The 132,515-nt window shown below is 41.2% G+C and overlaps 2 protein-coding genes across 3 annotated transcripts; one reads left to right on the top strand and one right to left on the bottom strand.

The window, feature by feature from the left end:
* Positions 1-5,997: 5,997 nt before the first annotated feature.
* On the bottom strand, positions 5,998-33,799 carry sar1b (secretion associated, Ras related GTPase 1B). Of its 2 annotated transcripts, XM_067996202.1 has the most exons (8): positions 33,615-33,799; positions 30,166-30,253; positions 20,480-20,567; positions 15,703-15,822; positions 11,209-11,274; positions 11,001-11,104; positions 7,593-7,724; positions 5,998-6,584 (listed from the first exon to the last, which is right to left on the bottom strand). In XM_067996202.1, exons 3-8 carry the CDS (start codon positions 20,547-20,549, stop codon positions 6,468-6,470), a joined length of 609 nt encoding a protein of 202 aa, XP_067852303.1. In that variant the 5' UTR covers positions 20,550-20,567; positions 30,166-30,253; positions 33,615-33,799; the 3' UTR covers positions 5,998-6,467. The 2 variants fall into 2 exon arrangements, with proteins under 2 accessions (XP_067852303.1, XP_067852305.1); XM_067996204.1 differs by lacking the exon at positions 30,166-30,253.
* Positions 33,800-36,838: 3,039 nt separating this feature from the next.
* sec24a (SEC24 homolog A, COPII coat complex component) lies at positions 36,839-102,725 on the top strand. Its single transcript, XM_067996205.1, has 23 exons — positions 36,839-37,135; positions 44,163-44,756; positions 59,786-59,959; positions 61,749-61,826; positions 63,840-63,982; positions 65,408-65,589; positions 66,584-66,686; positions 67,030-67,156; positions 70,140-70,249; positions 71,794-71,906; positions 76,002-76,120; positions 78,430-78,485; positions 79,909-80,115; positions 81,137-81,260; positions 82,890-83,048; positions 83,298-83,471; positions 84,209-84,319; positions 85,143-85,327; positions 94,158-94,295; positions 94,387-94,491; positions 97,116-97,208; positions 98,830-98,933; positions 101,375-102,725. The coding sequence occupies exons 1-23, from the start codon at positions 37,069-37,071 to the stop codon at positions 101,487-101,489; spliced, it is 3,381 nt and encodes a 1,126-aa protein (XP_067852306.1). The 5' UTR covers positions 36,839-37,068; the 3' UTR covers positions 101,490-102,725.
* Positions 102,726-132,515: the final 29,790 nt, after the last annotated feature.

A 132,515-nucleotide genomic window follows, 5' to 3' on the forward strand; every position in this document is an offset into this window, starting at 1 on the left:
GCAGATTCAATCATGGCCTTCAAAAGGGAACTAGATAAGTACTTGAAAGGAAAAAAATTGCAAGGCCACGGGGAAAGGGCGGGGGAGTGGGACTAGCTGGATTGCTCTTGCATAGAGCTGGCTTGGACTCGATGGGCCAAATGGCCTCCTTCTGTGCTGCAATCTTTCTATGATTCTATGACTCTGTGACCTGACCTCACTACCATCAGACTCTGTGATCCCACCACTGCTCAGTTCTGCCGGACCCCAGGATGCTCCCCAGTGCAGCCGCAGCCAGGGATTCCCATAACAGTACTTCTAGACCAGAGAACACTCCACCTCAATGCTGCCATAATGTGGAATCTTCTCCAATGCTGTCGCAGCCTGGCTCCTCTTCCTTGACAGATCCTGAAACCCCAGCACCACTCCCTCAGTGCTGCCAAACGCCAGCAGTCTCCCATCTGCTAATCCCAGGTTCATTCCCTGTGCTGCAAAACTCAGAACCCGCACTGAAGTAACTGCTAGACACCCCCCCAGTCTATTTTTGCTAAACTCCAGAACCAATGCTACCAAAGTCCAGGTTCTTCCAGTGCTGATAGATCCCACAACCATGTCCCCTCCTCCCGTACTGCAAAATTCCAGGTGCCTATATCGAACCTGGTATATCTTGCCTAACTGTGCTTTAAGAAAGGTAAAAGGTAAGAATTGACTATGTAAATAAAGGAACGTATGCCTTGTATTAATAAATAAGGCACGGATTTACAGTGTTGACAGGAAGCTGTATAGAATTCAATTTCTACAACACCAGTAAAATCCTAGAATGCCATGTAATATAAATAGTTCGACTATTCAGTCAACCTAAATGCTGTCCCTGATAATACATTGTGAATTACATGGCCTAACATCCCTCAGTGTGCAACGACTCAGGAGATATGCGTATATTATATATATGTATATTCATAATAGTGTGATATTTATATTAAGTGTAGTTATATAACATCTGGTTTGGTACATTATACTAGATTGTGGTATATTCATTATATAACATACTGGGCCAGAATTTGCTGTAGCAGGGTACCTCATAGCTTCTGCCGTTAGTTAGATTTGCCGCTGCACCATTCAGCTCAAAAAATCTTTGCCCACAAAGTTGCTGTTAGCGCGAGCTGATAATGTCGCAGCGAGGGAAACAGGGCATCTAGGACCTGAGTGAACAGGGTAACAAACAATGAGATTTAAGAATTGGGAATAAACACAAGAAGGAATGAGAAGGAGGGTGAATTAAAGAGGATGAATTCAATGTCATGTCAGGTACAGAAAGAGAAATAAAGAGAGGGGAAAAAAGATTGGATTAAGAGAGAGAAAGAAAAGAGACAGAAAGGAAAAGTGAGAAAAAAAATTTAAATGTAAAATTTGACATTTTTAAAATCGCCCCAAAAAATTATAAACCTTAAGGAATGAGACTCCAAACTTGTAATAGTTATTGTTCGGTGCCAGAAAGACTGTCATCACATCATTAAAAAGCTTGCAATGCCTTAACTTTCTGTGGCGAGTTTAATGGGCAATTAATGGGCAAATACAGCAAGTTCCTGAAAAAAATGGGGAGGCTAAGGGAGAGATGTCATTTTCACGAAGCTAACGGCAGAGTGGTGCATCTCGGACAGCAACTTTTGGATATTCACATTTAACCTCACATCTGCTCCTCGCTTGAAGTTGCTGTACCATTTACCCATAAGTAACAGAGAGCACATTAGCCGTGCCGTTATTTTGATATCAAATTCTAGCCCATTTTGTTTAGTATACATGACATATATTTCAATATCTTCCTCTTTACTGTTCATTATGGTACTAAAGTATTATTATGGTCTGCATTGAAATTAACATGTCAGGCTCAGCCCAGCTTTTTGCTGCTAACATTTAGGGGGGAATTTTAATCCCCCCACCACCAGGCAGAAACGGGGTGGATGGGCTGTTAAAATACCCTGTGCTACTTATCCCCTCCGACCCCACTGCCTTCCCGCAGGTCCATTAGCATGTTCAGATATTAACATGTTCTTTTTAGCAGGTGAGCAGGACACCCGCCGGAAGTAGGGTTCCCAACCTTCCTGGCATGAGTGGGAGTTTCCCGGAATTGGAGCTCCCTATCCCGACGCTGCCTCCAGCAGCCCGGGAGATCAGCGATTTAAATTTCCCGTTGTAGTGCACCCACGTGAACAAGGCACTCATGTGAGGTTCAATAATTACTAACTGTTGGCCTGGTGTCAGGAGTCAGATTGAGGTTAAACCTCATTAATTTTAAACAGAATCATTTCCCAGCCTTTTCCATGGAGCTCATCACCGGCTGCTGCTCAGAACCGGCACCTGGAGAACTGTGAGCAACCGGGCGGGGCGGGGGTGGGGGGCTCTAAAATCAGGGGGGGTGCTTTGAACTAGGGGGAGGCTCGAGAGTTGGGGGAAAAGAAACTGGGGGATGGGGGCTCGGAGAGAGATCGAGATTGGGAATGGGGGCTCGGGAGAGATGGTGACTGGGAAATGGGGGCTCGGGGAGGGAAAGAGATGGGAATGGGGGCTCGGGAGAGATGGAGACTGGGGACTCGGGGAGAGAGGGAGACTGAGGAATGGAGGTTTGGGGATGGAGGCTGACTGGGGAATGGGGGCTCGGGAGAGATGGAGACTGGGAATGGGAATGGGAGTTCAGGGAGAGAGGGAGACTGGGAAATGGGGGTGCAGGGGAATGGAGACTGAGGGCTCGGGGAGAGATGGAGCCTGGGGAATGGGGGCTTGGGGAGAGAGGGAGACTAGTGAATGGGGGTTCAGAGAGATAGATACTGGGGAATAGGGGCTAGGGGAGAAAGGAGAATGGGGGCTGCGGGGGGGAGGGATAGAGACTGGGGAATGGGGCACGGTGGGAGAAATGGAGACTGGGGAAAGCGGGCTCATGATCAGGTGTCATAATTGCATAACTGTAAACTTAACCCTGGCCCTCATGGCTTTCCTGCCAGGCCATACCTGTCGGGAATATAAGCTAGGGCCAGAAGGCAAGTTTCTTTTCATTTTTTATTTCCTTATGGGCCAAGAGCAGGAGTGTTCCTCCGGGCCTCACAACGAAACCTTGTGCCTCCCGTCTCGAGCTGCCCCCACCCACCCCCACCACCCCTTCGACCACTTACCTTTGTGACAGGGACCTAGTGATTCCCGTCAGGTTTGGGCAGGAGACTGAAAGCAAACATACAGATGAGGCTTGGGAGTTAAAATCTGCAGGGGGCCTGAGGGTTTCCCATCCGACTCGCTTCCCCCATGCACCGATCCCACTCAGATAAAATCGACCCCTTAGTAGGAGTTCTTTAGCCACACTCTGTAGAAGCTGGCCAGAGCACAGCTGCAATAATCTTCATTTTTGCAGCAGTGAAGCATCCAACAAGCTGTTCAATTGCTTTAAAGCCTGAAAAACTCAGTACTCGAGTTGAGCATTAGAGAAACTGCAAATCTTGGGTAAGTACAGCTCGACACACTGCTTTGTAAATGTGCATTATAATTGCAGCATTTAGCAGGTGCAATGTACCTATGTCAATGAACCAGTAACAGATTCGAACTTCATCAAAAAAATAAAAGACCTTGGCGATTTATACCGCAGAAATGTATTTATATCATAGAATTAAAGACATTCTCCTAAATAATGATGTTAGTGGCTCTTATGTTTATGCCTCTATGCTCTGGATGCACCCAGACGTGGTATGTTTCTCCACATCCACCCCATTGAATCCCTTCGTAATTTTAAAGACCTCTATTGGGTCTCCACTTAGTCTTCCCTTTTCCAATCTTTCCTTATAATTGCATCCTCACAATTCTTGTAAATCTTTTATACACTTTCTCCAGTTCTTCAATATCCTTTTTGTAGCATGGAGACCAGAACTGCACAGTACACCAAGTGTGATCTAAGATTCTCTAAAAATTTAACATTACCTCCCTGCTTTTGTATTCTATTCCTCTAGAAATGAACCCCAGTACCTTGTTTGCACTATTTATGGCCTTATGAACTTGCATTGCTACTTTTAGTGATTTATATATCTGTATTCCCATATCTTCTCCTCTACCCCATTTAGTTTCTTAACTTCCAAGGAGTAAGTGGCATCTTTATTCCTCCCAACCACCTCAAACTTTTGCTATATTGAATTTAATTTTCCTTTGATCTGCCCACTCTAAGTCATCTAATTTGCATTTAGTTATAGGATTATTTGGTTGTAATTTAATCCTGTCTGAAATCCACATCAAGCTCTGGCAATTTTCCTAGAAACTGACTATTAATGGAACATATTTCCATAAGTCAAAACATCCTTCAGTTCACCTACAAAATGTAAATATTATGTACATAAAACTAAGAGATTGCCAGATAAAACTCCTCCTGGTGGAGATGGTTGGAAGCTTCTTCTTACATTAACCTGTTTGGAACTGAAAAATCCTAAAAGAGTTTGCATGATTACTCAATGTGGAACTGGGTTATAAAGACCAAGGTCGCAGGTTCAATATCTATATTACACTGATTTAGCTGATGTCAGCTGGAGTGGCAATAGGAGAACTGCAAATAGCCTCAGCATCCCTGGGTTAGAGAGGTGAATAAAATCAGACCAGCTCCCCATTCCTGGTTATCATCCAATAACCACTGCTGGAAAGAGCGTGTATGCAGATGTTAGGCGAGAACAGAATCAAGTTTGGGTGTTAAGGCTTCCACAACAGAATAGTTTTGTAACAGTTACTGTCTAAGCTCACACATTATAAATTGAGGCTCTGCAGTCCCATTATTAGGTTGTGTCTGTAGCTACTGCCTGTAGGGAATATAAAAAAGTATTAATAGATTTACATATAATTAAGCAAAAAAAGTTGTTTCTTTTGCTTTTCTACAAACTAGACTATAAATTGTGAATGCTAAGTGTTTCTCTCAATTTCTTCAGCCTTGTAATGCCATGCATCACTGCCACTCAGCAGGAGATTTGCTTCTTTAATATTGTTGAGGTTGCCACTAATGCAACTTGGAATGATTCCTCAGTGAACTCTGCCTTACCTCTACTTTTCACCTTCCCACTAAAACTGAACTCCTTATGGAGAAATTGTAAGCTCCAACATTTGGGAATGCAGCACATGAATCCATCTGCATACGTTGCCACTCTAGAATGCATTTTACTTTTAACAGTTCACGAGCCCTCCCATTCCTCTCCTCCAGGTGGCGAGTCAGTAATCGCACCTCGTGGCCATCCTTCAAGTGTGTTTCGGTCAGTGTTGGCAGGCTATTCAACCGTGAAGAGGCATTAGAAAGTGCATTTCAAACAAGGTTTAATTACACTAGGCAGAGACAAGAATTATTCATTTTTTTGGTTCCTGTTACTATCAAGCACTGTATTAGCTGTCTGAGGGCTGGTTGGTGTTGTCATGCTGACTAACTTCTACTGTAAAACAATAGGACAATGATGCCTTTATAAGATAATCTCCAAACTGCTATTTAGGCAAGTAGCGTTGATCATATCTTACATTTCTAGTTTGGTCTGTCTTGGCAAATTGAAAAAAAGAGAATTTAAGAACAGCAGTAGAGAACACTACAGACTTTTTAAGTGACAATCTTATACCACAGAAAGAACTCAGAACATAGGAAATAACCAAAAGTAAAAATCAATTCCATATTTAAACAAATCCTGACATGTATCTTAAGGAAAATGCTAGTGGGATTATTTCATGCATGTATAATTTATTGGTGTATTCCATATTATTCTATGAAGAGGATATAATTTAAAGCTTTAAATAAAAATTAGCTGTGTTTACATTCTGCAAAGTACTCATTAGAAGAACAACACAGAAATAGATAAGGAATGAGCATTTGTTCCTTCTATTTCTCAAGCAAGGAACAAATTGGTTACAGTCTAATTTAATACAGGGTGCTCAGGGATACTCCTGAAAATGTTAAGGCATCATGCAGTATCAATAAATTGAGATTTTTCTAAAAATATTTGTCTTCTTCAGATACTAAAAGGATAGGTGGTTACATGTCTAAATTTATTGAACCGAACAATTTCAAAAATAGTACATAAAAATTTTTACATGATCATTAAATACCGTTCACATGTACGTTGCTTTCCTGTTAAAAAGTGCATTCAGATGCTATTTTTGTCTAAGTACACTCTCTGTCCAAAACTGTACAGATTGATGGTTTGGTTAATGTTATAAATCAAAATAAGGAAACAAGTATCTTATCCACTGAAATTAGAGTGTTACCAGGTTGTAACTTCAAACATACAAATTGTTTAACTTTTTTTTTTGAGGCCTCATACATACAGATGATTTTTTTTCCTTTTTAGCACAGCCAATGCTATGGTTATTCTTCTAGAAAAACATCAAACTTTTATAACCAAACATATACCCAGAAAATGTCTATTAGGTTCAAGTTGTTGTATGTTGGTCGATGAGTCTTCAGCCTTTGATAGATCTCCTTCCCAAAGTCAGCTTCAGTCTATGTACTGAGCTAGCCAGCGGAAACCTTCTCCATAACCTTGTCTCTTTAGGACACTACACATGAAGACTTCTAGTGGTCGTGCATTAAGCTCCTTCATGGAAATATTGCCCTGTTTTGGGCAGGTGGGTAGTGAAAAAGAAAATAAGTTTAATTGATTCAGATATCATTCAAAGACTTTCATTAATGTAGATTTAAGTGCAACGAGGATAAATCATGGATGCTATGGTACAAATACACCCATACACAAAAATGACCTCAAAATAAAACGTTGCTTTGCTTCCCCCCACCCTCCAATTGATACAGACCCAAGCATAAAATGTCTTGCATAACAACTTGCGTTTATATAGCACCTTTAATGTAGTAAAACATCCCACTGTGCTTCATAGGAGCGTTATCAGACAAAATTTGATACGGAGCCACACAGGCAGATATTTGGACAGGTGATCAAAAGCATGGTCACAGAGGTAGGTTTTAAGGACCGTCTTAAGCGAAGAGAGAGAGGTGGAGAGGTCTAGGGAGCTTAGGGCCTAGACAGTTGAAGGTATGGTCGCCAATCGTGGGGCAAATCAAATAGGGGATGCGCAAGAGGTCAGAACTGGAGGAATGTAGGGCTCTGAGGGTTGTAGGGCTGGAGGAGGTTACAGAGATAGGGAGGGGCAAGGCCACGGAGGGATTTGAAAACAAGGATGGGAATTTTAAAATTGAGGCGTTGCTGTACCAGGAGCCAATGCAGGTCAGCGGTCACAGGGGTGATGGGTGAACAGGATTTGGTGCAAGTTGGGATATGGGCAGCAGAATTTTGGATGACCTCAAGTTTACGGAGGGTGCAAGATGGGAGGCCGGCCAGGAGAGCATTGGACTAGTCGAGTCCAGAGGTAACAACGGCATGAATGAGGGTTTCAGCAGCAGATGAGCTGAGGCAGGGGTGCAGACAGGCCATGTTACAGAAGTGAAAGTAGGCAGTTATTTCTGTTGTTACCAAATCTGCCCTGTAGCATAAACAGGAAGGGAACTGCTTCCATAATATTTATCACTGCTCGAGTGGATTTTGTTAAGAAAATCAAAACAGTGTCACTCTAAATGTTCAGGCTGAACCAGTTGTAAGAATGAGTCTTACCTTTCCTGTCGTTTGCCCGTACAGCCCGAACAGCTCTCTGAACTTCTCTTCACTGATTGCCTCGGGTCGGTCAATTTTGTTACCAAGGATGAGAATAGGCACATTTCCAACAGTTTCATCTGTCATTAGTGCCTGCAGGAAGGAGAACAACAAAATATTGACAAGATCCATCGCATGTCACGTATGCACACGCAAAAAACTCCACATTTTCCTTGACACAATTTAATCCCCTCATTTTTCTTCTTAAAATTGACCTAACTGAAGCGATTAAAAAGGTGGGGAGGTGAAAACTTCTTTAAAGGATGTCTAAATGAATGCCTTTAGTGTAGCTCCTTAATGTATCTATCGCTAGGAATTTCAGTTGAGGCTTGAATTTTACCTTAGATCTTCAAGTCAGAATCTAATAATTAATGTCTGGTTTGTAGATTCAATTACACATGCGCCTTCTTCCACTATATGTTATACATTGGTGTTTACACTATTAATGTGGGAGAAAGATTTTGCAGCTGCTTATTTATTCATATATGGGACTAATTATATTATACTAATGGAGAGGGTTCTCATTTTCTGAACTTCCAGATATTTAAGGATCTGTGATGGGTTGAACTCTATATATCAAAAATTTTGTGTGTGCAAGTAGTCTGTGTTGCCACAATTTTTGGCAATGCTTTTATGTCAACATTTAACACTGAAACTGTCCATGTAAACAGCTATAATTGAATTTTCTCATTAAATCACTCTCAATAGAACCCTGAAATATATTTTTTTCCCAGCCTATTATTTCTTCCCCCATTTCCCTGAAGATCCTTGTATGTACCCAGTCAGATCCTGACACTTTGTCCTCCTTTAGCTTAACTAATTTATCTAATACTTTCCTTTTATTTATATCTCTCATCTTGCTTTTAGCCAATTCAGGATTTACCTCCTCTCCAATATCCTTCTGTTTTATAAACACTTTTTATTTGGACCTTATTATAGTCATTGCTGCCAAGGTGCTCATCCACATTTAACTTATCTACATGATCAATTTTGTTACTCATAACTAGATCTAGTAACACCTCTCCCCTTGTAGGCATACGAACATACTGCCTGAGAAAGGAGTCCTGCACAGGTTTTAGAAATTCCATTCCCTTTTCTCTATTTACTCTCTCCCTGCTCCAATCAACAAGTGGATAATTAAAATCTCCTAGAACAATAATTTTGTTTTTCCTCATCACCCTGATCTGTCTACAGATTTCCTTCTCCATTTCCTTCCACAATTAGGAGGTATATGTAGTACTACCTCACTAATGTAACAATCACTTTTTAAAAAATCTTTGATCTCTAACCATAAGAACTTTGTCTGAACCTCTGTGTACATCAGTCTGCTCTACAGCATGTATTCCCTCCTTCGTTAATATTGCCATTCTTCCCCTCCTTTGTTGTCTATTCTATCCCTCCTAAAAATATTCTGACTTGATACGTTAGTTTTCCACTCCTATCCGGTTTGAAGCCAAGTCTGCTAGTGCCTTTACATCTACATGTTCTTGAGACATAATTGCTTCTAATTCCTGCAGTTTATTTCCCACACACTGAGTATTGCAATAACATGTAATAACACTACTCCTTCCTCTTCTTTTTGTCCAAGCTAACACCTAGTTCCTTTATCTCAGTCTTTCCCTGGCTTATAATTGATCGATTTGATTTTCCTCCTCTACTCTATTCTTTCTCCATTCTGTTCCTTTTGCTAAACTCCTTATTTGTATACCAACCTCAGTTATTTCTACCGTCTCTACTTGCTTTCTGATTAATTTTATTTTCCCTGCCCCCCCATTCCTTCCAAGTTTAACTGACTCGTCACTTCCCTATTTATCCATTTTACCAGTACGTTTGCCTCCCTCTGGTTCAGATGTAACCCGTCCGTGTGTATAGGTCCCCTATTTTCCTCAACTGCTGCCAAAGTCCCAAACGGAAATTTCTTCCTGACACCATCCCTTTAGTCATGTGTTCTGCTCCCTGTTATTCCTATCCTTCTCTATTATAGCACGGGGCTGGGCAAATAGTCCAGAGATTACCAGCTTTGAAGTCCTACTCCTAAATGCACTTCAACTCCTTTTGCATGACTTCAGGCCTTTCCTATATTGTTAGCTCCACATGGACCACAATGACTGGGCTGCTCTCCTTCCCCTATCATCTTTTCCTGTCTTTCTTTAACCCAGTACCTGGGAAGCAACAAAGCATCCGGGACTGATGGTCTGGACAGCAAAAGATAATGACCCCTCCCCCTCTAATTATCAGGTCTTTTATTAATTTTGCATTTTTAATTGAATTGCTAACCTCCCACCCCTTGAGCCATCTCATGCTTGTTGGTGCCATTTCATGGCCCTGCCCAGAGTGTTCATCCTACCAATAGGAAAGTCAGTACTTCAAATTTGTTGGAGGATAATTTGCTCTTGGTATTCCTGCTCTGGGCTATCCCTGAGCTGTGGCTAGTCACCACTACTTCCTCTGTTGCTGTCAGCAGCCTCTCACTCAACAGGGTGACTGCTCTCAAACTCACGCCAAAAACCCCACTCCCTCCCTGATATGCCAGAGTGTCTCCAACTCCGCCTGAAGTTTTGAGATCATGAGCTCAAGTGATTTCAGTTGGAGACACTTCCCAAGTGAAAATGTTGGAGTCACCATCTGCTACTCAAAACTCCCAAATCCTAAAGAAAGTCTTCCTGTACTGCCCATAAATGTTAAGTTATAGTTAAGTTTGAAGTTTATATTCTTAACCTACTTAAATTTAAATTAAACTACTGTTCCTTCTTCCCACCCTGCTCCACGTTGCACTCTCACCAAATTCCCATTTTAGAAGTACTGTTCTCACTCTGTTCCCACCTCGCTGTGTTAACAGCTCACTCTGTAGTGTGTTCTCTGCTTGATCCTTGGTTTGGGCTGAGTTAGTTGATTGCAGGAGGATAGGTAAGGGAGAACCACATTGGGGTTCACTGTTCCCACACTAGGTGGAAAGTTTCCCAGTCCTTATGACTTCTACTGAAAGGTGCGTATACTTAGATGTTGGGTGAGGATCGGATCAGGCCTGGCTATGCCTCAACAGTCAAATTCCCCACCTAAACTCACTGTTCAGTATCACAGAAGATGAAAGGTCACTTGGGTGAGGTAGCGGAGTGTGTTACTGCCCATGGAAAAATAGTCCCAACCTGATTTCCACCTTCAGGATGGGAGAGGTAAGGGAGTAAAGGAAAGAGTGTTGATGCAATTATGTGAAAGAAATTACATTCACACTGTGTAGTTATCAAATATACCTTGTGCTGAAAGGTTTAAATCCATTTTTATCATGTTCTAATTCTTTAAAGAATCTTGTACACAGATAGTTAAAAACGTGTGCACTGGATGACCTGAAGATATTCTAAGTTTGCTTACATCAAGCTCTGCTTTAGATTCTGCCAGACGCTCGCAGTCTGCACAGTCAACCAGGAAGACAATAGCATTGATAGCAGGGAGGTAGTTTTTCCAGACTCTGCGGGCTTTGATAAAATAAAAAAAGAGAAATAAATTGAAGACACCATAAAAGTTGCAATGATTGTTTTTAAAAAAATATTTTAAGAAGCCATTAAAAACAGATCTATACCTTGTGCATGGCCACCAAGATCAAAAGTAGTAAAAGTCATCCCAGCAATCGTCAGCTCTTCTGAGGCTATGGTGGAAACAAAAAGCTGGTTATTTATCTGGAGATTTTTCAGTACTCATTAACATTATGAATAGAATACATTTAGCAATAGTTGTACAATATGTTTAAAACTTCAATAACTATCTGCACACTGAGATACACACAAAAAAAGGAATAAATTACAATTTGAAGTAGCCATGAGTAATTTTTTGAGAATGATTTTAGATAAGTCGTTGACGTCCCATATCATTGGTTGCGGAATTAAAAAATATATATACTAGCAGATCTCCTGTGGTATTGCTCATGGCATGTCAAATGTTGTGCTGTTTTATAAGAACAGGAGTGTTATACCATGTAACACACGATGTATTATTCTGCTGCTAAGATGGAGCTGTGTTTAATCTAGCCTGTCTTCTGTTAAGATCACTGTGGCATATTGGATTTTTCCTGGATTGTCAGAGTTGATTTTTAAAAATCAGAAATGGTAGATTCAGCATTTGTTTCCAACAATAAGCTAGCAGCTCAAGAGCAGGCTGCTAACTGTGTCGATCTGAATTGTTATATAGCTATACAGAAGTAGGGTTGTTATGTACAATCTCAAATACTTCAAGCTATGTGAGAAGATCACTCATTGCCATATCCGAGGGTCCAGGTGTTGCTTCATTCCATTCCATTTGTATCTAGGGGCGGCGGGGGGGAGACGACGGCAGCTTAGTTAAGGCAGAGACACTGGGGAACCTTGCTTATACATCAAAGGGTAGTGACTGTGATTGACAGCTTGGTGGACTGAGCCTGCATCGCATTGACAGTTGCCAAAGAACTTTCTCTCCCTTAGACACAGAGGATGCTCTGTGTTCTCATAGCTGCATCAAGAAGCTATGTTTTTCAAAGTCTGGACCAGCTTAGCTAGAGAAGAAGGTGAACCAATGTTCAAAGACTTAGTAAGTTGCATCTTTGTTTTCCATAACCAAGGAGTGTAGGGAAATTGATTGTACTGACTGAGAACAGTACACTATTCATTCAGTCATGTATTTTTTGTATATAAACCAGTTGATGGTCTAAAGCTGTGTTTGCCTTGAAATAGTAGTTTTCAGTGTGCCTTCCACAATGACAGAAGAATACATGCGGTGGCATGTCAAATTTTAGCAGGGGTATGGGTTCTCAGTTATGATAACTGGGCCATACTATCATTTAACCAGATACCAGTCACTGAATCAGAGAATACACTACAACAGTGCCTACACTTCAAAACTACTTCAATGGCGGTAAAGCGCTTTAGGATGTCCCGAGGTCATGAAAGGTGCTATATAAATGCAAGTCTTTCTATAACTGTTGTAAGTAAGCACAAGACTGGAGTCACTTAGGAGCTAGTTGCTGCGGAAGATGGAAGCTTGCAGATGGGAGGTACTTGTAAATATCTGGCTTCAGGTCAATCTACATACTTCCTTCACTAACAGCAAATAACCTATTAACTGATCTCAGTTGTTTCAATATATACTTGTGACACTTTGAAGTGTAACAACATTCTCAAAACTTTTACATACTATTGAATCTCCTGTGATCCTGCTCAGGTTAAGTTAGAAGATACACTATTTTAATGGGACAGCAACATTATACCATGTAAAACACAATATATTATACTGCTGATAAAGTTTAGGTAGAATTTCTAGTAGCCAGGACATTGAAAGATTACTGCCATGCAGCTGGAGATCAGACCCTGGATTAGTTTGTGGGACTATCAGTTAAGATATAACAGTTCAAGGACACTGAAACCTAAAGAGAGGGGAAAAGAGAAACAAAGGTTCCAGTTCCAATTGCTCAGCTGGAAATGCATACATGGACTTTGGGCAAGAACAGGATTGATTTCAGTTTTAATGTTCTCCTAATTATTGTCCAGGTTCACACACAAAGAACAGCCACTCAAGCGAGGTGCTGGAGGCCCACCAGCATCCATGGAACCATATCCCAACAGCAGTCACTACCTTCAGGAAATGATTGGAAGGGCCGGAAAATCTAAACAAAAATTAAAATGAAGACATATTTTACATGGATGTGTTATGGCATTAAAAATGTGAGAAGTTTCTGAATAAATGTTTTTAGCATTGGTGATAAAGAGGAGAAAAACACTCAGGATTTGTGATGCACCCTCCAGGGTTATTACTCTTAACATTTACTTAGCGAAATAAATTATTAACCAGAATTCACAAAATTAGCACACTGAGGCATTGCACGAAGCAATGTATCAACACCCATGGAAATATACAAAAGTGGAGTTCAGTTGGCCCTTTATGTAAAAATCCCTCTGCAAACACACCAAGAACTGCTATTCTACTGAGGTACTGAATAAGTGCCATTGGCAGCTTAAGTCAGAGAATTCCACTCCCCAGTCATGACATCACTGAAGAGCTGCAGGGGTATCCTGTAGAAAAAATGTTTCACTTTAGGTGTTTCTGACTAGTAGTATGAAAAGCAGATAACAAAATACAGGAACAAGAGGGGGCTGAGACTAAGGACAGATAGATGTATGCAAATACCCCCCTAAACAAGAAAACCCAGGCAATTCAGAGTGTAGAATTAGCCTCCTAAGGGAGGCATGCCAAGAGACCTCAGTAACAGACGTTTATAACATTTAGGTTTATATGGCAATACAGATAAATCCAGTTCCCCTTTGAATATGATCTTGCTGGAAGGTCATACTGTTTGTCAAAGTTATGCACAGTTTAAAATAAAAAAATACTTCAATAGCAAGGTAGCTTATTCTCTTGACTTGTTCCTATTATTCATCATTCTAAAGGGGAGTTCTGGACATTTACTGATGTCTTTGAGTCATCGCTTGCAACCTTGTTGAACTGCTGAAGACTGGGAGTGGATATTATATACAGAACTCCCTCTTATGTAAGATCAGAAACTTGCACTCTAGTGACATATATTGGAAGTGCTGTCCAGTTCCAATGCGACATGGAGGGGGGATAAGGGAATTCTGTACAAAATGTCTGCTGTCACTAATCAGTTGAATACAACACTGTAACAAGACATTACAGCAGTACAGATATCCCCTGTAATATTTAGGATTGAAGGAACAATCAGTAGAATATACTTTGTGAACAAACTACATCCCAAAGTTAAGATTGCTCAGGCCATCCAGCAATCCCCAGTTTCGAAAATGGCCCATTCCTAGGCTTCAGCTGCTTTTCAATCATCCAAAAAAGGGCACGTGCAAGAGCCACCTGCGATAACATGCTTGTTGATCTTGCCCTCTCTGTTTGGAAGTACACAACCACCACTCAAGTGTGTCTCTTCCTCCCTTGCCCCAGATAGAATAACCAAGATCAGGAACTTAATGTGTGGAATATCACAGGCACAAACTATATCCTTTTCAGTGTTGTAATGCATTAGAGCATCAACATGCTAGGCTATCATGTTTGATTTAATAATTTCAGTCAAGCAGCAAATTGAAGGTTGGCTCAGTTAGAATCATTCTTAGCTCTGGGTCAGAAGGGTTTTGGTTCAAGCCCACTTGCAGGCCCCATCTACTTTTTCCAGTGCAAATTAAAGATCCATGGCACCACTGAAAGAAGAGCAAGGAGTTCACCTAGTATCCTGGCCCCAACATCAACAAACAAAATAGTCAGTCAATCATCTCATTGCTGTTTGAGATCTTGCTGTGTGTAATTGTCTGCTATATTTGCCTACATGACAACAGTGGCTGTACTTTCAAGTAATTCATTAGATTTGAAGTGCTTCAGATGTTTCCGAGACACATAATAAGACACTATATAAATGCAAGTTCTCTTTCATATAAAAACAGATGCTGTAGTGGAAATTCGATGTAATCATAAATTGTTATGCTAGCGCGGGTTATTACATCTTTGAAAACCAGCGCTTTAATTATTACTTTTTAAACTTCCCCTCATATAGTATATTTTCATGAAAATATACTATAATCAAGATACGATTGTCTATAGACTGTCCAGTGTAGCGGGTTAGCACATAATTCTTTCACTCCACGAATCAGCATTAGATTCTAGCCTAGACTGATGGTCAGCCGGCCTCCTCTTTCAATGTCTGTATGAGCCCTAAAGGAAACAAAACTAGGAAGACTCAATTCAGCTACTAATAGGCATGGATCCACAGCTGAAAACTGCCCACAACATAACAGAAATTACTTTTATAGTTGATTGGTATGGGAATTGGAATACTGACATTGTTTCATTTGGGATAACCTTCAGAGGCTAGGGCTAAAGCATATTGCTAGAGCAATGGGAACTTTAATCCGCATCTAACCATGATACATTTTACCTGGGAGTGCTCACTACACTGGGTACCCATTCCATTCCCTGCATGGATATCAATCAACTTGAGCATAAAAAATGCAAAGAAACAAACTTATAAATTGATGGTTTCTTGCAATCGTAATCCTGAGAAGAATGAATCTTTGATGAATGCACAACTTACTTGGATGTAGCGTTGGCACATGTTGTGCCAGTCTATCATCTTTGAGCATGTGCAACAGCGTAGTTTTTCCAGCATTGTCCAGTCCTAGAAATACTAATTTTCCTGATTTCTTGTACAGTCCTAGAATAAAATAAACAAGTATTTCAGCATTAAAAAAACACACGCTGCAATTAAGTAAAAATTATGTAGAAACATATTTATCTCCCTCTCATTGATTCCAAAAATGTGTGAAAAGTAAATACTTGGCTGAATATTTACCAGAATAGAATGGTTCATGATGACACAGGAAATATGGTTCAGATTAACAGGCAACTTGATTGTTTTTCTCACACTACAATATTCTACTTCGGGATGTGATGCAGCCACAAAAGGTATTTTGCACCTTTCACCCAACAACCTGCCCCCAAGAAATTGTACAACTGGGGGCTGCATTGATTTTGCCTGTCAAGACTCCATTTTTGAGAAGTTCCTACCTTCCACTCCGCACTTCTCACAGATGACTTCTTTGGAGATCAGAGTTACCCGTTTGGAAGAAATCACTGGCGTACTCGCGATAGTGCACTAATATATAGAGATGCCAGGGCATTTCAAATTTCAATTTTAGGTAACAGTATTGGCATCAGATAAACAGATTCACCAGTGATATGGTGTTACAAGTGTTCTTTTTTTAAAAATATGCAGGGGCTCTGAATCAAGAGGGTTACAAATTGTAAATTCCCTGATATCACAGGTCTCCTTCATGCTTCACTGCCACACATTTTCTGCTTGAATGACACCAACATTCTTCCTTACAGCAGTCTGATTAAGTCCTACTGGACTGCACAAGGTACGTGGTGAGGTAAATTTGACCTCGTCTCTAGTCCTGTACAGCCAGGGTAGGTTTCCAAGTCACCCTCATTACAAGTACATTTATAATGCTGGAGTTAGATACTAGAGGAATGAGCTGCAATGGGCCAAAGGCCTTTCCTCATACTTGGCTTCAGTTTCCCATACTAGTGGTGCACATCTCCTGTACAAACGGCACTGCCTTAGCTCCTGTACATTAAGCCAAGAGTTTGTGACTCGGAGTACACGTTGCATGTACAAATTTAAAGCCAGAGGTTTTGCTGCATGCTTGGTCAGATCAGCTTTCTCAATAGGCAGACTTCAAAGAAATGTTGAATTGCTCAGCAGTACATTTCAAACACAATCAATACAAGTGATTGCTTTTCCATAGAGCTTTAAAGCCAGGGAAATCTGCCAACAATGCATAATCATAGGCAAAAGCCAGTGCATATACATGGAAAAATAATTATAGACACTATATTGATGTATTTTTAATACTCATAAGTTAGTAACATGCACCAAACAGAAAACCACCGAATCAGAATTTCTATAGAGCTTGTTGCTCATTAGCATTTGGCAGAAATCATTATTACACTCTGTTAATACCTGACACACCCAATCCATGGTATATAAAGTTGTTCAACAAGTTTGAATACGACATTGTGACGAAATGAAACCCTCTGTCTGCCCTCACCACTCTAATGACTTACAAAATGAATCAGGTTTCAGTGAATGAAATAACCTGGAAAATGTGAGTATCAAACTTTAAAGGAACACCCAGAATAAAAAACTAACAGGGCTGTAGCGCCAAATAAACCTACTGGGAACTGCAATTCGATAAAATCACTAATTAATCCATCGCTTTGTTGAAAAAAAATACAATCAATGGAAAAAGGACGGGAAAAATGGAAGCCATTTCTCTGCTGATGAAAATTCTGACAGGGCTAGACAGACTGGATGCAGGGAGGATGTTTTCCCTGGCTGCGGGGGTCCAGAACGAGGGGTCACAGTCTCAGGATACGGGGTAGAACATTTAGGACTGAGATGAGGAGAAATTTCTTCACTCAGAGGTGGTGAACCTATGGAATTCTCTACCACAGAAGGCTGTGGAGGCCAAGTCACTGAATATATTTAAGAAGGAGCTAGACTGATTTCTAGACACAAAAGGCATCAAGGGGTATGGGGAGAGAGCAGGAATATGTTATTGAGATAGAGGATTGGCCATAATCATATTGAATGGCGGAGCAGGCGCGAAGGGCCTACTCCTGCTCCTATTTTCTATGTTTCTATAATAATCCTGTATAAATGTTTTATAAATTGCTGATCTACCAGGATGTTGCTCCGGCAATAATCAGTGCCAATGTAACTGTTTTATTGAGGTTAACCGTTGTTTATACTCTATAAAAATATAATATTTGGAATTGCTTGTATCGGCAAGCAAGAATAGAATCTTTTTAGTAAAATCTTTTGACTACATATCTAAGCATATGTAGAATATTTAGAGAGGGTGCAGAAATATAACTGGGGAATGTCAGATAGTCAGAGTACAAACATTACCCACCAGATTATCTGCAGAACTGCCAAATTACTGTTTCAGTATTCAAATTATCTAAATGTCATGTTTCCAGAAAGTATAGTTAAGGAGTCTGATGGGCTGTATTTAAAACCTAAGAGACCATTCTGTCCTCTCCTACAAGAAACAGCTGTTCAACTTATATGTTACTTTAAGATTTGTTTTATTTAAAAAAATTCCCAAAAGAAGCCTTTTCCTTTGCTTCAGTGCAATAGTCTAAACCGTGCAGCATACACCATCACTGTAGAAGGCTTCCAAAGCTGCCACTTACATGCTCGCAGTCCTCTACATTGGGGCGGCCAAATGCAGATTGGGTGATCGCTTTGCTGAAAACCCGTTCAGTCCACAAGCGTGATCCTAAGCTTCCAGTCACCTCCCACTCCCACTCCCTTCCAATGAAGCTCAATGCAAGCTTCAGGAACAGCACCTGATCTTCCGATTAAGCACTTTACGGCCTTCTGGCCTCAACATTCGAGTTCAACTACTTTAGATCATAACCAGGTGCTGGTAATGTTTCTGCTGTAACCATTTAAATTTCCTCTGAACCCATCTTTTGTTTCTTTATTTGTCCCAATACCACCCACTTTTGCCTTGCACCATCATCTCTTTTGTCATTTAATATTCCTGTCCCCCACCCTATCACAGACATTTCCCTATGTTCTTTTCTTCTCCCCCCCCCCCCCCCCCCCCACCAAACCACTTCTTCTCTGGCTCTGTACTTGCTTAAAAACTGTTAAAATCTTTAACTTGTTCCAGTTCTGATGAACGGTCATCGACCTGAAACATTGGAGGTAATTTTAATCTAACTCACCGGGCGGGAAACCCATGGGATTGGGTGGAATGCAGATTTTACACCACGCGCAACATTGAATAGAGACTAATATCGGGCGTGTATAAAACCAGCATTGCACCCGATCCTGTCAGTTTCCTGACGGGCAGGTTAAGTTAAAATTGCTTTGGTCTTTCCAATATTTATTTGGAGGAAATTTTTGCTCATCCAGTACTGGATGTCGGACAAGCAATGTGACAAATGAGACACAGTGCAGTGGTCAAGGGAGGTGGGTGTGAGGTGGAGCTGGGTGTCGTCAGCGTACATGTGGAATCTGATGTGTATTCGGATGATGTCACCGAGGGGCAGCACTTAGATGAGAAATAGGAGGGGGCCAAGGATAGAACCTTGGAGGACTCCAGAGGTAACAGTGCGGGAGTGGGAAGAGAAGCCATTGCAGGTGATTCTCTGGCTACGACTGGTTAGATAAGAATGGAACCAGGCGAGCGCAGTCCCACCCAGCTGGATGACGGAGGAGAGGCATTGGAGGAGGACGGTGTGGTCAACCATGTCAAAGGCTGCAGACAGGTCAAGAAGGATGAGGAGGGATAGTTTACCATGGTCACAGTCACATAGGATGTCATTTGTGACTTTGATAAGAGCCGTTTCAGTACTGTGGCAGGTGCGGAAACCTGATTGGAGGGATTCAAACATGGAATTGCGGAAAAGATGGGCACGGATTTGGGAGGCGACAACACATTCAAGGTCTTTGGAGAGGAAAGGGAGGCTGGAGATGGGGCAGTAGTTTGCAAGGACAGAGGGGTCAAGGGTGGGTTTTTTGAGCACAGGTATGATGACGGCAAATTTGAAGGGGAGGTGGACAGTACCTGAGGAGAGGGAACTGTTAACAATATCAGCTAACGTGGGGGCCAGGAAGGGAAGTTGGGTGGTCAGCAGTTTAGTGGGAATAGGGTCGAGGGAGCAGGAGGTGGGTCTCATGGTCAAAATGAGCTCAAAGAGGGCATGAGGGTAAATAGGAGAGAAACTAGAGAAAGATGCGAGTTCAGGGCTAGGGCAAGGGGGGAACCGTAGGGGAAATTTAGCTTGTTGGGCTAGGGGAAGAGAGGGAAGCAGCAGAGGCAGCTGAATGGATGGTCTCAATCTTAGTAGCAAAGAAGTCCATGAGCTCCTTGAACTTTTCGTTGGAGGTCATGGAGGAGGGGGCAGGGGAGAGGGGTTTAAGAAGGCAGTTTGCAGTGAAGGAAAAGCCGTGGGTTATCTTCCTCCCTTCCCCTAGCCCACCAAGCACATTAAAAACAATGTTAAAAATAATAACAGGTACAAAAAGCAATCAAAAGGCTAATGGGATGTTGGCCTTTACCTCAAGCTGCTTACTTTTACTACATGCATTTGAATCATGCTTTTGGACAATACAGAGAACATTTTGGGGGATGGTGGAGGAAGAAGGAAAATAAAAAATAATCAGTGAGGATGCATGACCGCATGAAAAATATTACATCATTAATTGTAAATCATATATAATAACCCCATTATATTTTGTCTGTGAACTTACTCGAAGTTTAGGAGTTTATATAAACCGGAAACCTTACCTAGAAACTGAAGTGCACTACAGAAACTATTAGTGAAACCATTATAAATCCATTCAAAAAAGGAGGTCATATCCGGGTCTTACGGAATCTGAAAAACAAAATGAAGATACATTTTACAGACAGGATATGCACAGTATACTGGAGTTTCAGAAACAATCTGTCTCAGTTACAGCTGGGCAATACACAATTCTGGGAGATGTTTTGAAAAAAGAAAGTAGAGAATTTAAAATGTTTGAGTTCTGAGGCTTGTTCAAAACAAACAAAAAAAAACTAATACTTTTCTTATTTTCCCACCAGTTTTTTCTTTGAAGAAGCAAATCGTCATTTTCACTCATCTCAGCATACACCCGGGAATCATCTCTATTCCTATTTAATTGCAACCTCTGGCTGCATCTGTGCTTTTTAAAGAAAAAGCTTACACTAGTTCTCTATTTACAAAAATATTGTTTCAACTTTTTCTTAATGTCGTCAGGACAGACATTTTGGAATTAGATTCCAAACAGCCAGGATCACGTAGCATGCCTTTAGTGCAGCACCACAAACTCTAATCTGTATTTTTTTTAAGAATGTAATCACAAACATAGATCCTGCTGCTGGAAAAAATGCCTAATATCAACATTGTAATGGTTGCTTTAGCTTAAAAGGAGCATTGTTTGGTTCCTTTAAAAACAAAGTAGAGTAAAAAAACATTTGGCCTATCAAACCCACTTCTTCCAACAGACCATGTATAATTTGCACTGCAGTCCAGCTTTTACAGAAAAAAACTTGTGGTTCACACTACAAAGCTGAAGGTGACAGAAGCCACTAATCCACAGCTAAAAACTGCTGCTTACTACAAATATTTTTTCACTATTTTGAGGTACAATTAGCAAAGATACAGGGCTTCTTAATACAGAAGAAATGATCACCATTAATACACAGATGATAGATAAAAAGGAAAAAGAACTGTGAATGCTGGAAATCTAGAACAAAAACAGAAAATGTTGGAACTATATAACAGGTGCAACGACATTTTCTGTGTTTGTTTAAAATGCAGTCTGTGCAGTCCCCACTGGTAGGATTGTCCAAACCAGGAACCAAGAATCCGAGAGGGATGGTTAAGATCTTTATCAAACCATGAGACAAACTTTTGATGATGGGAGAGTCAGGATTCTGCTATAAAGGGGAACTGCAAGATAAGCCTAGTAGGATATGGAAAAGATGGCAATTCACTTCAGTCACCAAATGCAAGTTAGTGAACGCAGACAACATAACATTAATAAAAGTGTGGGGAGTGTCACCCCATACCAAGTTTTGAGGTGGTGTAAATATTATGCATTCTGGGGCATTTATGACAACCTGCAATATATATGTTTGGTGCCTTTCATGTTAAAAAAAAATCCGAAAGACATTTCATACGTGAAAATAAGAGTGGGAAGCAGATGCTTAGCCATGGAATGACAGATCAGGAGGGGGTTAATGAAAAGCCTAGTTGAAATGAAGCCTGAGAAATTAAGACAAGAATTATGGGCTCTATCTCAGTATAATTGGTTTCATATCCTGATATAGCACCGTTTTGATTATGCTTTTAACATAACAAGAAAAAAAGTGTGAATCCCAACTTGCCGCCCCGCCCCCCCACCTTGTGAAATGACGATATGAATTGCACTTTGTTGCTGCATGTTTAAATTATTCTGCCAAAATATGATATTATTTATGATGCAGCTGTGTATCTACAATTTGCCATTAGTAATTAAATACTATAGTGCCAATGGGTTACCTTATCTCATGCAATTTGAATAATTGAGGGCAAGTAAGCAGTTGGCATGGCAGCTAGGCCAGGGAAATGAAGTTGAAGCTCATCATTTTTTATTGTAAGAGGTTTAAAATATTGGCATTACAGCAAGCAGATTTTCTGTGTGCAGGCTGTTCTCCCACACCAACCGTCTCCAATAACAGGGCCCAGAATGAATTGAGTCACCAACTTAACATTCACATTCGGAGCAACACTAGTTAAACCTCTCGCCCATAACACTAGAGCAAAAATTGATCTGGCATTTTAAAATTCAATACTATAATTTTTTTTTATTATTCGTTCATGGGATGTGGGCGTCGCTGGCGAGGCCGGCATTTATTGCCCATCCCTAATTGCTCGAGAAAGTGGTGGTGAGCCGCCTTCTTGAACCGCTGCAGTCTGTGTGGTGAAGGTTCTCCCACAGTGCTGTTAGGAAGGGAGTTCCAGGATTTTGACCCAGCGACGACGAAGGAACGGCGATATATTTCCGAGTCGGGATGGTGTGTGACTTGGAGGGGAACGTGCAGGTGGTGTTGTTCCCATGTGCCTGCTGCTCTTGTCCTTCTAGGTGGTAGAGGTCACGGGTTTGGGAAGTGCTGTCGAAGAGGCCTTGGCGAGTTGCTGCAATGCATCCTGTGGATGGTACACACTGCAGCCACTGTGCGCCGGTGGTGAAGGGAGTGAATGTTTAGGCTGGTGGATGGGGTGCCAATCAAGCGGGCTGCTTTGTCCTGGATGGTGTCGAGCTTCTTGAGTGTTGTTGGAGCTGCACTCATCCAGGCACGTGGAGAGTATTCCATCACACTCCTGACTCGTGCCTTGTAGATGGTGGAAAGGCATTGGGGAGTCAGGAGGTGAGTCACTTGCCGCAGAATACCCAGCCTCTGACCTGCTCTCGTAGCCACAGTATTTATATGGCTGGTCCAGTTCAGTTTCTGGTCAATGGTGACCCCAGGATGTTGTTGGTGGGGGATTCGGCGATGGTAATGCCGTTGAATGTCAAGGGGAGGTGGTTAGACTCTCTCTTGTTGGAGATGGTCATTGCCTGGCACTTGTCTGGCGCGAATGTTACTTGCCACTTATCAGCCCGAGCCTGGATATTGTCCAGGTCTTGCTGCATGCGGGCTCGGACTGCTTCATTATTTGAGGGGTTGCGACCTTATGATGGAGGGAAGGTCATTGATGAAGCAGCTGTAGATGGTTGGGCCTAGGACACTGCCCTGAGGAATACTATAATACACTGGAAATGAATGTACAGCACTGTATAGACCAAAAATAATCATTTTATAGCCGTGAGCCAGCTTCGAGCAACTACAACTTGCATTTATTGCACCTTTAACACAGAAAAATGACCCAAAGCACTTCAGAGGCGGAATTTAATAAAAAAGGATACCAAGCCACAGAAGGACTTACGAGCTGAGGTGACCAAATGCTTGATCAAAGAGGTGCGTTTTAAGGAGAGTCTTGAAGGGCAAAGAGGTGGAATTCCAGAGCACGGGACCCGGCGGCTGAAGGCATGGTGGTCAATGGTGGGACAAAGTGGGGAAAGAGGGCAAGTGCACAAGAGGCTAATGGCAAAGTGGTAGAATTTTGGTATTGGGGGAGGGAAGCTTTGTAGGGCTAGAGGAGGTTTCAGGTATACGGAGGTGGGTGTAAGGCCGTGCAGAGATTTAAACAGGAGGATGAGAATTTTCAACTTGGGGCATTAGGGGATGGAGAGCCAATGTAGTTTAGTGAGGATGAGGTGATGGGGGAGCAGAACTGGGAGTGGATGCAGGTAACAGAGTTGTAGATGAACTGAAGTTTACGAAGGGTGGAGTATGGAAGTCCAGCTAGGAAAGCATTGAAATAGTAAGTCTTGAGGTGACAAAGGCAGGGGTTTCAGCACCTGATGGGCTGAGGTAGGAGCAGAGGTGGGCAATGTTGCAGAGGTGGAAGTAAGCAGTCTGTGATGGAGAGGATATAAATTTGGATGTTCAGCTCGGGGTCAAATTGGTCACCAAGGTTGTGAACAGAATGGTTCAGCCCGAGACAGAGGCTGTGGAAGGGGATGGAGTCTGTAGCAAGACTACAGAGTTTGTTGCGCGACGGGCGGTGAAAACTATGGCTTCAGTCTTCCCAACGTTTAGCTGGAGGAGATTTTGGCTCATCCATAACTAGATGTCGGACAAGCACTAGAACAACAAAGGAGATGTCAAGAAAGGTAGAGCTGGGTGTCATCAGCATACACATGGAAGATGACCCCATTTCTATGGATAATGTCACCAAGGGGCAGCACGTCGATGAGGAAGATAAGAGGGCCAAGAATGGAGAACTTCAGAGGTGATGGTGCGGGGCAAGAGAAGCCGTTGCTAGATATGGTGTAGCTGTACTCAGTTGAACCAAGCAAAGTCTGTCCCAATGAGCTGGAGGAGAGGTGTTGAAAGAAAATGGTATGGTTGAACATGTCAAAGGCTGCAGCAGAGCAGCTGAGGGGGGAGAATGCTCCAGTTACAGTTTGAGAATGTTATTTGTGAATTTGGTTGGGGCCATTTTGGTGCTGCAAGAGGGGCAGAAACCGGAGAGATTCAAACAGGGAGTTGCAGGAATGTTGGGCACGGATTTGGAAGGTGACAACACGTTCAAGGATTTTGGAGAGGAAAATGGGATTGAACATGGGGCAGCAGTTTTGAGGAGAGAAGGGATAAGAGTGGGTTTTTTGAAGGGGTTGTGATGATGGCAATCTTGAAAGGGACAGTACCTGAGGGGAGAGAGAACCATTTACAATGTCAGCTAGCATGGGTGCCAGGGTGGTCAGGGGTTTGGTTGGGGTGGGGGGGGGGGTTGGGGAGAAAAGAGAGATGTGCTTCCACAGCTGTATTTGATGTGTGCTAAGTTTTTTGTTGGGCTGGGTTCTTACAGCCTGCTTGCTCTTTCATCTGTCCTACACTTGTAGTCAAAGGCATTCATCCCATAGTGTGGACATATGCAGTGCATTTTGTTTCTTGCTGCTCCCAATAGGTGATGCCTCTCTGGACTGCACCACCCACTGTTGTGCTTTTGTAGGGACCAGTGGTGACCATGGATCACTGATTCTGTCCTTCACTGATTTATGCACATGTGCACTTTTTAAAGAGTCACTACATAGCAGTCAGGAGTAAGAAGCATGGGTGTTTTTTAACTCAGGATACAGAGTGGAGTGCTCTACTGTCATTCTAACTTAGAGCAGCAGAGATGGGCAGTAGAACCTGGAACTCTTGGTGTGTATAGCTTTGAATATTTTAGTTTTTGTGTCCAAATATAAATATAGGATCAAGTCTATGACAGTGACACTGGAGACAAATGATGGCTTAAAGAACACATTTAAAGCATGAATGTCAAGTGCTCCCTCCATCCAGCAACTGCCCTAGTTGAGATTTTACACTACCAGACTGGTAATCTCATGGCTCTAGTTGAGTAAGGCAATAAATTGATGAAATGCTTTGGCCTGTGACCACAGCAATCAACATACACTGAAAGCCTTTTACAGGTGGTTTCCCGAATACCTCGGTGGGTAAATGCACATCATGTGGCCCTGGGGTACACAGACCAGAAGGACCCCATGTTAAGCTAACTGATCTGAATGAGAGTAATGGTTTCAGTGCCTCTCGGGTTGGGTGAAATTGGTCAGGGTTTCCACCCCGATCACTATTCAATGATCCTACTGGAGGATGCAGGTGTGGAGATGTTAGGCAAGTACAGAATTGGGCTCAGTTGTAATGGCTGCCAAGATCTCAGCCACAGTGGCAGGGGAATACAGAGTCTATACCTGGCATCAACTTCCTCAAGCTATTGGAGGGGAAAGTGAAAATATATTTATCAGCCAGATAAATATTTATCACTTTCCAGGGTCCCTTGGTGTAAGTACTACTTTGTGGAAGGCAGATGGTGACAGGGTCAGCACCAGCTGTGAGGTATTTAGTGGTAAAATAGCCATTCAGTCCCCTAAGTGAAGAACGGCATTTTGGGAGGTGTACCGGAGAGCCAACACCATTACAGGATTGTACCCTAGCATGAATCAGCATTTCGGAAGAGTACTGTGTATTAAAAACAAGCTTTTGACAGCATTTAATTCACTTTGAATGGTAATAAATAACAGTAAATTTATTGGTGTTTTTCAGTCCTGCACATTCCACATATAAAGCTCAACAGCATTGCCATTCGCTTTTTTGCATTGCCATTAACAAACATTGTCACTTCATCGTCACTCAACAGGTCAGATCTGACAAGTGTCAAAACTGTTCGATGATTTTTCCCATTATGATAAACTCTCTAAGCCTGCACACAGTTAAAATTTAGTAGGTCAACTGGTTTTGTATTTAAATCTGGTATTATTAATTTAATTAACCAAATGTGTGCAGAGCCTTCCAGCTGAGCAATAACTCTGGAGGGCAAGCTGCTTTGAAACATTGGCAGTCACCAATACATCCTCCTCCCACATTGGCAAATTTGTCACATGATGCAATCCCGAGTCAGACAAACTAGGAAAATCTCAATCCCTGGGCTGAGTTACATAACATTGGATAAATACTTGAAGGGAAAAAATTTACACGGCTATGGGGAAAGAGCAGGGGAATGGGACTAATTGGGTAGCTGTGTCAGAGCCGGTACAGGCACGGAGGGCTGAATGGCCTCCTCCTGTGCTGTACCAACAATGATACTATGTCAGCCAGATTGGTGATGGGGCCATTATAACTGGTCTTAATGTCAACTTGCCAAGGAAGGGAGGTGGGAAACATCAGCCAGGGATTCTGCTCCCAATCATTATCCAATATCTTCTGGTGAGAAAGTGTAAGTTTGTGGATGTCACATGGGGTTAAGATTAGACTTGGTTATGACAGCCCCATAGTCTAACTAAACATTGATGCTCCCTGTCTAGCCATATGGGAAAGGTACCAGATGGCTTCCAACACATGGGGAACATATGTCCCAGCACAAGTCACTGTATTAAAGAGAAAAAAAAAAGGAAAGCTGGAAAAAATAGAAAAATTGAAGGATGAAGGTCAAACAGTATGTCTGCAAGCAACAGTGGTTTACAATTCCAGACAGGAGATGGGTCACCTGAGGTAAATTTTAACATTCATGTTACAGTTTTGTTGAACCTGGGTATCTGATTTGATTTTCAGAAGCTCACTCAACTCTTGTAGCAAAAGTGCATAGGTTTGTTCAACAATCAGCTGCTGTAGTACTCCATACCACTAGAGGATGCTAGAAAGCTGGTGAAATAGTGAAACTACTTTGACAGCTGAGGCAGAAATCGAGCTCTGCAAGATTACAAGTTATGGCTTATATTTCAGTGGACTTTATTTAGGGATTTTAAGCGAAGGGCACCCAACTTTTTCTACACACACCAAAATTAAATGCCCAAGTGGGAGTGTGTTTACAAATATGTATCCCAGTAAGAGACAGTTTGTGCCTACAAAAAGTACATAGACATAGTTCTTTATCAGAGCCAGGCAATCAGGGAGAATATTTTCTTGAGAAATAGCAAAAAGTTTCCCTTTTGAATTTGGTCTCTCTCCATATACAGGAATTGTTCATCACAAAAATAAAATTACAGTAAATCTCTGTCCTCATTTTTTGTTAGCTGGGTCACGGTCAATGCCAGGCAGAGAGAAGTTTTCACAACATTTCTGCAACTTCTACTGAGTAATTACTGTCCCAGGGACAGAGTCTAAAGATAGAGGCCAGAACCCGTAACTGTTATCCGTTTGCCAAAATCATAATGTAAAATACATGTTGCATTTACACTAATTCAACTAATTTTCAATGGTGTTACTATACTATTCCACCCTAAAGTTTCTCAGATGTTTACATTTGCCTCTTTTTGCAAGAAAGCCCCCATACTTTCTCCCAGAAATGTTCCAACTACAACCAGGAAAGTGAACGACTTTGTCCCAAGCTTCTACCAGTGTGACTCTAAGACAGTGATTAGGAGTGTGAGGATGCTCCCTTCCCCAGTCATCCTTTATTTCCTGGTCAGGATGTGCTTCAGCCTGGAGTCTTCACTTAACACAACCCCACATAACTGTAGCCGAGACTGGAAACTCAGCAGGGTTGGTAGAAGAACACCACACATTAAAACTGCGTCCTACTACTTCTATCACATCGTATTCCCACACTGTAGATAGTATTTGATTATGTAAAACTAGATGTCAGAGCTAATACTCTTGATTGGTCTTGGTTGTGAGTGCTCCTCACAAACAAATAGCCTGCCACCACTCAATGTTCTTGTGAAGAATAACTGCTTGGGCAACATAATATAGGGCTGCTGGTGCCTATGGAAATGCAGCTTAGCATTAGTCACAGACTTCAGAAAAGGGTACAAGAAAATTGGAGGAAAAATAAAAAACAAATGAATTTGCATTCTTAAAGAACATTTTGCTACAGATTAAAATTTCACAATGGGACTGTGTTTGGAGATTTATTCAAGGAAGAGAAACTGCATACAGTGCAGGAACTGCCTAGACACCTCACAGCACACACAAATTTTAAGAAACTAATGGTTTTTTTCTATGTGCCAAGAATGGAAACATTACATTATCTTTACATAGCTGTCAGTAGGGGGTTCGCAAGTGGTTATTCCATTTTGGGCGATCATAGATGAGTCCCATCCCGACCTAACCTGATATCATAACATACACGTACCTTCCAATGTGAAGGGTCACTAGATAGTGATCAGAAGTCCGGGATGAGAGGGTTATCCTATGAGGAGAGGTTGAGTAGAATGGGCCTATACTCTCTGGAATTTAGAAGAACGAGAGGTGATCTCATTGAACATAAGATCCTGAGGGGGCTTGACAGGGTAGAGGCTGAGGGGTTGTTTTCCCTGGCTGGAGAGTCCAGAACTAGGGGGCATAGTCTCAGGATAAGGGGTCAGCCATTTAAGACCGAGATGAGAAGAAATTTCTTCTCGCAGAGGGTTGTGAATCTTTGGAATTCTCTACCCCAGAGGGCTGTAGTGCTGAGTTGTTGAGTATATTCAAGGCTGAGATAGACAGATTTTTGGATTCTAGGGGAATCAAGGGATATGCGGATTGGGCAGGAAAGTGGAGTTGAGGTTTAAGATCAGCCATGATCTGATTGAATGGCGGACAGGCTCGAGGGGCCATATGGCCTACTCCTGCTCCTACTTCTGGCTGATTCTTCACTTCCCTAACCCAAGGGTGCTGAGGCCAATTGCATCACAACTACTGTCCTGGCTGAGAACAGATGATACAGCCCAGACTTGAGACAGTCCTGATCTGAATCGCTCAGAGCAACAGAGATGCTGCATTTTTCTTCTCATCAAATTTCTCATTTGCCCCCCCTTAAAGCAGTGAGTGGCTCCTTGTTGGAGTATGGTTACACAGGCACGACTCCAGTGCCTCACCAAGCTGCCATTATTCATGTGTGAGCCTTGACTGCGAGTGCTGGCGTTATAAGGATATCACAGTCCAACCCGATCCTTTCCTTGTCCCATGACCAAACATCTGCACTTCCAGCTGGGGTTGCTGGGTAGCAATCAGGAGTGGGAACCTCGGTTACACTTTCCCCTCCCTAACCCAGGATTGTCGAGATCAATTGTAATTTAACACAGACCAGTGATTGAACCTGGCACCATCTTGAACTTCAAGGCTTAGCTACTCGCTGGATAAACTCACCAAGCCATCGAAAGGACTAATGCTTCATTTGTTTATCCAACAAAATTGTTCACAACAACAGGCTGTAAAAACATATCCCAACACATGCTCCCACTGTGACGCTAGAGACTGAGAGTAGGATGGCACTTCCATATGTAGGAATGTTCATAGTATTTTAAATTAGGAGGAATACATACACAGCAAGCTACATTTCCCTCACTTGAAAAATAAAAATAAAAGCTCCTGTCCAGAAACACACACACATGACTTACTTGCACAAGGTGGGTTAGCAAAGAGTACTGACTGAAATCTTGATTTAGTACTTGTGAGGATGTAACTTGTGATTCTTCAGTCAACGGCCTGTGTATTGGGGAGAGGTGCAAGAAAATGTTAAAACTCAATCGTTGTCCCATGCTTTTTATGTCAAAAACCTGATAACTAGCTCCCCCTTCTCACTAATTGGCTGCCGAATTCCAAAATTAGGGTTGCCCCCTGCTAAAATCTGGAATTGTCAGCATCACCTTACTACAGTTCTGCTGTGATACACACAGCTTTCCCTGTTTGTGGAGAAAAAGGACTTAATCTACTCAATGTACTGCTGGGCAGCATTGATACAGAGCACTTGTTCATTCATCTATCTGCATGTGACTGACAAAGTTCCACAGGAAAGAGACACATCAAACTCCTTTTAGAAATATGAAGTATTTCCATCCCATTGCCGGTCTAAACCCTGCACTCTGAAATTCCCTCCCTAAACTTCTTCAACTCCCTTTCCTCCTTAAAACCCACCTCTCTGATCAATCCTTTAGCCACCCCTCCTAATATCTCCTTCATTAGCTTGACATCCAGTTTTGTCTGATTATGCTTCTGTGAAGCGCTTTGGGACGTTTCTCTATGTTAAAGGCGCTAAATAATTGCAAGTTGTTGCTATTTACTTGTATTTAATTTGTGCAAAATTGTTTTGCTGACGAAACCATATGATTTCTAATTAAAAATGCTTCTGTTTCATTTTTGACCCACCAAAAATACATCTATGCTTGCAATTGACTTTTAGACCCAAATTCAGGAATAAATAAAAGTTGTAAACCAGAAGGCCTACCTACCCTCCACTGAAATAGCCTTAAAAATGATCAGCCCTGAAAGAGTTAATTAAAAATGACTGGGTAATGGACTGGTTTTTATTACACAACAGAGAACTCTAACAGCTGCCTATTGCATATGGGGAAGCAAAGGTCAACAACATGCATACATGGCAGATCACACATGCCGGGTGGGTCACGGACACCAATGATATACAGAAAAAAAAATCCTTGGACTGTCTACGTCAAACTGAGTGAATCTGATACACTTCAACAGCCAAAAAAAAAAATCACTGCTATGCAGTGATGTGTGCTGTTTACTGGGTTACACCTTTTCAAGGAACAGCTAGTCCTTGGAGAAGAATATGATAAGAATGATCGGTGATAAATTCCAAAGGGAGCTTCAAGCTCTTTGTGATATGTGGACTAATCCAGGTATAAACAACGAGAGAATAATTTAACAAGATGCTACATATGAGCACAGATTAGCAACTCAAGGGTCTGTCCAGTCTTCCATTCCGTCATAGAGCACGGTTTAAAAATTTACAGCATTCCCTCTTATACTTTTACGAACACAAATGGCAGGTTATGGTGGTCACTTACTGTTCTTTTCCCCCAGTTGCACAAATGATTATGAAGGTTATTAAATAGGGGGGGGGGGGGTAAGAGAAGGAGGCAAATTTGTGACTTTATTTTTGATCAACGTGGAAAACGAGGAAGAAAAGATGACCCTAGGGCAGGAGCATAAAATCACCAAGGTTTCCTGTTCTTGATCACTATCTAGTGGCCCTTGAACGGTCATTTAGACAAGTACTGGTGGGCTGCTCCAGTGGAACTTTAGACAATTATAACATGCAAAACAACTGATGTAACTTGAGCTTACATCAGAACTCACTGAACTAAACATAAATAGTACCTCTGGGTTACATAGTTCTGTTTTGGGCAGAAGACCACTGGTCCAGCGTACAAATCTCCCATTAGGTTCCTTACTGTGATTCTAGAATTGATAACCCTGAATTCTATTTGCTAATGGGAATTTATTCAGAGTTGAAAGCACAAACAGCAATGAATTGACAGCAATGGTTTGTACTTCTGCTGTTATAGCATATAGGCTATATAATTTGACACCGAGCCACATAAGGAGATATTAAGACAGGTGACCAAAAGCTTGGTCAAAGAGGTAGATTTTAAGGAGGGTCTTAAAAAGAGAGAGGTAGAGAGGCGGAGAGGTTTAGGGAGGGAATTCCAGAGCTTAGGGCCTCGGCAGCTGAAGGCACGGCCACCAATGGTGGAGTGATTAAAATTGGGGATGTGCAAGAGGCAAGAATTGGAGGAGCGCAGAGAACTCGGAGTGCTGTAGGGCTGGAGGAGGTTACAGAGATAGGGAGGGGCGAGGACATGGAGGGAGAAATTTCACCCTCTAGTTTGTATGACTCAATGCTGCACCAGGTGATGCGTTTCCCTGCTAGGCCATCAAGAAAGAAAACACTGCACAGTTCATTTGTTAAATTGGGTTTCTAAGATGGAGTCAAAACTAAATACCTTGTTTCTATTTCTGCTCCATTCCATTCTCATCCAAGTCTTAATCCACAACAGCACCCCACCAGTAGCACCCTACAGTCCTGAAGATGCTGTAACAGATTCTCCTTCTTGTACCCCATGTTCAAGACCAGCTACTGTATCCTCCCTTACTGCTAGCAAGGCCCCTAACGCCCTGTTCCAGAGTTGGCAGCACCGACAACCCCACTGCACTCATCACTGGCAGCCCCCAAGTAAACAATTATCATTTTTTTTGGGTTATCACTACCATCCCCAAATTGTCAATGCTACTGCCCTGGTTGCACCTTATTCCAGGTGTCAGAAGCAAAACCCAAGAGCTAAAAAACCTGCCTTACAATCAACCTAATTTGAATACTCAAAAGTCTGCTGCTCGCCGCTCAGTCCTCATTGCAACCAAATGTTTGAATACAATTTAAATACAATTTTACTGCATCTTCACCACAATCCACAGGACTGATGGTATTTAACAAATGCACTATCAGAAATGAGTATGTTTTTTGTTGTTTTAAATTTTACATTTCTGTTAATACACAAAGCAATTTGTAGGAAAGCCAGAGACGCAACAGCACGAACCCCGACATCAAAAGATTAGCAGCAAAGTGATGAAACCAGTTCACCCGAGCGGCGACTTACTCAACCCCCCAAAACAAATGATCGATATTTACAATTCTGATATCTTTAAATCCAGGGGAAGCCGATGATGGGGCACGGCCCGCCTGGTGTACAGTTTTTTAAAAAAAAAATTAGGAGGGCGATGAGACTTTGCATTTGGCAAAATGTGTCAGGAATAACCCGGGACTCGGTTAAAATAGCTATGATTTCAGACCTGCTACAACACTCCGCTGAAAGACAAACGGGAGCGGGCCGCGGGGAGGGGGATAAAGCCGCGGCTCCTTCCACTGATCTCACTCTTTTGTTTGACGTGGGCCCCGGGGTTCGCTTCCCAGCTGCACAAGCGCCGCGCGCTCTCAGGTCCCGGGGTCGCCACGGAGACGGGAGGGGCCCGGGGGGTCGCCACGGCGACGGGAGCCAGAGAGACCCACACACCCCACCCAGGAACGCGAGGCGTGGATTAAACTCACCCGGAAAGTGTCAGCGGGAGGAGGAGGAGGAGGAGGAGGCCGGGTCTCGGGGTTCGGGGACTGGGACTTTATCTGAGGATCGGAGGTCCGCTTGCTTCTGCTGCTCACAATCACCCGAGCGCCGTCAGAGCCACGACACAACAATGGCGACACCTTCACTTCCGCTCTGTGCAACCCGATAACAATTCCCACTCAGGCGCTGTATGCCACGCTGGGATTAAAGACCCACCCCCTTTCGATGCTAGGAGTTCAGCTTCTGGGAAATGCAAAAACTGCCAACTGGAAGAGTGAGATTCACAATCCGAAAGAGCGAAAACTCATTTAAACATAAATAATTTAATACAAAATATTTTAAAGCGCCATATACCTCAAAATATGTCATATTTTAAACCGGAATCAGTGATTGTAACTCATGCGATGGCTGACAGGCAGGCTTGATGCTGTGATTTTCAGTGAAACCCATGATTTATTTTGTTGAAAATGTAAATCTCTCTTAACTACAATAAGTTTTAGTGGGTTTACAATCTACATCACTGTTTTCCAATAAAACAAGCGCATCACAATGTTTCTAGTAGCATGAATTTGACAATAGTGTACATTGCAAAATTGTCTTGTTTTTGGCAGTTCAAAACATGCTTTATAAATTACACATCGAATTGTGGAAACCATGGGCTGAAAATTATTAAAAAGTATTGAGTCATAGCGCACATGCAGAAATTACACAATTAACATGTATTTTGCATGATCATTTCATAAAGCGAAAAAGCAAATTGTCCATCTTATTGTTAAGAAGATTGTCATATCAACTTTGGGTAGTTTTAGTCCACCCCTTGATAGACATGAGCCCACAGCATAAACTACCCTTAAATTTGGCACTAAATTGGTAGCATTTCATCCATAAGGACAGCTGGTTTGGGAAACAAACCTGTCACACTGGTGCACTAGAGGGTACTGTTGAGAGGTTATGGACTAAGGCATTGCTCAGGCTGAATGGGGGGGGATTTTATTTTGAAGCTGGTTGTGCTGTAGTTGATGTGGGAATGCTTGATTTTGACTGAGTGTCTGAAAAGGGATAGTATTCCAATCCCCGGTGTTAACGTCCCTTGTCTTGATTAGCACACAAAAAAAAGTCACCAAAAGGTATGAGCCTTGGCTCTAGTGGTCATACTCAGCCTCTGAGTCAGACAGTTCTGGGTTCAAGCCCCACTTCAGAGACTTGAGCACATATTCTAGGTTGACACTTCAGTGCAGTACTGACAGAGTGCTGCATGGTCAGTGGTGCTGTCTATTGTCTGCCATTGCAGGTGGATGTAAAAGATCCTATGGCACTATTCAAAGAAGAGCAGAGGAGATGTTCTGGTTTCCTAGCCAACATTTATCCCTCAACCAAAAACAGATTAGCAGATTTTAAAAGAATAATGTCCAGATTTTAAATCACAGCCTTCTTTCATTTTTTAAAATTTGTAACTTATTTTGTTTTTTCCCTTTCCTTGAGTCTTCCCATGGTTGAGATGACATATTGGAGGCCTGCTCATAACCTCCCCTCAAACTGCTCTTCAGCCAGCCACTCTGGAGACTCTGAGATGCATGAACTCTAAAATCTCAAAATTAACTTTTGTTGTGACAACTTGATTCCCCCTCTCCTCCAATTGCTCTCCCTTCCTCCCCTGAATATGGTGACTCAGCATAGGTGATTTTCCGTTTAAAAAAATTCATCTGTTTTGAAATTTGTTCCTCATGTTTTTCTAATGTCATTTTTATAGTTCCTGTACAGTTAGTTGTTTAACAACCAACTTGCAACTATCCTTCAGGAGGGGGCGTTAGGTGGGAGTCTTTAATGGTTGCAGTGACTGCCCTGCTTTGGTAAGCTATGTGGTTTAGCTGGCTAAACTCCAGTAGTACCCTTGCATAAACTTGGGAGTCCCTGAACTGTGCACTGCCAAACTACACCTAAGCTGTCTAGACTTAGATAAATGTCTCTCTTGATCAAAAAGAAACTCTATAGGTATCTTGAATCAGAGACTCGCGGTTGTGGTTTTCCGTGTATATTAGACATTCAGCTGACCAAAACAAAAATTCTGCATGTTGACAGTTCTGAGAAGGAAACCACAGCGCAGAGTTGTGAACACTAGGATAATATTAGGATGAGATTTGCCATCAGTGAATGTGACACAGATTGCAAACCCATTTGAACAGATTTATTTTATGTTTTATTTTTCAGTGTAATAAATTAAAATGAATCCAATTTTCTCCATTCCTCTTCTGAATGAATTACATACAATTTACAAACTGGAAACAGGCTGTTCAGCCCAATGAGTCCATGTTGGTGTTTATCCTCCACACGGGTAGTGGTCTTAAATCCACGTGCTTGCTCTGTTCCCAGACCCCCTTTTCCTTCAACCATCTATCTACCCTTCACTTAAATGTGGACATGGTCTCTGTTTCAATCACATTGTGCATTCCACACCCTCACAACCCTCTGTGTAAATGTTTCTCCTACTCTCTGTCCTAATCTCTTACATTCAATCATATCTACGTCCCTTCATTCTCGACGTCAATCACTGGAAACAGTCAGTTTCCATATGGTCTGTCCCATCCCTTCATCATTTTAAACAACTCTATCAAATCACCTGGTAACCTGCTAACTGAAAAAACCTCACAATTTCAAGTCTTCAGATTTTAATATGCTCACTTGCTGGGTTGTGGGTCAGCAGGCATCTGTGGTTCTCCAATACCTTGTCCGTTTGGCCATCCTTAATGTGTAATTCTAGATAGTCAAGTGTTGGCAAACTATTTGACACAGGAATTATCAAAACTGCCTGATTCTGACATCCTCCAGTAAGGATCACTGGATAGCGATGGTGAGCAAGAACCCTGGCTGATTTTCTTCCCAGCAACTCAGGGATGCTATGGCCAATTGGAGCATCCATACCATCCAACTGAGATCACCTAAATCAGCACAGACCTGGGACCTTCTGGCCTGTAAAGCTGAGTGCTACATTGTGTAGTGCACTTACCAACTGAGGCATCAGGGAAGAACTAATTTTTTTTTAGCTCGAAGTTCATTCCTGTGAGTGACAATGGACAGTAATAGTAAGTGTTTCTTTTTTAACGCAGTGACGCATTTTGTTTCCCTAACTGCACTTTAGGGTGTCACGCCGGAAATGCCACGTGTACTGACTGCGCATGTGCGGGAGGTGGGCGCTTATTTCCCGTCCGACCGATTTTTTTGATCTGATCGGAAGCTGGAAGTCGAGGGTGGTGCGTGCGGCCTTCGGTGTGGAGCGTCACAATCAGACGGCGTCACAGCGAGTGTCTGAGTCACAATCACAGGCTCGGGGCGTCAGAGTGAAGTGAAGCGCGAGCGCCGCTCCAGGCCTCAGGCTCAGTCCCAGTCCCAAAGCCCAACACCCGCTCCGAGTGCCGAGTGAGTGAGTGCCGTGTCCGAGCCGGGATGTCGGGGGGCAGCGCCGGGTACAACAGACCCAACATCGGAGGGGCCGCCCGGCCCTGTCTGAACGGTGAGTTAAATCAGAAAATGAACCGGAGTAAACGAGCACCTGGAACAGGGGAACTGCCAGTGGAGGGCCGGGGGCCGCGGCCCGGGGGGTGGGTGAGGAGGGAGGGAGGGAGGTGAGCGAGTGACGCCCGGCCCGGGGAGAGGGAGGGAGGGGGGGGGGGGTGACAGATCCTCCCCTTCCCCTGAGAGTAAGTAACCCAGGGTCAGATCCCCCTCTCTGAGTAAGCGAGGCGCTGCTGAGCTCTGCCCTCAGTTCCTGCTAAAATCGGCGCTTTTAAAATCATTTATCGGTCGGTTGATTATTTCCTGTTTGTTTCTCTCTCTCTCTCTCTCTCTCCCCCGCGAACCCCTCGCTCCCTGGGCCGATTTCAGCCGCTTTCTTATCGCGGCCCTGTAAACGTGTCAGTGAAACTCGGTGACGCCCCGGCTTCCTCCCCTCTCAACCAGTTAGCTACAGAATTGCAGTCTTTCGAAACTGTTGAACTTGGGACACCAGCCTCACTGTTGCAACTCAAGCGAGGAGTTGTTAATTGTTTATATATTATGTATGTGCATTATTTAATTATGTGCTCATGATCTTTTCGGTGTTGGGTTTTTCCAAGTGCTTTAAGTTGCTTTTCAAATAATGGTGTAGCTGTGGCTCATTCAATATTATTGGGCTTTCTGTGGGCAGTTGTATTGATTACTGTCCCAGCTTCCTCAGATGATGTGTTGGTGGACTTGCCTGGGGTGTTCTACTCCCCATCTTGAACAGTGGGCTAACCAGTCCACTATGGTGGTGGATACTAAGTGCAGTATTCAGGCTCTGCGTAACCCCAGAAGGGGGATTTTGAAGGTATTGTTGGAAGATGCAAGTAGCTTCTGTCCAGATTACTGATCGTATCAGGAGAGGGGCCTGTTGGATTCCAATCTTACCTTGGACAACACATTTCTTTGGGAATAAACTGAGAAAAAAGGGGTAGAGGCTGGCCCGGTGGGGGTCTCGTCACCAACGACTGCAAAGTCCCAATTCCAATTATTTAGAGATTTGTGTGTGAAAATCTATTAAATTGCTGGCCAGGCACCTGACCAAGCAAAGGAAAGGCCCAAATTTTGCTGGACTGTGAATGTATATAATTATCCTGTTGTACTATTTCCCCTTTTATAACATCACAAGACATGGTAGGAAAGATCAACTCTTGCATTATTCACCTTGTTCTACTTTTAGGTCAGAGCTAGTGGGGGATCATAAATTCTTGTCATAATATTTTTTTCTCCTTTATTTAAAGTACTTAATGTTATTTAAGTTAAAAGCATTATGTAAATGCTGTGTTTTGGGAGGGGAGATGGCAAGAAAAAAACTTGCTACAAAACTAAAATTAGACTGTACCTATTGGTGGTTCAAAGTTAAGATGTAAAAACTGTTGTACTGCAAATACAATGATGGCATTGTAGAAGATTTTTATTGATTTGCAGGATTCATATGCTGATCTTTTGTGTGTGAAACTGTAGGGCCTCTGAGTTAGAAGGTTGTGGATTCATGTCCCGCCCCAGAGACTTCACATAATTTAGGCTGACACTTCAGAGCAGTAATGATGGAGTGCTGCACTGTCAGAGATGCTGTGTTTTGGATGTGACATTAAACCAAGGCTCCACCTGCCCCCTCGGGTGGATGTAAAAGATCCCATTGCATCTCTGCTCTTCTTTGGAGGAGCTTTCCCGATGTCCTGGTCAACATTTATCCCCCAACAACACATCAAAAATGGATTATTTGGTTGCATATCTCATTGCTGGCTCTGGGACCTTGTGTGCAAATTGGCTGTTGCATTTGCCTACATTACAACAGTGACTACACTTCTAAAATACTTGGCTGCAAAGCATTTTGGCATGTTCTGAGGACATGAAAAGCTGTGTATCTCTCTCTTTTTAATTTGTCTTTCTCTCTCTCTTTAATCTGTTCTTGCAATGTGGGGTACATTGGCAAGACAGCTTCCCATCCCTAGACTCCATGAGGGCATTAAGAGTCAACCACATGGTGTGGGACTGGAGCTGCATCTATTACTTAGAATTTACTGCACAGAAACAGGCCATTAGGTCCAACTGGTCTAAGCTTATGCTCCACAAGAGCCTCCTCCCACCCTACTTCATCTAATGTTTCTGTGCTGTAAATTCTATGGAACACATGTAGCTCCAGTCCCACACTGTGGTTGATTCTTAATGCCCTCATGGAGGCTAGGGATGGGAAGCTGTCTTGCCAGTGTACCCCGGGTAGTAAGAGGAGGGGTGGGGCTGATTAGGGACCATAAAGGAGATCTATTCATGGAGGCAGAGGGGATGGCCGAGGTACTAAATGAGTACTTTGCATCTGTCTTTACCAAGGAAAAAGATGCTGTCAGAGCCTCAGTAAAGGAAGATATAGTTGAGATGCTGGATGGGCTAAAAATTGATAAAGAAGAGGTACTTGAACGGCTAGCTGTACGAAAAGTAGATAAGTCACCCGGTCCGGATGGGATGCATCCTAGGGGTTGCTGATGGAAGTAACGTTGGAAATTGCTGCGGTACTGGCCATAATCTTCCAAACGTCTGTAGATATGGGGGTGGTGTCAGAGGACTGGAGAATTGCAAATGTTACACCCTTGTTCAAAAAAGGGTGTAAGGATAAACCCAGCCACTATAGGCCAGTCAATTTGAACCTCAGTGGTGGGGAAACTTTTTTAGAAACGATAATCTGGGACAGAATTAAGTCACTTGGACAAGTGTGGATTGATTAGGGAAAGCCAGCATGGATTTGTTAAAGGCAAATCATGATTAACTAACCTGATAGAGTTTTTTGAAGAGGTAACAGAGGGTAGATGAGGGCAATGCAGTTGATGTGGTGTATATGGACTTTAAAAAGGCGTTTGATGAAGTGCTGCAAGGTAGGCTTATCAAGATTGCAGCCCATGGAATAAAGGGGACAGTAGCAACATGGATAAAGAATTGGCTAAGTGAAAGGAGCAGAGAGTAGTGGTGAACGGTTGTTTTTCGGACTCGAGCGAGGTCTACAGTCGTGTTTTCCAGAGGTTGGTGCTAGGACCATTGCTTTTCTTGATATAAATGACTTGGACTTGGGTGTACAGGGCACAATTTCAAAATTTGCAGATGACACAAAACTTGGAAGGGTAGTAAACAGTGAGGAGGATAGTGACAGACTGCAAGAGGATATAGACAGGCTGGTGGCATGGGCGGTCACGTGGCAGATGAATTTTAACACAGAAAAATGTGAAGTGATACATTTCAGTAGGAAGAACGAGTAGAGGCAATATAAACTAGAGGGCACCACTCTAAAAGGGGTATGGGAACAGAGATCTGGGGGTATATGTGCACAAATCGTTGATGGTGGCAGGGCAAGTTGAGAAAGCGGTTAAAAAAGCATACGGGATCCTGGGCTTTATAAATAGAGGCATAGAGACCAAAAGTATGGAAGTCATGATGAACTTTTATAAAACACTGGTTCGGCCACAACTTGAGTATTGTGTCCCGTTCTGGGCACTGCACTTTAGGAAAGATGTGAAGGCCTTAGAGAGGGTGCAGAAGAGATTTACTAGAATGATTCCAGGGATGAGGGACTTTAGTTACATGGATAGACAGGAGAAGCTGGGGTTGTTCTCCTTGGAACAGAAAAGGTTGAGAGGAAATTTGATGGAGGTATTCAACATCATGAAGGGTCTGGACAGAGTAGATAGAGAGAAACTGTTCTCATTGGCACAAGAGTCAAGAACCAGAGGACATAGATTTAAGCTGATTGGCAGAAGAACCAAAGGTGACATGAGGAAAAACTTTTTTACACAGCGAGTGGTTATCATCTGGAATGCACTGCCTGAGGGGGTGGTGGAGGCAGGCTCAATCATGGCTTTCAAAAGGTAACTGGATAAGTACTTGAAAGGAAAATATTTTCAGGGCTACGGGAATAGGGCAGGGGTGTGGGACTAGCTGGATTGCTCTTGCACAGAGCCGGCGCGGACTCGATAGGTCGAATAGCCTCGTTCCGTGATGTATCCTTTCTATGATTCTCAAGCCTGGTAGGGATGACAGGTTCCCTGCCTTGGAGGACATTAGTGAACCGTTTGGGGTTTTATGACAATCTAGCAGCTTTCAATCTTTTTTACCGTTTGCCCATGAACTACCAGAATTAAGGAATTCGATTTCACAACTAGCCATAATGGGATTTGAATTCTCATCCTCTGGTTTTCTAGGCCAGCACATTATCACTAAGCTACTATACCCAGTTGTAAAATGGGTGTTTGATGATATGATGAATAAACAGACAGGTACTTAATTTGCCCAGGGTTGTTTCGCACAAGTTAATAGTGAGTGCTCCAATATGCTGTTGCCAATGGATAATATTCATAATAACACTTTTTCCAATGTTCTCATCTCACCTTGAAGGTGATGACAGCATGAAAATAATTTTTTTCAAGGAATATAAAAATGAGAGCCATGTTCTCAGTGGGAATGAGAAGCGTTAAAAAAAAATCAAAACTTGAAATATAAGGTTCAGCGGGATTATGCAGGGGAAACGTGTTCATGATATGGTCATCAATCACAACATTGTTGTTTTGATGGTGATCTACCAGTAATATGGAGTCTTGCCTCCATTACTAAATGAGCACCTCAGGATTACAGGGACAGAATCAGCTGCTGTTTTAGTTCTTTCAATTGATGGAATAATAATGATTCTCGTATCCCCACTACCTTTGAATACCTCTAGATCCTTACCTAGGAAAGTAGGTTCATGCGCTGTTCTTGCTTACTTTTGACCGAAGTGCGAACTTAAAAAATCTCATGCCACCGGTACGAAGAAATCGATGGAAATCCTGTTTTCACTGGTATGAAGTCACAGTCACATAGTGACGTCACAAAGCATTTCGCTTAAAATAAGGTTTTTCTAGGCAAAAATCAGCTGCAAACCCTGAATATAGGGTTTACTGTAGTTAAGTGCTTGACAAAAAATTTCATACATAGAGCCATTTGTATAATAGAAACATTAAGACGTCTGGCCAGATTTCAGTGCAGCATCTCTTGTGTGCTGGCAGGAATTGAACGGTTATGGCAGCAATACTATGAGGATAAATAACTGGCAATTATCCTGTAAGCTTCATTTGTGGAAACTTCTTCCTATTGGAGGACAGGTTGCTAATGAACCTGTGTTTTTCGTCTCACGTTTGACCTCATAAATTTAATTGTTTGGGTGGGGGAAGGGGAGATTAAGAAAGTTTCAAGCTTAATTTTCTGATTCCTGTTACGGCTCAGTTGGTTTACACCATGAGTAGCTGAGCCCCACAGACCAGCAAGGTCCTGGGCTTGATCCTTAGCGTTGGCTGTTAGCTGATTTCAGTCGGAGCACTTCATGGGAGGGGAAATTGGCCAGAACTGCTGCTCCTTATTGCTATCCTGTCACCTGTGCTGGAGGTGTACATGTGCAGGCATCAGATGAAGACTATATTGAGCTTAACTGTGATGTCCCCATGTCCAGAGCTTGCTAATGCTTACTGTCTGGGCTTACATATGAAGAATGGCTACTTGGGCGAGGACCAGAAGTGATTGGAGCCTGTGGAATCGTACCGCAGCAAAGAGCCAAACACCTTTTGGCGAGGGGAGAAAATTGATGAAGGGAACATAAAAAAAACTTTCCACAATGTGTCCGGAAGCTTTTTTGACTTGCGTTGATTCACTTCAGGCCAGATAAACAGGGCATTTTCTGTACACTTCTCTGAATGTATTTGCACCCCAACCTGGTGGTTAGATGATTGACTGGGGCTGGTTTGATGAAGCCTAGCTTTCTGTATGTATTTGGGGGTGGGTGAGGGGGGTTGGCGGTGGTGGGGTGGTGTTTACCATGCCAGTGAACGTTCTGTCATTTTGTTTCATCTTATGCCATAAATATCAGACTTGTTCAAGCTTTCAATACCACACCTTCGTGTACATTACGTGCTTAATCACTTTGCAAACAAATAATCAACTTATTCTTGTGCAATTTGCTGTGATATGCAGTTCAATTTGCTCCCAGATTTAAGTAACCACTGCAGCTGTGTGGTTTTGTTTTGAAGACAACTGAAAGCCTGTGTCGGTATCTCATTTACTTTTGGGAATTTTCTCAATTTATGTCCCTATTGCCCCTCCCTTTAATTTCTTATTGCACATCGCTCTTGCTGAAAGATCTGATTTCAAACTGTAGCTGAAATTGCAATTGTTGGTTGATTAAAAATTCAAGGTTTACAAATGATTTTGGAAGCTATTTAAGATGCTATTGCAGTGTGTTTGTAAAAGTCTGAATCTCGCAAGAATTAAGCTCCGTTGCTATTCTGACTTCAAGGGAAAGTGGTATGGGGGTGGCCTGGTCTTTACCATAAAGATTGACAGCTTCTTCTCCAACCGGGGGACTAAAGTTTAAATTTATTTCTGTTCCCAACTGCATCTTGGTGTTTTCTTAAAAGGTGGATTTCTTTCTTAATGGGTGACCTCTCCATCTGCAGGATTGAGAGAATAAACTTGTTTGGAATATTCTCAGCTTTGCCCTTGTGTGTCTGTGGGTCATCCCAAATAGCCCCGGCTGTATGCGGAAACACCTGCAGTTGGATCCTAACAATAAGTATTGTGTCGAGTTTTAGGAGAGTGCAATGGGAGAAAATTAAACACACCTATACTGCTAAATATTTTTCCCTTAGTATGGAATTTGTGCTTCTGTGAATTGAATCCATATAAAGCTGTTGTGATAGTCATCTTGTGGTAGAATCTATGTACACAATGGCTTTTCAGTTGTGATCAATGTTCTGAACTGTTAATGGACTTTAAAATTCTCCTGAAACGTTATCTTTTTAAATTAACTTTGTACAGACTCTGCAACTGATCTTTTTTCAGCACCGTAGCGGTTTCAGGTTGTTGTTTCAATGGGACAAATCAAATTCCGGAAACAGATTTGTCTATTTCCTATAGATCTGATTTTACCTAGATCTGATTTTAAATGATTGGAGTAGTATTCTGACCCTCTGCATATTCTCTCTTCCCAGGTCCTGTGCAGAATCAGTTGATGAATCAGCATTCTTCAATCCCCACTGAGCAAGGATATAATGTGATTCCTCCAGCACCATATTTGCAGCAACTACCTGCAAAGAACTTTTCACAGCTTGCTATTGGACAACATAACTATGAATACCATCAAAATCTTCAGCCCGTTGGTAATTTTCAGAGCTTTGGACAGACTGCCAGCAGACCTCCACTAAATGCTACCCTGTTACAGAAGGGGAGCTCTGCTGATGGACAGAGTGCACCTCTGGCTGCATATCCAGGATCTTACTCAAGAATGCCACTACCTTCTCAGAGCTCATTTGCGCCTCCATCGTCCAGCGGTGTTCACCCCGGAGCTTCCATCCTTCCACAGTCAGGCTGGCCGTATAGTCCTCCACAACAGTCCCATCCTGTCAATCAACCTCCAGCAGGGATGCAAACAAATCATGTAGTTCCAGCTGCAGGAACTGGGCAGGGGCAAGTACCTTCAGAGCCCTTGTTTACCACCTATGGAAGCGCTGGTCCAAAGCCAGCGATGGGCAATCAATATGCAAATACAGCTGGAGCACCTGTTGCACAGAACTATACGAACCAAGGTAAGCTGGAATTTCTGCTTCAGTTGATGAAATATTGAGGATCTGGGTACTGGTAAGAAGATGACTTGTACTAAAACAGAATAAGTGTCAGTTCTTCCAGTAGGGATGAGGCCACTTTCAGTAATGACCTTGTGTCTGCATTCTTCAAATGGCTATGGTTACTTAATTTTGTTTTAGAAACAAAGTACGCCGTACGTCCTGATCTTGTCAGGACCAAATTATGGGTGCCTATGTGTTAACTTCAGATAAACGAATATGATTTCTCTATAAAGTAAAAGACAAGAATCAATTATGTAATCACAGTAGTACAGTTTATTTTGGTAGAGTTTCTGGATAGTGCAGCATCTAAAGTACAAAGGTGTATATTTACACATTGAAGTTCTCCTCATTGTACATGGTGTTTGTAACAGGGCTGAGATGGAAAATGCAGGTGCAACACCCCAAATCTGCCTGCATGTAAAACGAGTCAATCCATTGGTCTAGTAGGAAAGCAAAAGTGAACTGAATTGAGGTTGTTCCCACTGGCATGGGATTCATTATTGAAGATGACTGGACACTTAGACCAGTTTCTTTCCCCCCCCCCCCCCCAAAAAAAAAACTAAGCAGAAAGCTTGAGGTTCTGGTAGGAGTGGGGTGACTGTGACTATACTTGTGCCCATGTTGGCCTGTTTCTTCTCTTTTTAGGACTGGTGGACCTGTTGTGCATTTCAAGCATTTTCCATTTCAGACATCCTGCATTTTTTTTTAATGTTTTCCTCAATTTCTCAAGTTTCTTGTCTTTTTATGTAGGCCTTTCCTGTGACCTTTCACCATTTAAGGTGGTTGGACCTTCTTTTGTGTAATGTCTTTTCATTGCCTCACTTAACTGTTTTCTGCTTTTCTATTAAATAGTTTGTAGGTCATTCAACCAATTGGCTTCTTTTAATTGGAATATCTGGTTCTTTTTCCCCCTTTTTTTCTCCCCCCCCCCCCCCCCCCCAATCCTACTAAAATGTTTGCTTATCTTTCAGTTTTTTGCTCTGAAGAAGGGTTATACCTGAAAAGTGGATCTGTCTTTTCTCTCCACAGATGCTGATGGACATGCTGTATATTTATTTCCAGCATTTGCAGTTTTTTGTTTCTTTTTAGTCCCCATATTTGTGGCTATCTGGGACTGGACATACAGTGTACCACAAGTATAATATCTTGAATTCTGTGTTCTGTATTTTTTGACTTGCTAACATTTATCTCTGTTCCTTTTATACTAGTGAACATTTTCTGAAATGATAGCACCATTTTCCTTTGTATAGCTGACATATTTTGGAAGATCAGACATGGGTGCCTGCAAGCGTCCATATTTGTAGGGTCTCCCCCACAGTTTAAAAATGAGATAACCTTGTTGCTTTGGGGTTTTGATTTAAAATATTACGCTCCCTCGGCTTTTGGCGAGAGCAGATCAGTTTAGTTTTTTTGAAACAAAGCGTTGCTATGTATTGGCAAATGATTTAAACAAGATCTGGCCATTGGCTCAATTTTTTAAAAAAAGTGCCATATAGCTCACAAGCAGCCACGGATTGTTGCCATGACTTTAGAAAATGGGTCTGTCTGAGAAACTAAAGGTTACATAATGATTGTTAGCACAAGGTACAGGCATAAATCATAGTTGACCAGGATTAAACTGGTTTCACTTTCTAGTAACTACTTAAGGAGCAGAAGTTGAAAGGAATTGAAACATGTTTTAAAAACTGACTATATCTGGTTCATCCCTTGCATTGTGTGGCCTATAACTTTGTCACAGTGCTGTAGTGCGCACAGACTTGCTTACTCATGAAAGGTGAAAGGTTGAATCTGCTACTATGACGAGCGGGAGTGAAAGGTTGCTGATGTTGGAGGTGAACATTGACCTTAGTTCTGTTGATTATTAGGCAACCAACTTTACCACAATCTTCCAATACAGGGTTTCATATAAATGTGCTCTTCCAGTAAAGTTCTATGATGTGGAGATGCCGGTGATGGACTGGGGTTGACAAATGTAAGGAATCTTACAACACCAGGTTATAGTCCAACTGTTTTATTTGAAAATCACAAGCTTTCGGAGGCTTTCTCCTTCGTCAGGTGAAGTCACTTCACTTGACGAAGGAGAAAGCCTCCAAAAGCTTGTGATTTTCAAATAAAACAGTTGGACTATAACCTGGTGTTGTAAGATTCCTTACATTAGTAAAGTTCTAGATTAGTCTTGGTACTAAGTCTTTTCGCAATACACCATTAATGAGTGAATATTGAATTAAATTGAGAATTCCCTTTGGCTTAATTATTTAGGCAATTTTAATTGATAGATGGAAAAATAGAGGGCAGGTATGTACTTCGGTATGCTGTGACCATGCATTAAAAATGTCCTTCCCATTTTTTTTACTCTTGTCCTTGGAGTATAATGCCATAGTGCCATTTCTGATCTGAGATACCATTACACATTTGCACATGTTATGATCTTTGAATGGTAAAGGTTCATATTTACTGAAAATATTTGTATTGCTGCAATGTATGGTAATGCTAGGCAAGTTTTGCTTGAGTTTGAAGTGATACGGTGGGTGGGGTGTGGGGGGGGGGGGTAGGGTAATCACTGGGCTGTTTGGAATCCCCCCCCCCCCCCCGGGACTGATTTGAGTGTCACTGACAGAAACCCAAGAGTAATGAAAATAAAATAATTTTAACGTCCTTCGACATCCACAGCTGACCATTCAGACTTTAATGAAGTTATTGAGTGCAGCTGTGCATCTGAGGTCCTAATGTCTGGACAGGTTACTACCACTCTCATGATTTAGCTTCGAGCGATGTGTCCAAACTCTGATTTAGCAGAAGCCGTTGAATTGGTATTTTAGGATGAGGGCTGAAGTGCTATAAAAGCACTTTTATATTGGGGCTCATTTAGTTTAGATCGTGGGAGAGCAGAGCCCATGTGCCAAATCCCTGTGTTTACATGTCAGCTGTGGCTCAGTGGGTAGCACTCTCGCTTCAGAAGTTTGTGGGTTCAAGTCCCACTCGAGAGACTTGTGCACAAAAATCTACGCTGAAGCTCCAGTGCAGTACTGAGGGAGTGCTGCACTGTTGGAGGTGCCATTTTTTGGATGAGAAGTTAAACCGAGGCTCCGTCTGTCCTCCCAGATGGATGCAAAAGATCCCCATGGCACTATTTCGAAAAAGAGCAGGAGAGTTATCCCTAGCATTCTGGACGATATGTATCCTCAATCAACATCACTAAAAACAGATTATCTGGTCATTATCACATTGCTGCTTCTGGGAGCTTGCTGTGCACAAATTGGCTACCGTGTTTCCTACATTACAACAGTGATTACACTTCAGAAATACTTCATTGGCTGTAAAGCGCTTTGGGAAGTCCTGAGGTCGTGAAAGTGTAAGTTCTTTTTTTAAAAAAAGACTTGCATTTATGTCACGCCTTTCACAACCTCAGGACATACTTGAAGTAATGAAGTGCTTTTTGAAGTGTAGTCACTGTTGTAATGTAGGAAACGTGGCAGCCAATTTGCACACAGCAAGGTCCCACAAACAGCAATGAGATAAATGACTAGATAATTTGTTTTAGGTGTTGGTTGAGGGATAAATATTGGCTGGGACACCAGGGAGAACTCCTCAGCTCTTCTTTGAATACTGCCGTGGGATCTTTTATGTCCACCTTGGGGTTAGGGCCAGTGAAGTACATTTGAAGTGTGATCATTGTTATAATGTAGAGGAATGTAGCAGCCAATTTGCACACAATGTCTCACAAACAGCAATGAGATAATTATCAAATCTGTTTTAGTGATGTTGGTTGAGGGATAAATGTCAGCCAGGATACTGGGCAGACCCCCCTGCTCTTCTTCAAAGAGTGCCTCGGTTATAAACAAAGACTTTCATTTATATAGCGCCTTTTACGACCGCAGGGTGTCCCAAAGCGCTTTACAGCCAATTAACTACCTTTGAAGTGTAGTCACTGCTGTAATGTAGGAAAAGCAACAGCTAATTTGCAATCAGCAAGGTCCCACAAACAGCAATGAGATAATGACCCGATAATCTGTTTTTAGTGATGTTAGTGAGGGATAAATATTGGCCAGGACGTCAGGGAGAACTCCTCTGCTGCTCTTCGAATAGTGCCGTGGGAACTTTTACGTCCACCTGGGGGGCAGACGGGGCCTCGGTTTAACGTCTCATCTGAAGGTCAGCACCCCTGACAGTGCAGCACTCCCTCAGAACTGCACTGGAATGTCAGCCTAGATTTTGTGCTCAAATTTCTTAAGTGGGACTTGATTCGACAACCTTCTGGCTCAGAGGTAAGTGTGCTACCAACTGAGCTCAGCTGATGTTGCGACAACCAGGTCCCTTATTCTGGCAACAGTTATAGACCCACAAAAATGCTAACTGCTAATTGATGTAGTGAGCGAGTTTTGGATTCTTTTAAATTTCATGTCCAGACATTTATGGATACGAATAACAAGAGAACCCAACAGATCCTTAGGCATTCCATTAGCTACATAGAAACATCCATTCATGAATATCAGTACTCCTTGTATCAAAACTGAATACAATAGAGTGTACATGTTCTGTAGCTTCTTTCATGAGATTGAAACTTGTTTGCGTAACTTGTCAGCAAAAGAGATACAAATAGCTTGTTAAGATGTGTATGTCTCTTAGACTCTCATATCTTCCACGTTGAATAACTCCCTCTGTGGTTTAATCTTGTTTTGGTATGACTTTTGACATAATTCCTGTTTAATTTATTACAAGGTTCAAAATGGATTAGGTGATCATGTTACTGTGAGCCTGTCTGTTAATCGTCTAATGTTTAGATGTTTAATGTTTGCATTCATACCTAGGAGGCAATGTGCTCTCTCTAGTATTAGACTTCGTTAAATTTTAAGTACAGGAATTACTTTTCCTCAGCATTTTATGTAGTGGAAACAATGTGCGTAATATGTGAACAAATATCTTGTGTCAAATAACTTGGATTTCATCTTAATTATGCAGGGTATGCTTGACAGGGGGTGGGGTCCCTGTGAGTTGCAGATTTTATTCCATTTCTCAATATAGTTCTCAACAAAGTTGTGCTCACTTACGGAAGGTAATGCTGATCAGATGTGGGAGCCTGATGATCTCACTCCTCTTCCCATCACCTTTTCTCCTGGGTCGGGAACATTTGAAGTGTCTCTCCTTCCATCACATCTGAGGCTGGCTAGTTCACCATAAACTAGAGATTGAAGTTAAGATTTTCTTGGTCCTAATGGCTCAGTATGTGCTACATTTACCCACCAAACATTTGTATGCAGCCCTACTACAGTACATTTTAACGTGGATTTATCTGGTCACTGTGTCTGACCTAGAACTGACACTGAATTGCCCAATTGGAGAAGTATTTTATTCCCTATCATTGCCATTTCTCATCTTGAACACAAAAGCACTTTAAATAGTTGCTTATACTCTTGATTTATATCACAGAACTGTGTGGAACCCATCCTAGGTCAAGTCAGTGCCTGGGGAGGAACAACATAAATATACCTTTGTACCACCTTTTAACTTGCTTCTTAAAGATGAGCAGTTTCAGATTCAAATACCAGTTCTCTTTTTAGTTAAAGAAGTTATGAATCTGACCTAGAACAAAATGAAGCAGTAATTCCACTATATGATGCACCTAATCCATAAATAAAATTATCAAAAACTTGTGCCATTTGGACAAAGTGTGTGTATGAACAGAGCATTAAAGTTTGCTTCCTTGAAACAAATCTACAGTAAGCTGAATGGCATTGAACTGAGTGGTTTTCATATAGGTGTGTAAATGGTATTTGAATCTGAAACTGCTTATCCTCCTAAGCAGCGCAATCTCAAATTATAGCAGGTGCAGATTTTCTTTTGTTTTGCTTCTCTTCCTCTGCTCCTGCCAATGATGGTGACTTGTGTTAGAATATGGTTCCACAGGCACCAGATGCTCTGGCACCTCACCCAATTGACTATTCCTCACATGAGATCAAAGTATGAAGATTGGCAGATAAAGCAAAGCATTACTCCTGAGTCTGATCTGGTCATCCTTGATGCCTGTACTGCACTTTTTCCAAAAGAATTTGCTGGGTAGTGATCAGGAGTGGGAAAGAAGTCATCAAATTTAGGACCATCCTGATTATGTATAGGCTGTACATTTGCTAAATGAGCCGTTGGGATAGCGAACCATTTAAGTCATCCTCTGGTAACTTAACGTAGAGCTTGGGCTTTGAAACCGTGGCATGTCTGAAAAGAAGTATCTTAACTGTGCCGAGATCAATATGATGTTTTTAAACTAAAAAATTATAACTGGTGATAATTACTGTTTTGCTAAGGGTATTGATTAAATGTTATGTATAAATATTTATAAAAATAAATATTATGTATAAGCATTCTGGTGGTGAGATGAAACGAACAATTATTGAAGATGTGTAGATTGTGCAGCGAGGTCACTCTGTTGGTATCTTTTTAAACCACTTACTAAAAGTTGGTTGATGTAATTGTTGTTTAAGAGGAGTGATTGCTGTAGACGAGCAGTAATTTTAGTGTTGGGAGCATCCACACCTTGCAAACCAAAAAGGTGATACGTGCCATCAGCAAACAAGGACTGTTGGAGATTTTGGGGAGAGGGGACTTGAGATTGAAGTGGAGTTTCTGGGCACAGTTGGTAAACATTTGAGAGGAAGATCCAAGGTGTTAGTGTGACTTAGGAGAAATTGACAATATTGGCAAGTATCCTGTGCTGAAGTGAACAGACCTGTGGCTAACAGCTGCAAGCAGTGGCTCTTCCCACAGCCAGAACGATATGATGCCTAATATTTGTCTCCCTGTGTTAACCTTCCTTCTGCAGTTTCAGCCAACTCTGCGTACTTAAATACTATATTTTCAAAACCTGAACGTCCAGGAGATGTGGATTGTTTTGATTTGCCGTTTGTTTTATTGTTTGATAAAGATGGCCACAAAGAGAAAAAAAATTGAAACTGGACGTACTGCAAGATATCTGATTGATTTGGATCTAGTTGAATAAAAACATTGACAATCATAGAAAATTTATGGCACAGAAGGAGGCCATTTGGCCCATCGTGTCCGTGCCGGCTGAAAATGAGCCACCCAGCCAAATCCCACTTTCCTGCTCTTGGTCCATAGCCTTATAGGTCACTGCACTTCAGGTGCACATCCAGGTACTTTTTAAATGAGTGGAGGGTTTCTGCCTCTACCACCCTTCAAGGCAGTGAGTTCTAGACCCTTATCACCCTCTGGGTGAAAATTTCTTTCCTCGGCTTCCCTCTAATCCTTCTACCAATTACTTTAAATCTATGTCCCCTGGTTATTGACCCCTCTGCTAAGGGAAATAGGCCCTTCCTGTCCACTCTATCTAGGCCCCTCATAATCTTATACACCTCAATTAAATCTCCCCTCAGCCTCCTTTATTTCAAAGAAAACAACCCCAGCCTATCCAATCTTTCCTCAAAGCTAAAATTCTCCAGTCCTGGCAACATCCTTGTAAATCTCCTCTATACCCTTTCAAGTGCAATTACATCTTTCCTGTAATGTGGTGACCAGAACTGTACGCAGTACTCGAGCTGTGTCCTAACCAGTGTTTGATACAGTTCCAGCATAACCTCCCTGCTCTTATATTCTACGCCTCGGCTAATAAGAAAAGTATTCCATATACCTTCTTAACCACCTTATCTACCTGTCCTGCCACCTTCAGGGATCTGTGGACATGCACTCCAAGGTCCCGCACTTCTTCTACACCTCAGTATCTTCCCATTTATTGTGTATTCCCTTGCCTTGTTTGCCCTCCCCAAATGCATTACCTCACACTTCTCCAGATTAAATTCCATTTGCCACTTTTCTGCCCATCTGACCAGTCCATTGATCTCTTCCTGCAGTCTACAGCTTTCCTCCTCACTATCAACCACACGGCCAATTTTTGTATCATCTGCAAACTTCTTAATCATTCTTAATCATATTGTCAAATATGACCCTTTTTTCAATTTTCTTCCCCTTTTCTGAAAGCAGTGGCTCATGCTGCGGTACACACGGGCAGGGAGCCATTCTTCAGGTATAAGCCTAGACAGTGAGTATTGGCAAGCTAATTAACTGAGGGGAGCGCTGAGCTGGAGCCTCTCCTTCCTCCAAGTCATCCAGTAGGAGTCATTGGATGGTGACCCTGAGTGAGAATTCTGTCTTTCTTGCCTCCCTTTATCCCCTCACCCCCTGAAGCCCAGAGACACTGAAGCCATTATAGTGCACCCACTATTTATAGTCACACTTGAGCTCCATTAGCTCAACAGAACAGGAAATGAACCTGGGAATTTTCTTGGTCTATTGTGACTTGGCTTTTGTAAGAGAGTTGAACATTACTGAATTAGATGCTAAAGAAGGGAAAACAGATTAAATGGTTTATAAAAATGAAATTACCTTCGAAGCAAACTTATTAGGCAAAATTAATTCCTTGTTCATCTTCAAGCTATTTTTCCACTTCTGGTTTTAGTTGAAACAATAAAGCTGTAATTCTCTATGGAAAATAGATTCTTTTGTGATTAGTGCTGGGTCAGTGCAGCTTTTTTCTAATAATTTGCTTCAACTAACTATCCTTCAGACAGCAGTATCCAAAATTAGTAATTCATATCTGTGTCCTGTTAGAAATTGGTGCTTAGTGGTTAAATATACAAATTGCAGCCACTTGTCTTTCCATAATATCTAAAATATGTACATCTCCGGGGAGACTTTGGTGTTATCACAGAGAACATTATCAGTTTTCATCAAGCTGGGAACAGAGTTTTTAATACAGGTTTTTGTAATCAATAAACAGCTCACACCCATTGTGTTCAGAGATCTATGGTCCTGGGCACTCAGCGAGGGGTTGTTTGTCACGCACTCCCCTTGGGCTGTAATCACAGGGAAATAATAAACAGACAGAAACATTCACTGATGGTCAGCTTTATTTTAAACAGAAAGTTGTGAGGGGCAAGCTTTCATTAGACCCAAAAGGTTAGAATGCAGAAGGACAATTAGGAGTTAAAAGTCCAACAAGAAAACAATGATGTGGAGAAGTGTAGTGTATTTCTTATTACGTGAAGGAAAGTTGTACTGATTGAATTATGAGCCTGATAACTTGCTCTACAAGTTCACTTGCTGTGAAATAAAGCAGCTTAATAACTCATATTTGACCATGTCATATCAAGTGTTTTTCTCGTGCCCACCTTCAGAGAGATTGGTGAAGTACATGATCGGGGATGTACTAAAGACATAATATCTAATTTAGTCCATAAGGGGGTGCTATTGTTACACCTGTCGGTTGCACAATCATATAGTTCGATATTGGGCAGTACGGACACAATTTTAATATAAGATGCTCAGCATGCTTGCAGGAGTTGGTAGCACTACTGTACTTGAGAGAATATCTAAGGCAAGTCCCAAATGTGCAATATTATTTGTATCAACATTGATTTAAGTACATATGTTTTTACCAAAAACTGACATTTGGGTACATTGAATCATAGTATGTTACAGAACAGAAGAAGGCCATTTGGCCCATCGTGCCCATGCCAGCTCTTTGAAAGAGCTATCCAATTAGTCCCACTCCCCTGCTCTTTCCCCATAGCTCTGTAAATGTTTTCCCTTCAAATATTTATCTAATTCCCTTTTGCAAGTTGTTGTTGAATCTGCTTCCACCACCCTTTCAGGCAGTGCATTCCAGATCATTACAACTCGCTGCGTCAAAAAATGTTTCCTCATGTCGCCTCTGGCTCTTTTGCCAATCACCTTAAATCTCTGTCCTCTGATTACTGACTCTTTGCCACTGGAAGCAGTTTCTCCTTATTTAATCTGTCAAAACCGTTCATGACTTTGAACACCTCTATCAAATCTCCACTAATCTCTGCTCTAAGGAGAACAGCTCCAGCCTCTCCACATAACTGAAGCCCCTCATCCCTGGCACCATTCTAGTAAATCTCTTCTGGCCTTGACATCCTTCCTAAAGTGTGGTGCCCAGAATTGAGCACAATACTCCAGCTGAGGCCAAACCAGTGTTTTATAAAGCTTTAGCATAAGTTCCTTGCTTTTGTACTCTATGCCTCTGTTAAAAAAGCATATCTGATCCTGAGCTTTATTAACATCCTTCTCAACTTGTCCTGCCATGTTTAAAGATTTGTGTGTGTGCACCCCCTAGGTCTCTCTGTTCCTGCACTCCCTTTAAAATTGTACCATTTAATTTATATTGCCTCTTCTCATTCTTCCTACCAAAATGTGTAATTTCACACTTCTCTGCATTAAATTTCATCTGCTATGTGTCTGCCCATTTTACCAGTCTGTCTTCTCCTGAAGTCTTACTATCCTCCCCATTGTTTACCACATTTCTGAGTTTTGTATCATCTGCAAACTTTGAAATTATACCCTGTGTAAACAAGTCCAGAAAGTTAATATATATCAAAGAGTAATGGTCATAATACTGACCCCTGGGGAACACTACTGTATACTTCCCTCCAGTCTGAAAAACAACTGTTCACTACGACTCTGCTTTCTGTCCCTTAGCCAATTTTGTAATCACGCTGTCACTGTCTCTTTAATCCCATGGGCTTTAATTTTGCTTACAAGTCTATTATGTAGTACTTTATCAAATGCCTTTTGAAAGTCCATATACACATCAACTGCACTACCCACATCAGCTCTCTCCTTCATCAAAGAACTCAATCAAGTTAGTCAAACATGATTTTCCTTTTAACAAATCTATGCCGATTTTCATTTATTAGCCTGTACTTTTCCAAGTGCCAATTAATTTTGTCCCAGATAATTGTCTCAAAGTTTCCCCACAACCAACGTCAGGCTGCGTGGCCTGTAATTACCTGGTTTATTCCTCTCCCCTTTTTTGAACAGGGGTGTAACATTTTCAATTTCCTGGCACCGGCCCCATATCTAAGGAGGATTGAAAGATTGTGGCAAGAGCCTCCGCAATTTCTACCCATACTTCCCTTGATAGCCTAGGATGCATCCCATCTGGACCGGGTGACTTTTCTACTTTAACATGTCAATGCTGTCCATATTTGTTTCAAAAATCTCTTGATATTGGATTAAGGATCTTTGTTACACAGTGTTCATCTTCTGCTGTTATGTAAATTGAGACTTTCTATGAAAACTAGTGCAACTCTCCCAGTATTGTTCATGTGTTGAGGAGGAAGTTAGGCTGTGTTTCTGGAACTGGATTTGAAGGGATCAGGTCTGGGTGGAGGCCACCGAGGGTGTTCGTTTGAAACGTGCAGTTAGCAGAGCTGTTGGGGTGGCAGGTTGATTTACAAAAAGAAAATTCAAGAAAAATCCTGCCAGTATATTTGATAGAAAGTATTTCCTTCAGTAAATAGCTATGAAAACATTCGACACAAAAGAATAAATTGACAGAACAAGCAAATTGGCATAGGGTAAATAAGATCAGAGAGATGAATGCATGGCTCAAAGATTGGGGTGGGAGAAGTGGGTTTCGATTCATGGGGTACTGGGGAAAGAGAGCTGTTCCATCAGGACGGGCTTCATCAGAACCATGCTGGGACCAGTGTTCTGGCAAATCGAATAACTAGAGCTGTAGATAGGACTTTAAACTAAATGGGGGTAGGGTGGGGAAGAGAGGGTTCAGGTGGGGGGAAATTTTAGAATGTTGAAGAAAAAGGACAAGGAAGAGATAAGGGTAGTGATAACCAGAGTGTGACAGGAAGAGACAGAGCGAATAAACTTAAGAGTGCACCAGCAAATGGGGTCAGTCGGAAAAAATGGTAAAAAGACAAAATTAAAGGTTCTTTAACTGTACACAGCATTCGTAATAAGATAGATGAATTGACGGCACAAACAGAAGCAAATGGGTATGATCTCATTGCCAATTACAGAGACGTGATTGCAAGGTGATCAAGGTTGGGAACTGAATATTCAGGGGTATCTGACATTTTGGAAAGATAGGAAGAAAGGAAAAGGTGGTGGGGTAGCTCAGTTAATAAAGGATGAAATAGTGAGAAATGATCTTGACCCAGAAGATAAAGATGTCGAATCAATTTGGGTGGAGGTAAGAAATAGCAAGGGTAAGAAATCACTGGTGGGAGTAGTATATAGGCTGCTTAACAGTAGCTACACTGTAGGGCAAAATATAAATCAAGAAATAATGGGGGCTGTGAAAAAAAAAGGTAATGCCATAATCATGGGCGATTTTAACTTCCACATAGATAGGACAAATCAAATTGGCAAAAGTAGCCCTGAGGATAAGTTCATAGAGTGCATTTGGGACTGTTTCTTAGAACAATACATTGTGGAACCAACGAGGGAACAGGCCATTTTAGATCTGGTAATGGCAATGAGACAGGATTAATTAATGACCTCAAAGTAAAGGGTCCCTTAGGAAACAGTGATCATACTATAGAATTTCACATCCAGTTTGAGAGTGAGGATCTTGGATCTGAAACTACTGTATTAAACCTAAATAAGGGCAATTACAATGGCATGAGGACAGAGTTGGCTAAAGTGGACTGGGAAAACAGATTAGAAGGTATGACTGGATAAGCAGTGGCAGACATTTGAAAAGATATTTTATGACTTAATAAAAATATATCCCAGTAAGGAGGAATCTTACTGAGTAGGGTGTACCAACCATGGCTAACTAAGGAAGTTAAGGATGGTATCCAGTTAAAAGAAAAGGCATACAACGTGGCAAAGATTAGTGGTAAGCCTGAAGATTGGGAAAACTTTAGAAACCAGTAAAGGAGGACTTAAAAAAAGGGAGAAAATAGATTGTGTAAACTAGCAAGAAATATAAAAACTGACAGTAAGAGCTTTTACAAGTGTATATAAAAGGAAGAGAGTAGCTAAAGTAAGTATAGGTCCCTTAGGGGATGAGACTGAGGAAATAATAATGGAAAACCAGGAAATGGCAGAGGCATTGAACAGATATTTTGTATCTGTCTTCACAGTAGAAGACACTAAAAGCATTCCAATAATAATAGATAATCAAGTGGCAAAGGGGAGGGAGGATCTAAAAACAATCACTGTCACTAGAGGAAAAAGTACTAGGCAAACTAATGGGTCTGCAGGCTGACAAGTCCCCTGGACCCAATGGCTTGCATCTGAGGATGTTAAAAGAAGTGGCTACAGAGATAGTGGATGCATTGGTTGTAATCTTCCAAAATTCACTAGATTCTGGAAAGGTCCCAGCAGATTGGAAAACCGCAAATGTAATGCCCCTATTCAAGAAAGGAGGGAGACAGAAAGCAGGTAACTATAGACCAATTAGCCTAACATCTGTCATCGGGAAAATGCTAGAATCGATTATTAAGGAAGTAGTAACAGAACATTTAGAGACTCAATAAAATCAAGGAGAGTTAATGTGGTTTTATGAAAGGGAAATCGTGTTTGACAAATTTATTAGAGTTCTTTGAGGAAGTAACGAACAGGGTGGATAAAGGGGAACCAGTAGATGCAGTGTATTTGGATTTCCAAAAGGCATTCGATAAGGTGCCACATAAAAGGTTACTGCACACGGTAAAAGCTCATTGTGTTGGGGGTAATATATTAGCATGGATAGAGGATTGGCTAACTAACAGAAAACAGAGTGTCGGGATAAAGGGGTCATTTTCAGGATGGCAATCTGTAACTAGTGGGATGCCGCAGGGATCAGTGCTGGGGCCTCAACTATTTACAATCTACATCAGTGACTTGGATGAAGGAAGCGACTACTGTGGCCAGATTTGCTGATGATACAAAGATAGGTGGAAAAGTAAGTTGTGAGGAGGTCACAGTGTCTGCAAAGGGATATAGATAGGTTAAGCGAGTGGGCAAAAATTTGGCAGATGGAGTTTAATGTGGGAAAATGTGAAGTCATCCACTTTGGTTGGAAGAATTAAAAAGCAAAATATTATATAAATGGAGAAAGACTACAGAATGCTGCGGTACAGAGGGATTTGGGTGTCCTCGTACATGAAACACAAAAAGTTAGTATACAGGTGCAGCAGATAATTGGGAAGGCAAATGGAATATTGGCCTTTATTTCAAGGGATTGGAGTATAAAGCAGGGAAGTCTTGCTACAACTGTACAGGGTGCTAGTGAGACCACACCTAGAGTACTGCGTACAATTTTGGTCCCCTTACTCAAGGAAGGATATACTTGCATTGGAGGCGGTTCAGAGAAGGTTCACGGGTTGATTCTGGGTATGGAAGTGTTTTCTTATGAGGAAAGATTGAGCAGGTTGAATCTATATTCTCTGGAGTTTAGAAGAATGAGGTGTGATCTTATTGAAACATACAAGATTCTAAGAGGGCTTGACTGGGTAGATGCTGAGAGGATGTTTCCCCTGGCTGGAGAGTCTAGAACTAGGGGACATAGTCTCAGGATAAGGGGATGGCCATTTAGGACTGAGATGAGGAGAAATGTCTTCACTCTGAGGGTTGTGAATCTTTGGAATTCTCTACCCCAGAGGGCTGTGGATGCTCAGTCATTGAGTATATTCAAGACTCAGATCAATAGATTTTTGGACTCTTAAGATCAGGCGGGAAAGTGGAGTTGAGGTCGAAGATCAGCCATGATCTTAACGAATGGCAGAGCAGGCTTGAGGGGCCGTACAGCCTACTCCTGCTCCTATTTCTTATGTTCTGTTTCTGACTGGTTTTCTCTCATTCCATACTCAATTTATGTTTAAAAACAATTTTCAGTGCAAAGTACAACCTTCATCATGGACACTTCATTGCAATGGTCATTTTTTGTGTAATGAGGGCCAAGTTTTTCAACTTCACCCCGTCCAGTAATACACAATACTGTAGAGCCAGCTACAGTGTAGTGTATTTTTGGTTTCACATTTACTGTATCTAAATGCATGTTTCATAGAAATGTTTTCAGTTTTTTACTCCATTGTTTATATACTGAGCTTGTTACAGGTATTCTTTGAGATTCTGCTCTTGTTCTACTCCATTTTATAGTGTAATAAATTTCAAGTAATATAAAATAGAATATAAGCTTTTTGAGTTAATGGATTATTTCAATGTTTCTGTAGGATCATGTCATCCACCAGTCAGCCAGCCATTACATCAGATGTATCAGCCTGGCAGGACACCCTTGGGTCCCCCACCATCAAGTGGAGGTCCTCCTTTGATCAGACCAACTCATCCTCTGGTAACCACTAATCATGATGCACCACTGGCTCAAAATCTTTCAAGGGACTCCGAAGGTAACACTTCCAAGGGACAAAATCCTTAATTTTCATTGAAAACATGGCGTATTGGTACACATGAACATCGGGGAACACGTGCTGACTGATCTATTGTTTCACTATACCAACCTATATACAGCCTAAAGGTGATGCTGACTAAATTGTTGTAAGTGCTATTCAAGTTGCCATGCATCTCAGACCAGGGAACATTTAATACTTCAACATGTTAAGTGGCACATTTGTTTCCATTTTGAATAGTTCTGAATAATTTGTTTATAGTTTGATTACAGCGCAAGGTCTTGTAGGGATTATTTGTTTAAGATCTTTTTTATACTCTTGAAGCTGTTCATACAGCAAGTGGTAAATAAGCTTACCTGTGTTAGATTTTTGAATGCTATTCTACGGAAAAGCAATGATATATTTTTATATTTTAGCAAATCTCCTGTCGTGTTGCTCATGGTAAATCAGAGAATATGCTGCTTTAAACTAAAAGGAACATTGGCAGACTAATGCATGTTTTACATTGTACAAACGTAAGTGTGTGCCCCTATAAGGTTACAAAATCTAATTGATGTAAATGAACACTGGGTGAATTAATTCAAAGCTTAACCATAGTAGCTGTAGAAGACTTTTTTGCTAGCCACGTGGTGCTTGAGCTAAAATCTCAAAATGGCTGACTGAATTCTCTGGTGCTGCTTAATGGTGCAATATAGTCTTTTCACAGATTAGATTCAGAGAATTGGAGGCAGAAGGTGGAATATTATGTACTGTCAGTGTGATTTTTTGAGCAGCAAAAATTAATTCTAGCATTTCAAATGTCACATGGTCTGTTTAGGAAATACAAAGTTTCATCGAAATGACCCTGCTATAGAGCAGTTTAAGAGCCATTTGTGTGATGAGCTGAGTTTGGAATATCTGCCCTTGACATTTCAGCTGGCATGGTACTTGGGCAGTGAACTGCTGATTAAAAGTTAAATTGTCCAGCATAGCATCTTGCAAGCAGGACTGGGGTAACTGTTAAAATTTGTGCCAAGGAAATCCTCTAACATACTTTGCTATTGGGTTATGTAGGTCCTTGTGACTATAATCTAATGGTAGTGTGAAACACAATGAATTGAATAATTTAAACATGTACATTTCATCTTAATGTTCTAAGTACATTTTACTCAATATTCAGTTGGGACAAGCTTGTTTAGATTTCTAGGGTGTGAAACCAATGGAGTGTTCAGGCCCTGGCTGTGACCAAATTAGTCTGTGACTAATCGATATTCTATTAATTGAAAATCTGATTTTGATTACAGTATGCTGTGATGGATAGTGTATTCTTTAGTGGCAAAATTTCTGTTCAAAGAATAACTTATTTTCAGTGGGAGCCCTGTCTTGGTGGCTTTGTTTTATGCCAAAATGGTTACCTGAAATCAAATCTTGACTGCTTGGGGGTTTTGATGTGACCATTGGGGTCCTTGTCATTCGACATTCATCATTTGCCCAGTATTATGTTTTCCAAGTGTAACTTCATCGAATTGGAATAAATTAAAAGCTACAGTTTAAAGATTTAAATATTTAAAGATAATTATCTTGCAGTAGGGTAATTTTAACTAAAAGATCAAGTCAAACAGCACTACACAGTTTATTGTACCGTGATAGCTACAATTCATTGGATTTCATTAGTCTTTTTGAAGCCTTTTATACTACAGAAATAAGTATGTTTTAATCGTGATCACAGTGTAATAGATATAATATTTAACAATGTGCGCAATTCTTTTTCAACTTACTGTACCTGACGTAAGTTTTCTCTATCTTTTAGGAGCCAACTCTGGATCATCTGGTGATCAATCTGTAGTTCCTGACAATTATGATACTGTGGAAGGAGGAGGTGAAATTAGTAAGTACTACACTTCTAAAATTGTCATTTTTTACTGTTGGACGACAGGCGAAATTAAATTGAATTGCAACTGGATTAAAAAATGGGGATACCATCTTTCTCTAGGGTCGAAGTATCAGTACTTTGCACTGACTTTTGGAAGGGGAGAAAGGAGATAATCTCCAATAAAGCTCTTTGTTTTGTTATCTGAAAACACAGAAGGCTGTACTCTGAACATCTACTTAAAGTCTCTGCAGAAGCATGTCTATATAATTATGTAAGGAATCTTACAACACCAGGTTATAGTCCCAACAAATTTATTTTAAAATCACAAGCTTTCGGAGATTATCTCCTTCGTCAGATGAATGAATGAAAAGGTTCTCAAATCGCATATCTTATACTATGTTGGGACAGCATCACACCAATCAAAAGGTGTCGTTGTTATTCAAACAGGCCAGTCACGGAGAACAGCACGTCCCAGTACACTAGATATACATTGTGTCTATTACACAGGCAGGCAGAAAGAAACTCAAAATGGCAGAGAGAGAGAGAATTTTAAAAAACATATAATTTTTTTCCCCCTTTTTGCTGGTGGGGTTACGTGTAGCGTGACATGAACCCAAGATCCCGGTTGAGGCCGTCCTCATGGGTGCGGAACTTGGCTATCAACTTCTGCTTGACGATTTTGCGTTGTCGTGTGTCTCGAAGGCCGCCTTGGAGAACGCTTACCCGAAGATCGGTGGCTGAATGTCCTTGACTGCTAAAGTGTTCCCCGACTGGGAGGGAACCCTCCTGTTTGGCGATTGTTGCGCGGTGTCCGTTCATCCGTTGTCGCAGCGTCTGCATGGTCTCGCCAATGTACCATGCTCCGGGGCATCCTTTCCTGCAACGTATGAGGTAAACAACGTTGGCCGAGTCACAGGAGTATGAACCATGTACCTGGTGGGTGGTGTCCTCTCGTGTGATGGTGGTATCCGTGTCGATGATCTGGCATGTCTTGCAGAGGTTGCCGTGGCAGGGTTGTGTGGTGTCAGATCATCGACACGGATACCACCATCACACGAGAGGACACCACCCACCAGGTACATGGTTCATACTCCTGTGACTCGGCCAACGTTGTTTACCTCATACGTTGCAGGAAAGGATGCCCCGGAGCATGGTACATTGGCGAGACCATGCAGACGCTGCGACAACGGATGAACGGACACCGCGCAACAATCGCCAAACAGGAGGGTTCCCTCCCAGTCGGGGAACACTTTAGCAGTCAAGGACATTCAGCCACCGATCTTCGGGTAAGCGTTCTCCAAGGCGGCCTTCGAGACACACGACAACGCAAAATCGTCGAGCAGAAGTTGATAGCCAAGTTCCGCACCCATGAGGACGGCCTCAACCGGGATCTTGGGTTCATGTCACGCTACACGTAACCCCACCAGCAAAAAGGGGGAAAAAAAATTGTTTTTTAAAATTCTCTCTCTCTCTCTCTCTCTCTCTCTCTCTCTGCCATTTTGAGTTTCTTTCTGCCTGCCTGTGTAATAGACACAATGTATATCTAGTGTACTGGGACGTGCTGTTCTCCGTGACTGGCCTGTTTGAATAACAACGACACCTTTTGATTGGTGTGATGCTGTCCCAACATAGTATAAGATATGCGATTTGAGAACCTTTTCATTCATTCATCTGACGAAGGAGATAATCTCCGAAAGCTTGTGATTTTAAAATAAATTTGTTGGACTATAACCTGGTGTTGTAAGATTCCTTACATTTGTCCACCCCAGTCCATCACCGGCATCTCCACATCATATATAATTATGAAAGAGGCCCTACTGAGATGCTGACAAGACTGCAGTATAGTAAACTGATTTCAGCCTGAGATTGGGACAATTTTTTTTCTTTACCCTAAGAGGCATTTATACTGGTGCACACAGCTTTAAATGCTGCAAAGCCTGTATTCTCAAATGGGATGCTACTGTGTTTAAATCTATGATTTTTAAGTAAGGTTTAACTACATGATTTTTTTTTCTGTTTTCACTATAGTGCAGCCAATTCAACAAGGTCTCAAGACTAGAAGAACACTTGGCCACTCGTATCCCTCCTTGCCCCCTGGCTACCAAAACCTAGCTAGCCCTGGAATTCCAAGCGGTCAGCTGGCAAACACAGGACCACAGCAATTTTCTCAGGTATGTGAAGTGCTGATCATAGCCCTGCAGTACCTCTTCCAATTAGTGATGAATAAGAACATTTGAGTAAGGTTCTGCTGTTGGTACTTGGAAACCTAGAACTTTCTCTGTAAAGGTGTTGCAAAGCCTTAGTGGTCATGGACTGGTGGGACAATATCTTGGTTTTGGTGGAAACTGAAGTTAAGACCCCAGCATCCATCCTCAGAGGGAAAATTGGAGAAAAATTCATCCCAGCTGTGCCCCCCCCCTTTTTTTTTCTTGCTGTTGATTGTGGAGTAACGTTGGTGAAGACCTGGGTTCCAGTTGCTTGTGATCTTGCCTGGATTGCCAAATAGCACAGGGGAACCAAAAGGAAGAAAATGTCTTTTTTTTTAAACAAAAAAACATACATTTTTTTTAAAACTGCAAATTCTCCTCATTTAGTTAGGGAAAATTACGATCTTCCACCATGCACAAGCTACAGCTTTTTATATATAGATTTTTGATTTGTGATCCCACTTTTTTTTTAAAGTTATATTAGCCTGAGAACTCCTTAGCAATTGTTTCTGCTCAAGTATGGTACCCTGCTTGTGTAACACACTTGCATGCAATATGTGTTGAGGATTGACCCTCTGACAGTTTATTTGTTCACTACACTATTTTTGGAGTAGATTAGGATGTATGAATAGTTCTGGGTCCTTCCTAAGGCCCAGCTCTCCTAATGGTGGTATTTATCCGTTATCCATCCTTGCATTACTTCAGAGATCTTGTGGCAAAGGAGGTTTGTATCTATCATTTCTATTGAAATAAACTCCACCCCTACCCCATTTAAAAACTACCTGTCACTCAGTGAGGGTGATCTGCAGAGATGTTGAGTTGAAATCTATCTCATTGCATGATGCAAAGGTAATACCAAAACGTTCTGCTCTTTTCCTCTTTTGCCTCAACATAATCTTGAGCTCCTGCAGAACTAGTCACAATTCCAAAACGCTGTTTCTTTGAGACTCTTGAGCTTTAATAACCTAATTACAATGACACTCTTTAGATTTAATTTTACAGCCAGTTTATTAACAGATGGTACACATTTATGAGAATTTTAAAGGAATTGAATCATCACTTTTGGCAATTCTTTTCAGTGGACAGCATAGGTGACTCAATACAATGAATTGCGTTTGAGTGTAGCACTAAGGAATTTTAAGATATGGTGCATTAGGAAAAATGTTGTGCAAAAATCACAGCAAATTTATACTGTGGCAGAAACCTCGGTGTGAAATTTCCTCTGCATTCAACATGGCAGGCGCAAAACGTTTTAGAGCAGGCTATTCTTTGCTGTTTTTAAGAGCAAAGACTGCTTCAGAAACTCTGGAAAAGATGTTGACTCTGTGTTTGTGTTCTCTCCATGCTGGAACATGTTCTCCTCCTCTTATTAAAACTTGTTCTCCTCAGGCTCCGCATTTCAATCAACTAATGACTAGCATGGGTGGGCTTAGTCTGCAGCAGGGCCAGCAGTCAGAGGGAGTGCGACCTCTGAATCTCCTGCAGGAGAGAAACATTCTGCCTTCAACTCCAGTCAGAGCTCCTCTTCCAAACCTGCACAAGGATCTACAGAAACTAAACTGCAATCCGGAGTAAGTTGTAGTGGCTTCCAATATAATGTTATTGACAAGTTAATTGACCAAATACATTTTGTGACTGAGGGGGTAGGCTTTGCAATTCAAATCTAACCCTATTAGAAAATAAAGTTTGCTATCTGCTCTTCTAAACTTTTATCTCTTTCCCCCTCTCCCCCTACACCACCCCCCCACTCCCATCCAGTTCAGTTGTCCAAAATGTGTCCTTAGACTAATGAAGTAGTACTTTAATGATTTCCTGCATTATCAACTCATTCAGATCCTGTTTTTCAACCTTATCTGACCATTTTCACCTACCCCCACCCCCCTCTGCTGAATCAGGAATTGTTCCAATTCCTTTTTGAATGCTCCAGCAAGCAGTGTCTCAGTTCATGGCAGTCTGTTCAATAAGCTGACTCTTTGTGTACTCTACTGTGGAGCTTTTTTCCAATTTTCACCCCATTCTGAAGGTGGTATGCTTTTGTGGGTATTGAAAACCCTCTAGTATCTGAAGTGGGCATTATTCGTGTATGGGCCTAAAATGGTATGTGGGGACAGGCTATTTATTACAGTAATAACATTCTCAGAACATCTCAGCCGTATAATTGTACCTCCTCCAAACTTCTGGTCACCCCTCCAGATTTCTCTTTCTTTGGCATTTATTTTCCTCATGCCTCCGTGAAGCATCTTGGGACACAACCAAACCAACCCTGTCCGTGCCCAGCGTTCACACGTGTCCATTCTCTAGCAAGAATCACTTGCTGGAAACAGGAACCCTGGATGACACTTGTCACCCGCCCTCCCTTTTTTAACATAGGGCCACTGAGTTCAATTATAGGATCCTAATTGCTGCCTCTGCTGAAATCAACTGATTAATTATAGACCGGGAATTGAACCTGGAACCTTCAGTGCCTTTACCCATTGGCTTATTGAAGGTTTGATAAAGATACTGTAGATTGGAAAAATCTGTGTATATTTAATTTTGCTAAAGTGAAATGTTTTTCTATTTTAGTGTGTTCAGATGCACATTGACCAACATCCCACAAACTCAATCTTTATTGAACAAAGCTAAGCTTCCTTTAGGATTACAGCTGCATCCTTTCAGAGACCTATCAGTAAGTGATGACTAATATTTCAGTTGTGGAACACAATGTTTTAGAAAAAAAAACACCTTGAGGTGAGGAGTAGCCTGGCCTCCACTCAGCTCCTCCCACAGCAATGTGGTTGAGGTCAGGAGCACAATGATGGGCAAAGAGGGGAAACTGAGGCAGCATAGCAACACTTGATGGTCAAACATGCTGTGCTATGCTAATGATTTAATTTTATCCTTTTCGATCTCTTTTTATTTTAATAGTAAGACCTTTTTTTTTAAATAGAAGTATTTTCTTTCATACAATTTTTCATTTAAACATGTCTGACCACATCTTTGGAGCTTAATGTGTATGCTTCATGTTGCAGCAATTGCCTGTGGTTACATCGAGTACTATTGTGAGGTGTCGTTCTTGCAGAACCTACATAAATCCTTTTGTTAACTTTCTGGACCAAAGAAGATGGAAATGTAACTTGTGCTATCGAGTTAATGATGGTAAGTTCACCAAAAAGGAGCGAAAATGCTTCGAAAACATCAACTACGCTTAAATAGAACCCTTTTAAGATAGAAAAGCATCCAAAGGACTTCACAGATGAGGAAAAAGGAGTGGGTGCAGAGCTTTTGTGGGAGAGTTAGGAGAGAGGTTAGTTGAAGAGATGGGTTTTGAGAGGTTTTTAGAGAGAAAGGGTGTTGGAGGAAGTTTGAGTGTAGGACTGAGATGGCTGAAGGTTCTGCCACCAAGTGTGGAGCAGATCAAGGAGGGATACACAGGAAGAACAGGAGGGGGTAGAACTGGTGAAGGTTGTGGTGGTAACGAAAGAAAGAACTTGCATTTAGATAATGTTTCATCAATGTCTCAATTTGTTACAACCAATGGATTACTTTAGAAATGCAGACCTGGTTACGTAGGCAAACACAGCAGCAATTTGCACACAGCAAGGTCCCACAGACAGCACATGAATGACCAGGTAGTCTGTTTTTGGTGCTAGTTGAAGAATGAATGTTGGAGAACTCCCTGCTCTTCAAATAGTGTCATAGAATCTCTTGTGTCCACTTCAGTAAGCAGACAGGACATTGTTTTAGCAATTCATCGAAAAGATGGCACCTCCTTCAGTATAGCAATTCTTCAGTACTGCACTGAGGTGTTGGCCTAGAATATGTGCTCAATGGGGTTTGAATCTACAACTTTCAGACTCCAGTGAACAGTGCCATCAACTGAGTCAAGCTGACATTTAGCTCAGTTGTTGAGATGATGCTACAGAGGGATTTGTAGATTTAAGAATCTTAAATTTGATACGTCATTGGTTGGAGCCAGTGCATGTCAGTGGGGACAGGGATGAACCAGGCTTAATGAGGGATAGGATATGGGCAGTGAAATTTTGGACGATTTATAGTTTATGGAAGATGGAGGTCAGGAGGGTATTAAAGTAATGATGTTGCTCATATTGGCAAAATGTGGCTTATGCTGTGCCTCATGGATCTGTGTTAGGATCTCTGGTTCTCCATATACACAAAGGGAACAATAAAATTTGCTGCTACCAAATTAAGGGGCATGACAACTGTGGAAGGATGCAAAACTGAAGGTTGGCATACAGGTGAGAGGAGTATGCAAATAGGGGTGTGGCAAATGCACATCAATATAATTGAATGCAAAATAGTACATTCCCTGAATCAGGTATATCCAACTGGGTACTTGTGTAAAAGCCAGTGATTGGGTTGTGTGTTACATGGAAATGTGAGAGCACATTCATGAGAATTGCAAGATCCTATAGACAAAAAAGAAGTAAGATTTGCCCGTACATTTTTTTAAAAAAAGCAGCAACATCCATTCACGCATAAAATCTGATCCCCAAAGCACAAAGGTGCATTGTACACAGACCACTCATACACAAAAAAAGCAGGACTGCCATGCAGACACAATTCAAGCCCACCCTCTTCTACCCCTGCCCCCTGCCATTCTCTGGCCTCATTGCTCCACACTCCTAATCCCATCCTTCTCTTTTCTCTTCCTCCACCCAACAACCCAGTCCTTCCAATTAAAAGTTAGGGAGCTCAAGCATAAGCTCTCTAAACATCTTGGGCTGGAGGACTGGGGCAAAAAAGCTCCTCACTGATTAGTCTAATCTTACCAATCAGGGAGCAGTCTTTTCTAGTACTTCAGGCTCAGGAAATTAAAAGACTGAAACTGGGCTGTAGTTGAAAGCAGCTTTGTGTACTTACTGTGAGAAAAACCAGCTCGTTTGGTGGCTGGATTTGGCCAATGGGCCATGTGAGACATTCCCACCCTAAATGATAAAATTCTCAATGGAGGAAGAGGTGTGGTTGTACAGCTATGCAAGATATTTAAAAGCAGGAAACGTTGCAGGTGAAAGAGGCCCTACAAAGAGCAAATGAGATTCTGGGTTTTATATTTAGTACATTGAAATACAGAAGCAAGGATGTGATAAAGCACAGTATTGTGTGCCGTTTTGGGCACCCCAATACAGAAAGAACATTGGAGTCGTGGAAAGGGTGTGACATAAATTCACTGGAATGATACCAGGGATGAAGATGTAGTTCTGATGGATTTTACTAGAGTAGAGAAGTTCAAGGGGCAATTTAAGGGTGTTTTTACACTTATAGCGGCAGCGTGAAGTGGTTTCACTAGACACTGATGCTGCATTTATGGTGTGAATCCAACCTGAGTTCAGATTTGGGGCCTGACTTGGAGGGGGGAGTCTCGCTCTGTTTCACCTTGGAGTCCATTTGGGCCTTTACATCCAATTACGCTACAGAAGTTTTGTGTTGATCTGAAGGTGAAACTATTTTGCATCTACACTATAAAATTGCAGCGTAAGTTCATTCTCTAATAGAAGTGTTCAAAACTACAAAAGATATTGAGGATAAATAGTCAAAGATTATTTCCACTGGATGAATTGATAGCAAAGACCATAAATTTGGGATTCGTATTAGTGTTGAAGGCATGTTGAAAGAAATTTTTCACTAGGTTTTTGCATTATCACAATTAATGTAGTGGAGTCAGTCGCAGCATTTAATGAGAAATTAGACTGGAAGAAAAATATTAAAACCTATAAGAAAACAGCTAGGAAATGGAATCAAAGTAGCTTCAATGTAGAGCCAGCACAGGCATGATGTGCCAAATGGCCTCCTTTTGTGCTTTACATTTCTATGATTTGGGTCTAAATTGACAACTAGTGGCCACATAATAACTGGTATGGGAAATGGAAGCATACCACACAGTGGAGATGCTCTTATAAGGTTGGGCTGGGGCAGGTCACAATGGCTTTGCTCTGCTTCAAACAGCTGATCTGAGATCTTGATGTCGGATCTAGGTACTAGAAGTGGAAAATTTTCCAATACCTTGCACGCACATCTTCATCTAGAAGAGCAAAAATGCAAGCCTAAAAGATATTGTTGTACTGTCTTGGTATTTGTGTGTTACCATGTAAACTTCTGAAACTGTTGTATTGATGCTTAGTTCCTGAAGAATTCATGTATAACCCTGTAACGCGATCGTACGGAGAACCACATAAACGACCTGAAGTTCAAAGTGCGACTATAGAATTTATTGCTCCATCAGAGTATATGGTGAGTACAGCTTTTTAATTTTTAAAGTAATGTTCTTATGTTCAAAGTAATATACATCTCCATCCGCTTCACAGCTTTTGCAATGATGTTGAACTCTGTGTCCCATTTTGTTGATAATGAAACATATGTTGTTTACAGTGAATTACTGTTAGATTCCATGAGATCCTAATTTGACTAAAAAGGTACAATGCATTTAAATTACATCTTGTCCAGGCTATTTTTTCCCACCCATTTAGGGTCCCCTGTGTACTCTTTGTGCACCAATGTACTACACCAGGAATCTGTTAGCAATTACTTGTTAAATGGGATATTTTACATATACTTTACAGTATAGTATGTTCAGTTAGGATACTGGAGTTAGAGAAAGAAAGAACTCGCCTTTTACGAACTCAGGATGTCCCAAAAAGCTTTGAAATACTTTTGAAGTGTAGTCACTGTTTTAACGTAGGGAAATGCGTCGGCCAATTTGCACACAGCAGAGTCCTACAAACAGAAATCAGATTTATCTGGTTGCACCTCAACAGAGCTGGAACCAGTGTACTCGGGAGGTTCACTAGTGCTGTGAGGTGGACACCAGGATGTAGCATTAGAAAAGAGAAACGAGGTGCACAAAGGATTGGGAGAGACAGATAGCACTAATGTAAGAATTAGTACAGTATTAGGTGGGAGCAGACTAAGAGACAATACGAGAAGATCCAAGATAGGTTTGCAGTGCATGCATGTAAACGCACAAAGCGTAGTAAATAAGGTTGGTGAGCGGCAGGTGCAAATAGCCACATAGAAATATGATGTAGTGGTGATAACGGAGACCTGGCTCAAAAAGAGCAGGATTGGGTACTAAATATTCCTGGATATAAGGGGTGTGATTTTAGACCCCAAGAACGGGTGGGTTGGGGACGGGTGGGAGTTGAAAACAGTTGATTTTTGGGGTCGCGACCAAAACCTGGCTTTATTTCCGGGTTTAAGGTCGGCGCAGAAAAGTACAGGCTTCCCACTGCGAATGCCAAGTCCAAAGATTTTGCGGTTGCGACCCAAAAAAACGACTGTTTTCAACTCCCACCTACCCCAATCCACCCGTTCTTGGGGTTTAAAATCACCCCCAAGGTGTTCCAAGGAAATAAAGGAAGGGAGGTGGCAGTATTGATTAAGGAGAATATTGTAATGCTAGAGAGAGGATGCCTTGAAGGGGTCAAGGATGGAATCTATTTGGTTAGAGTTAAGAAACAATAGAGGTGCCATTACACTACTGGATATGTTCTTTGGGCCACCAACTAGTGGGAAGGATATAGAGGAGCAAATTTGCAGGGAAATGAGAGAGGTGCAAGAACTATTGAGTAGTGATAACGGGGGACTTCAACTTTTCCTAATATAGACTGCGATAGTAATAGTGTGAAGGGCAAAGAGGGGGAGGAAACTAAATTAAGCTTTTACTATCTCAAAAAGCCAACATTGTGTTAACAAGTTTGTTTCACTACATGATTAAATTTTCTAACCCTCTGTTACAGGCATCAGGCATACTTCATCAATATTTCTATCTTTTCTAGCTTCGACCACCACAGCCTGCAGTTTACCTTTACATCTTGGATGTGTCCCACAATGCAATAGAGTCTGGATACTTAAATACTGTCTGCCAGTCGTTGTTGGATAATCTGGACATGTAAGATTTTTTTCCTGCAGCATGATGGGTTTTTAATGGAAAGTTTTCATATTTATTTACTTGACTGCTGTGACTCCTTGATATTCAAAGTTGCATTTGCTTAATGATCTAGTCATGTGGCTAGTTTACAAATGCACGTATTGATGTGTTAAGGCCCAGAGAAGCACAGGAAATGGAATCTATTGTAACTTTTTTTTTCCAGTTGCGATAAACTGCCAATCACAGAAAACGGGAGCTTGTAATGGGCAAAATTAGATATTTTAATTGTGCTGAATAGTACAGCAAGTACGTAGTCCCACTTCTGCGTCTGAGTTTTGACTAAGGCGCCAACAAGCTTAGTTTGATGCTATAAAATGTTTGGGCCAGCCATAGCAGCATGAAATCCTTTCCCAAATCAATTGAAAAATGGTGCTTTTGAGTGTTGAAGATTATTCAACTCTCTTTTTTTGTTACCCCTTCTTAAAAAGAAAATCAAAATTGCAGAAACAAATTTCATTTTTAAACTCCAATGTTTTCCAGTTTGTAGTTCTTTTCAACTGAGGGAGCATTGCACATATCATGCTCTTTTTTTAAACTAGGTGCTTTCACCTACTTTTTCTTAGTATCACTTGTACTTTAAGCCAGTGTGCCTGAGAGCAGTCAACTGAACACAGGCCAGAGTTTGAACATGGGATTTTAATCGGCTAGATTCACTACTAGTACATTTGCCCACTTACCCGTCTGAGGAGCTCACTGGCTCTTTGTTCCAATTTTCTCCCTTTTCTGCCTTCTGAAGGCTGTGAGTCATATCATGGTATGCTAACTATGTCAAATTTGATCCACGTGCACCTGTTTAAAAGGGAGCAGTTTATGGTGATATTCAGTGTAGTTAATGTACGTGCCTGTTAAAGGGAAATACTACTAGGGAAGATGGAGAAATGTTTTTACTATCTACTTTCTCTCGCTCATGTACACTCTATCCTCCCTCAAAACATGTTTATTTAAGGAGACATCGGTTTTTATGAGGACAAAGCCTTCTAGGTATTTGCCTTACAGATATCCAACTTTGTCTTTGATCATCTGGCTTTTATTTCATCAAGGATTGGTATAATTTCCGATGATCTTAACACTATAATAAAGTTCAGTACTGATTGGTGTTGAACTTTATATTTATCTTTCAGTGTTATTACATGTGTATGTCTAGGTGGTAAGAATATGGCTGCTGCTATTTTTCGATGGGAGTGAAGAAAAAGAGGAAACCTTGTCATACCTTCTTTGTTGTCAATATTGTACCTGGCATTGTTAACATCATATCATGGATTGAGTAATGATCATTCAGTCCATCAAGCTTGTTCCTTGCACAGACCGCGTACAATCTGCTCAATCATGGACCCTGTCCAACCCATTAAGTTCTGCAAAGTTTCTCCCTACCCCCACAGGTAAACTGAGCAAAACTCCAGAATGCCTGTGCAACTTTGCATCCTACATTATGCATCATTGACCAGTTCCCTGCCGTGTCTTGGGCATGTTCAAGGTTCCACACATTTGATTATTTGTATACCTCAATTTTGTTCCTTACCAGATAGTCATCAGTTTATTTTTAAAAGATGTTAATATAGCATTGCTGCTTTATCTGGGAGCTTGTTCCACATATCCTGATTTTCTGGGAAACATTCCTAATCTTGCTAATTTTATGTCAATTGTTGCTTTAAATGAGTGTTTTCAATCTTTCACATTGAAATTCCTATTCATTTCTACACGCAAAGGGTGGTAGAAGTTTGGAACTCTTCTGCAAACAGCAGTTGATACTAGCTCAATTGTTAATTTTACATCTGAGATTGATAGATTTTTGTCAACCAAAGGTATTAAGAGATATGGGGCTAAGGCGGGTATATGGAGTTAGGTCACAGATCAGCCATGATCTCATTGAATGGCGGAATAGGCTCGAGGGGCTAAATGACCTACTCCTGTTCCTATGTCACCGAACTACCTCATCTTTCAGTGCACCCCTTGGCTTCTTCCAACCACCAGAGATCAAAACAATCTCGTGAGATGGAGTTGGATTTCTTCATGCATTCCCTGCTGAGTGGAATCTTTGTCAGCTTGTTTGTTTTTTGGTATCCCTTCAGAATTATTTTTTTGCTTGTCTATTACTAATCCCTGAGTTCTCTTGTAAGGTGTGTAAAAATAAGTTAAGGTGCAGTGGCTAGTAAACATACCGCAATTACATGATGAAATAAGTATATATATCCAGTAATGACTCCTGCACGATGGACTGTTCAAAGACTATCGTTTGAAGTGGGGAGAAAGGAAAATGCAGGAAATGTACTTCCACCAAAGTATAAAGAGATTGTGGGCATCCTATTAATTTGCCCCTTCTGGCTGTATTTGGTTAATTGGAATAGCTGGATACAAAGAACTTTTTACTTAAGTTGGGAAACAACTATATTCCTTTTGTTATTAAGTACCTGTGTTTTTTGAGGATAGGACCCATCTGGACCTCCAACATAAACAAATATATCTACAAAGTAACATTCCTGCAGATGAACAAGTGGCAACTTGTAAAGTTGGCTGGCAGCTGTGGACCTCAAGAATATATATGTTCTTGTAGGCGTAAGACCTTTTTGCAAAATTATTTGGCGTTGGATGTTTGAGGAGGAAGGCAAGCTACTTGTTACAGTTACTCTCAGATTAACGGCACCAAAGTTAAGTATTGTAGTAGGAGCACCTTTGTTTCCATTGGTGATTGCTAAATCCTGGAGCCAAAGAGTGCAGTCCAGAGTGTGTGCCATGGAAGCTAAGGTTTCTTGATGGAGATAAATCCCAGCTGGGTTCTTTTCAGGATCCTTCCTTCCTTGTTCAGTTTCAGACCTTTTTGGGTATAATCCTTCTTCCACTTGGTACGTTAGGACCATTCACCTTGAAATTCATTGACCTAATTGGATCTAAATAGATGGGACATGAGATTGATGGTTGTTATTTTGAAACTTTGGGATGTAAGACGCTTGAGGCATTTTACAATCTGAACTTCTTCAGTCAGTGACCTGATGCACAATCTAGCGTCTTGAAGCAAAGGCTGAAGATTGGATTATTGCTTGATGAATTTCAACATGTGCATGTCTCAATCAACAATCTAGTGCTTGATATCTCGCTCAGAGCAGGCTGTTCAAGAAGGATCACAAGTTAGGTTGACATAAACTGACTGTAGCTTCAAGCTGTGTGGCTGGTGCTTCCATTTCTTTCGGGGATAGGCCCACAATTGGATAGTATGTTTGATATCTTGCTGTTGATTTGATCAAACAAGGTGGGACTCACGTTTTATTTGTAGATTCACACCTCGTCTGGCATTGATGTTGCCAACATCAAATTCTTTTTACCACATAGCATTTAACACAAGTACAGAATATGGTAATAGACGCTCGGAGTAGAATAATGCATGATCATAAGTGGACCTTTCATCCATATGCTGGAGATAATTTCAGCAAATGAGGTTATGTAGAAATGAAACTGCTGGCTGCTTAGATGGGATTACCGTGTGGTAGTGTTCAATACTCCTGTTCTTTTTGGAGCAAATGTTCCTATATGTGTATTTTTTTCCCCTACTTTTAAAATTCTGCAGTGACTATTACCTGTGACGACCGCCCCCCCCCCCCACTAGCTAAGGAACATTGGATCCCAGAATTGACTCAAGCTATGCATCAATCAAGTTCTAGTTCATCATACAGTAAAGGTTATACTTTTGAGTAAATTAGGTATTGAGAGTAAATACTGAAAGGCTGGTACATTATCAATTTTAGAATAAAGTATTCCAAATAAATAAGATTGAGTCTATGGAACTGTCAATGTTGATATTATCCAAACCAAATGACCAGGCTTTAGTATATAGACAAATGAGTTATTTTATCACTTCATACGTACCTACCCGTAAATTCCACTTTACTGTTTGTCTTGCAAATAGATGCCATTTTTTTTTTAAAGTACTAAACGCTGAGGACAGATTTTTTAGAAATAGAAATGCTGAAACTGATCTTTAAAATGGGCAAGTTTCTTGACCAGGGAATTGCAGTTTCAAAAAGATCAGATCAGAATGACTCAGTTTCCTCCTGAATTTTTCAGGTTACCTGGTGATTCACGTACAAGGATAGGCTTTATTACGTTTGATAGCACCATTCATTTCTACAGTCTTCAGGAAGGCCTGTCTCAGCCTCAGATGATGGTGGTCTCAGACATAGAAGGTATGTTTTAAACAGGTAATTTTTCATAGCATGGTGTGTAAAGGTATTAGTTACAACAGGATGAATATTTTATATGTCTAATGGCTTGTGAAATAAATATAAAGGAAACTCCTGATCAGTGGATCCCCTGGCAATTGCAATATCTGCAATACAAATGATGTATTTACAACTGCAAAGCCCTTCAAAGTTTGCAAGAATTATTCAAATGAGAATTTGTATGCTATCAGGCTACCTGACATCCAGTCTTGGACGAGCCATAATTTTCTCCCGCTAAACATTTGGAAATCCGAAGCCGTTGTCTTTATGCCCCACAACACACTCCATACCCTCTCCCCGCCCAAGGCCTCTGTCTCCAGCTGAACCAGATTGTTTGCAACTTCTGCATCTGTTTGACCCTGAGCTGAACTTCTGACCCCATATCCTCTTCATCACAAAGGCTGTCTACCTCTGCCTCCGTAACCCTTATTCATCTCTTGTTACCTCCAGACTTCATTATTCCAATGCTCTACTCGCCAGCCTCCCAGCCCCCACCCTCTAAACTTCAGCTCATCCAAAACTTGGCTGTGTTTATCCTATCCTACACCAATTCCCACCCACCAATCATCTGTGCCCTTGCTGACCTATATTGGCTCTCAATCTTCCAACAGCTAAATTTAAAAATCCCATATTTATGTTTAATCCTAATACAGCCTTGCCCCTCCCTATCTTGTAACTCCCAGTCTTGCAATCCCCCTCTCTCTCCTGAACTTTCTAGTCCTCTGACTCCAGCCTCTTGTGTTTCTCCCCTCTCCTTTTGCCCTACCATTGGCAGCTGTTCTTTCAGCCACCTAGGCACCATGCTCTGGAATTTGCTCTCTATACTCCTCTGGTTCTGTACCTTTCTCTCCACATTTAAGACCTTCCTTAAAACCCACTTCTTTGATCAAACTTTTGGCAACCCCTCCTGTACTAGCAGAATAGATAGGAGAGAACCAGTGGATGTGGTGTATTTGGATTTTCAGAAGGCTTTTGATAAGGTCCCACACAAGAGGTTAGTGTGCAAAATTAAAGCCCATGGGATTGGGGGGAATATACTGGCATGGATTGAGAATTGGTTGACAGACAGGAAACAGAGAGTAGGAATAAACGGGTCTTTTTCCGGGTGACTAGTGGGGTACCGCAGGGATCAGTGCTTGGGCCCCAGCTGTTACATGTTACATTTCCAAGTTTGCAGACGACACAAAGCTGGGGTGGAATGTGAGCTGTGAGGAGGATGCAAAGAGGCTCCAATGTAATTTAGACAAGTTGGGTGAGTGGGCAAGAACATGGCAGATGCAGTATAACGTGGATAAATGTGAGGTCATCCACTTTGGTTGTAAAAACAGAAAGACAGATTATTATATGAATGGAGATAGATTGGGAAAAGGGGAGGTGCAACGAGACCTGGGTGTCCTTATACACCAGTTGCTGAAAGCAAGCATTCAGGTGCAGCAAGCAGTTAGGAAGGCGAATGGTATGTTGGCCTTCATTGCAAGAGGATTTGAGTACAGGAGCAGCGATGTCTTACTGCAGTTATACAGGGCCTTGGTGAGACCACGTCTGGAGTATTGTGTGTAGTTTTGGTGTCCTTATCTGAGGAAGGATGTCCTTGCCATGGAGGGAGTGCAACAAAGGTTTACCAGACTGATTCCTGTGATGGCAGGACTGACGTATGAGGAGAGATTGGGTCGACTAGGCCTATATTCAGTAGAGTTTAGAAGAATGAGAGGTGATCTCATCGAAACAAAATTCTAACAGGATTAGACAGACTAGATGCAGGGAGGATGTTCCCAATGGCTGGGGAGTCCAGCACCAGGGGTCACAGTCTCAGGATTTGGAGTATGCCATTTAGAACCGAGATGAGGAGAAATTTCTTCACTCGGAGGGTGGTGAACCTGTGGAATTCTCTACCACAGAAGGTAGTGGAGGCCAAGTCATTCGATGTATTCAAGAAGGAGATAGATATATTTCTTAATGCTAAAGGGATATGGGGAAAAAGCGGGAACAGGGTCCTGAGTTAGACGATCAGCCATGATCATTTTGAATGGTGGAGCAGGGCCGAATGGCCTACTCTTGCTCCTATTTTCTATGTTTCTATGTTTACTGTAGGAAACGCAGCAGCCAATTTGCACACAGCAAGGTCCCACATACAGCAATGTGATAATGACCAGATAATCTGTGTTAGGTGTTGGTTTACGTATAAAGGCATATCCACATAGATAAAGGTGAAATAAGAAAATTGCTTCAAGCTGATGATTCCAACTTAATGAAATATTGCTTGTCTTTTGCAGATGTCTTTATACCAACGCCAGACAACTTGTTGGTGAACTTGAATGAAAGCAAAGAGGTAAATATCGGAATGTGATGCATTTGTATAGAACCAAATATATTAAAGTATAGGAAATATGGCAATCGTGAAGGCTCGGAAAACTGCACCAAAGGTGGCGATCACTACAAAAGCTACTTCAATTCATCGATCATGGCCCTACTGCCGGCACATCCAAAATCCCTCTCAGTAGGACCTAGTTGCTGCAGTTGATGAATAAAACTGGTATGCAACATTAGACTTGTCTATGATGTCAAGATGGCTGTCCTGTGTAGGTCTTTTCACCACAGTCAAAGTAGATTTCTTCTCTTTGATGTGGAAAACTAAGATTTGGTACTTCAGCTGCTTCACGCATTACTTGGAGGCTGACTGAGACCACATGCTCACGTATTTAGGGTTTGTAGCCTATCCCGAACGGCTTGCAGTGAGGCATGCAGCAGCTGCTGGAGCTCCACGCATCCAGCTAGTGGAACCATTTTCAGCGGGGTATGGTGCATGTCTATCCTGTGATCAGAGGCATAGTGAAAATGCATTTGAAAATTTTATGGGGAACTGTGCTGCTCCTGGTATCTCTTGTCTGACTAGAGAGCTCGTGCCCGTGCTTTCAACTGGTGACTTTGAGCACCATTCTTGCAGGGTGGGATGGGTTAGAAGGTAAGCAAGGATGCTTTGGGGTTGAGCTGGCTTCAAGGCGACATGCCTAGTGATGGAAATTTGGAATAGAATCAACCCTCAGAGCAGACTTGATAATCCAATACCTGACCCAGGCAGGTCTGCAGTACTGTAGGTCACTGTTGATTGACCAACCGGGCTAGCTGGTCTGTCACCCAAGTCTGGGATTCTTCCCACTGTACTCCAAGTAATCTCTCAGATCAGTGCCCTAATGGATAGGGTGGTTCTTGCTGATCAAGCAGCAGGAAGCTTACCAATGCTCTGTGCTGACAAGCTATGTAGTTTTAGTTGGCTAAACTCCTGTGCACTCAGGCTTTTGCCAACCTACACTAAACTGTCTGGACTTGGGTAAATGAGTATGTCTTGTGGGCAGAAAGTGTGCACTCTGTATTGGGCAAACAGAAACCCCAACTTTGTATCTTTCTTGGTTGCTTAATTCGGGTTGTCTTAATCACGCTAACACCCAACTGACCAAAAAAAATTTGTGATCCAGTGTACTGATACTTTTCCACTTCAATTTTTGGCTTCACCTTCTCGTATACTGAAAATTCAGTAATTTGTGGTAGAATGTAGGTGATAAATGTTTGGTTATATAAGTAAGAATTTGCTTCTGCATAGTAATATTTCACTTTTCAATAACTAAACAATTATTGCAATACAGGAAATTAAAGACAAAACTGCACATCACGTTTGCCCAGAACTGGTTGATTTTATTTAGCATGTAATCTTAGACTTAAAGCAGTAGTTTATTTTTCTCCTTTTATGATTTCAGTTGATCCAAGACTTGCTAAGAACTTTACCACAAATGTTCAGCAATACACTGGAGACTCAAAGTGCCCTGGGTCCTGCACTACAGGCTGCATTCAAGTTGATATCTCCTACTGGTGGCCGCGCCTCTGTCTTCCAAACACAGTTACCGTCATTAGGTGTAGGAGCTCTAAAGTCAAGAGAGGATCCCAATCAGAGATCCAGCGTGAAGGTAGGGCGCTGCTCGTCCTCTATGCATAGTTTTTTTTACAGAAAATATGAATGGCAGCATTGTTATTTTCTATGGCGGGTTACATTCCATTGACTTTCTTTGTAGCTGTATCATACAGAAATTACCTAATTTTGAAGTGTTAATTCATCAGGTGTTACTTTAACGCATCTTGTTTGTCTCCTGGGAAATTTGTGTGATGTGTACTTGTTTTTACATAATTCCATTTTTAGTTTTTCGCAATGTTAACCTGTTTGATTTTTTTTTACATTTAGCCTGTTGGATGAATTGACTAGTTCCAGAGCAATTAAAGTGCCCTCCAAATCTCTTAATTTAAAGAGGAAAAGTTTCCTTGTGACATTTTGCTAGTATATTGTTTATAGGTTTAAAATATTGAAATTCCACTACATTTACTGATACGGTGTGCGGAAGTTGTCTCCTGCATCAGCGTGAAGTAACATAGGTCCTGAAGCCTTCCAGACAAAATTCAAAGGAAGTCTCTCTTCAAAACAAATTGTTTGAGAGTTTAACTTGATCAATAGTTAGGTAATGAGTTTCCTCCTCCCTAGTTAAACTAGTATTATAGTCCAAATAGGAATCACATCTTGATGAGATTGGTTCCTGACCTCCAACCTGTAAAAAGCCTCATTTGCAGGAGTATATTTCAGATGAAAAATTTGTAGGCTATTTCTGCATAAATTTAGAAATGGAAAGTTAGTGTCTCCTTTCCCTATCCATTTATGCTCATTAAACCTGTATAAATGCTTTGGAATGTTAACATTAGCCGAACTGTAGTGTCTCCAATTTTTTTCTTAAATATTGTACTAATGTAACCTAAATGCTTGAAAGTCTACAGGTGGGGGAAAAAAAAATCAGTGGCTCATTTTTCACTGTCATTTAAAAAAAATGTTTTCTGGATTTGTAAGCTTTTCCTAAATTAATCTGATGGACCATGCAAACATTAAATGCCTTTAGAAAAGATACTGTATAGCATGTACTCTAAATTTTTTTTTATTTTTGTAAGGATGTGCAGCACCTTTCCCCAGCCATTGACTTCTACAAGAAGCTTGCCCTGGACTGTTCAGGACAGCAGATTGCAGTGGACCTCTTCATGTTGAATGGCCAATATTCTGATTTGGCATCTCTGAGTAAGTGAGCTCATAAAATAGAAAGTTAACCACAAGTTACACTGTAATTGCTATACTTGTGGAAATGAAACTCGTATTGCAACAACTTTTGCTTCATTCTAAAAGACCCTCCCTGACCACTGTTTGCAACCTCAACATCCGAACCCATTTCCGCTCCGTCACAAATACCACCTATGTAACAGCGCCTGTCTCCGCCCCACGTCTGCTTATTTGCTGCTAACTCCCTCATCCATGCTTTTGTAATTCTATTTTTCACCTCTGACCAGCTCATTGAGTTTCCATATAGTATATGTGCAAGAAGCCACTGAAGCAGAAAAGAAGATAAATCAGGAATGGTGATTAGCTTGCTTTTTTAAAAAAAAAACTGAACTTGTGGGAATGCAGATAGACTGTGAGAAGGTAAGGGGTTCCAATTTTGAAGTCCTGAGAAAGATTAAAGTAGGAGACCGCGATGAGTCTTGATTTCAAGACAGCCGTGATGTGGAGGGAATGTCTGTGCAGGAGAACATATTTGGAGTTTGGAAAGAACAAGAGAGGAAAGTTCAGAGGAGCCCTGGCCATAGTGGTGATGGTAGAATAGGGAGAGACGAGAACAGTTGCAACAGATAGAGAAACGGAGAGCTTAGAGGCTGAGGTGTAGAGAAAATGTTTTCACTTGTGGGGGAGACCAAAACTAGGGGCCAAGGACGGTCACAAATCCAATAGGGAGTTTAGGAAAAACTTCTTTACCCAAAGAGTGGTAAGGATGTGGAACTCGCTACTACACAGAGTAGTTGAGAATAACATAGATGCATTTAAGGGGAAGCTAGATAAGCGCATGAGGGAGAAAGGAATATAAGGATACGATAAGGTTGGATGAGGAGGGGTGGAAGGAGGCTCGTGTGGAGCATAAATGCTGGCGTAGACCAGTTGGGCTGAATGGCCTGTTACTGTGCTGTAAATTCTATGTAATGCTATGTTACCTCCAGAATCAACTATTCCAATGCTCTCCCGGCCGGCCACCCATTTTACACACTCCATAAACTTGAGCTCATCCAAAACTAACTGTATTCTATCCCGCACCATTCACTGGTCACTCTGCGTTCGCTGACTTACATTGCCTCCCGGTCCACCAATGTCTCAATTTTAAAATTCTCATCCTAGTATTCAAATCTCTCCATGGCTTCTCTCCTCCATAACTCTGTAACCTTCTCCAGCCCGACAATCCTCCAAGAACTCTGGGTTCCTCCAACGCTGGCCTCTTGTACATCCCCCACTCCCTTAGCCCCAGCTTAGGTGGCCGTGCCTTCAGCCATCCAAGCCCTAGCTGTAGAGTTCCCTCCCTAAATCTCTCCACCTCTCTCCTCCTTTAAGACCCTCCTTAAAACCTACCCCATTGACCAAGTTTTTAGTCACCAGTCAATATTTCCTTCTTTGGCTCAATGTCAGTTTTTGTCTGATTACAAGCCAGTGAAGCACCTTGGCACATTTTACTGTGTTAAAGTGCTATATAAATGCAAGTTGTTGGGGGGGGGGGGGGGGGGAGAGAGAGAGAGAGAGAGAGAGAAAGTGATTTATGCACTGTATATTCTGATGTTCTTTCTCCTATCTAAATTTGACAAGTGGAAGCTGTTTGCTCATGTTTTTCAGCTTGTATTTCGAAGTACTCGGCCGGTTGCATTTACTGTTACCCGTCCTATCATCACAAACACAATCCTCTCCTGGTGGAGAAGTTTCAGAAGGACCTGAAGCGCTACTTGACCAGAAAGATTGGCTTTGAAGCAGTCATGAGGATAAGATGCACGAAAGGTCAGTGCCACTCACGAATACAGCTGCAGGAAATCTAAAGGCTGTAAATAATATTAGGGGGCGAGAAACAAGTCTTTTCTCTTTCTCTCTTTTCTTTCTTCTCCCCCCCCCCCCCCCCCCCCCCCACCTCTTATGGACAGACTGGAGTTTTGAACTTGGCTTAAAAGATAGTTTTGTAACTTCTGTAAATGTTACACGACACCGTATTTCCCATGCTGAAACTGAAGTATCCTTTTGTTTTCTCCCCAGGCCTGGCCATCCATACTTTCCATGGAAACTTCTTTGTGCGTTCCACAGACTTGCTGTCACTGCCCAACATAAATCCTGATGCTGGGTTTGCAGTACAGATGTCAATAGAGGAGAATCTGGTAGATGTGCAGCTTGTCTCATTTCAAGCTGCCCTATTGTACACTTCAAGTAAAGGTATGGATAGATAAGAATACTGGATATGAATTGTTTGAATTTACACTGTCATGCAGCTTCAGAATCTTCCCGTTAACCTCAGCTGTGCCATCAATGGCGGTCCTAAATGGAGGCCCGATGGCTCCTCACAGTGAGTGTGTTCAGCCTGAGTGATGCGTACTCCCACTTTGATTTCAGTGTGGTATTGTGTATATTCAAATCATTGATGTACACAGTGAACAGAAGCAGTCCTAGAACAGACCGCTGTGGGTCACTGCAACCCATTTCCAATCATTGAGAAACTGCCCTTAAGTCCTACTCTCCACCCCTTTTCAACTTGTTTTCAATCCAACTTTCTACCCTTCCCTTAATTCCATACCCCATAATCTTCTCTAATAGTCTCCTGTGTGATACCTTGTTAGGATCTTGCCGGTTTAAATGTATTGTTTCAGGTTCTAACTTAAACACCCTGCTGTTCACATTTTTTTCCCCTCTGAGATTCCTGCCTCTGCCCTGCACACCCCCTCCCCAAGGCAGACTCTTTGCTGAGGTATGGTTCCAGGGGTATCAAGTGGCCATCTTAATGTGTGAGCCTGAACCGAGTGTCCATATGCTAATAGCTAAGTGGATAGGGGAAGAGTATGACAGTCCAGTTCGATCTTGTTCTCATCCAGTGTCCACATGTTGGCAGTTTGGAACTAATTCAATTGGTATTTGTTAAAATATAAAATTTAAAGCTGTGTCTTGCCACATTACAGGTGAGCGTCGCATTCGGGTTCATACCATGTGTCTACCAGTTGTGAACTCACTAACAGATATCTACGCAGGAGCTGATGTGCAGGCTGTCACGTGCCTGCTGGCCAGCATGGGTAAGTGTTTAAATTTTATTCAGATCGCATTTTTTGGGACGTTTTACTGTTTTTTTTTGCTGTGTATAAATAAAAATGGTGTCAGATTTTCCAATTTGGACATTTTTGCTACCGATTATAGAGCATCATTTTGTAAAATATTAAGAGTTTTGGGGTTAAAAGAGAGAGCAGAATTCCACACACCCAGCATGTGATTTTTTTTCCAAAGTGTTACCCCTTTGTTTTTTAGTCCATTATTCATGCCCCTACAGACTGTTTCCCTGACACAGGGCAGGTAGGTGACCTGTTTCAGAGTATTTTCCAGCACCACTGTTAAGCCAGCAGTTGAAGGGTCTGCTGAACTTGCAGGAAGATGTTGGGGCAAACCTACACATCGGCATTTAATGAGGCAGTAAGTCTGTGCTTGCAGTTTACCTGTAAATGATGACGTTTTCATATTGCGTTTCCACTCAAAGGTGATGCTTTGCTAGTCTAATACAGAAATTAGTAAGGTTTTTTTTTTCTCTCCACCAGAGGTTCAAGATCTTTTTTGTAGGTCCTACTGTGAACACTTTAACCTCATCAGTCTTTTGTTTTTTCTAAGCTTGGTACTTGCGAACTATTTATTGGAACTGTTTTAGGTACCTGCTTATTAAGTTATAAATGTGGAAACATCTGAGCAACTATGTAGCAATGTGCTGGTTTAAATTTTAACATTGCTGTGAACATTTAATCTTTTAATGTCTACAAAAAAAAATACGAGACCACTTATCTAATGTTTACACCGGATGCTGTAAGCTTTCAATTTTGATTGCAACACTGCCTTGCCTCTTTCTCGATATAGCTGTTGACCGATCTATTTCATCAAGTTTGAGTGATGCCAGAGATGCTTTGGTTAATGCTGTGATAGATTCGCTCTCTACTTATCGTTCAGCAGTTTTAAGCCAGCAGCAACAGCAACAGCCGGGTGTAATGGCTCCCTTCTCATTGCAGCTGTTTCCTCTCTACGTGCTAGCTCTACTGAAACAGGTATGGACAAACTTTATTTCTTCCAAATCCTCCCTTCCTGGAGCAGGGTGCCTTGACATTATTTTAAACACATCTACTTTCACACGCTTGCACTTGTGACAGGGCGAACTGAACTGCTCCAATCAAGTTGGGCAGAGCCCACTATTTTCCATTAGTCTGCTGGGCTGCTTTCTTTCCTTTTTCACTGCTGCCTCTCCCACCCCCAGTTTAGTGGAGGACAAATTCAATTAATTAAATAAAAATCTGGAATTAAAATACTAGTATCAGTAATGATGGCCATGAAACTACCGGATTGTCGTAAAAACCCATCTGGTTCACTAATGTCCTTTAGGGAAGGAAGCCTGCCGCCCTTATCCGGTCTGGCCGATATGTGACTCCAGACCCACAGCAATGTGGTTGATTCTTAATTGCTCTCTGAAATGGCCTAGCAAGCCACTCAGTTGTAAAATCTCGCTACGAAAAGTCATAATAAGAATAAAACCGGACAGACCACCCGACATCAGACCACTAGGCACCGGACACGACAACAGCAAAACACTAAGCCCAGTCGACCCTGCAAGGTCCTCCTTACTAACATCTGGGGACTTGTGCCAAAGTTGGGAGAGCTGTCCCACAGACTAGTCAAGCAACAGCCTGACATAGCCATACTCTCAATCATATCTTTCAGCCAACGTCCCAGACTCTTCCATCACCATCCCTGGGTATGTCCTGTCCCACCGGCAGGACAGACCCACCAGAGGTGGCGGTACAGTGATATACAGTCAGGAGGGAGTGGCCCTGGGAGTCCTCAACATTGACTCTGGACCCCATGAAATCTCATGGCATCAGGTCAAACATGGGCAAGGAAACCTCCTGCTGATTACCACCTACCGTCCTCCCTCAGCTGATGAATCAGTCCTCCTCCATGTTGAGCACCACTTGGAGGAAGCACTGAGGGTAGCAAGGGCACAAAATGTACTCTGGGTGGGGGACTTCAATGTCCATCACCAAGAGTGGCTCGGTAGCACCACTACTGACCGAGCTGGCCGAGTCCTGAAGGACATAGCTGCTGGACTGGGCCTGCGGCAGGTGGTGAGCGAACCAACACGAGGGAAAAACTTACTTGACCTCGTCCTCACCAATCTACCTGTCACAAATGCATCTGTCCATGACAGTATTGGTAGGAGTGACCACCGCACAGTCCTCATGGAGATGAAGTCCCGTCTTCGCACTGAGGACACCATCCAACGTGTCGTGTGGCACTACCACCGTGCTAAATGGGATAGATTCAGAACAGATCTAGCAGCTCAAAACTGGGCATCCATGAGGCGCTGTGGGCCATCAGCAGCAGCAGAATTGTATTCCAGCACAATCTGTAACCTCATGGCCCGGCATATTCCTCACTCTACCATTACCAACAAGCCAGGGGATCAACCCTGGTTCAATGAGGAGTGTAGAAGAGCATGCCAGGAGCAGCACCAGGCGTACCTAAAAATGAGGTGCCAACCTGGTGAAGCTACAACTCAGGACTACATGCATGCTAAACAGCGGAAGCAACATGCAATAGACAGAACTAAGCGATTCCACAACCAACGGATCAGATCAAAGCCCTGCAGTTCTGCCACATCCAGTCGTGAATGGTGGTGGACAATTAAACAACTAACGGGAGGAGAAGGCTCTGCAAACATCCCCATTCTCAATGATGGCGGAGTCCAGCACGTGAGTGCAAAAGACAAGGCTGAAGCGTTTGCAACCATCTTCAGCCAGAAGTGCCGAGTGGATGATCCATCTCAGCCTCCTCCCGATATCCCCACCATCACAGAAGCCAGTCTTCGGCCAATTCGATTCACTCCACGTGATATCAAGAAACGGCTGAGTGCACTGGATACAGCAAAGGCTATGGGCCCCGACAACATCCCAGCTGTAGTGCTGAAGACTTGTGCTCCAGAACTAGCTGCGCCTCTAGCCAAGCTGTTCCAGTATAGCTACAACACTGGCATCTACCCGACAATGTGGAAAATTGCCCAGGTATGTCCTGTCCACAAAAAGCAGGACAAATCCAATCCGGCCAATTACCGCCCCATCAGTCTACTCTCAATCATCAGCAAAGTGATGGAAGGTGTCGTCGACAGTGCTATCAAGCGGCACTTACTCACCAATAACCTGCTCACCGATGCTCAGTTTGGGTTCCGCCAGGACCACTCGGCTCCAGACCTCATTACAGCCTTGGTCCACACATGGACAAAAGAGCTGAATTCCAGAGGTGAGGTGAGAGTGACTGCCCTTGACATCAAGGCAGCATTTGACCGAGTGTGGCACCAAGGAGCCCTAGTAAAATTGAAGTCAATGGGAATCAGGAGGAAAACTCTCCAGTGGCTGGAGTCATACCGAGCTAAAAGAAGATGGTAGTGGTTGTTGGAGGCCAATCATCTCAGCCCCAGGGCATTGCTGCAGGAGTTCCTCAGGGCAGTGTCCTAAGCCCAACCATCTTCAGCTGCTTCATCAATGACCTTCCCTCCAGCATAAGGTCAGAAATGGGGATGTTCGCTGATGACTGCACAGTGTTCAGTTCCATTCGCAACCCCTCAGATAATGAAGCAGTCCGAGCCTGCATGCAGCAAGACCTGGACAACATCCAGGCTTGGGCTCATAAGTGGCAAGTAACATTTGCGCCAGATAAGTGCCAGGCAATGACCATCTCCAACAAGAGAGAGTCTAACCACCTCCCCTTGACATTCAACGGCATTACCATCGCCGAATCCCCCACCATCAACATCCTGGGGGTCACCATTGACCAGAAACTTAACTGGACCAGCCATATAAATACTGTGGCTACGAGAGCAGGTCAGAGGCTGGGTATTCTGCGGCGAGTGACTCACCTCCTGACTCCCCAAAGCCTTTCCACCATCTACAAGGCACAAGTCAGGAGTGTGATGGCATACTCTCCACTTGCCTGGATGAGTGCAACTCCAACAACACAAGAAGCTCGACACCATCCAAGATAAAGCAGCCCGCTTGATTGGCACCCCATCCACCACCCTAAACATTCACTCCCTTCACCACCGGTGCACTGTGGCTGCAGTGTGCACCATCCACAGGATGCACTGCAGCAACTCGCCAAGGCTTCTTCGACAGCACCTCCCAAACACGCGACCTCTACCACCTAGAAGGACAAGAGCAGCAGGCGCATGGGAACAACACCACCTGCACGTTCCCCTCCAAGTCACACACCATCCCGACTTGGAAATATATCGCCGTTCCTTCATTGTCGCTGGGTCAAAATCCTGGAACTCCCTTCCTAACAGCACTGTGGGAGAACCGTCACCACACGGACTGCAGCGGTTCAAGAAGGCGGCTCACCACCACCTTCTCGAGGGCAATTAGTGATGGGCAATAAATGCCGGCCTTGCCAGCGACGCCCACATCCCGTGAACGAATAAAAAAAAATACTGCCCACACCTGCTTGAATCTGTTAGCTTCTCAACAATAATTTACATTTATATAGCACCTTATAACACTTTTTTTTTTAAAAACTCCCATGGCACTTATGAGCACAAGCTGGATGAGTTATTAGAGTTGACTGAAAGCTTGTTCAAGAAAAGATGGGTTTTGAGAGTGTGATGAGGAAAGTGCAGAGATGGAGGGGTTTAGGGAGGCATTTCCGAGAGTAAGCTGAAGGCTCTGTCACCAGTGGATTAAAGGCAGGAGAAATGCACAAAACCCTAGAATTGGAGGACCAAAGCAGGTGGGAGTTGATATAAGGCTGGGGGTGGTTGCAGGAATTGGGTTGGTTGAGGCGTTGGCGGGATTTGAAGATGAGGATTAGGATTTTACATTCAGTGCATCGAGGCCAAAGCAGGTCAGTGAGGACAGGATGATGGGTGAGTGGCACTTAGTGCAAGGCAGGATATTGGCAGCTAAGGTTTCATGTTCACATGGAAAGTGGAGGATGGGAGGCTGTCGAGGCGGACAATGACAAAATCATGAATAAGGCTTTCGGCGGTCGTAGGGCTGAGGCAGTTGCAGATATGGACGGTGTTGGAGAGGGAAAGTAAGTGGTCTTACTGACAGGATGTGGGGTTTGAAGCTCGACTCTAGGTCGAACAAAACCACAGTTTTGCATGGTCTGGTTCTGCCTGCACGAGACGCAGAGGATGCGGTCAGGTCAATGGCAAGGGCAGGGGAAGGGGGGGAATTCATTGCATAGGATGGAAACAAAGGTTTCAATATTCCTGTTCAGTTGGAGGAAATTTGGACTCTGCTATAACTTAATGTCACACAGGCAGGTTGACAGTATAGACATTGTTCTTCAAGAAGAAAGAGACTGGCATTTATATAACTCCTTTCACAACCTCAGAACGTCCCAAAGTGCTTTATAGCCGATGAAGTGCTTTTGAAGTGTAGTCACTGTTGTAATATAGGAAATGCGGCAACCAATTTGCGCACAGCAAGGCCCCACAGGTTGCAATGTGGTAATGACCAGATAATCTGATTTAGTGATGTTGGATGAGGGATAAATTTTGGACACCAGGGAGAATTCCCCTGCTCTACTTCGAAATAGTACCATGCAATCTTTTACGTCCGCTTGAGGGGGCAGATGGGCCCTCTGTTTAACATCTCATCCAAAAGAAGACACCTCAAACAGTGCCGCACTCCCTCAGTACTGCGCTGGAATGTCAGCGTCGATTTTGTGCTTAAATCTCTGGAGTGGGACTTGATCCCATAACCTTCTGACTCAAAGGTGAGCGTCTCTTGTGACAAATATGAAGCTGTTTTGTTTTGGTCTGGAGCTGGTGCTTTAAATCAACTATGGTGTATTTAGTTTATATCGTTATGTATGTTGTGAAGTTCTTCGTTGTCTACCTCAGCTGGCTTGAGAGGGAGTTTAACGCACAATTTTCAAATACATACAAACTTAATGATTGGTTTCATTTTGCACAGACTTGGACTGAGGCTGGCAGTTATGAATTTCTGAAGAACTGTGACAACCTGTCAATACAAAAAGGGGCAGAGAGAACCATCCTTTGGTGCTACATCTAACAAATTGCAATCTTCACAGAAAGGCAGATAGATTTTAGCTAGCGCTCTCAGCTCGTAAAGAGACAAGGAAGGGAGCTGTCTTCCTAACAATTTTGGCTCTCCCAAAATACCACACTGCGGTGTGTGGGACCTTGCTGTGTGCAAATTGGTTGCCGCATTTTCTATATTACAACAGTGACTACACTTCAAAAGCACTTCATTGGCTATAAAGCACTTTGGGATGTTCTGAGCTAATGAAAGGTGCTATATAAATGCCAGTCTCTCTACAAGGACAATTGGAGCTTTCAAGATTGACCTAGTTAGATTTTTGTTCGGTTAGGTTATCGAGGGATGTGAAACAATGGTGGGTAAATGGAGTTGAGTTGCAGATCAGCAGTGATCTAATTGAATGACTGAGCATGCTCGAGAGGCTAAATGGCCTACTCCTGTTCCTATGGTCTGGCTTTTGTAACGTGAGAGTTTCTGGTGATTCTTTTAGATATTTTAATCCCCAATATCTTTGTTTCTGCAACTATACAACTCCAGTTTAACTCTGAAGAGTTAGTCACAGCAATCCCCAGTGCATAAAATATGAACTACACAGGGTGTTGTGAAGTGGTGTGTAAATCAATAAGTACAGGAGATTAATGAGGTGCAAAGAACTTATTGAACTGCCCGAAATAGCCGATGCGCTTAATATGTTTTAAGCGGCGCTTAATTGATGCCTACAGTACTGGCAAATAGTTTGTGCTATTTGTCCGATATAGGTGGCTGCCCATGATTAGCGTGGATGGTGTAAGTGGTTTGGAGAGTATCATGATTCACCACAATGACGTGATGGATGGTGAGGGCCTTTTTTGTGAGGGACCAAGCATTTTGGAGATGATGTGAAGCAGAATGGTGATTGATGATCTGGGGGAGGGGGCCTCAGTGGAAAAAGTAAGATGGGGGTGGGGAGGAAGTTAGAGAAATTAACTCCCAAAGAGTGATATAGTCACTGAAAAAGGAGGGTGCTTGCCACTTTGAGGAGAGCCAGCAAAAGGCAGCATGATAGGTGTGGCACAGAGTACGAATACACACACAGAGGGAAATTGTGGGCTAGTTAGAGGTATAGCAGTGGTAGAAAAGATAGATTAAGGGGTGGTGTCAAGGAAGGGGGAGGATCAAGAGAGGCATGGTCCTGGAGAAGGTAGAGGTGGAAGGAGGCACGGCTGGATGAGATGAAGAGGAGGAAAAAGCAGAGCAGGGCCGAAAAGGAAAAGTGCGTGTTGGTGGCACAGGTCCAGAGTGTCAACCAAAGTGCCCATGCGATTGGACAACTTAAGTTACATGGGTCAATGCCGGAGAGTTAGGCATGATGAGGCAGGTTCTTGGAGAAGTAGCTGTTATGACAAAATCCAATATCTAAAGTCTTGAAGGGGAAGCTTCCAGGCAGGTGGCAGCAGTGGAGTAAAATTTGGTTTGGTAACAGAGGGGAGCAAAGGTTCAACTTGGTGCAAGTGATGGGCAAATGTCTGTTTGGGAGCCAACAGAGTAACAAAGTCCAATTCAGGAGCTAGTAAAGGAGTGGCGAATGATCCAATAGCCGATGGAGGAGCAGAGTATGGCCCAGGAAATTGAAGGAGGGAACGGAGTTTGGCCCAAGAAACCCAGAGCAAGGTCTAACCCAGGAAAACTTCAGATAAATGAGTGTTAGTTTTTAGTGGAAGGCAGCGACCCCCCCCCCCCCCCCCACCCCGCCTCCCAGTATATCCAGAAGGTGAGAGGAGTCCATAAGATCAAGTGGAAGCAAAGTCCTAATGGTAGAAGCATCAGGCAAATGAATGACAGAGCAGCAATATGGTATAGCAGCTTTAACTTGTAAGTTCAAGATATATTTACTATTAGAGGCAGTGAGAGAAAAGAGGAAAAAACTCAGTGATAGCAGATGGAGTTTTGGAGAAGGTGGGCTCAGCAGGGAACTGCCAGCCCAGGTCATCTAGGGAAGGGGAAGAAACATTAATTTATAGTAAAGCACTCTGTCTCTACAGTGGTGCACATGCTCAACTTTGATTCCTACAAAGCTAAAGATAATTCCAAGTAATTTGATGCTTGGAGACCAGGAACCCAATACCTACAAAACATTTAGCAGCTCAATCAATCCCTCTAAGATATCCAATCACTTACAGCAGCAGGGATTCTATTCACTGGACACCTGAATAGTCAGTTACTGCCAAAGAAAATGGAGGAAATAACTTTCATTCTCAAGGATATGAACAAATTTCAAGAATATTTGGGCAGTACTTTAAGATGTCAGTTTAGAATAAATACCTTTCTCCTTTTTGGTCTCTAATGCATGTATCTTTAAGCTGTGTCTTCATAAATGTTGAATGAACGTGAAAGCTGGAAAGAATACACCTGGGTCTAAAGTTAGCCCCTTTAAAACTTTATGCTGCATGACTAACTCCCCCCCCCGAGATGGAACGAGTCCGGTGAATCTGGTTAAATCCAACTCATGTAATAACGAAACTTGACTGGTGGAGAATGAAAGATGGCATTGTTGATTTTTCTTTTTAAGAATAATTGCTGTACGGAATTTCCCGTTACTGTCACAACAAAGGTTTGTTAGTTCTTCAGCAATAACTTCCGCGTGATTCGGGCCTGAGTGGTTATTCAACAAGATTTAATATTGACTTACAACAGAATTGCACTACAGCTGTCTTCAACATTACATTAAACGACAAGCAGTTCATGTAACCTGGACTCGAGGTGACTCGACCTCCGTAGACTGCCTTTCTGGGCTATGGACTTCCAATTGTCCCGGGAGCTCTAACTTTTGGGAGGGAGCATGCCTATCTTTACACTATTCGGCTGCTTTGTTCTGCACATACGCATCTCTGGCCTTATCTCCTAGTTGTTAATTATCCCGCCAAGCTGACACCATGCTAACAACTCAAGATGAGCTGATTCACATAGCGTCACTGGTCACCTCAACCTTCATCTTTGTTTACAAGCTGTTATTGTTCAGAGAAATATGTAGGCTCTTCTTATCTGTGTCTCAGGGCCTTGTGTGTTCTGTTAACGCAGAAATGAGCGCCCCCACTAGCTCTCCCCTCTTGCTAAATGCCTGGGCGCTATGCGAGATGGAATACTTGACCATGCTAGTTTTAAACCATATTCTTATGTATAAAGTGTTTTGCAAAAAAAATTTAAACATGTAAGTTGAATTTTGTCATTAAGCTGATTTTTTAATTTAAAGTACATTTTATGTAATCAAGCCAACGTAATTAGGTAAACGTGAAAAATTTTCCAGCTTAATGGTCTGATTTTTAAATTTAGAAATTAAACATGAGTATATGTAGCGCTTTTAAAATTTGGTGTTGGCTACCTTCCTGGTGCCGGAATCTTTCCAGTGTTTAAGGTTTAATGTAGAAATGTGATGCTTCTTAGTCTTGGTAGCCCAGTTGGAAAACCAGCAACCACGTGGTGAATGCACTTTTCCAAATCTGAACATGGGAATACATTATTTGGGCAAATGCTCAGATAATCAATTTAAAACATTCCTGTCAAACATTTGCTTATCCTTTTTCATGTGCTTCCTGCTTGTATTGAAAATAGATTAATCACATTGCATAGAGATGCCAACTTTGTTCAAATTTATTGCTGAGAGCCTAAGTATAAACGTTTTAGGTAGAAAGGCTAGTGTAATTTTTTTAAAAGTGAATTGCAAGTAGCTATTAAGATCTAATTTTACTCAATGGAATGTTGAAACGTTGCTTATCAATGTGTATTTTCACTTTTAGTTTTATTCTCCAGCTATGCATGTAATAGTTCATGACTGTCTTTATTGCAGAAAGCTTTCAGAACTGGAACCAGCACAAGGCTGGATGACCGTGTGTTTTCTATGTGTGAAGTGAAATACCAGCCTGTGTCTTACCTCATGCTTATGATTCATCCAAATCTGTACAGGATTGACAACCTGTCAGATGAGGTAGGTTGCACTTTGCACTAAACCTCTTGTTAAACGCTGGAAGTATTAAGTAACTTGTTGAGCTGCCGTTTAATGCATTTTTCCTTTGCAGGGATCCATTAACATTAATGATAAAACCATACCTCAGCCACCAATTCTTCAGCTGTCTGTGGAGAAACTAAGTAGGGATGGCGCCTTCTTAATGGATGCTGGCTCTGTAAGTGATTCAGTTAAATAGTTTTTTAAATCCTGTTTGGACCAGCCTTCTGTTCTATAATTTACTTCTGTTTTTATCAAAATCATGGTTGGTTTTTAGATTTTGAAGTTAACCATAATATTTTTGCCAAAAAATGCAGACCTGAAACAGCCTTCATGTTGGGAGGCCAGCCACTAAAAGTCAAGATTTTATTAGAGAAATACCTTCATTATAGCCTTATTCCTTTAGCAGTACAAATCTTTTGCTAACAGTGGCGGGAAACACTTTCTGGAAATAGCTGTATCTTGCCATGGACCTGGTTTAGATGCAGATGTGTTGAATAGATTGTAGTTCATTGTTCTGGTGTTCCAACCATAGTGTTTGGCCCTACAACTGTTTGGGGGAAAGTGGGACTAGATAAGTTTAGGGGTGTGCTTGACAAACTATGTAGGTCTCCAAGGTGGTGGGTAGTCTTTTTTTGAAGCTTTGCTACTCAATTAACAAGTGTGTTTGAATAAAAGTGCTGTTAGAATCCAAAGTTAGAGAATTGCTCTCCTCATTTCCATTCCACTATTGCCACATTTATTAAAATATGTTAAAAGCAAATTTCTGTTCTGCCATTCAATTAGATCTGTACCTAAACTCAATTTGTACACCGTTGTTCCATATCCCTTTACACCCTTACCTCACAAAAATCTATCGATCTCAGTCTTGAACATTTCATTTGACCCAGCATCCACAGCCTTTTAGGGAGAGTGCCAGATTTCCAATTGTGTGAAAAAGTGCTTCCAGATTTCACTTCTAAATGGCCTAGCTCTAATTTTAAGATTATGCCTCCTTGTTCTGGATTCCCCCACTGGACTAAATAGTTTCTCTGTATCTACCTTTGAACCCCTTTATCATTTTAAACTCCTTGATGAGATCACCTCTTCAACTTTCTAAACTCAAAGGAATACAAGCCAAGTTTATGCAGCCTGTCCTTATAATTTAACTCTTCAAGCCGTGGCATAATTCTGGTGAATCTGTGCTGTACCCCCAAGGCGGATATATCCTGTCTGAGATGCGGTGCCCAAAACTGAATCCAGCATTCCAGGTAGGGTATGACCAACCTTTGTACAACTGAAGCATCACTTCCTCATTTTTGTATTCCAGTGCTCTTGAGATAAAGGTCAACATTCCAATAGACTTTTGTATTTGTGTAGCTGGACACTTGAATCTCTTTGCTCCAAAAATATTCCGATTTGTCTTTCTCAAATTGAAAATGGATAACCTCTCACTTCCCCACATTGAACTTAGTCTGCCTGTTACTTTTGCAACTTCCTGCACCCATCCACATAACTTACTGTGTCTCCTAACTTAGTATCATCTGCACGCTTGGACATGTAACTCTCTATTCCTTCATCCAAGTCATTGATATATGTGGTGAAAAGCTGAGACCCCAGTACAGATCCCTAGGGAACACCACTTGTTACATCCTGCCCATCAGAGAACAAGCCCTTTATCCCTACTCTCCGTCTCCTACCTCCCAACCAATTACCAATCCATGTCGCAAGGTTACCTCCAATTTCATGTGCTCTTACTTTTGCTAATAATCTTTTGGTAACCATATCAAATGCCTTCTGGAAGTCCAAATAGACAACATCCATAGATACTCCCCTGTCCACCATACTAACGACCTCAAAAAAAAAAAAAATTTAACTAGAGTAGTCAGACATGACCTACCCATTACAAATCCACCCTGACTCTCTGATCAGCTGATACTTGTTCAAGTTGTTGCTACTTGGTGTTTCCAACTCATTTTGTGAATGATCTACGGTGTAATTCTTTGCAGTGCCACTATAAATTCATGTTTCCATATCAACTTAGGTCAGAATGAAGCTGGCTTTTGCATGCAGTGTGGAATCTTAAACATTGCCATTGATCCGTGTTGGATTGAGGGCCTACTGTAGTTGCAAAGTGTATTCATGACATTGGTCGACTTTTCAGAGTCTAATGTTGAATTGAGTGATACTTACCATAATTTTAGTTTTTGAATAAATTAATTTTGCTTAGGGATGTTAATTTACTTTTGGACTGCAGAAAATACCCTGTTAGTGAAAGTTGAGGTTTTTGTCCTCCTGATTCTTACTGAATTTCAGTGTGCAGGATTTTAACTTGTGTGAGTGAAGTTTAAAGTTCAGAGCACAGCTTTTTTTTTAAGAAAGTAGAATTTTAGTGCTGATCAAGGTGAGGGATGACACCTGGGCAAAGCAATGTTTTTCATTCTGGACAGTATAAAGGACTCCATGGTCAGGTGTACTGTGCAAGGTAAAGCTCCCTATTCTTTCCTCAAACCTCAGAAAAGCACTCTGTATTGCACCAGTGTGGATTTTTCCATTTTCCATTTGGCCTCTGAGGGAGACTGTTGATTTTATAAAGTTGTATGCAGTTTTATGCCTGTTAGAAATCTTTATTTGAGACTGTTTCAAACTTGTTTCACTAAGAACCCTTGCAGGTGACGAGGGTTGTTTCATTAGCCTGTGTCAGATTCAAACCTAGGTCAGAGGTGAAAGAATAGTGTGGTGACTCACTGTGCCACCCAGTCCACAATTATAGTTTGAACAACACTTTGAAAAAATACAATGTTCACCTTTTCTGTCTTTCAGGCTCTCTTTCTCTGGGTTGGAAAAAATTGCTGGCCACATTTTGTGAGCCAAGTTCTTGGTGCTTCCAATTATGTTTCCATACCACAAAACATGGTAGGTCCAGTGCATAAAATGCTTACAACTAAAGTATGTTTTCCTCAAGTCTGCAGTGCCTTATGACCTTTTTATACATTGATGATGATGCTATATAAATACAAATTGCAACTGTAGAAGTTTACAGCACCCATTTAATACTGATTGTGCCCTTTTTAGTCCCTAGGTTTGAACCATTGCAAATGTTACACCCCTGTTCAAAAAAGGGAGAGGGATAAACCCAGCCAGTCAGCCTGACGGTGGTGGGGAAAATTTTAGACAATAGTCCGGGACCAAATTAATTGGCACTTGGAAAATTATGGGCTTATAAATGAAAGTCATGTCGGATTTGTTAAAGGAAAATTGTATTTGACTAACTTGATTGAGTTCTTTGATGAAGTAACGGAGAGGATAGTGCGTTTGATGTGTGTATGGATTTTCACAAGGCAATTGATGAAGTACCACATAATAGACTTGTTAGCAAAATTAAAGCCCATGGGATTAAAGGGACAGAAAGCAGAGAGTAGTGATGAATGGTTGTTTTTCAGACTGGATGGAAGTGTACAATGGTGTTCCCCATGGGGTCGCTATTAGGACCACTGCCCTTTTTGATAGAGGGTATAATTTCAAAGTTTGCAGATGACACGAAGCTCGGAAATGTAGTTAACAATGTTAACAGACTTCAGGAGGACGTAGACAGACTGGTGAAATGGGCAGAAACGTGGCAGATGAAGTTTAATGCAGACAAGTGTGAAGTGATGCATTTTGGTAGGAAGAATGAGGAGAGGCAATATAAACTGGATGGTACAATTTTAAAGGATGTGCAGAACAGAGAGACCTGGGGGTGTATGTACACAAATCTTTGAAAGTAGCAGGACAAGTTGAGAAGGCTGTTTTTTAAAAAAAAAAAAGAGATCCTGGACTTGATTAATGGAAGCATAGAGTACAAAAGCAAGGAAGTTATGCTAAACCTTTATAAAACACTGGTTAGGCCTCAGCTGGAGTATTGTGTTCAATTCTGGGCACCACACTTTAGGAAGGATGTCAAGGCCTTAGAGAGGGTGCAGAGGGGATGAGGGACTTCAGTTATGTGGAGAGACTGGAGAAGCTGGGGTGGTTCTCCTTAGAACAGAAAAGGTTAAGGGGAGATTTGATAGAAGTGTTCAAAATCATGAACGGCTTTGATAGAGTAAAAAAGGAGAAACTGTTTCCAGTGGCAGAAAGGTAGACAACCAGAGATACCGATTTAAGGTGATCGACAAAAGAGCCAGAGGCGACATGAGGAAACATTTTTTTACGCAGCGAGTTGTTATGATCTGGAATCCACTGCCCGAAACAGTGGTGGAAGCAGATTCAATAGTAATTTTAAAAGGGGAATTGGATACTTGAAGGGAAAACACTTAAAGGGTTATGGGGAAAGGGCAGGGGAATGGAACTAATTGAATAGCTCTTTCAAAGAGCCTGCACAGGCACGATGGGCCGAATGACCACCTCCTGTGCTGTACTATGCTATGAATGTCAACACATATCTTGTATCTTTTTCCATCTGTTTTCAGTAGTTGTATCAGGTTCTGATATGCCATTGCAGTTATTTTGGAATGTTTATGCATTTATCCCAGTAATGTTCATATCCATTAAACAGACACAGCTCCCAGAACTGGATACTGCTGAATCTGAGCGAACTAGAGCCTTTCTCTCTTGGTTGCGGGAGCAAAGACCATTCTTTCCTGTACTCCATGTAGTCAAGTAAGTGATGCAAATTTTCTATACTTGTTAACGCTGATTTTTTTTAATGGAACTAAACTTGGATTTCATTTTAAGAAACTAGCTTCAAATGTAAAAGTCTTTTTCAAACTTCAGCATGCTCTACTGATGTTGCTACTTGTTGCTTTTAATATTTTTTTTAAAATGCTACATCCAATTGATGATCTTACCAAACTGTAATTCAGTATGGCTGTATTTAACTATTCCACTGTATTTGTTTATATGGTGAATTAATACTTAACAGAGTAAAGAACAAATTAATGTGATCTATTTTCTGAGCTATTCACTTAGCAGAATAGAATTGTTTTCCAAGCTGGATTGATGAGTATTTGTGAAATGTGCAATCTCTTGATTGAAATGTAAACCCAGGTTCTGCTTTAACAGTTACCTTTTTCCCAATTCTAGTGTCACCTGATATTTGGGAGCCCTTTAGGGTACCTTTTATTTAAAGCTGAAATCTTTTTACAGGGTTACATATCAAATATAATTATAGGAATTCCTTTCTTCCTGTTTTGTAATCTTTATGCTGTGTCTTTCCTTTGTAGTTGTTCCTGTTTTTGTCTCCCCTAACCCCTTCTCTGCTAGAGTTGGTGACCCATATTGTGGTGCTTCTTCACAGGGTCCCAGCAACCGTCTGTCACCAAACCTAAGTGACTAGTGTCAGCAGGCAATTCAACTTTGGTGGCGGGGAGAGGGGGAAAGAGAGGGTATGAACATGCACCCAAACCCAAATTTGTCCATGATCTGTATGTGCTCTTCCAGGAAGGGTCAATGGTACAGCATTGAGTGGGAATTTTGGCTCACTTTTCTCTCCATCTGGGAGATGCTGACACCATTTATAGCACCCATAATACCTTTGCTGAGATTGGGTAACTTAGCTGGAACCTTCCTGGTGTTCCTGACAGTCTTATCAAACCCTGCAATTATTTTTTACAGGTATTCTTAGTTTATCATCCATGCAGAATAGGTTTACTTTGGAATAAATTACCCAGCCATGGTTTATACTCCAAAGTTGAGGCATGTGATCTCCCTTCCATCTTCTGTCTAAGCTCTGCCCACAGACAGTCCTTTGGTTTCTTCTACTAGTAGGAAAAAAAATGTAATCCTTCTACTCCAAACTGGCCAATTCGATCTGATGTTTTGGCACTGCCTTGTTTGAAAATTTTCATTGTAATTCAGAAAAGAGAAATTGGTGTTTATCATTCAGATAAGGTGATCCTGTATGTGTATAGCAAGTTTCAAGTTTTGCATGTATTGTCAGACTTTGTCTGGCAGTAGAATTGAGGGTGATGGCAGGGGGGGTTAGTGTGTCATCAGCCTATAAAGGGGAACTGACCTCATGGTTATGGATGATGCCACTGAGGAATAAGAGAGGGGCAAGGGTGGAACTTCAGGGTACCCTTGAAATGACCACAGGATGCAGATAGAGAAACTATTGCAGTGCATGTGCTGACTATGTTGGTACAGGTAGCTGTGCAAGCTCATGAAGGTGATGCTATGGATGTGGATGGGAGCGGTCAGCAATGTTGAAAGCCATAGAGAGATCAAGGAAACTTGGAGAGATAACACACTGCCATCAAAAAGGATGTTGATGAGTTTGACCAGGCAGTCTTGGTGCTATGAGTAGGACAGAAACCAGGCTGAAGGGATTGGTGGTGTGGTGAGAGAGGTCAGCTGGGTGATAAAAAGGAAAGGGATATTCATAGGGCTGGGTATTCTGGGGAGAGTGGCTCACATCCTGTCTTCCTCAAAGCCTCTCCATCACCTACAAGGCACAAGTCAGGAGAATGATGGAATACTCTCAGCTTGCTTGGATGAGCACAGTTGCAACAACAAAGAAACTCGACACCATCAGACAAAGCAATTTGCTTTAATGGCACATCATCAAATATCCTAGTAATGTTCTGTGGACACATCTTAATGTATATGGAGCATAAACTCTTGAAGTATGATAGTTAAGGAAACTTGCAATTCCTTTACTGCACTAGTGTTTAATAACTGGGTTTTTAATTTCTGGAACTACCAAACACAGTAAAGCTTCATCTTACTTTAGTGTTCAAATTCCAATTTTACAGACATTTGATCATCTCAAAATGCAACCAGTTGCTTTTTATTTTGACCATTGCATGGATTTACATAAATGTCCAAGAAATATACAACTCTCGTGACTACCAGGATGGTAGCAGGCAAACTAGATTGACCTTGGTCTTTTTTCGTCTAGCAATTCCTGTTCTCATGTAAATATTAAGATCCCCACATTTTCTTGGAAGCACTGTAGCTAATGTTTCAAGCTAACTATTAGATAGAATAAACTTGTCTGTTTACTTTAGCACTTACCTAAATCTTGTTGAAAAGTTTTACATGTACAGAAGTTGTGGGTTAAAATTAGTAGCTGAGGTTTTTCAATTGTTTCCTTGATACAGGGATGAGAGCCCTCTTAAAGCCAGCTTCCTACAGAACATGGTTGAAGATCGAACAGAGTCAGCATTGTCTTATTACGAGTTCCTACTTCACGTACAGCAGCAAGTGAACAAGTGATCCACAAAAGGAATGCAAGCTTCAGCTGGGTGGAGACAGCTCGTGTTGGTACAAGGAGTGCCAGTATTTATATATACTTAATAAAATAATTAAATATTGGTATCCTTGTAAATCGAACATATTGTAGCTTTAATTGAGGCAGCCTACATTTTCTACACAGTATGGAAACATTTAATAGGTTGGATGACAAAAGATTATAAATAGAACTAAGCCATTTTATGTTAATAGCATTTTGAAGATTTACCTAGTTAAACCTAGCTGCATAAAGTTGTGAAAACCTAGGTGTACCAGTTCTGTTCATGAGATTTGAGTTTCTACTGTTGGGAGTGTGGGGCTGTTTTTAAATGTCACACACAGGTGTAATAGCATGGTTTAAATGTTCTGTAGTAAAAGCTGTGGAAACTAGAGGAAATTATCACAGTGTAGAGTTCTGTGTAAATTTCTGATTTCAAATCAAGCCATGGTTGGATGTCTCCTCTCCCAAAGACAAGACACAATATTACAGGAGATGCTTGTAAAGAATACAAAAATTTGACAATGTGCTCTTCACAACCGGCAATTTAGAGAGATCGGACCGACTTGAAGTCATTGTTTGTAATTGTATATGCTGACAAAGCAGTTTTTAGACTTTGGTCTTATCACCTATAATATTTGCTTCTCCTGTATCATTATATCTGGTCTTGAATCAGCTAGACATGACCACATTCAATGTAACATTATCTTAAATTTGCTATATTTTTCTAGTTTCTCCTGCTTTTTTACTAGGAAAATACAGATTTATGCAAAAGTGACTTATTTATGTAATTCACAACATATGGTAAAGTGTGATTTATATTGACGTTGCTGTATTGCTAATATTACCACATCTTTGTGCTTGGAGTATCATGTGCATCACCTTTTTAAATTTGTCTTGATATTTAAGTTTGAATGATTCTAATATGCTAATAGGCAGAGTCTATAACATTGCCTGCCATGTCTGATATTTCTACTTGAAGAGAACAAACACTTTTGAAATCATTGGGACATATGTATTTTACAGACAGGCTTTTTATTACAGATTTGTTTAAATTAGTGAACAAAATTGATGCTGCAAAACCTGCTGTAACAGTATCTGGGACCACAAATATTCATTTGAAAGTCCATACACTATGAAATGTAATCTGTAAATAGTAAATTGCATTTTGTAAAGTAGTGTATAAAATTGTAACAAATTAAATCCTAATTCTCTTAAAAGTGTCTAATACTGAGGCCTTGAATGTTAATGTGTTCAACAATTTTTTTTAGAAGTTTTTTGGGAAAAATTTGCAGCTCATTAGAGGAGTACCTAGCCTCCACTCGACAGTTTGCACCTATTCTGTTGAAATTATTGAACAAAAGGATAATTTGTAATGTGCGCTATACCTCGTTTATTGGATTTTTTTTTGTGGGAGTGGGGTGTAGGGAGAATTTGCAAAGTAAGCATCCTGCGAAACAAGTGTCTAATGTGCTGCTGAGTTTGGTGGTGATGAAAGATGATTGTTTCAGTGACAAAAGTGGAACAAGAAAACAAAATAGTTTTCAAAGCTAAACAGTTTCTGGGTTTGAAATGGCTTGAAACAAAAGACTTGTAACTGCATTTAGACACCTCCCAGTTTTACAGTTTTCAGACCATCTGTTCTCCAAATAAACTTATTCAAATTGGAGTCAAATATAACCAGTGAGGGACCTTTGTTTTGTATATTGGCTAGTTTAACAGGATGCTGCTGGTAATTGCTTTACCTAGGTCAGATGTTTCATGAATTTAACCCTAGTGATTGTCAGGAGCACAAAGTATTGGAGAAATTGTACTGGGCTTACCAATAGGCAAGTTAGATTTCCATAGCTTAATGCGTCCAGTTCAACAAATGGTAACACTCCATTTAAATTAGCAAAATTCTGGGTGCTGATCCTACCTGGGAGAGTTTCACAGGCAAAGTATTGTGTACAGTTTTGCAGTTGGTACTTTGCACCGTCTTTTTGGATTGATGAATGTTCAAGTGCAGTTGTAACAGCTTTTATGTTTTGGTATAAACAAGGAATTAAGACTTAAACACTTGACTCTTGTGGTACTGCTCCAACTCTCGGAAATGAAGTCATTGTGCTTCAGATTGCAAGTATATAATTGAGATTTGATTACTGGATCTTTATGCTGTTGTATTTTAAGTCCAAAGAAATGTCCAACCGAGTCCAAATTTAATTGTTTGAACTGCCTCATAAATGAGGACTATCCAATATCCGTACACTTTTTTTCCTTGTTCGATCAGTTTGAAATTTGAATCCGCTAGACGATGTGTTCTGTAAGGAGGAATCTAGGATCTCTTCTGGAGTAAGGATTACATGCAGACTTTTGGCAGTAAATGTCCTGTGGACTGAATTCAGCCCCTCTCCCGTGGACTACAAAGTGTAACCTGCTTGAAGGCGCTCCAATTACAAAATTTTTATTGACTAAAGCAATATACTTTGACATACAATCAGTTCTTGCAAAATATCCAATAACTTGCTGGATAATTAACACTTTACCAATGCTTGTGCAACTTTTGGTGTATCATACTTATGGCAACTGGTTCAATTTATATGGTTACTGTTTACTCACTGTATATTTCTGCTATATTTTACAGATTTGATGGGGAGTCAGGTTTTAAGATCTTTGGGGGGGAAAAAGCTGTTATTCCCAAGAAAGGACCCATTACCCTTTTTAAATCTGGTTGTCGTTATGATTGTGTTTCTCCTATAATTTTACAAATAGTGTAAATGTCCAGTGCATAAGTTATTTAAAACTCTGATCCCAGAAGAGTTGCAGGGTTTATTCTTCCTTGCACTTGCTGTGGTGTAGGTCCATCACCTTTGTCATCAAGTTAAATTATATTTTAAAACAAAAATCTTTCCCATTGTACTACTCCTGGAGACTAAAGTGTGCTTATCCCCTACCTCTTCCCCCTAATCTTTTCTGAATGCTGGGTCTAAGCTTGCCTTTACGTTTTTTCAAAAAAAAACACAAAATTATGTTTCCCTCTCCATCATTCTATTTTTACACTTGAAAAATGCTAACTTCAGACTGGCAAAGCTTTCTGCATGCCTTTGAGCAACAGTGCCAGATTCCACTACACAGGTACGTGAACAGAGAGGTTAATTGCAGCTCTGAAATCAGTATGCTACAGTAGGATAAATGTGTGACCAACTACCTACTGAGCCATGTCAGGTCAATTTTTAACTAGGAATAATCTAGATTCAACATGTGCTTTGCTGATTATTTAGTATGCTCTAATCCGAATCAGTTGCAATATTGTGAGGATTTTGTTCAGGGTGTTTTGTCAGATTATGATAAGGAGGATTTTATTCACTGACCGCTATTACCATGTGCGTAAGAATACACAATGGTAGGAGTGGGAAAAGATTATACTGTATTTAGATCAGTTTCTCAGTTTATAAACTGGTGTCTGCCCTGAATTTATTCTTCCCTCCCATTTCTAAACTACTATGTGAAACTTTCATCAATCTCCTGGTTTTAGCTGTTAAACTCATCATATCTGACTACTGTATGTAACCTTCAAGCCTTGATACTTTGTGCCTTGGGCTCCTTCTGTTATGGTTTCTTTTTCATTATCCATTGACGCAAAGTCACTTTTACACTTAAGGGCATTAGTTAACTACTTGATTTAATGTACGGAGAAAGAGTGTAGAAATGGGATTGGTGTAGATCGTGCTGATAAGCCAATGGGATTTGTGTAGAGAGGACTAATAGCCCAATGGGATTAGTGTAGATTCCACTGATGAGCCAATGGGATTTGTGTAGAGAGCACTAATAGCCCAATGGGATTAGTATAGATAGCACTGATGGGCACAATGGGATTTGTGTAGATAGCACTGCGATAGGAACAATAGGCTGCCTTCTGTGCTGAAGTTTATTTTGATTCTAATGTACACTAGTTTGGTATGACTTCCCTCTCCTGAAGATGAATACTAGAGTTGTGTGAGTAAACTGTTATGACGAATGTGTTTGCTGTGCGTTCTTTAGAAATTCCACACAAACATTCCTGTGCAAGTAAAGTCTAAATCTGGATTAAGCATATATTGTGAAATAAATATAAAAAGAATGGGAGACCATGGAACCGATGTTCCAACACATTGTAAGAATTTCAGTAACTGTGAGAATACATAAAGGACTCCTAGAAGAATTCAGGACAGAGAAAAGCATCCCCCTACCTGTTCAGTATCAATTCCTAGATGATTGAGGATAGCCATCAAATGTTTTCAAGAAGGCATACAAGTTGGAAACAGTTACATAACCTGAGCTGCAGATACTCATCGCTGAAAATGAGCAAAAACTGCATGAACCTGTGCACAGACTGGCTGTTGTCAGCAGCTATTATAGACTTAAAAGTGAACGCCAAGAAAACAAAAGTAACGGTTTGTTGCAAGGAATCGACAGGAGTGGTCATAGAGAGGATTGAATAAATCAGAAGATTCTGCTAAATGGGGTCTTGAGTCACAGAAGTGTTCAGAAAAATGAAAACTAGACTATCCAAAGAAGGAACATTTGGAAAGATGCAGGTATACCTTACAGTAATGAGGACTGTGATGTAATGCATAGCTTTTGATTAAGGGATTCATAAATCTGCATAGGTGGCAAAAAGGAAAGGGCACTTGAAAGGTATGCTCACCAAGATAAAGAAAAGGATGCTGCAATACTTTGCATATCTTTAGAGGGAAAGGAAACTTCCTAAGCACGACTATTATGCTGGGGAGAAAACCAGAGGTAAATCAAAGGAAAAAATAAGCTTGGTGGTATAAGGGACTAAGCAGGCATGCAAAACTGGTGGTTGTAACGGCATATGATAGACAACATTCATACACTATTGTGCATATATTGGTCTAATCTCAGATATGAGGGTGGTGCTTAAAAATGATAGTAATTTTCAGGCCTATAGAATTTATATAAATCTAATAAGCTTATGAAAAGTGGATTTAGTTTTAAATGACATTACTGGCAGCACATATGAAAAAGCATCTCTTTCCCCTAAGATATCTGCAGAAACCTATGGTGATGCATAGCCTCATATTTTCTGCTTTGGTGCCTGAAAATGGGGAACTATTTCCCCCAAGCCAAGGAATAGTGGCTTTTAAAGTTCTGAATTGGGTAGATATTTTAAGAGTATGTTTTGCTCTCTGCCACAGTTCAAAAGCAATTGTTATATGTAGCAAGCTTTAGATGTGCTATCTTTAATTATACTAAACAGCTAGAAGTGTTTGGTTGTCATGACCAAGGTTATGGATGCTATTCTAATTGCCAACCAGGTTTAAGACAGGTTGTGGACTTAGCTACTGGAAACTGGGTTCAGATTTCTTCAAATGTATATCCCTGAAGAGAAAATATTTTATCCCAGTAGACTTTGGTGGATTTTGCAGCACAAATACCTACAGATCTGCAGAATATTGGCAACCTCACTCCGATGTCATAGTTGGCTGGTGTGAGAAATGGAAAAGTAACCATAGTGCAGTAGTTTTAAGTTGCCTTGTTGGTACAGAGAAAGAGAGATCCTTAACTTAAATCTAACCTGCAGTTTACCTGAGTGGGAAGTGCTTGATAGTAAGAGCAAATGAAAATGTTCCATTCCCTGGTAAAGACACCTTGAGCAAATGAAAGAAATGCCCAAAAGAAAACTATTCTCAAGCAGTGCAGTTTTGCTGGACACTAACCTGTTGTAATAAGATATTTTGCCACACGAGGGTGCAGTCTACTGTATTTAAAGCTATAAAGTATAATTGATACAATGGGTGAAGATCCTGTTTAAACTTGAATTCTGCACTTGTAGATGTTAAGAGAAATTGCATTCTCACAGCATGTTACAGTCAAACAATACAATATGTACCTCAAAAGTTGCATGTGATTCTACATAATGCCATATTTTTTTTTAAAAACGGACTGAACATTAATTTGTGAAGGCATGTCACAAGTGGATATAACTTCAATCTTAGGTCTTTTGTAATATGTTCTGTGTATATGTAAAATCCTTCATGTTTTTAATGTTTCATAATTCTATTCAAATGAGATCATTGATTTGCTTTGGACTGCATAATAGAAGATTTAATGAATGTTCAAAATAATCACATCATTTTTAAATTGTATAATTAAAACTGTTATAAACTGATCTAAGGAAATCTAATTATAGAATGACATTTTCATGAAATACAAAAAAAATTGTGGCAATGGTCTTTTCAGGAATGGAATAAAATGTTTAAATTACCAGCAAAAGTAGTTTAGACAGTAACCTGAGAGTCTCTGACGTTAGTGAATTTGAATCCTATTAACAGCAATTGAGCCTTTTTCTCACATGCAGGGGGAGAATAGACATCATGAACCGGGTGTGGGGTTTCAGTAGCATCCCATATTTATTTCAGTGTAAAACCACCATGGTGACCTCTTCCTGCCCGATATGGTGATATTTTGATCAAATAAAAGCTTTCTTGAGGTAGAATGTACAATGTATTTACTCTGAACACACTTTAAGGAAATACCAATCCCTCCCCTTCATGTCCCAGTTTGGCCTCAGTGTTTTACCGATGGAAAATCTTTGTGTTCTCCTCAAACTCCTCTCTCTCTCTCAACTTCAGCACTGCTCTGGCCTATGCTTTGGAAATTGGGGCTTGAATTGATCTACATGACTGTGAACTCTGCCTTTGACCCTCTAGTTGATGTTTCACAAGAACTGCCTGCATCCAGCTTAGCTTCTGATAAAACTACTGTTTCTGCTCAACATTCTTATTGATTGGCTGTACATAGGATTCAAACGTTAATTCCATATATGGAATTGGAGATTACTGCCCAGGCATGTGATGAAGAAAATCTACCCCATTCTGTTTAAGTCAAGCAAGATGACCCACTAATGAACTATTCTATAATAATTAGCTCAGTTTATCTTAAATTGTTATTTGTTTAATCATGTAGCTTCTGAGCTTAAAGGGAACTTACACTAGTTATTAGTCAATTTCAAATGACTGAGTACTCTTGTTCTCGAGTTTTGGAGGTTACATTAATATATTTAATGTAGATAAACACTTTGCCAATTGCCAAAACTAAATGATGTACAATAGATCAACTGTAATTGTTACCTGTGTTCTATGCCAAGCACTACACTTACAGTAAGAGCCAAACATTACAGACAATAAAATGACCTGACCGACTCTGGCAAAAGGTAAGCAAAGACATAAGAAAAGTCAGAGAGAAGAGGTTATTCATCCTATCAAAGCTCATCTCTCTAGTATTACTCCTAGGTTCCTTTTGCGTGTTAGTGATAAATTAATTCCCTTTATTGTTATACTTGTGTCCCACATTTTTTCCATTTAAATGTAAAACATTACACCTGTCCGTGTTAAATTTCTTTTGCCTAGCGTTTGCCTGGACTAGAGCATTTGCCTTCTCGGCTGTGTGCATGTGACCAAGGAGAGAAAACAACGATCTGTATTCTTGCAAAACGCAACAGTTTAATCGGACTTTTTTTTTGCCCAAGGTGAAGGATGGTCAGTCCTGCGGAATGGTTTATTTTCCACTTTTTGGACCCATTCACCAGTAAATACTCCAGTCTGGTTTGCTGATTTGCGGCATAAAAGATAATGAAAATTCGTAAGTGCCTGAATTTCCTCAATCTTGTCTCTGACCCTCTGATACTCATCAGCATAGTCCAGCCCCATCTGAAAGAACACATTCAAATTTCCTGCACTTATGCAGGTTCAGAACAGGTGTAAATTTGCACCCAATATCTGAGGCGCATAGGCTTCCTTCGGATTTATGCTCTCTTCCGAGATTAGCAAACAAATGCCGCAGAGAATCTAATTTTCTGGAAACTATTTAAAACACATTTCGGGAGTGCTCTTCCCATCTCAACATTAAATGAGGCAGTCACTGCTCGCACCCCCGCCCAATTGCCTCCATTCCCCCCGCCCCGGACTCTGTTGAGGGCTGTCGTCGGCTTCTGATCCAGCTGAATTCGCTCCCCCTCCGCGTCTGACGAGCTGCTTCTGCGGCCGCAGTGCGCCAGTAATAAACAAATGAGGCCGGCGGACCAATGTGTCGTGGTCCTGCCACTGACCTCATTAGGCATATGTAAGGATTCCTTACATTTGTCCACCCCAGTCCATCACCGGCATCTCCACATCATTAGGCATATGCAGCGATTTGGACTTGATCCAATTTCTATGCCGCTACTTTTAAAGTGGGATACATGACCTGTTCTATGATGGTGCAATTTTATCACAGACTAATAAAATAGTTAAAAGCGTTTAAATGGGGAGAGGGAACTCGAGCAGGTCTCGAACTATTAACCAAACAACAATGATTAAAAGGAACTCCAAAGCTTTAAACACACAAATCACGAATGCCTTAATGAGCTAATTGCAGGTTAATGTTACAATGAGATATCAAACACTTTGTGGCATGCGGTTAAAGAATAGATGAATAGTTAATTAAAACATTTCTTGAATGTTGGTGAGGCCCTTTCATCCTCCAATTCAAAGAAATAATGAATTTGTTTATTATTAAATGGACAAATCTCAAATAGTTTTATGTCCTCCAATTACTTGTATACTACAATATCCAATAATGATGCAAAATGACAGTTAGCATAACATTTCTTAACAAAGGCATATTCCCCAGAAATGGAGATTTTGTTTCAGCTGAATAATAGGGCAATATAAATCGATTGTATTCAAGTGTGTGTTGTGAGAAAAAATAAAACTATTTGGCAATAGAATGAGGCGGGAGTTGTCATTCCGAAAAGAATAAGTAGTTTTCTTTCACATATAGCGGACCCGTCCCATTCCTCCACTCCAACTATTTTGTCTCGCAACTGGACTTCGATCTGCCCTGAATCCAACTGCAAAGGATGAGAAATCTCTTTTACGTGCTATCTGCAGATTTTGAAAAAAGCATTCCTGGCACTAGCCACTAGTCACCAAAGTTCCCAGAATGGTTCTGCATTCATTTGATTGTACTTCTGATAATAAACTTATGAAGAATTTTATTATGTATTTATTGTCAAACAGGTACAGCCCATAACTACATATCTGCGTCCTTCCTTTCTCAAAGTAGAAAATAACTGTTGACGTAGCGTTAAGAGATTTGACAAGTTGTGACAACACTAGTGGGAATTTCTTCATTACGCTTCAATCACGCTTTTTATGCTCTATCGTAGTCTAATTAGATGCATAGGAAATTTCGGTGTAAATTGACGTTGGCAAAATCGGTATAAAATTGGGCATAAATTGTCCATTATGCTGCTACAGGAAATTTCTCCCCCCATCTCCACTCCTCCAGTATATAATTGCTCTTAGAAAGATAAAACACTTTGTGGTACAAGATCTTCACATCAACACAAATTGGGGTAATACATAGGTGAAACCTTCATGCCTCTTATTGATCCAGAGAAGGAGGCTCAAATTTGGCAGAACACTCCTTATTGCACTCATGTTTCCATTGCACACACCAGGGATTCTCATGGCCTCTCTGAGATTGCTAAATTATGGACAGTTTTGCACTGTGGGTTTACACTTATGAAGAGCTGCCTTCAAACTACCCAAACGCATTACTTAGGTTCCTTTCAGTTGGCGGAGGACATTTTCATGTCATTAACCTAGGCTGTATTGGAACCCAGATCCTAGAAGTGAAAGTTTAGTGTTGTTAGCAGCTGTGCAGTTTGTCTCATTGCTCAGTCTGAGCATTTCCCTTTGCTGCTGCAAATGCAAGTTTATTTTGTCATGTCCCTATTTTCTAAGTACATTTTTTTATCAGGTGTGTATTTTAAGTTTTAATAAATTCTGCTTTGCTGTTACTAGTGTAGTTACTGAGTGCAACATTTTAATTTTGATAGATTTTTGCAGTTATGTGTAATGTATTTATTGTAAATGATTTGAATAATAAATAACTAGTTTTGAAGTATTTAACAGGCAGTATTTATTATTTAGCAATATAATACTACAAATGGAATTCTTCCATAATCTCTGGGGCCTTGTTTGATTTTGACAACCCACTAAAGTATATGGGACAATATTTAAAGCTACATAGCAACATTCTACTAAAAGACTGATCAGGACCTGGGGACACTTAATTGAAGGGGCTTGTAAAGCCTAGGAAAAAGAAATGAATACGGTAGGTGTTCTCTACCACTTGACTAAAATCCTGCCACATTGTTATTTTGAAAACCTTTCAGTTTTCTTCTAAATAAGACAAGGAATTTTGGAGAAGAAATTAGTTCCTCGTACTCATTCCAATTCAAAGTCTTTCAATTTGTATTCTGAGCTTCCCCTACTGCTTAAGAGCTCAAGTCATCCCCCTGAGTCATGCTGCCTGGGAAGGTCACAGGTTTAATCTGAGCAAGGTTTAATCTGGGCTGAGTTAGCTGATTTCAGCCAGAGCATGCGATGGGTTTGAGAAAGGAAAATTGGTCAGGTTTCTCCTTCCTGAATGCTACACAATGACTGCTGCTGAAAGTTAATGTGCATAAATTTCATTTGAGTCACTAGATCAGGCTAATCTGTGATTTACATTCGCTGTCAAGGCTCACGTGAGTAATGATCACTTAGGAAAAGTATTGGACGGTGGCTACTGCCCACAGAACTGTGTGTCGGTGCGGGAGTTAATGCCTTCAGGTCTGGGGTGGGGGTCAAAAAAGAAAGAAAGTTGGAGAGGGGGAAATATATTACATGCTGACCCTTCTATTACCAACTTGCTCCTTTCAGCCTCAATCCAATTCCATGATCCTCTTGAATGGCTCAACAGCCCACAACTCTAAACACATAGACAGGGTCTTTTGAGTTAAACTAAATTCCCAAAAGTCTATAGATTACAGTTAGTTTTGAAAAATGTTCTTCCTTGTGATGTAAAAAAACCCTGAATAAATAAAAACTTTCAAATCAGGTGATTACCTAAAGGTTTCAGAAGGCAGAACATTTGTTAAAATTATACAACAAAAATAATCTCAACTAGCACCAAGTACAAAACCATTGCATTAAAGGGGCACTGTGTTTGCCAAGCATATGATGCAATGTTATGAATCATGTTGAATAGTATGTCTGTTTCAAAAAAAAGACCATTATGAAAATTTTGTGCAGCCCTTATTTCTCCTGGCTCCTTTTCTTCCTTAGCAATGAGGAAAGTCCCCTTTAAATCTATAGCAATTAAAATTGTAATAGTTGATTTTTAAAATACAGAAAAAAGCATTATAATGAACTTAGATTTCTAAAGCTGCTAACTTTAAATTAATTTTTAAAGCAGCCAAACGCAACAGTATTAACTATCAGTGGAAACTGAAGGTTAGAACTGAGCTTTTATCTAAAAATTAACCATCTTAATCTCTGTTCTTTGATGTAGCATAGGATGTAACTGTCATATTCTCTTCCATGTTATCAGTCATTGTCTTGTGGTTTTCTGAATTCTTTTGACTCCTTCCCTTGTAAATTTTGTAAACTGAGAAAGAAACAAAATATTTGAAGAAAAGAATTACAATGGGGGTAATTTTAAACCCCAAGGACGGGTGGGTTGGGGGTGGGTGGGAGTTGAAAATAGTTGTTTTTTTGGGTCGCAACCGCAAAATTTTCCGACTTTGCATTCCCAGTGGGAAGCCTGTACTTTTACATGCTGATGTTAATCCCGGAAATAAAGCCGGGTTGCGGTGGCAGCCCAAAAAACAACTATTTTCAGCTCCCACCCGCCCCCAACCCACCCGTTCTTGGGGTTTAAAATCACTCCCAATATCTTTCTTTGAATTGCTGACTGAGTAATTGAGTGACCTTACCAACAACCATGGTGATCCCACAGATTATGTAACTACAGCTATAAACCATTTGGAAGAAAATCATTTCAACAATCACCTCATCAGGGAATGATAACTTGATGATTGTTGAGCAGAGGCCAGTGTTCTGTTTGCCAGTCTCCAAACAAATAGCACAACACCTACCCAAACAAGAATAATGTTGGAAATATTAACCAATGTTAAATTGAATTCAGCGTGTCTCACCAATCTTTACCTGTTAAACTGAAGATTAGAGATGCATATCTGGCATCATGATCCCATTTGAATAATTTGCCCACAACATGTAATTTCCTATCACTTCTCTCTTTACCAAAATTGCTTTGCTTCTCAGTTATTTTTCTGTCTATACATCATGTGTGTGAATATTTCTATATATAGTCTACTCCTCTTAATTTAACTTGAATGAGAAAAATATGTCCTTTGTTTTGTTAAAACCAATTATTTCAAGCTACTGGATAATTCAAATGTTTTTGGGAAGAACAATGAAGGAGTAGCCTGAATTTCTATATTCTACCGAGTATACATAGCAATGAGAAGTAAACCTGTTTTCGTAGGTGTACTATTTCTCATTCAAAAGAATGAAAATTTGGGAGTCTTGTAAATTGCATCTAATTGCTGGTGCAGTTGCGCCACAAATCAGTGCAGGAATCACTCGGAGAACTTAATTTCTTAACAATTTAAACAACTGCATAATTCATTAATTGTTTGAAATTATTTGAAGTAGCCTTTATCCCATATGCTTTTATCTCATGTTTGAACTTGCAGCAATTTGCTGTTTGATGTCTTGCCTGATGTATCTTCCCTCTTGAAAGTATTATTGTCAGTTTTACATTTCTGGCCAGGAAAGCAGGGAGTAATCTGCTCCTAAGCTGCAATTATATAAGGCTCTGGTGAGACCACACCTGGAGTACCGTGTGCAGTTTTGGTCTCCTTACCCAAGGAAGGATATACTTGCCTTGGAGAGGGTGCAACGAAGATTCACTAGATTGATTCCTGGGATGAGAGGGTTGTCCTATGAGGAGAGATTGAGTAAAATGGGCCTCTATTCTCTGGAGTTTAGAAGAATGAGAGGTGATCTCATTGAAATGGATAAAATTCTTAGAGGGCTTGACAGGGTAGATGCTGAGAGGCTGCTTCCCCTGTCTGGAGAGTCTAGAACTTGGGGTCATAGTCTCAAGATAAGGGGGTGGCCATTTAGGATCCAGATGAGGAAAAATTTCTTCACTCAGAGGGCTGTGAATCTTTGGAATTCTCTACCCCAAACGGCTGTGGAGTATATTCAAGACTGAGATCAATGGATATTTGGACACTAAGGGAATCACAGGATATGGGGATAGGGCGGGAAAGTAGAATTGAGGTAGAAGATCAGCCATGATCTCATTGAATGGCGGAGCAGGCTTGAGGAGCTGAATGGCCTACTCCTGCTCCCAATTCTTATGTTCTAAAGCCTTTATCAATGCCAATCTGAAACCAGCAGGAGTAGATATTGGCCCAAAGTGTAATCCCAGACTATTTTCCTTTCCCAAGTGCAGAAGTGCCTGTTCTCTGTTCAGTGTCTCCCACCGGGCCATTCCTGAGATCTGGAACTCAATTAATTGATCTCAATTCCAAACCAGGGTTTTTACCATCCAATGGGACAGATGTATCCTGTCTATTATATCAGGCAATAAGAAAACCACTGGTTTATGGTTACTGAATAAGTCAAATTCTGTTTTTATTGCACGGAATTCCGGCATTTTTGGGTATCGCATTTTGCAACTTCCATCTGTTTTTCTGTGTAAACAATTCCAGAGATCTTATGTTTTAATATACTAAATTTGCTATAATCGAGTTAGTGGTTTATGGTGACCAAATAAGTTATTCCATTTTAATTGCATAGGATTCCTGGATTTTACATTTCACGATTCTGTCTTATTTCCATGACAAATAAAAAACAGTGTCTTTGGCAATAACAAGAAAGATTCCCTTGCAAGCAGCATGTACTAAAGGCAGGGGGCACAGATAGATCACCCTCAGATTTCCTACCAAGAGGTTAATAATAAAAGTCAGGGACATTGCATTCAGATCTGTTTAACGAAATCATTATGGATGTAGATTCATGTTAACTAAGTCTTTATCTTTGCTTGAGTTAGGGACCTTACCAGGCTTACACCACTGATTACAAACAATTTTCTCTTGCATAAGATGTGGGATTCCTGTTTTTTTTAACCTTTTCCATGGCTCACGTGCGGTCCATTCGAGAATGAAGCATGAAGCAAATCCAATGCATGGAAATATTATCCCAGTGACCAGAAAGGTAGAGTCCATGATCCATATATCTTTGTAAAGCTAGTTTACGCCCACAGTAATGATACATATCACAATTGCACCAATAATTGATCCAATCTGACAACAAACATTCTTGTTATATCATTCATCTGTGTGAGGTATTACCATATATTTAGAATTGGATTTTCGAACTGCGATATCCCTTCTGGTAGCTTTTAGAAAATCATAGAAAATCACAGAAAATCCAATCCGGCCAATTACCGCCCCATCAGTCTACTCTCAATCATCAGCAAAGTGATGGAAGGTGTCGTCGACAGTGCTATCAAGCAGCACTTACTCACCAATAACCTGATCACCGATGCTCAGTTTGGGTTCCGCCAGGACCATTTGGCTCCAGACCTCATTACAGCCTTGGTCCAAACATGGACAAAAGAGCTGAATTCCAGAGGTGAGGTGAGAGTGACTGCCCTTGACATCAAGGCAGCATTTGACCGAGTGTGGCACCAAGGAGCCCTAGTAAAATTGAAGTCAATGGGAATCACGGGGAAAACTCTCCAGTGGCTGGAGTCATACCGAGCACAAAGGAAGATGGAAGTGGTTGTTGGAGGCCAAACATCTCAGCCCCAGGACATTGCTGCAGGAGTTCCTCAGGGCAGTGTCCTAGGCCCAACCATCTTCAGCTGCTTCATCAATGACCTTCCCTCCAGCATAAGGTCAGAAATAGGGATGTTCGCTGATGATTGCACAGTGTTCAGTTCCATTCGCAACCCCTCAAATAATGAAACAGTCTGAGCTCGCATGCAGCAAGACATGGACAACATCCAGGCTTGGGCTGATAAGTGGCAAGTAACATTCGCGCCAGACAAGTGCCGGGCAATGACCATCTCCAACAAGAGAGAGTCTAACCACCTCCCCTTGACATTCAATGGCATTATCATCGCCGACTCCCCCACCATCAACATCCTGGGGGTCACCATTGACCAGAAACTGAACTGGACCAGCCATATAAATACTGTGGCTACAAGAGCAGGTCAGACGCTGGGTATTCTGCGGCGAATGACTCACCTCCTGACTCCCCAAAGCCTTTCCACCATCTACAAGGCTCAAGTCAGGAGTGTGATAGAATACTCTCCACTTGCTTGGATGAGTGCAGCTCCAACAACACTCAAGAAGCTCGACACCATCCAGGACAAAGCAGCCCGCTTGATTGGCACTCCATCCACCACCCTAAACATTCACTCCCTTCACCACCGGCGCACAGTGGCTGCAGTGTGTACCATCCACAGAATGCACTGCAGCAACGTGCCAATGCTTCTTCGACAGCACCTCCCAAACCCGCGACCTCTACCACCTAGAAGGACAAGGGCAGCAGACACATGGGAACAACACCACCTGCACGTCCCCCTCCAAGTCACACACCATCCCGACTTGGAAATATATCGCCGTTCCTTCATCGTCGCTTGGTCAAAATCCTGGAACTCCCTTCCCAACAGCACTGTGGGAGAACCTTCACCACATGGACTGCAGCGTTTCAAGTAGGCGGCTCACCACCACCTTCTCAAGGGCAATTAGGGATGGACAATAAATGCCGGCCTCACCAGCGACGCCCACATCCCATGAACGAATTAAAAAAAAAACAGCACAGAAGGAGGCCATTCGGCACACCGTGCCTGTGCTTGCTGTTTGAAAGAGCTTTCCAATTAGTTCCATTCCCCTGCTCTTGCCCCATAGCCCTGCAAATTTTCCTTTTTAAGTATTTATCCAATTGCCTTTTGAAAGTTACAATTGAATCTGCTTCCACCACCCTTTCAGGCAATGTATTCCAGATCATAGCAACTCGCTGCTTAAAAAAAATTCTCCTCATCTCCCCCCAGGCCAATTATCTTAAATATGCCAGAACTCTTCTTCAACATCCCCCCCCCCCAAACAAAAAAAGTTTATCGAATACTTGTTAATGAACAGATGCTCCTTCAAATTATATACAAGATGCAGAGCTGTTGAATTTATGTTCTTGCAATGGTACCCTTGTTATATTCATTATTAAATTTGGTCCCGTTAAGGTTGCAGTATTAGTTATAAGTCTTACCTTTATTAAATATGCACCTTATTGGGCCATTTGTAGCTCATGATTGCACAAACCGAAATCGGTATGAGAAGTGACACTAGAGTGATGGCTGTATAATACATTTCCATTAGTTACTCTTGTCTCCTTATCACTACCAAAATAGACATTTCTGATATTTATCAATAAAAAATATAGATTACTGAGGCATACCTCTGGAGCACCAAAGAATGACAAGGGTGCTGGGATGTAGATTTGTGCTTATGACCTACACATTGTTGTTTCTCAGTCAGAGTTTTGACACTGTATGGAAGTGCCAAGTCTGATCAGGCACTTTCCTACAGGGATGGAAAAGAGCTGTCTCCACCCCATTCTCCATGTGACTGGTTCAGCACAGAGGCCACGAAGAAGGTTGGCTGCCCAAATTTGGTGTGTGGCCTGAGGGAAGCAAATAGATGAAGCACTTTTTTCTTGCCAATTTTATTGCCCCCTGGCCTGAATATGTTGACTCTTTATTGGGGTACAGCTCCATGAGGGCTCTTTGCTTCTTACCCAAGTGGCTATTATTCATGAAGGGTTACACCCGAAATGTTAATACATTAATGGTTTTTTCTCTTTAGAGACGCTGACTAAACTGTGTATTTCTGGCATTTTCTGTTTTAGTTTCAAATTTCCAACATTCAGTTTTTTAAATTATTTGGCCAAACTTCATGTGAGTGCCAGCAGACTATGCAACTATGGCAGGATCACAACCAAGACCAAATCTGCCCTTTCTCAACATCCACACATCAGCCCTTCCAGCAGGGTTTGCTAGATAACAATCAGGTCAATTTTTCCCCTTTACCTAGGAGTGCAGAGGCCAATTGTTGTGCTGCTACTACTGTCAGCTCAGCTGAGATCAGCTAACTCAGTACAGACGACAGATCGAACCTGGCACCTTTCTGGTGTGTATCACTCAGCTACTCACCAGATAAACTCACTGAGCCATTGAGGAAGCCTCACAGATGAATTCTTCGCCCTCTAATTTTAAAAAATATATTTATTTGTACCCAAAAACCACATGATCTTCCATTGGTAGGCCAGTAAGTCTTCCTTTATCTAGGTATCTTTGCATAAGTGATAAGGCTGTCCAGAACTATTTGTTTATAATCTGCGGTGAGAGGGAGAAAGATTCTTCTTCCCATGCATGAGTGAAACCTTTTTTACAGCTTAAATTATTTTAGCACCTTTTTGTTTTCTATCAAAATTGTATAAAATTTGTATAAAATCTATTAGATTTTATACAAAAAAAATTAAAAGAAACCAGTCTGAGCAAATAAGAGAACGACAAGATAACCATCTGGGTGGAAACTTTTAGCAACATTTCCAGCCTTTTCTTTCCTATTTCGGACAAAGCAGAACAAAATCTCTTTGTTTCTTAACCACGTGACCCAGTTATTTCTTGGCAGTATAAAAAAGTTATTAAGCAATGCGTCAACATGTCACTCTGAACGAACCCCATAAAATCAAAATCTAGAGTCATTCTCTTCCCATGGTTTCTTTTACCCAGGCATTGGTGATAATTATGTCATACTCCAGCTGACTAAAGTTGCTTCTCATCAGTGGTCCCTACAAGCAGCACAAGACAAGCAAAGCATGGAATAAGAAAAGGCCATTTGGCTCATCAAACCTGTTCTATCTATGAGCAAAGAAAACCCTTCATAGTGTAATTGGTTCACTTGGACTATTAGTGAACCATTGGTTGGTCCCTTTATAGTCTAAGGCCACAGATTGGATTTGGACAGCAATCTCTAGAAACACTTCCTGGAATGAGAACCTATTGCTTCAAAATGGTTGCTGTTTGGGTTTGTTAGCTTGACAGTCTTGTGCTTTGCAAGATCAGAAATTGTCTTCATAACCTACTGACTTGGTGAATCTAGAACAGAGTTTCTCCCATTTGTGGATGATTCAATATGGAACTTGAATGCATCTTAAATATCCAGTTTATAAGCCTGTTTCTTTAGGTTCAGTGTGCTTGTGGAAAATTCCCAACTTTTATCTGAACCTGGTATGAAACTATAGACTCAAAAGAAGGATTAGTGAACAACTGATAAAATGGATCATTTGGAATCTATAACTGAAAGCTATTTTTCAATTGTATCAGCCTATTTGATGGCACTGGAGTCACCAAAATGTTTGTCAGTTTCTGGATGATATAGTCATTATAGCTTCCTGGTCCTTACAGGACTGCCAGATCTCAATTTTGAGAAGGGAGGCTAGCTTGGCATTCATTTATCAAATAACAATTTCCCTGATATTGGTCCAGTGAAAGTATCTATCTTTCTTTTGCTTCCGTTCCTCTTTTGATTGATGCGACTCCTCCTAGCTCCTGATAGACAACCCAGTCTTGTACTAAACCCACCAGCCCACGAGTCAGATTAAAAAAGGAGAATCACTTGATTGATGAATCAGACTTATTTCAAGTATGTTAATGCCTCTGAAAAAATAGTGGAGAGGAATTTCAGCCGAACATATTAAGCATTTTGTACACTGGTATTCCAAAGCATAATTTCAAGGATTTTACCCTCCCACAGTAACAAGGTTAAACTGTATTCCTGCCTATGCCTGGGTAGTCTATACACAGAAATGTCTGCCTCTAGCTGTCATAGTGAGTCAGCATCCCAGTCTGCAAGATAGATATTGAAGCACATGTAACTTGTGGTATCAGGAACTGACTTGGGAGATTGTTGAGAATTATTATGTACTGCCTTTATTTTCAGGAAAATGGAACTTGGATAGATTTTACTTGAATTTTTTGAAGATATGTTGGCAGTTTTCTTTTAATTGTCCTGAGAACCTTGGACCAAGTGCTACTTATTTAGAAGATTTCCTCTTTGTTTTTATGTCAGGGCAGGTGAGTCTTGGAGGAAAAGGTCTTCAGATCATCATCTCTAGCTAACATTTTTCATTCAATTTCAAGAGTACTTGTTTGCCTATATTATCTAAATAATGTCTTTGGCATTTTCATTTCTTTGCTGTATCCTGAAAGTTTCGACAGAATTAGTACTCGGGTAAATTGTAACCTGGTGGGAAACGTTTGAAGAATTTCCATGACTGTTAGGAATTTAAGAAGTGGAAATTGGGATAAAAATCTCAAAGTAATGTACCTGGAAATTCACAGACTACAATGCAGGTGTCTTTTAAAAAAACATTTCTTTTCTATGTAGTTTTTGTTGAACTTTATTCCTCCATTTGGCCTTCAAACCTTATATGCTGTCAATCACCAATGTCCTCTCCAGCAAACAATGCCCTCTGTACTCAGCTTTCAGGTGATGCTAAGTACCATCCAGGTATGATCCTTCCTTGCTCCTCCCTTCCAGGGAGATGACAGGGAGATGGCCCAGCCTTTTACTTGGCAGCTCTTTGCTTGGCGTGGCTCAAATTTGTCTTACTCCAAATGCTACTATTCTGGCACTGAGTGTCACTATGCTGTCCATGGCACAGGGTTTTTCAAGTTTTGTTCTTTTATACAGTAAGCAGCACAGATGGAGCTAGATAAAGAATAGGCACAGAAGCATGTAACAGAGGATTATGTGGGTTCTGTCCAAAAGCTCACTCAAAGGGATAGATGTCCATTTTATTCTTTCTGTATGATATGTTACCCAATGGCATGTGGCAAATAACTGAAAATATAAAATATTTACAAGAGAGATAGAAGGACAAAAGAAAGGAGGGGAAGCTTTATAAATTAAGGACATAATCACAGTCATAGAAAGCAGAGATTTTATTGATGGTGGCATTCAGAAAGGAATCTGTCTGGATTGAATTAAGAAATAATAAGGGATCTGTTACCATATTAGGATACATTATAGATCATGACGATGTGATTTGTAGGCAGGTTTGAGGTGTTTGCAGTGGTAATAGAACTTTAATATTGGGGACTTTTAGCTATTCTAAGGGAGATTGGAATAAGACAAATGTTTGTGGTAACATGGGGAGATGTTCTTAGAATGCAACCAGGACTATATCTTGATCAGTATGTTACGTGTCCAACAAGCAAAGATGCAGTTCTGGGCAATGAACTAAGACAAGTAAGTGTCCTAAGCTTGGGAGAAATCTTGGGAATTAGTGATTGCAACTTAATTAAATTCACAATGAAAACATAAAGAAAGAGAGAAATCAAAGGCAAAGGTGTTGGACTAGAAAATAACTAATTTTGTTGGAATGAAAGGGGGCCTAGCCAGATGCACTGGTTGGAACAAATTGCAAATCAAACACCAGAACAGGAGTGAGGAATATTTAAATATGAGTTGGGTATGATTAGGTCAAATACATTATGACTAGGAGTAAAATTGTGCATTCAGGAATAAACAGAGATTAGAGAAAAATTGAGGTTTAAAAAAAAGGCATATGATAAATGTTGGGGGGATAAAACTAAGAAGAATATAAAAAGTATATAAAATTAACAAAAATAAGACCATAAGAGACCATAAGAGATAGGAGCAGGAGTAGGCCATCCGCCATTCAATGAGATCATGGCTGATCTGATTTTTACCTCAACTCCACTTTCCCGCCTTTTCCCCATATCCTTTGACTCCCTTGCTGATCAAAAATGTGTCTAACTCAGCCTTGAATGTATTCAATGACTCAGCCTCCACAGCTTTTTCGGGTAAAGAATTCCAAAGATTCACGACCCTCTGGGAGAAGAAATTCCTCCTAATTTTTGTCTTAAACGGGCGACCCCTTATTCTGAGACTATGCCCCCTAGTTTTAGATTCCCCATGAGGGGTAACATCCTCTCACCATCTACCCTATCGAGTCCCCTCAGAATCTTGTATGTTTCAATAATTCTTCTAAACTCAAATGAGTATAGACCCAACCTGTTCAATCTTTCCTCATAAGGCAACCCTTCCATACCCAGAATCAACCTCGTGAACCTTCTCTGAACTGCCTCCAATGTCCTTCCTTAAATAAGGGCACCAGAACTCTACGCAGTACTCCAGGTGTGGTCTCACCAGCACCCTGTACAGTTGCAGCATGACTTCCCTGCTTTTACTCCATCCCCCTAGAAATAAAGGCCAATATTCCATTTGCCTTCCGGATTCCCTGCTGCACCTGTATGTTGACTTTTTGTGTTTCATGTACGAGGACACCCAGATCCCTCTGTACCGCAGCATTTTGTAGTATTTCTCCATTCAAATAATATTTTGCTTTTTTATTTTTCCTCCCAAAGTGGATGACTTCACATTTTCCCACATTATATTCCATCTGCCAAATTTTTGCCCATTCACTTAACCTGTCAATATCCCTTTGCAGACACTTTGTGTCCTCCTCACAACTTGCTTTTCCACCTATCTTTGTATCATCAGCAAATTTGGCCACAAGACACTCTGTTCCTTCATCCAAGTCATTGAAAAAGGAGATTAAGAAGGCTAAGAGGAAATATGAAAGAAGACTGGCAATCAAAGACAAATAGCAAGGGCTGTTATAAGTACATATGAAATAAAGGAATAGTCAAAGAAAGGGTGAGACCATTCAGAGATGTAGGGGGCCATCCTGTACTTGGCAGTAAGGGAATGACAGAGTGCTTAATAAGTATTTTGCCTCACTTTTTGCAGAGGAAGGTGAAAATGACACTGTAGACTACCTGAAGAGGATGTGGGAGAGCCACTATTGGAGATTAATATTCAAAAGAAACTTTAAAAATGGATTAAAAGTAAAAAAAAGGATATGGGGAAAGGGCATGGAAGTGGGTTAAAATAGAGAGCTCCATTTGAAGAGTTAGCACCAACACAGCCTTGATTGGCCAAATAGGCTTCTATTGTGCTATAATTTCTATAATTCTATGAATGATAAACAACAATTTCTACCTAGTTTTTCATTTGTGGAATGCTGATCTTTTCTAAGTCTTCCCACTTCTTTGTGTAGATATCCAGACATAAGGGCATCATTCCCATTGCCAGGAGTGTGGAACACAGAGTCATGCAAATGCTGTGAAAAGGCAAAACATTAATGCTGCAGAACAACAGATTGACACAGAGGGTGATTTATGAATATTGATGTATAGATCTATTCAAAAATTCATGTAACATAAATGATTAATGGAATTATCTGGGAAGATCATAACCAAATGGCTCATCATTCTGATAACTTTAGAAATCAGTAACCAATAGTAATATGAATGCAGTCATATTTTTTTTTCTTGTGTGGATGCATTATATCAATTTTTATTTTTATTCTGCTACTTTTCTCCCTTTTTATCCAAAACAATGTGATTTATGCCAAGTAGCCACTCTTCTGATTTGAACAAAAACAAAAGTGCCACTGGAATATTTAACCATGATAGGGGGCTCCATCACAGCCAAGCCCAAACGTGCCCTCACTCTTTCCAACAGGCACCAGTGGTTAGTGATTAGAAGTGAGAAGCCAGGCTGATTTTCCCCACTCCTCTCCCCAGCCCAGTGAAGGAGACCAATTAGCTGAGATCAGTTACGTGCGGCTTTCCTGGTCCATGTTGCTCAGTTTCTCACGACTGTTCTCACTGGGTTTATTTACGGTATTGGTATCTACACACTGTAGGGAACATCAGATTTAAACCAATATGTTCGAATGTTGTGATGCTCTTTATCCATCGCCTCGAATTGCTCCCACCACCATTGGTAGAGCTGTAACACAAGTACCGCATCCTAATATTGGGCCAAACCTTGCTGGAGAGGGGCATCTCATGGCCTGCGCCGTTAATTAGACATTTTCCTGTATCGTTCAGCTCAAAACGTAACTTGCTGGAAGTGCGAGCTGATAGAAGCACGGCGAGGGTAACGGGGCATCTGGGTCCTTAGTAAACAATGGGACCAATAGTGTATCTCCTTAACTAATGAGATTTAAGGATTGAGAAAGAAAACAGAGAAACGATGGAGAAGGAGGGTAAATTAGAGTGGGTGAATTAGAGTCAAATCAGGTACAGAAAGAGAAATAAAGAGAGGGAACGAAAGATTGGATTAAGAGAGAGAGAAAAGAAGAGACAGAGGAAAAGTAAGAAACAAAATTTAAAATGCCAAATTTTACATTTTTAAAATCTTTAACAATTTACTACATGCAGGAATAATGGGCAATTAATTTGCAAATCTATCAAGTTCTTAAAAATAACGGGGAGAACAAGGGTGAGATGCCATTTGTGCGAGACAAATGACAGAGCGGTATAATTCAACCAGCAAGTTCAGGAGATTCGCAACTCATGGTGTATCTCTTCATTCCCTGAATTTGCTGGCTGATTTGTGCATTAATAACAGGGTGGGTCATTAACACATCGTTATTTTTCCAGGAAGATTTGGCCTATTATACTAGCATCAAGATCTTTTCTCCACAAACACAACCCAAATTTGAAAGAACATAATATTTAAATTGTTCAATTGACTGTTTTTAACAGTTTAAGTAAAGAAATGTGAAAATTTTACACCTTCTCAGAATGTTTTAATGAAATCCTGGTGACAACACCTCATAGCACATTACATTCTGGGTCATTTGGGAAAGAAATATTGTCAATCTTGAAGGATAAGCAATGAAATTACTTTTAATGGAAGTTATTCAAATAAACCTAAGGCTTTTTTTTTAAAAATGCAACTTTTTTTTACAGCAATGTCCTTTCCCCATCAAGCCACTCTTTTATATTGAATTACTGCAATAATAAATATAAGTGACAATCAAATACCTTAATTTATTCCAAACATATACATTATTTTACATGGAAAAAGAGCCTGAAGCCCAGTTGCATATTAAATATGAGAAAAATGGATATAACTGATTTTACTTACCTTAAATCCATGTCTCCATCCGCCCAAAATGTAACACTGTTTGAGCCTAGACCCCAGGACAGCATCCTGTGAGAACAACTGCAATTGCAGACACTGGCTTTAACTGTAAGGCGAGTGCCATCACAAACACTATCAAAGGCTTCATGCCAAACTGACGTAGGAAAGCAATCATGAACCCACATGGCCTTTTAATGTGTTTCAACACCTAGCTACCATTAACAGTGTAACCCATTCCAAGCATAACAAAAAACAGGAGCCCTGTAATGAGACTAGTAATAATGAAATCTAAGGTCCATTGATTTGTCTCCCTGTGAGATTCCTTGACGTGTCATTGGTAAATGTTTCATTCTCCATGTTCATCCTTATGTCTCCAAGGGCTTCTCTGAGAGAAGTTCTACAAAATATCAAACTGTATAAAAGGAAAAAAAAACTAGAATATAGTGAAGCAGTCCCATTCATGCAGATAGTAATTTTGTTTTGAAGAATGGCCATTTCTCCTCTGAACATTCCTCCGAAGCTCCAAATATACCTTCCTACATGCTCTTCCTCTACCCTGCATTCTCACTGTATTATAATCAACTCTCATTCCTTTCACTTTCTTTCCCAGGGTTTCAAAACCAGGCAATTCCTCACCTCCATCAGTTTTTACTTCCTCCAACCATATATGGTTTTTTTAATAAAACCCAAGCTTGACTTCACTAAATCCATTCGTTTTTTAAAAATCTAGTTTCCCCTCCTACTCTTTTCAACCTTGGTGGTGACTTGCACTATGGCTCTTAGTCTTTTATCTAAATTACTCAGTAAGAAAAGTTCTACTATCTGACAATTTAATCTACTTTGATTCCGATTGTAAAGAAATACAAAAGCAGATCTCATACACACAGAGGCAGGTCAGGACATAGGGGAGGGGAGATATATCAGTGCCCTACCCAACCCTGAGGTCAAGGATTCACTGCTGACCAAGTTCAGAATAGTCCTGATCATTGTGGTTTAATGCTCCTAGCAGTGTGGTCTGACACTGTACAAGCTATAAACACTTGGGTGCCTTTACAAATATGAAGAGGTGACTAGAGATGTGATCACATCTCTAGTTAATGGAAATTGAATAAACCAAAATTAACATTTCAAGCAGGCTCTTTGGGGAATGACCATTTATAAATTCAATCTCAAATGAGCAAAAAAAATCAAATATTGGTGATACACAGCCATGAGTGCATGAACGAGTATCAACTTGAAAATAAGAACTTAGGATCTTAAACAACACTTATGCAAAATGCTTCATGCTAATGATTGTGCTTGTTATTTGACTGAACTTCTCAGTAAGAATTAAAGCCTAATTTCATTAAAAGCCTAAATTCATTAAAAGCAGAACTGCAGATCACCCTGCAGTAGTTCATTTGGGGGAATTTTTTTATGTCCCTCATGAGGACATGTCTTCGTGTAATGTGGGCCACAGGGTTTGCTGACTGGCCCAAAAATGGGCAGCAAAACAGAAGAAAGTCTAGACCCAGGTGTCACATTTTTAAGAAGTATATATAAAAAAAAATTGCATTTATATAGCACCTTTCATGACCTCAGGACATCCCAAAGCGCTCTACAGCCAATTAAGTTCTTTTTAAAGTGTATTCGATTCGCTACAGCAATTTAGCGAACAGTGGCAGCCAATTTGCGTACAGCAAGGTCCCACAAACAGCAATGTGATAATAACCAAATAATCTGTTTTAGTGACATTGGTGGAGGGATAAATATTGGCCAGGACACCAGAAAGAATTCCCCTGCTCTTCTTCAAAATAGTGCCATGGGATCTTTTATGTCCATCTGAGAGGGCAGCCTCGGTTTAACATCTCATCCGAAAGACGGCACCTCCGACAGTGCAGCACTCCCTCAGTACTGAGTGTTAGCCTAAATTTTGTGCTCAAGTCTCTGGAGTGGAACTTGAACCCATAACCTTCTGACTCAGAGGTGAGAGTGCTGCCACTGAGCTGGGGCAAACACAAGAAAATGAAAGCCAGTTTGACCTCTAATTGACTTGAGGATTTGCCTAAGTGCATTTAGTTTCCAACTGACCTGAGGAAGGCACAGCAATTAGACCTCTTAACCTTAAGGAGAGACACCAAGCTGCACTTCAGTAGCGGAATGATACATAATCCATAGTGTGTTACATCTATAATACCTTTCTTTATAAAGCAGCATATCCTCTGAATTACTGTAAGCAGCATCATGGGAAACTCACTATTATATTATAGTATATTGTCAGTATAACATAATATATATTACATAACATACTCAGTATATATTATAAGTAATAGCCAATAAATACATAACGCCACACTCAGTATCATAAATAATCAGTTCATCTTCTGTGGCATTCTTTGCAGTCAAAATTGTTTTAAAAAATTGTATCTCTCTTTTCCTGTCACTCAAAATTATACATATTTTTGAAAGTAAATGTACATGTCTCAAAGGCAAATTAATTCTAGTTAAAATCTACCTTTTTCCTGAAAAAAGTGTAACAATATTCTTCTAGCCCATGAATTATATTCTCAAAGCTTGATTAAAAAATAAAGTAGAAATAACTTGCTTAATTTATAACTTAAATTAACAAGGTGGTTTATTGTTTCATTTACTAACCTGTTGCAATGGATGTGTCAAAGTTGTTTTTTAGTTGCAGAATATGTCCTGTTCTGCTGAATACAATGTTAATTTACACACGGCGGAAATCAAAAATTAACAATAGCACCTCTGCTGCCACACATCCCCAATTGAGTCAACCACCATTTTCATTGGCTAGCTGACTTGTGATATTTACATTCTTCTGTCCATTTCAGTCAGTTTTTTAAAAAAAATCTGTTTAAAGTGAGTACTTTCGATATAATTGAAGGTAGGCCCACCAATTTGCTTCATTTTGAGAGTGTTGGCCTCGCTTTTGAATAAGAACATACTGTATTTTAATATACATACAATTTTCTTAGTATTTATTACTTCATGTTCTGGTATAGAATTACATAAAGTTACATAGAATTTACAGCTCAGAAAGAAGCTATTCGGTGTTTATTCTCACACGAGCCTCCTCTCACCCCTCTTTATCTAACCCTAGTATCATATCCTTCTGTTCCTTTCACCCTCATATGCTGATCAAGCTTACCCTTAAATGCATCTATGTTATTCAGCTCAACTATTCCAAATGGTAGCGAGTTCCACATCCTTACCGCTCTTTGGGTAAGAAGTTTCTCCTGAATTCCCTATTGGATTTATTGGTGACTATCTTACATCTATGGCTCCTAGTTTTGGTCTCCCCCGCAAGTGAAAACATCTTCTCTATGTCTAAGCCTCTAAGCGGGATGAGGTCCTACAAGCTGAATTTAGGGAGTTAGGAGTTAAACTAAAGAGTAGGACCTCAAAGGTAGTAATCTCAGGATTGCTACCAGTGCCACGGGCTAGTCAGAGTAGGAATGACAGGATAGCTAGGATGAATACGTGGCTTGAGAGATGGTGCAAGAGGGAGGGATTCAAATTCCTGGGCCATTGGAACCGGTTCTGGGGGAGGTGGGACCAGTACAAATTGGACGATCTGCATCTGGGCAGGACTGGAACCAATGTCCTAGGGGGAGTGTTTGCCAGTGCTGTTGGGGAGGGTTTAAACTAATGTGGCAGGGGGATGGGAACCGATGCAGGAAGTTAGTGGGAAGTAAAGTGGTGACAGAAACAAAAGGCAGTAAGGGAGAGTGTACAAAACATGACCGGACAGATGGTTTGAGAAAGCAGGGCAAAGACCAAGGGAAGTCTAGATTAAACTGCATTTATTTCAATGCAAGAAGTCTGATGGGCAAGGCAGATGAACTCAGGGCATGGATGGGTACATGGGACTGGGATGTTATAGCTATTACTGAAACATGGCTAAGGGAGGGGCAGGACTGGCAGCTCAATGTTCCAGGGTACAGATGCTATAGGAAAGATAGAGCAGGAGGTAAGAGAGGAGGGGGAGTTGCGTTCTTGATTAGAGAGAACATCACGGCAGTAGTGAGAGGGGATATATCCGAGGGTTCGCCCACTGCGTCTATATAGGTAGAACTGAAAAATAAGAAGGGAGAGATCACTTTGATAGGATTGTACTACAGACCCCCAAATAGTCAACGAGAAATTGAGGAGCAAATATGTAAGGAGATTACAGACAGCTGCAAGAAAAATAGGGTGGTAATAGTAGGGGATTTTAACTTTCCCAACATTGACTGGGACAGCCATAGCATTAGGGTCTTGGATGGAGAGAAATTTGTTGAGTGTATTCAGGAGGAATTTCTCATTCAGTATGTGGATGGCCCGACTAGAGAGGGGGCAAAACTTGACCTCCTCTTGGGAAATAAGGAAGGGCAGGTGACAGAAGTGTTAGTGAGGGATCACTTTGGGACCAGTGATCATAATTCCATTAGTTTTAAGATAGCTATGGAGAATGATAGGTCTGGCCCAAAAGTTAAAATTCTAAATTGGGGAAAGACCAATTTTGATGGTATTAGACAGGAACTTTCAGAAGTTGATTGGGAGAGTCTGTTGGCAGGCAAAAGGACGTCTGGTAAGTGGGAGGCTTTCAAAAGTGTGTTAACCAGGGTTCAGGGTAAGCACATTCCTTATAAAGTGAAGGGCAAGGCTGGTAGAAGTAGGGAACCTTGGATGACTCGGGAGATTGAGGCCCTAGTCAAAAAGAAGAAGGAGGCATATGACATGCATAGGCAGCTGGGATCAAGTGGATCCCTTGAAGAGTATAGAGATTGCCGGAGTAGAGTTAAGAGAGAAATCAGGAGGGCAAAAAGGGGACATGAGATTGCTTTGGCAGATAAGGCAAAGGAGAATCCAAAGAGCTTCTACAAATACATAAAGGGCAAAAGAGTAACTAGGGAGAGAGTAGGGCCTCTTAAGGATCAACAAGGTCATCTATGTGCGGAACCACACGAGATGGGTGAGATCATAAATGAATATTTCACATTGGTATTTACGGTTGAGAAAGGCATGGATGTTAGGGAACTTGGGGAAATAAATAGTGATGTCTTGAGGAGTGTACATATTACAGAGAGGGAGGTGCTGGAAGTCTTAACGCGCATCAAGGTAGATAAATCTCCGGGACCTGATGAAATGTATCCCAGGACGTTATGGGAGGTTAGGGAGGAAATTGCGGGTCCCCTAGCAGAGATATTTGAATCATCGACAGCTACAGGTGAGGTGCCTGAAGATTGGAGGGTAGCAAATGTTGTGCCTTTGTTTAAGAAGGGCGGCAGGGAAAAGCCTGGGAACTACAGATCGGTGAGTCTGACATCTGTAGTGGGTAAGTTGTTAGAGGGTATTCTGAGGGACAGGATCTACAGGCATTTGGAGAGGCAGGGACTGATTAGGAACAGTCAGCATGGTTTTGTGAGAGGAAAATCATGTCTCACGAATTTGATTGAGTTTTTTGAAGGGGTAACCAAGAAGATAGATGAGGGCTGTGCAGTAGACGTGGTCTACATGGACTTCAGCAAAGCCTTTGACAAGGTACCGCATGGTAGGTTGTTACATAAGGTTAAATCTCACGGGATCCAAGGTGAGGTAGCCAATTGGATACAAAATTGGCTTGACGACAGAAGACAGAGGGTGGTTGTAGAGGGTTGTTTTTCAAACTGGAGGCCTGTGACCAGCGGTGTGCCTCAGGGATCGGTGCTGGGTCCGCTGTTATTTGTTATTTATATTAATGATTTGGATGAGAATTTAGGAGGCATGGTTAGTAAGTTTGCAGATGACACCAAGATTGGTGGCATTGTGGACAGTGAAGAAGGTTATCTAGGATTGCAACGGGATCTTGATAAATTGGGCCAGTGAGCCGATGAATGGCAGATGGAGTTTAATTTAGATAAATGTGAGGTGATGCATTTTGGTAGGGCGTTGGGGAGAGTTATAGAACAAAGAGATCTAGGAGTACAGGTTCATAGCTCCTTGAAAGTGGAGTCACAGGTGGATAGGGTGGTGAAGAAGGCATTCGGCATGCTTGGTTTCATTGGTTAGAACATTGAATACAGGAGTTGGGATGTCTTGTTGAAGTTGTACAAGACATTAATAAGGCCACACTTGGAATACTGTGTACAGTTCTGGTCACCCTATTATAGAAAGGATATTATTAAACTAGAAAGAGTGCAGAAAAGATTTACTAGGATGCTACCGGGACTTGATGGTTTGACTTATAGGGAGAGGTTGGATAGACTGGGACTTTTTTCCCTGGAGAGTAGGAGGTTAAGGGGTGATCTTATAGAAGTCTATAAAATAATGAGGGGCATAGATAAGGTAGATAGTCAAAATCTTTTCCCAAAGGTAGGGGAGTCTATAACGAGGGGACATAGATTTAAGGTGAGAGGGGAGAGATACAAAAGGGTCCAGAGGGGCAATTTTTTCACTCAAAGGGTGGTGAGTGTCTGGAACGAGCTGCCAGAGGCAGTATAGAGGCGGGTACAATTTTGTCTTTTAAAAAGCATTTGGACAGTTACATGGGTAAGATGGGTATAGAGGGATATGGGCCAAGTGCAGGCAATTGGGACTAGCTTAGTGGTATAAACTGGGTGACATGGACATGTTGGGCCGAAGGGCCTGTTTCCATGTTGTAACTTCTATGATTCTATGAAGCTCTCTGTTTCAACTGTTCTTGTCTCTCATATTTTGTATGAAACAGAATGATTGATGATTTTATGAAACTGAAATGAAGTTCCAACATTCCCAGCAACTTTAGTACTTTCCGAAATCTTCATTATTGTTATGTTTTTGAGTCTTTTCCATCCTTCTTACTCTAGATTATTTTGGCTGTCATATCTTAGATCACTGTTATGGGAGAGTCCTCGTTCCCCATTCCGTCAAGAGTGTTTACCCTTGCCTTGAGATGTAACATGCCTGCAAAATGAATCACAAGCCTTAGCTGGTAATTACTTTTAGTGATTGGACTTACCTATCTATGTCTCCATAAGATCTCATTCCAATCTTCCTAAGCCTTAGAGCATTACATCAGACCTCATATTAAATTTAAAAATATCACGTGAATTTATTTTACAAAAGAAAAACAAACACAGAAAACATT

Source organism: Heptranchias perlo, chromosome 14 (genome assembly GCF_035084215.1).
Source record: "Heptranchias perlo isolate sHepPer1 chromosome 14, sHepPer1.hap1, whole genome shotgun sequence".
NCBI lineage: Eukaryota > Metazoa > Chordata > Chondrichthyes > Hexanchiformes > Hexanchidae > Heptranchias > Heptranchias perlo.

Bases quoted from the DNA above. Each gene is read 5' to 3' on its own strand.
- sar1b (XM_067996204.1), bottom strand. From the start codon at position 20,549: ATGACCTCCTTTTTTGAATGGATTTATAATGGTTTCACTAATAGTTTC. The intron at 15,823-20,479 runs GTAAGGTTTCCG...ATTTTATTCTAG, and splicing joins TAGTGCACTTCAGTTTCTAG to GACTGTACAAGAAATCAGGA. The intron at 11,275-15,702 runs GTAAGTTGTGCA...TTTCCACCATAG, and splicing joins TGTGCCAACGCTACATCCAA to CCTCAGAAGAGCTGACGATT.
- sec24a (XM_067996205.1), top strand. From the start codon at position 37,069: ATGTCGGGGGGCAGCGCCGGGTACAACAGACCCAACATCGGAGGGGCC. The intron at 70,250-71,793 runs GTGAGTACAGCT...TATCTTTTCTAG, and splicing joins TTGCTCCATCAGAGTATATG to CTTCGACCACCACAGCCTGC. The intron at 80,116-81,136 runs GTAGGGCGCTGC...TATTTTTGTAAG, and splicing joins ATCAGAGATCCAGCGTGAAG to GATGTGCAGCACCTTTCCCC.